The sequence below is a fragment of the Taudactylus pleione genome, unplaced genomic scaffold (assembly GCF_031769625.1).
Source record: "Taudactylus pleione unplaced genomic scaffold, aTauple2 ptg000372l, whole genome shotgun sequence".
Lineage (NCBI taxonomy): Eukaryota > Metazoa > Chordata > Amphibia > Anura > Myobatrachidae > Taudactylus > Taudactylus pleione.
In genome coordinates, this window is record NW_028284773.1 from 1,410,250 (window position 1) to 1,554,428 (window position 144,179).

The window sequence follows — 144,179 nt, forward strand, 5'->3', positions numbered from 1 at the left end:
ATTTGGAGCAGGCAGCCAATAGAAATACCCAAGTACCACAAAAACAATAAATTAAAATGAAAAACAAATGTCTGCTATATAAGGGGAGCTCTTGCCCCACCATCAGCTTGTAAGTAGTCAGGTAACGGGAGAAATTTATACAGTATCAGGTTTTGGACATGCACAAAATCAGCAGTATTACTGGCTTTTAAAAACAAGACCAAAATCATAGCAGGAATAGAATTAAAAAAAAATGTGACATACACTGAGGAACCACCTAGGGCCAGGATCACCTATTCAATTATACTTTAAAGTTGCTCTAAATAAGTGGAAGGTGAAGGATGAAAAAAAAAAAAAAAAAAGGAACCAGCCATTTGCCAATTCACAAATGCAGTTCCAGTAAAAAAAAACCACCTTAAGTGCATTGATTTTCTAAGGATGTCAGAGGAGATCTTTTAAACGTAAAGTAGTTTTACAGACATTTTATGTTGTTTAGCCATGACTTACAGAAGTCCCAATGGTCAACATCTCAACTGTCCAGTACATACAGTACAGTATCAATACAATGTAAAATTGCTGGCAAGATTGCCTCAGCAGCTGTTCAGTAGATTATACAAATACAGAGACACAACAAAGATATATGCACAACATATGCTGTTCATGGGCAAATAAATGTTTTATGCTAAGGCATAAAGACATGCCCCAAATGTACTTACAGGAAGTTGGTTCATAATCATATTAAATAAATACACTACCTAAGTCTTTCAAAGAGCAATAGAATATGTTGCACAATCAAGTAAACCAGAGCAGAAATGGCTTATTGTCTGCAGAACTAGAAACTATAGTTCAAATATGTGTCTGGTGTGGTATGACTGTACACACAAGTGTGCCTTCAGAAAAAATGGTGTACACCTTTCAGTGAATACACTGGCACACATTTCCCTATACTCCATAACTACTATACTCTCAGAAATTGATTACATGGTAAATACCCATTACTTTTCAAAGATCAGGTCTGACAGCCACAATAATGGAGGCAGCACATCAAAATTCCAGTTTTGTAAGTTAAATCAAAACACTAAGGTCACAAATCCTTAGACACTTCCTGCGATAAACATCCCAGCACAAGGAAACCCAGAGCAACTACACAACCCATTGTGACATGTCAATTGAACAAGTGGCAGTCACCATAAAATTGATAACAGTTTGTGCATTTTAACAGTTATAGATTGATGTACAGAGTATCTTCAAATAAAGGCTGCAAAACCAAGTAAATTGAACAAGAGACCCAAGGCTTTTGCCAAAAATAAAAAAAATAAAGACTAAAGAACAAACAACCCACATGTAGGGAAAGAGAATCTATAAGTGCTTAGTTTGGACGTGTATACATAGCTGCAATAGATTTTACCGAGGTGCCATCCACACTAGACAAAGCCACAGGTGTTGCCCTATGCAGCAATTACTCCCGGGCTCTTCCTGGTGCCGTAACACAGAATTGACAAATGCATTAGGTTTAGTTGGGTAGAAGAGTGAGAACCGATAATTTTGTGCAATCTCAGTTTTTAATATTTCCTCCTGCTCATACCTGACAGGCCTACTAGAGAAAAATCATGCAACAGAAACAGGGGGCACAGGGAAAACTGGTTGCAAAAAGCAGCCCCTGAGGCTCTAATTTGGTGGAAGGAACCCTTGTAAAATCTTTGAATAGATGGCAGCTTCAAAACTCATTATCTATTTCCCAGATCTCACCCGCTAGGGCATTGGCAGCACCCTGCAAACTCCAAGTAAGAAGAGCCAACTGGTTTTTAAAGACAGATTCATTGAACAGAGATGGGCTATCTTTTAACACACTTAGGTGCTTCAGCAACGCTGAAAACGTGTGATTGCCAACGCCGTAGAGAATATGACGAAATGGAGTTTCCTTAGGGGAGACATAAGGGGACAGCATGGAATATTCCACCTAAAACAAAAATAAAAAATTAGGTAAAAAGGGAAATACAAATGTAGAAAAATACTCTGAATTTCAATTCAATGCACATCACTGTATCACTATGGGCCGTATTCAATTAGGTGCGAAAAGTCAGTTTCTGCGGAAAAGTATCGCGAGTGACGTCATGTCGCCTTGCTAAAAGTTTCCTCCTAATTCAATTCCGAAGACTTTTTGCCGGTGAGGAAACTCAATGCAATGGGACCTGCAAAAAAGTTTCGCCTATGAACAGGTGGTGTCGGAAAAAGTGCAGAATTGGGGTTCTGGGGTGCAAAGCTGCGGGAACCCCCCTGCACCCTTGGGACAGTCCCCTAAAAGGTAAACTGTGTAAAAAAAGTTTGAAAAAATTCTTTAGATCACCCCAAAAAAGTAATTTAATTTTGGGGGTGAAAAAGTCCAAAGTTGGGGGACACAATTAAAAACTAGCAAAACAGACTCCAGGGGGGTCTGCAAGTATGCCCCAGGTGTTTCTAAGTTTGCAGCAGGTGGATTTTTTATGATTTTTAAAACTTCACTTTAGCAACTTAAAAATATTATAGCGCCCATTTTCAAGTACCCCAAATTTGCTGGGACTACTGATTTTCACCCCCAAAAAAACTGCAAAATGCTATTCTTCACCACTTATGCAAAGACATTAAATAGCAGCTATCAAGAGCATTTAAGTACCCCAAATACCTTCAGCAGGGCTATTCAGGGGTATCTTGAATGATCCCCAATGTCATTGCTTCTTTTGGGGGGTGTCAGGCTGATTTCCCCAAATCTGACAGTACTTTTTGCATGTTAGGGTTTCGCCGGGTTCCGTTTGACGATTTCTAATTGAATACGGGAAAAAGCGGACACGCGCGCAATACTTTCGCATTGAAAACCAGCAATGTTGGCGAAAAGTCCGGCATGCGAAAAGTATGGGACTTTTCGCCTGGAATTGAATATGTCCCTTAGCTGCTAATTTAAGTAAACAGAGAGCATAGTAACTAACTTACCTTCATAGCACGATCATTTAGAGAGCGGACTACAGGCATGTTCTCGAGGTCAGATTCAAGAGTACTCTTTTTAAGAGAGGTAGCAGCCCTCCTGAAGTCACCCCAAGCAGAATTGATCCATCTCAAGTTGAGGTTCATAGTCTGAGGGGGAAGAAATCGAGGTAAGCACTAATTTTCTACACCTGTACCTGAAGTGTTCTTTTGTATGAACACTGCATGTACTAGAGCTTGTGCACTGGCTCAGTGGCTTCTAATATGCCTGTTTTACAGCTGGGAGCACATTATTCCTAGACCTGATTATTGTAATAAACACAAAACTTAATTCACAAATTCTAGGTTTTACTGTTTGTAGTAATTTGCCATCTCATTTAAACATTTGTTTGCTTACAATGGTATAGGAGTAGGTCAGCTGCTGTGCTATATGGCAGAGGTTGCAAATGCTCAAAACTTCTCAATTTCCAAGAACACTACCTAATCAGAACCCTCAGATTCCTTTGGCGTTTGATATATATTCGGAATCTCAATTGAGCAGCATCTGGGCCAAGTTTGAAAAACAAAGCAGGACACAGGAAGAGGTGTGAGAATTATCAGGTCATGTTTGCCGTAGAAAACACCAGAAGTTATGACCTGCTAATTGCATGTTATATCTTGTCCGTAGGGCAATTCAAGAGAAAAAAAAAAAAAAAGATATTACCATTATTAAGAAGGTCTGACCAAAGGGGGGTACACACTAAGACGATGTGTACCGGAACAATATGGCGGCCAACATACTGTATCTCGGGTACACATTAGAACATTATAGTGGACGGAACGATCCCTTGATCTGTCCATCTACATGCATAGAGCCGCAAGCGATACAGCCAGGTTTGATGTGCAGCACACCAAACGTAATGACAGAACATGCGACTGCGGGAGCGCACATATCGTCCTTACACACTGCACAATATGTCCTTACGATTTGGCCAAATAGTAACATTGTCTCAGTGTGTACCCAGCTTTAGAGGATGGCAAGGTGCAGCCGGTAAGGGGGAGCTGCTGCAACTTACGCAAATAATGGTTTTGACTTTACCTGGGGACCAATCTGATTGGGATATGATCTGTATTTCCTGCATTCTCCCATCAGAGATAAAAAAACTGGATAAGTGGTTCCATTTCTATACAATTATTTTTTTAATTAGAATATTTTGCATAGTATTACTGCATGTTAGATTCGTATATAACCAGCTATTTAAACTTGTGGAAGCACTACATAACTGTACTACAGGTTATTGTTTGGGTAATCAGACCTGCAAGTGATGTAAAGTTTAAGTGTGGTGAGGGAAAACGAGCGCTTGTTAAAACTAGAGATCAGGGAAAACAAAAAAAAAATTAAACAATAAAAAAATAAAATAAAAAAAATTATATGGACAAAACAAACAAAACACTGAAACCATATGTTTAAGCTCTTTTAGGAAAAATTTATGGCAGGTCCAAGCAAGCGTGCAGTGGTATATTAAATCCAATGCGACCTAGCTTTCCCTACCTTAATCTGTTGCTTCTAGTGCTGGCAGCGTGTTGAATCGCCTGCACTGCACAGGAAGCTGCACAAAGTGTAAGTGGGGTAGCGGTGGTTGTGAGCAGCGGCACAGGATGACGACAGCAAGTCAGGAAGATCGTCAAGTTGTAGTCCAGTAATGCTCCACTGTTCTTCCTCCACACTATCTCAGGGGTCCAACGCGTTTCGTACCTGCCTAGGTAATTTTTCAAGGATAGTTTCCTTCTCTCTGGTTACTTCCTTTTATAGGGAAAACTTTATTAAACAATTAAAAAAAACGGAAGTGGTCAGCATAAACATGGCCGAAAAGAGCGGTAAGCTCATGGGCCAATGTTAAAACATGTGGTTTCACAAAAAAATAATAAATAAAAAAATAATATAATAAAAAAAAAAAAATAGGACAACATTGAAGACGAACATACAACATATAGCTAAAAGATAAAAGTGAAGAAGAGGGGATATTTCTATAAAAATACATTAAGCTCAATATCTACATTAAGTCCCAATGGCTGTAAAGTTTTTAATGAATAAATCCATTTGGTTTCATTTCTTTTTAGTATGTCTACTATATTGCCTCCTCTCCAATGGGGGGCAATTTTTTGTATGCCAACAAATTTCAGGCCAGATGGATCTTGATTATGTTCCTCTAGAAAATGTTGAGACACACTGAGTTTTTAATCCTTTTGTTATATTATAAAACTCATAATATAAAAAAAAGATTAAAAACTCATAGTGTGTCTCAACATTTTCTATGAATGAAACCAAATGGATTTATTCATTAAAAACTTTACAGCCATTGGGACTTAGGCCCTCATTCAGAGCCAGACGCTCTGAGCAGAGCGCACGCTCTGAATGAGGGCCGTCCTCCATAATTATGGAGCGTCCTCCTGGACGCTCGTATAGCTGTGGGTCACCACCCACAGCCTATACGAGCGTGCAGGTTGATGGCCGCGATGGTCTTGACCATCGCCACTGCGAGCTGGAGCCTGCGGTTGAGTTTCTCAACCGCAAGGCCCGGAGTGATTTTGGCTCTATCAGAGCCAAAATCACTCCCACTGACATCACTAGTGAGGTCAGTGGGCCGGCTTCTGATGGTAGGCGTTCCCTTGGGAACGCCCCCATCTGGGAGGCACGCCCACCAAAGGGGGCGTGCTGTCAATCAACATCGACAGCACGCCCCCTTTGATCAGACACAACGAGCAAAGGAAAGTCCTTCGCTCGTCGCGTCTGGCGCATGCGCACGACGGAGCTCCCGCCGTCGTGCGCATGCGCAGTGCACACCATCGACCCACTTGCGAGCGGACAGCCGCTCGCGAGTGGGTCTGAATCAGGCCCTTAATGTAGATATTGAGCTTAATGTATTTTTATAGAAATATCCCCGCTTCTTCACTTTTATCTTTTAGCTATATGTTGTATGTTCGTCTTCAATGTTGTCCTATTTTTTTTTTATTATATTATTTTTTTATTTATTATTTTTTTGTGAAACCACATGTTTTAACATTGGCCCATGAGCTTACCGCTCTTTTCGGCCATTTTTATGATGACCACTTCAGTTTTTTTTAATTGTTTAATAAAGTTTTCCCTATAAAAGGAAGTAACCAGAGAGAAGGAAACTATCCTTGAAAAATTACCTAGGCAGGTACGAAACGCGTTGGACCCCTGAGATAGTGTGGAGGAAGAACAGTGGAGCATTACTGGACTACAACTTGACGATCTTCCTGACTTGCTGTCGTCATCCTGTGCCGCTGCTCACAACCACCGCTACCCCACTTACACTTTGTGCAGCTTCCTGTGCAGTGCAGGCGATTCAACACGCTGCCAGCACTAGAAGCAACAGATTAAGGTAGGGAAAGCTAGGTCGCATTGGATTTAATATACCACTGCACGCTTGCTTGGACCTGCCATCAATTTTTCCTAAAAGAGCTTAAACATATGGTTTCAGTGTTTTGTTTGTTTTGTCCATATAATTTTTTTTATTTTATTTTTTTATTGTTTAATTTTTGTTTTTGTTTTCCCTGATCTAGTTTTAACAAGCGCTCGTTTTCCCTTTCCATACTTGATGTTTTTTAATTGAGCAGCTGTATAGACACACCTAGCGCAGTTCATTCATTTTTATTCTTAAGTGTGGTGAGGTCATAGAGGGAGAACGTAAGCTTCCAGGGTAAGAGTAGACAGCACCTGGAACATCCTTTATGCTGGCAGAAATTGAGGAATAAAATAGTGTGCATTATTGAACTGAGCATTTAATCATGTTTAGACAAATCAGATGGCTATTTTGATTTACCTCTTGTCATGTAGACTCAGAGGAATTCCTGATTTGTCACCATAATATACAAGCTTCTATTACAAACAACCAATTGTTGCAGCCATGACTTCATCAAGTAAGACATCCAAAATGCCAGAAGTTACTCTACTGCTTACCAGCTAGCTATGACAGATAAAAAATATTTGCATAGACATCCATACGGAGGCCATTGGTGTTTACAGGTTCTTATAACATCACAACAGTTTTCTATGTTGCAGCACAGACCCCCTCATGTTTTTAAAGTATACCATCAGCTCTTGGTGAAAATGTGACTTCAGTCATCCTTCAAGTGACCAAAATCCCTTGACAGAGTTGGCCATTAATACTTTGCCCTCCTCCCAGTTACATCACAGTTTTGATACCCCCAGCCTCAATGTAAATATTAACATATTAAAAACTTCTAGTAGGGAGTAAATAAACCATTGTATGTATACATATTATATCCTTTATAGAGAAGATAACTATGTACATTTCAAACAGATACAGCTATTGTAATGAGCTCATATTCGGAGCTCATTACAGGGTTGGGCTGCAAGCGGTAAACAGAAGTCCAGTTTTAAGATTAGTGCAATAATCTTATGGGTCCAGCTAATCTGGATACAAAGAATTCATGGTCCTCAGATGGAAAGGGCTGAGGGAACCCCAACATCATGAAATCTCTCAATTGCATCCACCATTTTGCACCAGTTCAGTAAAGGTTGTTCTACCCAATTTCTATTGCCATTTGCCATTGCATTACATTTAGACAAGCCCCTTTGTCTCTATTTTATTGGTCAAGATTGGGGTTACAAACTCTTATTAGAGAGCTCCATACCGTTATAGCCATACTCTGACTGTTTAGGTTAGTGATGGATTTAAGTAGTTCATCTCCATATGTTGTGTAGTCGAATGGCAGAATATGGTCGTGAGTCAGCCGCAGAACTATCAGGCCAGCAAACTTCACAGCAGTCCTGCACATACGATCCACAGCAACCAACTTCTTAAAAGCCTGGAAAGTATCTTTTGGAGTGCCAAGATAAGCATAGGGCTTTTGATCCTAAAAGTCAAGGGCAGGTATTAACAGGAATGGTAACAAACTTTATTTATATCGCTATACATCTCAAAATAAATTGTATAAATCTCTATGCAAGTGTCAATTTTCATACAATTAACTTTAAATTGGTTCCAATTACCTTACGAAAACTAAACGAGACAGATGGGATTCCAGAGTATGCAAGAAAAGGGTAAGCAGCATCATCCATGGAGAAGCAGTGACTAAAAAGGAGAATAAAAATAAATAAAAAGGGAAGAAGTCTTTATAGTAACACTTAAACCTGTAAAAGTAAAACATGATGTTTTTGTTTTGCAAAGTCTTACATGCAATCTCTTGAGTTAGCTTGGGTGAACTGTTCATATAGGGGTTTGTCAGTTATCGTAGGATCAGATATCTGTATAGAAACACATACCAAAAACAGTTATAAAACTTGCACACTTTATCCTACGTCATTTAAAACCACTACATTTCTATTGTTCATGAGACACTAAAGGCAGACTGCAAGGAAATGTTCGATGTACTCGAAAGTTAAATACCTCTTTCATTATCTTTTGTATCATGTTATACATCAGAGGGCTGGCAGACATCTGAAATGATCCAGAGCCTGTGACAAACAGAAAAGAGTGGTGTTATGGAAGTAATGGCAGAAACGTGCCCTTATTCTAGATTGATAAAGGGAATAAGAAAAACAAAAAGGTTTATAGTAAAGCATCCATATGAAATTTTTGTACCTTGAACAACAGCATCCAGATTGATGTAGGATATTGCCTTTAGATGCAGAGTGGTAAGGTATCCCTAAAAGACATGAGCACATAACGCAGGGTGAAGAATTCCAAAGACCTACGTTTTCAATGTGTTTTTTGTTTTAGAGCTTTATCCATCTAGTAGAGGTTGCATGTGGTTTTAAACTACGGAGGCTTCTGGCCCAGAACTGCACAACTACCAGAAAGGATGCTTCTGCATTTAAGAACATTACAAAGCACACTGCAAGAGCTTCGTAAACCTCCTGGCTGACCGGTATACTATGCGTATGACTGCAGCCGGCTTCAATTTTCTATTTTGGCACCTGGAAAGCGCTTCCTTCTCATGGGACCTTAATGCACAGCTTCCAAGGGTGTTTACAGCAGAATAGTCACTAACCTGTTTCACTCCTTTATATGGGAACTTTATCAAAGAGTTACCTCAGTCAGGAGGAACCCAAAGCTCCCACAGTGGAGCGCAATAAGGTCTGTGTTCTGGGCACACCTATACATCAGTTGCTGGCAAGTAGCAAATATTGGGATATTTTAACTCACATTGCATAGCGTACCTTGAGCAAAGGAGAGACATGCTGGTCTATTCTATATAAAGACACTGATATAGGTATGAACTAAAGGGGTTTTATATCTACAAGTGCTCTGGAGAAATGTAGAAAGTTTCCAATAGTAACTGTAGTTGTTGCAAAAGCGATTTAATCTTGATACAAATCAACCTCCTATGAGATCTTTGCATGAAATATTGTGTTTTATGGGGTTAAGCCTCAGAAGAGGACAGTTTTTATTGGCATGCTATAAGCAACCGGTTGCGATTAGTATTATTCTTATTATAAATAAAGGTCTCCTATGAATCCTCCTAATACCAACATATTTCAAAACAAAACAGGATTGAACCAAGTCAGATTGTTTCCATGTTGGTATTTATGAGTGTTCAATGATGCGAAGTTTTTATCTTGACACAAAAAAGTTCTGTTTTGCTTCTTTTGGACGTATCAGTGGAATATGCAATCATCAACAGATGAAACTGATCTCAAGATTAGGATGTGTGCAATATATGCCATTGAGGAAAAATATGAATGATTAGTGTCAGAAATATTTATTGTACCCAAGTGCTAACTTTTCATTTAACAATTTTTATATGCAATAAATTGTTATATACAAATATACTGACTGCTCTGATAGATCATTTCTATGACATTAAGTCAGTGAATCCTATTTCTGTGTGAAATGCGATGTCGGCAATACCACCCCTCCTTAGTTGCAGCAGATATACACCTACATATCTAGGGCACTAATCAGGCTTGGGCGACTTGTTTTATATTGCAAAGCGCATAAACGAGCTGAAGAGGCAAGAACTGAGGAAAATTTAAAAACAAATATTTAGTAAAGGAACCTTACCTCTAACCATTCAGTTGCACCAACAGAACCGAAATCCCCAGCACTCCAACTTGCAAACACAATACTACGCCTGGGCTTATATCCCTCTGCATGTAAAAAGGGAACGGTACATTCAGAAATTACAAGATTAACACTTTCTCTAGGCTTAAGAACAAAAGGTTTACCTGAACAAAACAAAACGATACTACATATATTATATATACATGCACACAAACAAGCACAAAAGGTTTTCACTTTGAGATCCACCACCACTGACTTAAAGTAATGGTTTGTGGAATTGTCATCCAGTCGCAAACTGAGTCCTTTTTGTATTCTACAACAAGAAGTGAATGTGTACCTGGTAATAAACTGGGACTTCTTTAGGTTTTACACCATAACTGTAACTTACCCCTGAAGAAGTCATTTTAAGGATGAAACGCGTTGGTTTATAATTCTATTGAATAGTCGGGGTCCGCCATTGTGAGCTTCTAACCATATGGTGCAGCAATGGATGCAATAACCTACCCGATCACAGATTGAATGTAACATCTCTTATGTAAGAAAAACATAAGTTGTTTTGTGATTAAATGTTTATAAGCTAAGTAAACATTTTAAACATTAATGCTTCTGCCTTGATTTGTCTGGGCGATTTTCTAGTGCGAGTATCTATTTCAGCGCGACCCGAAAGAAAGGATCAGATATTTGGAGAAAATAAAATTTCCGGTTCCCAATCTTTTATGGAGAATTCTAAAGATGCCTTTTAAGTTCACCTTAAGAAAGGACATTTACTTACCTTATTATCCATCCAGGACTGACCGGTAATTAATTTTTTGTCTTATGGATTGAGTATTATGGTTATATTGTATATTGAAATCTATATATATTATTATCATTGAGGTTCACTGTACAAGGTGATTTAAAGTGTAGATCTAGCGCACTTTCATACACACAAAATTATATTTTATATATATATATATATATATATATATATATATATATATAAACACACACATAAAGTAATCTGCAGATTAGAACTTACCTATTTTAACCATTTCTGACACCACACGGGCGAGCTCTACCAATACAGATGATCCAACGACTGCCTTGGCTACTCCAGGGCCCCATGAGTCTCTCTGAGCACCAACCACAACATAGCGATCTGCAGAATGAGCATCACACAAACCGGTTATCCAAGATATTAACTATTAAATAGCTTTGGCAGAAACAATTTGGCTAATATACTTTGACTGACAGATGACAGGAACTCTCTTGAATCCATTTTCAGATATTTTTAGTTACCTGGTTCATCAAATCCATTAAGAACCCCAAAGATGTTGTAAATTTTCTTCTCAACCATTTTATTATCCACCTCAAGTGTAATGTTTTTATACTGTTCTCCAAGAGTACAACCATCTTTCCAACCATCGGGGCAATCACGATTATCAAGTTTCCTGGAATAAGAAATTAAGCTGACATTAACATGTATATTGATATCATGGAGTAAAATATGGATTTCACATAGTACATTAAAGCTAGTCACATGTACCAACTTTGAAAAACAAGTTTATTAACTTACTGTTGGAGGGACAAGATATGTACCTATATTATCCATACATGGGTAGAGCTGGTCATTCATTCAGTTTATGGACCCATCTCATGTCAGTTCATTAGATAAAGGAAACAAAAACCCACCACCAACAACCTTTGACTCAAATAATCCATTATTATTTATTTTATTTGCAAAGGATCCACCTCTATATTATTACTGAATGTAATTCACATATGCAAGTATCAGCAGACACCTGCAGTTTTGCTAGTAGCAGCGGAAGTGGCCAGCCAGCAATACAAACAAGTGCTTTGTACATGAATGGTGTTTCTGACATGAAGATAGATTTTTTTTTGCTAGTCAAGTATCAAAGAACCACCAATACAGTATGTTGTTAGAACAGATGCATTACACAGAATCCATCATACCTCAAGAGTTTCTTTCCATCCTTACTAGAAAGAGATTGAACTGGAATCTCTGGGAGGCCTGAAGATTTGGATGGTGGAAACTGTGTATGGTTAAAAGATGGGAAGCCAGGTGTATAGGGATCACCAGTACCAAAGTGAGCCTACAAGGGGAAAAAAAACTACAACACTCACCACCTGCCATAGGTTACTGGCTTAAAGCATGGAATTTTCACATTCTAAACTCTGGGCCTAATTCAGACCCGCTCGCGAGCACAGGACGCTCGCAAGCGGGTCGATGGTGCCCTAATGCGCATGACAGAGGGAGCTCAGTTATGCGCATGCGCGAGACCCGCATAGCGACAGCCAAGCTGTCATTATGGGTCTCGCACCAAAGGGGGCTTGCTGTCGATGGTGACTGACAGCACGCCCCCTTTGGTGGGCGTGCCGGGGGCGTGGCTGCCAGACGGAGGCATTCCCATGGGAACGCCTACCGTCTGAGTCCGGGCCCACTGACATCAGTAGTGATGTCAGTGGGAGTGATTTTGGCTCTGATAGAGCCAAAATCACTCAAGGGCTTGCGGCAACGAGACCCTACCACAGGGTCTCGTCGCAAGACCATCGCGACTATCATCATGGCCGCTCGCTATAGCTGTGGGTGGTCACCCACAGCTATACGAGCGGCCAGGAGCACGCTCCATTTTAAGGTAGGAGGGCCCTGATTCAGAGCGAGCGCTTTGTTCATACACTAAATGGCAAGTGGCATCCTACTTCTCATTAAATAACTCACATGTCCAAAAGGTGACTCTAGGTCTTCCTCTTCCCCAACAGGGAAGGTGAAATCAGAAGGGTCAGGATAAATCAGTACTCCAGCAGCATTAGAACTCTCAGCATTTTTAACCTGAAAAAAACAAAAATAAGGTTACACATTCAGTCAATGTATTGCATTGGGATAGCTATAATCTTGTACAAAACAAATATGGACACAAACACATACGTTACCTTTTCAGAAATGGGTATTAATCCAGAACGCACAAGAATCAGTTTACCAACTAAATCAATATTCTTGACACGCAGAGCATCAAAGTCTTCTGTGCGTCCATAATGAGAGTACACAAGGCCAGCCTTAAGAACACAAAAGACATTTTATAAATATAAAACTTAAAATTTTTAATAACAGAAAGACAAATATGTGCATTACCTAAGGACTATATACTATACCTATGCCATATATCTCCCACCGCGCCACTCCCAAGCCTGTAAACAGCCTAGATGTGTCCTTATACACTATTGTTGCAATCGTGCTAAACTGCCCTTCTTAATGCACAAGGTCCCAGCTGACTCCGCTTGCTCAGAGCATCTTTTTTGCCCAAAACGGAGTCGCAGTTGCAAATTGATATGCGACACTTGTGTATCTGTGAGCGATTGAGTCTGAATCTATATACGAAGTTCTACGATGCAGTGGCCTCTTCTCCCACCCCAAGGTCCATTGTGCTTCGTATACAGATTCAGCTGCACACATACAAATGTAGCGGTTTGTCACTTTCAATTGCGACTAAAGCTGGGTACACATTTAACGATGTGTACCCAGCCGACCTATCATGCAACTTGACAAGGCAGTATACACTTGCCGATGTTGGGAGCAACAGCGCGGCAGAGGGGGCCATGCTGCATTCGGCAGAATGGCTCTCGCTAACGATGTTGCCCGTCGGACCTGCATGCAGGGCTGACTGGCGATGTCGCCGACGATGCGCGGGGGCGCACAGTTTGCTACAACGGAGGATACACACTAGACGATGTGCCCTATATCTCGTCCGATCCTCCCGGATCTGACAATATATAGTCTAGTGTGGCAGGACCGCCTTGTCACCACATGGCATATTGAGGCTAGGTGTATGAGGACACATCTACAGATTACATGTTTGCACACAGCTCTATCAGCCAACACATACTAAGGATACCCCTTCCAGAGCCATTAGCACTAGGGCTGCGTTTACCTAGGAGCAACCAAGAAAAGTACCTTTAGATCAAACCTGCAACATTATATAAAGCAGAAAGTTCATAGGAAGTGGCATTTTTAACTGACTTGTAATAAAAAAAATAAATAATAAATTCAGAGTCCAACTTACATTAACAGAACCTGCACGACTGTAAGCCACATATGCAGTTGGAGTAAAGCTCTCATCTACCGAACCATCAGCCTTCCAAACCGTTATCTTGCTGGGCCTAGTTACATAATTAGAGACAATTTTGCATGAAATACCAAGCAGAACACTTGCAACTAGAAGTTTCTAAAATAAAAATATATTTTATTTCTTTGACACGAAAACACAATGGCAGTCACATGGGGCGCTATAGCCAAGTTTGCCCGCTGCTCCTAATAAGCAGGTGCAGTGAGGTTAAGTTTAGCTGGTAGCTTTGGCAATTGAGCCATTTTCATTCAAACAGATCACGTATGGCCACAATATGGTGTTTTAAGAGTGTCTTGAGTTGTACAAGTAGATTTGCAATGTAAAATAGAGCATACTGACCCAGCTTGTAGCAAAAATATGCTCGGCATACAGATGCAATTTGAATAAATATTCACCAGCTGCCATCGACTTAATGACCACCCCATCCTGATCCCCAACCCAATACAGTTACTCTGCCTTATATAACCATCACTAGTGCTATAGTCAGAATTTTGTACTTACCGTTAAATCCTTTTCTCTGAATCCATCTGGGGGACACTGGACCATGGGTTTGCTTGTGGGAACGGAAGGAACTGGCACTTAATTTAGACTAGTATAACATTAAGGGAGTAGCCCTCCCCTCTGAGCTCCTCCCCACTGCAACCAGTGGTGTTCAGTACAACTTCAAAAAGTAGTCCTAAACCAAGGGTAAACTCATCGGCAAAAAGTCATGCCGATGAGGTCATTTTTGCCATTTTCACTTACCTCATTCAATTTCAAAAGACTTTTTGCAGGTGCGAAAAGACTGCCAAAAAACCGGGATAAGTTTTCACCATAGAATAGGTGGTGAAAATAAGTGCAGATTTGGGGTTTTGGGGTGCAGACTTTAAAAAAGTACCCTGCAGCTCTTAGAATGTCCCCTAAAAGTTCTGTGTTAAAAAAAAAAATAAAAAATTAAATGAAAGTAACATAGGGCACCCCTCAAAAAAAAAAAAAAAAAATTGGGGGGACAAACTTAAAAAACTAGCTAAAGAGACTCAGGAAGAGGGGGTCCCCAAGTATGCGGCAGGTGTTTTTTAGAATGCGGTTTGTTGCAGTAGGTGGATTTTTGAAGAATTTTAAAAGTTCACTTTAGGGACTTCAAAATATGCTTGCACCCATTTTCATGTACCCAAAATTTGATGGGACTAGTTGTTTTCCATAAAAAAAATGTTGCTAAATACTATTCACCACATTTACAAAGAAGCATGAAAGCACCTGCCAACACAGTTTAAAAACCCCAAATACCTTTAGCAGGCCGATTCGAGGGTACCCATAGTGATCCCCCATGTCAGACCATCTTTTTGGAGGGGTGACAGGCTGATTTCCCCAAAAGTGACAGGACTTTGATACTTACCTTTTCGCCGGGTCCTGTTTTCGACGATTCCTAACTGATCACGGGGATACGCGGGCACGCACCCAATACTTTATCCCCAGGAAATAAAAGATGGCGAAAAGTCCGACCTCTAACTTTTTGCTGCTAATTGAATACGGCCCTAGCGTACCCGACAGATCAACCACAACCCACTCACGAACAAAGAACTGAAAGTAAGGGTTGGAGCGCAATGTTCCCCAGATGGATTCAGAGAAAAGGAATTAACGGTAAGTACAAAAATCCGATTTTCTCTTTCATTCGATCTGGGGGACACTGGACCATGGGGACGCTCAAAAGCCGCCCCTAGGGGAGGGTACGCTCAGAAAACCTGAACGACTTTCTGACCGAAACTAGCATTCTTAAGGTGTGTATCCACTACCAGACAGTGAAAAGACTGAACGATAACGATATCGTTCACTACACTGCAGGGTGCCCACACTGAACGATATGTCATTCAGTGCAGGCACAATCAATCATCTGCAAACATGCTGAACCTGACGATATCGTCAGGTTGATCAGCATGTTTGCACGATGATAGATGTCTAAAAGACCAAAATGTTCAAACGATATTGTTCACTCAATTTAATAGTCTAGGCACCTTTAGATGCAAACTCCGGAAAGCAAGAAAAACCATGGTGAACTTTTGACCTTACAGTCTTCTGGCAGAGTGGCTTCTATAGAAAGCCACAGCACGCATAGAGGGAGCCTTACAGAATAGGAAAACAGCCCGAGTTTAGCAGGGAGCCGTCCCTCCAGAAATGCGTGGATACCAGACCCCGAAAGACTCCCCCCCCCAGAGGAAAGAAAGCAGCATAAATCGCATTCACATCAAAATATAAAAGACAGCGTCCTGATTTTTTGTCAAGGCTACAGTATAACTGCCCTGCCTAGACATAAACCCACATATGAGCCATTGGTGACCTAGACCTGTCCTCAAAGCTGCCGGACCTCCGGCCTTCGGGACAGAGGCCAGATCAATAGCAGGCCGGGAGTGAATGCAGTTCACATCACCACTAGTCCGACGGCAGTGCTGATTAACACAGCTACCGGACCTCTCGATGTGTGCTGACTAAGTAAAAATAAAGTTAGTAAATAAAATAAAAAGGAATCTAAAAAAGTACAGGGCTGCAGAGCAGCCCTAAGAAAAACTGCCCAGCTTCCCCAGGCACTTATAACAAACTGAAGACCATGGGTTGCAGTGGGGAGGAGCTCAGAGGGGAGGGGCTACTCTCTTAAAGTCATATTAGTCTAAATTAAGTACCAGCTCCTTCGGTCCCCACAAGCAACCCCATGGTCCAGTGTCCCCCAGATCGGATGAAAGAGAAAGTACAATTTTAAATTTAAAAAAAAAAAAAAAAAAAAAAAAACTTACTCATGGCAAAAGGTGTATACAATTGATTGTATATTTTTAGCAAAGGTTGACAGCAAGTGTTAAATTAGATTTTAAATCAGAGTAGTGAATGCATCAGACCACTTCAATGGCTTTATAGAAATGCTGAAGACTGGTGTCTATTATGATAATTAACTCCAGCAATGCAAAGAACACACTACGCGATATATTGCTTGTACAGTAAACGAAGAATATATCGTCAAGTGCGTTGGTTCGTGTGTACAGAAGCCTGCACAGATCCATAAGTTCAAAATTGCTTGTGACGAACAGGTCACTTTTCCAGGCGGGCTTGCTGTGGATTCTAACCCGCTATATAGTTCTACTGGGGAAAAATAGAAACAGCAATTTCTGCAAGATTGCTGCAGTTACTGTGCTTTATAAACAATGAAATAAAGTCTTTAGGACATGGTGTCATTGTTATTTCATATTGTGGCTTTCCAGAACATATAGTCCTTACAAAAGGCACAACACACACAGGCAGGAACTATGCAGAAAAGAAAAAACGAACGCAAGATCCTGCTAATAAAATGGAGGGGAAGGGAAAGTGTAAACAGTCAGTTGTTCAAGTCTTACTGGGTAATTATTTCCTTATTACTTGTGCTGGGTATTTACACAAGTTGTGTCAGAATTATGTCACAGCAGTGAGTTAGGCAACCATTCTATATACAGTCAGGTGCATAAATATTGGGACATTGACAGAATTTTCATATTTTGGCCTCCATTCACCACCACAATGGCTCTGAAATGAAACAAACAAGATGTGCTTTAACTGCAGACTTTCAGATTTAATTTGAGGGTAATTACATCCAAATCAGGTGAACGGTGTAGGAATTACAACGGTTTCTATATGTGCCTCCTACTTTTTAAGGGGCCAAAAGTAATGGGACAAACTAAACAATCCTAAATCTAACTTTCACTTTTTAATACTTTGTTGCAAATCCTTTGCAGGCAATTACAGCCTGAAGTCTGGAACACATAGACATCACCAGACGCTGGGTTTCATCCCTGGTGATGCTCTGCCAGGCCTCTACTGCAAATGTCTTCAGTTCCTGCTTGTTCTTGGGGCATTTTCCCTTCAGTTTTATCTTCATCAAGTGAAATGCATGCTCAATCGGATTCAGGTCAGGGGATTGACTTGGCCATTGCATAACATTCCACTTTTTAGCCTTAAAAAACTCTTTGGTTGCTTTTGCAGTATGCTTCGGGTCATTGTCCATCTGCACTGTGAAGCGCCGTCCAATGAGTTCTGAAGCATTTCACTGAATATGAGCATATAATATTGCCCGAAACACTTCAGAATTCATTCTGCTGCTTTTGTCAGCAGTCACATCATCAATAAATACAAGGGAACCAGTTCCAATGGCAGCCATACATGCCCACGCCATGACACTACCACCACCATGATTCACTGATTAGGTGGTATGTTTTGGATCATGAGCAGTTCCTTTCCTTTGTTGAAGCTGGATTATTGACTGAGAGAAGATCAGTTTAAAATTGGATCGCAGCGACGCCATCTTGCGTCTGGCCGCAAGACGCCATCTTGGAAATGAGATCGCAAGACGCCATTCTGCGAATGGCCGCCTAACGCGCCATTTTAGCTAAACTCACACTTTAGTACATGTGGCGATATTACTATTAGCATAATGCGATTGCATCTGTGACCATCGCCATAAGTTACAGCGATTCATCAAAAGCCCATTTCATGACTTTACGTAGTTTGGGTGCTCTGGATAAAGTGTGTGTATTATAATTCCCCTAAAGGATATATTTCAGAAATGGCTGTACAGTATGTCAAAATTGGATTGCATTAGCTAAACAGACCAAATGGCCACGTGACAAATTAGCTTCATGGACATAACGTCTGCTCTCACTCCAGGTGGCCCTGCTCGAATACAGCAAGAGGGTCGTTTGTAGCACCTTACATTAGCAGGCTTCCTACAAAAAAATACCTTCAAAGCCAAGAGTGTTATCTGAGATTTGGGTCTTGTAGCTGTGCTAATTTGCATCCACACAGGCCCTGGGAGAACAAAGACCAGCATTTTGGAGCCTGAAAAGGGTGGGGGCTGCTGGGGCATGAGCAAGTCATGGAACTATAATGCTCAGCATTCCACACTGCTAGGTGTTCTCATACACACATTAATACGCACAATTGCGCTGTTAACTAGTCGCATATTAGCGAATGCATAAGACCCTGTATGAAAACGCTGAATATTCGCTTCACGCACACGCATCTGCCCCAAGTTAACTAGCGTCTTTACATCAAACCCCACATACTTATATATTACATATTCACATACAAGGTTCCATAAGCTTTAAAGGTATAAGATTCAAGTATGCACATTTACTATAATTGCTATGAAATAAAGATTATTTCGTGACTAAGGTTTTATACGTGATAAGTAAGCCATGTTTGGTATTGTACTGATGCGGACTCATTTTACAGTATTCTGGTAATATCGATGGAGAGATCGCAACATGCTTTCTCAACTTATGGGCCGCAGAGACTTCAAGCAACAAAATGTACATTATATGAACAACTGTTAGGATTTGCATGGGGCGGGAAACCAGAGACCACCAGTTGTTAGAGGCTGGATCGTGTCTATTTGAACCAATCTGTTAAATGTTTTGTAACATATGCCCTCTCCTTTAGGATCAATGGTATTAGCAACAAACTTCTCTATTGTGTTGTTTATTTCTGGGGGGTATAAATATGTGTGCTCTGACCCTGGGTTCCTAGTCTTCGTGCTGAATGCTGATTGACGAGGGGTTTCTTGCTGATGCCTAACATCTGGACCAGAGAGTGCTGCGTATGTATAATTGTACTTGGGTCTGTATAATCTCTTTGCGCTAAGATTATATGAGGATCATAGCGTGTAACTGCTGTACTTTTACTTGAATAATACTTTGTGCTTTGGAACCACAGGTTCTAGGTCTGGAGTCTTTATTTTCTGTATGACTGCGTACGCAAATTAGCGTCATCCTTAGAGGTTTATAGGAAGGATATTAGAAGGTATGGGCAGGGGTATTTATAAGGTTCAAAGGCAGAATCCTTACCTTCTCCATACTCTTCTCTTCCCATCACTCTGGTATAAGTTGATATTTTTCTCATCTGTCCATAGGATGTTGTTCCAGAACTGTAATGGCTTTTTTAGATGTTGTTTGGCAAACTCTAATCTGGTCATCCTGTTTTTGTGGCTCACCAATGGTTTACATCTTGTGGTGAACCCTCTATATTCACTCTTGTGAAGTCTTCTCTTGATTGTTGACTTTGACACATATACACCTACCTCCTGGAGAGTGTTCTTGATTTGGCAAACTGTTGTGAAGGGGTTTTTCATCACCAGGGAAATAATTCTTCTGTCATCCACCACAGTTGTTTTCCGTGGTCTTCCAGGTCTTTTGGTGTTGCTGAGCTCTCCGGTGCGTTCTCTCTTTTTAAGAATGTTCCAAACAGTTGATTTGGCCACACCTAATGTTTGTGCCATCTCTCTGATGGGTTTGTTTTGATTTTTCAGCCTTATGATGGCTTGCTTCACTGATCGTGACAGCTTTGGATCTCATATTGAGAGTCGACAGCAACTGATTCCAAATGCAAATGTCACAGCTAAAATCAACTCCAGACCTTTTACCTGCTTAATTGAGAATGAAATAACGAGGGAATAGCCCACACCTGTCAATGAAATAGCTTTTGAGTTGATAGTCCCATTACTTTTGGCCCCTTAAAAAGTGGGAGGCACATATAGAAACCGTTGTAATTCCTACACCGTTCACCTGATTTGGATGTAATTACCCTCAAATTAAATCTGAAAGTCTGCAGTTAAAGCACATCTTGTTTGTTTCATTTCAAAGCCATTGTGGTGGTGAATAGAGGCCAAAATATGAAAATTCTGTCAATGTCCCAATATTTATGCACCTGACTGTAGTTGAAAAGCATGATACAAAGCACACTTAACCAATCACTTACCAGCAAGTTTGAGTCAGTAAGTGCTCTAAAAACTATAAAAATTCATATAGCTTTGCAATTTCAATTACAGATACATTAATTTTGGATCAATCATTTACCACTCATTAATTTAAAAAGCAGTCATAACTGTAATGAGGGCTGTGAATGTACAGTGGTATTTTTTTGCTGCACGTGTAAACATTTAAAAAAAGGACATTGACCAGGAGATAGAGCCAAATTGTTGTGCTGAATTACACAAGATTTACCTGCAGTCAGGTTTTGTAAATATAAGGTAGGGTTGTACTAGAAGAACTAAGGGGGTGGGGTACATTATGGTGCATCCGGTGGATTTCTAAGGTCCAATACAGCTATAAAAATAACAATTTCACATCAGGCCCTATTGTTATGAAACATAATTGCCGAGTATTCTCAGATCCTTTAGAAGTTCAGTTTCATCAGCGCAGTGTACTTACAATACCAAGCTCTCAATTGCATGTATTGTGTTTGTCTTAACGCTTTTTCATTTGAACCCCACTTAAGACATACCTTCGATTTCTTAATACACAAATAGGAAAGTAGGCGGAACAATTAGCTAAACAGTTAGAAGAACAGAGAGCCACACCTGCCAGGGTCTTGTAAAGTGACGTAATGCTCATCATTCCACACCTTATCCAGGGACATCTTCGTGAACTCATCGTGCATGACTTTAGCCACACTTTCTTCATTAGCAGAGCCAGCTTCACGAGAGGTCTCAGACAGATTTCTGTAACCAGGCAACACAGTGACACAAGTTACATTGGACATACAGGTAACATTTGTCAAATGTTAATAGGAGACTGAAGTACAGTTCACGAAGAAAAAGGACATTTGCTTTCATTAGGCCAACATACATTAAGTTTCATGTTGGGAAAAGTTACTCCAATCTGGTCACTAATAATGAGTTTTGTAAAATTTATGTGGATTGTAGCCAATTCGCATATACTGGGGATTTAAAAATTCAAAATGAATAAAACTCCTATCTATTGGCACATACCAATAACCTCTGACTGTGCACATCTTCAGTGAGCAAACCTGATCGGTTAATACTGGAAATCTACAGGATTCAGCTGGGGAATGGAGGACATGCAACTGGCTGCTATGTCCGTCTTGTTCCAATTTTTAAAAGTATAATTTTGGGTACTAGGAACGCAGCTAACATACTGCAAGACTCCTTTGCATCCCGCAGCATATAAACAGCCATATGCCTGGCACAAGCGGTGGTCAGACTGCAGGGCTCCAGTTAGAACAGTCTGGGTATCACTCATATATTACAGAGAATATGAAGTAATGGAATAAATTAACTCAAGGTAAATTAAATTATAAAAACTTGTTTGATTTCAGTTCATTATATCTTTAAGCTAATCATAACTTTGCATTTCTTTTCGGAGATGTTTACATCCTTCATTATTCTGTTAGTTTTCTGTGAACAGAAGATGGTGATCATTTCAACCCGCACCATGAAGGATATAGGCAATTGCAATAATGTTTTATAGTCCCTTCACAGTCGACTTTGGTTTAGATGAATCTCAGCTGACATGCTTATTGTTTATTGCCAAGAAATCACTGGTTAATTCTTCAAGGTATTTAAAATGGTTTTTCCCTATGACTCATTTCTGAATTTGTCTTCCTCTTACAAAACATCTTATCTACCGTATTTGCCGGCATATAAGACGACTCCCACCATTTCCACTCAAAATATAGAGTTTGTTATATACTCGCCGTATAAGACTACCCCCTCTTCCGCACACCTTCCACACACCAAATAAAACGTAAAAGAACATCAGATTTGATTTCAACATGTTAATTTATATTCGAATGCTTATGACATGCAGGAAAACTGTTACAAGGCTGTATGTTATCAAACATGTCCAGTAAACATAAAACAGTGCAAGTTTATTAAGGAGTATGACAGGACATTTTCTATGCTGTATTGTACTGATGACCCGCCGCGGCCGCACTGGATACCGCGCGATACTGGATGGTATGTAGAATGAGGTGGGCGGGCATCGGGAGGCCACTATGGGCACCGGGCGAGTATCGGAAGGCCACTATGGCAGCTATGTCTATCCCAACTGAAGTGCACCCGGCGTATAAGACTACCCCCCCACTTGGAGGCATGTTTTTCAGGGCAAAAAAGTCGTCTTATACGCCGGCAAATACGGTAGTTGAATCTTCCTATTGGCTTAAAAGAGACATCAAAAAACAGCAAAAGCCACATTCAACGCAATACATTTACACCCCACAAAGGCCAATTTAGAGTTAGATGCACGTTCTAAGCACAAAACGCATTTTTCTTTTACTGCACATAGGGCCTGATCCAGCAAGGATGGCAACTGCGATTATTCACGAAACTGGCAGATTGTTGCGTTCTGCACATACATCGCAGTGCACGAACACTCCACTGCGATTGCAGTGACTAGGCAGATCCTTCGCAGAGTGATGGACAGGAAGCACCGTTTGGGGGTGACGGGGGTGGTCAGCGAACCGCAAGTGTGCCAGTGCGTTTGAACGCCATTGAAGGGGCGTGCATAAATTATCCACTGCGATGCAGTACGCAGCTGGTGTACTCACAGCGTGCGATGAGGTTAACAATTCCTGAGTAAGGTCAGAGCTTGTGCAAGTGTGCGTGAGGCTGCGATTGTACTCTATGTTACCGATGGTTTCGCAGTCTTGCTAAGTATTACGGATGTGTGCAAGGTACTATGGCAATACTTATGTTGTGCTGCGACGGCATAGTGATCGCAGTGAATTACCATACTACCGCAATGAGACTGCATGCGTAATCACTACTGAATTTGGAGTCGTGATCCGTAATGAATCTGGCCCATAGTCAATAAAAGTGTAGGTATAAGTCAGTATCTATCCATAGCGCCTCTACACATAGCAGTGGAACAGGGAGTGAAGAGGTGAGCTAGTGTAGCCTAAGTACAGTATGGGAGTTTCACACACACTTCACTAAGAACTTCTAGCCAGATTGGGACGGCTTTCTGACAGGGCTTCCACTTAAGACATTCACAACAGGGCTCTGTAAAGGAGCAGATGGTTAACAGGGCTCTGTAAAGGAGCAGATGGTCAAGACCATCAGAATTTTTTTATTTGACCAATATAAAATGCATGGAATGTAAGGCTAAGCTGCAGAAAAGATGCCACCGGGAATTAAGGTGGGTACACATTAGGCTACCCCCCAATGCGACGCCTGATGGTGCCGACGAACTACATATGTGGCGGTCAGTACACACTTCACGATCTAGTGATCAACATCTCGATGAGTCGTTCACTGGCACCATTGAACTTGCCGGCGTCGGAAGATGGGTCGCTCCGTCGTCCGTACATACACGGACGATGGAACAACCCCAATGTCGGGCAGTGGGGGCGCGCATAGTAGGTACACACTTAATGTGCCCAATATGTCGGGCCGATCTGCGGGATTGGGCACATCTAGTATGTACCCGGCATTAGAGGCAATATGGGCGAATAAGGGGTGTGTGGTTGAGTGTTTATGTCTTATAAAGGTGTTTTTAAACAGTGCTTGCGTACCTCTGTTTAAAAGAAATAAACATTAGTAAAACAGATCTTACTTACTCAATGTTTGCCTCAAAGGGAATGATGTCTACTTTACTATCCAACATAGGCTTCAGATTACTCCAATAAAGAATACTGGGCAGCTCTGCTTCACTTTCCACTTGAGAATCAGTTTCACCATCAGATTCATTTTCACCATCAGAATCAATTTGAACTGCAGAGCCACTTGCAGCAGAGGTAGAAAGGCACAAATCATGCCCTCGGTAAATTAAGTATCCAATAAGAAACCCTAAAAGGCAACAGTTAAGGTTTAAAAAAAAAATTAAAAAAAAATTGGTTGTATCATGATGAAAGCACAGGCTGTGTTGCTCTAATTCTATGAGTGGTCTTACTAACAGGATGCAGATTTTTCAATATTGCTACTGTACAATTGGTGTTGGCGATGGCACCCGTTTGGCTGTCCAAAATTAATATTGCAGATGTGCATGCCAATCAAGTGTGACAGATGCAACTCTTACCTATCAAAAACAAAAGAACTGCAGCCAGGATTTTAAAGCACAAGCTTTTACACCCATTGTTTCTTTGTCTGTGCTGCACAAGATGGTCTCCCAGTGTCTGATCACCACACTCTTCGTCATCTGCTAATTTCATCTCTACTTGACTGCCGTCTCCATCGGTCTGCGGTGTTAAACTGAAGCGTGTATACGTTAAAGGGACTCTGGCAAACTAAAGCAAAAAAAAATAAAATAGCTCAGTATATCAGCGGTAATGGGCAAAGAGAAGGGTTACAGATAGGGGTGATCGCCCTTGTGCTGCGCTCGTTTTTTGGGGGGCGTAGCCACACATCAGCCCACTCCCCCCTAACAGGGCCGGTCATAGATCTCGATGGTCTTTAATATCTGAAAATCTACTCTAGCCCATTGGCAATGCCAACAATTTGCATGTTGAAGCGTTGCAATAAGCCACAAGTTCTCAAACTTTGTCCTCAGGACCCCAAACAGTGCATGTTTTCCAGGTCTCCTCACAGAATCACAAGTGAAATAATCAGCTTCACCTGTGGATATTTTAAAATGTGTTAGTGAGTAATGAATACACATGTGCGCCTGCAAAACATGAACTGTGTGGGGTCCTGAGGACAAAGTTTGAGAACCACTGCAGTAAGTCAAGCACAACCAAACAGGATTGGATGACTGCTCCTGTCAATATTTGTCTAAATCACAGATGCACAATATATTCTTTGCTCCACTGTGTAGTGTAATGCAAACACCAGAAGGAATCCACATGCATGCAACATGACAATTACTAGAAAATTACACACTCAGAAAGAAAGTGTCTGCCGTCTAAGAACCTGTAGGCCTGCTGACCATTGTCCCAAAAGTTGGCCCTCATGAAACGAACAGTACAAGTTTTCAAGGTATCCTCAGGAATAATTAGTACCACCTGTAGATCTACTGCGATAAGGCCCCCCACACACTATACGATGGACTACTAGATCCTGTGATGGATCAGAAACGCAGATCCACCGGTGGGAAATGTCGACCGGCCGACATCACTGTTCCGCGTTCCGTCGGAGGATCGGTGAAATTTTCAAAGTTAAAATTTCACATATTTGGTAATCACAATCATATTTTGATCATGATTGGCAAATCACTGAAATCCAACATGATCCAGAGATGCTGGGTTGCAGGACCGCGGCAATCCACCGCTAGTTTATGAGCCCCTTTAATCAGTTAATGCACTTGTGCTCTAGCTGGCTCTGGACAACATGCACTGTTAGGGTTCCATAAGGACCAGGTTTGAGACACACTGGCAAAAATATAAAAAAAAAAAAATAGAGGAGGAGATATGGCAGTGCAATCCACAAGTCTGGAACTCTTGTGTAACGCATTTTAGATCACAATAATAAATGTAAAGCCAGACACATTTTTAATGTCATATTACAGTTTTAAACCTCAGGGTGAAGCGCCACCACTAGCCCAACATATTAAAAATACGTTTTTTTTCTTTGGAGGTGAAATTACTGAAACATTTCCTCTAGTTTTTTCTGACAGATAATTGTATAGTGTATGCCCAGCATAAGTAAAATCATGCAAGTCTTTGGACAGCAATTTTTAAAAGGAGTTCCAAAAGTTGTACAGGCATGTCCACTTTTACTCTTCTATATGCGCCACAGCAATAACCTGGACATGGCATTGACTGTTGCACCCATTCACACTATGAGGGCCATACTTTTATTATTACTGCATATTGCAATCCAAAATGTTCCCAAAGTTAGTCCGATATATGCCAACTTTCATGAAACTTATCAAAATTGGTCCACTTGACATGGAATAACCAGTTTGTTGTCACAAATAGCAGCAAGTAACACTGGGTACACACTGGCCGATCAATTGATCGGCCAATATATTGTGCCTCCGTCGGCCAGTGTGTACAGACGATATGTCTGAGCAACGTCGTTCACGGACATATCGCATTGGCTGTGCTGCACAGCATCCCGAGCAGTCTCCTATGCCAAAGGGGGGAGTGATCACTCTGATCACGTCCCCCATTGGCTGTGCGCCGGGCTGAGGGGCACACAGCGCCCTCCTCCCCAGTGCGACAAATGTTTTTTTCTCTCGAAGGGGGTGTGGCCACACCTCCGGCGATTAGGCTACGCCCCCTACCCGGCCCCCAGGACCCACTGCAGCATGAAGATGATGGTGTGTATGAACGACCGTCATCTGCCGATCACTCGATCTGCAGATATATCGGTCAGGTGTGTACCCACCTTTAAGCTGGGTACAAACTGACAGATATATTGGCCGATCAACTGATCGGCCAATGTATCTGCTGCCTGTTGGGCAGTGTGTACCTGCGATAGGTCGGTGAACGTCTGCATTTACCGACATATCGCATTGGCTGTGCTGCAGCCGATGGACAGATATGTCTGCAGACATATCTGTCCATCGGCAGGTATGTACGGGTGGTCGGCAGGCCGCTCGTACACACAGCGACAGCGGGACACGCCCCCCTGGTCGCCGGGACCTGCGAGCAGGCACAGATTGTTGTTCAGTGTGTATGAACCACTGTATATCTGGATATCTGTATATGTGTACCCACCTTTAGGCTGGCAAATTGTGCTGTGGCTTCGCGATTATTGATAAAAAGACACTCATAAGGCTTTTGATCCTGCTCAATAATTCAGATCTAAATGCTACTTTCATTCTATTAACTGGCTAGATTGTGTATTTGCACTGGAAGCAGGCATAAATCAATCATTACTTAACGCTCTACATGGGGCAACTTAACCAAAAAAAAAAAAAACCTTACAAAATTTGTAACCGCCGACCGTGCTCTTTCCATCTTCATCGAAACTGGATAAAATCCCTACAATAACAGTAAAGAAAAAAAGATGATATGAAAGACTCCAGGTTAGTGAAACTTTTCTCCAGCAAAGGTAATCAGTTCAATAACTATAGTTTGTATTAAACGACCTATAAAATGTAAGAAGAAAAGTACTGTATCACCCTCCTCAGACACTGGTTGTATGGTTTAACGGAGACTCCCTGGAAGAACACTGATCCCTACAGTGAGCTGTGCAAGTGTTCACTGACCACTGTGCTGTATTATATGAGGTGGTGGGAGTCGATGGTGAGCCCACTACAATAGAAGCAATCTGCTGTTTATATATAGAGAAGAAAAGTTGTAGTTTATTAAGACTGTCAGCTTTGATCTTGTATAAATATACACATCTGGAGGAAGGGCAGTTTCACTCCCTCCACCTCAACCCCATTGCACTGAAGGAAAGCAATGCAGCCTCACAGCCTCTACCCTCCTATGCGGAGCCCACCAAACAGTAATACTGGCCATACACCTGCACGATTTCGAGCAGATTGCCCGATTTTCGACGAGTCCTTAGGATGGATCCTGTGAAAATTGTGTATTTTTGGAGTAGGATACAATGAGATGCACGCTCCCGCAGCTCCTATAACAGATCGTATGATCAGATGTGCAGTACATATGTTCCATCCTATCGTGTGCAGATCGTATCGTGTATTTTGTGCATGCGATGCATCGTGCGTCCATTCAAGTCATTTCAATAAATTTTCCCTGATGAGCGCATGAGGCACACGATTGATCATACGATAGATCGTGTGCTAAGAAAAATAAGAAATATGCTGCCAGGACTGTCAGGGAGCTCCGGGGAGTCGGATGGTGAATCTGATCTGATGCTGGCCAGCTTAAGCCACATGCCAGGGAGGAGGGTGGGGTGTTGCACGGTGTGCTGCTTACCTAATGTGATAGGTAGTTGTGGATTGAACCCTAAGTTAAGTCGTTGTTGAAGAGCCAGAGTAAAGAAAAATTAATATGTACAAGTTGCGAGAGGGTTACATATGCTGATAAAATTAGTGATCTGAAGTAGCAAATCTATTACAAAGTGCATCTAAACAAGGTTTAGATTTCATTCATTAAACAAATCAGTATAACATGACATCTTCACCTGACATTCACTGGAGTCTTGCCAGGTAAGTGTTAAGCAGTATTTCCTGCACCCTCACAGACAAGAAACAAAGTAGTGTGCTCATATGGGATGATAAGAACAAACCGCAGAGTATAAAACTGTTCATGATCGCAACGCTGCAATGGTGAAACTGAAAATTCCCCATGGCAGCATTCATCAGACCTCTTACCAAGCATGGGCGGCACTTGTAGCGATACAATGCAGAGCAACTGAGACCACCTAAATCTTAGGCTGGGTACACACCAGAACAACATCGGCACAATATAGTTTCCAGGAAAATCGGAACGCCATATCGTGGATACTGATCAGTGTGTACCCCCAATTGCATGCTCCTGCAGGTCACACACTATGTCTCCTCGTTGGCTGTGCTGCACAGTCAATCAGAAGATATTGTGTATGACGACATGATGCTAAATGCAGCATGGCATATCGCGCTGTTGTATCACTGCATCGTGCATGCACCGCACACTATATCTTCCAGTGCCTGCCAAATTGCCCAGAATCACATCGTTCTGATGTGTACCCAGCCTTAGATGATTGGCAACAGCACACTAACATACACCGTCCACGTAACAAATGTAGTTTCTTTCTTATTAGAATCCATATAACTTGAAGCTGAAACATGCCACAGCTGACAGGACAACCTCCTTGTGTTGAAGATGGAAGGACTAAGGGGTCTATAATAATTGAGGTACTGCCGCAATTGAAAGATCTCTCTCCTGCCACTGGAGCTTCCATAGGCTTACAGTAGTTTACACCATCTGAAGATGGTGTAAACTACCGGTGCTAAACTAAAAAGCTTTGGTTTTTGGAGTTTAATACATAGGAGTCAGATCGTAGACCCCATTGATAAGAATGGGGACTGAGCTGCAGCGCTAATTAGCACTTATTCAATTAGAGGCAAAACGGCCGATAAAAAAAAAAAAAAAAAAAAGACAAAAACGGGAGGGCCGAAAAAAAAAAACTGAAAATAGGCAAAAAATTCTGGAAATTGCACCTGTACCCCCAAAAATGGCTGACTTACATTGGAGATTATCTGAGGAGTGTACGATTGGCCATGATAAAAGTATTTTGGGTACTTAAATTGCATCGTTTGGCAAACAGATTGATACATACAGTAGGCCCCTAAAACTTTGTTGGGAGTTTTAGTCACACTGCTGCCAAACAAACTGTACTGCAGACCAGGTAATGTGCACTGTAGAAACCTTTTAATAAAAACATATGTGGTATATACCACCACCAGTTTAGAGAACAAATTTATATGACCCCATCCTAAAACTTTTGCATTTGGACAACAACTATGCAGCAGAGTGAATATGGTCACAGCGTTTATTTTAAATGCCGTCATTAAGCTTAAGCGGAGGAGTTTACTGGGCAATCGAGGGACGTCCCAAGACTATTGTATCTGATAAACATGTTGCAAAGTTCATGCCACCGAACCCTCTGGCCTACTGACAGTCAAACGCGAGGTGCTTTGCCCCTTCCATGGAAAGGGAAACTCCTGGAGCTCTACCCAAGTCAATGCATCAATAAGCGCCCTCCTATTAGTGGTAACATAGGACGCTGTCAAATCTTTCTTTTGTCACAAGTAACACAATTTCCATTCAGATGACAGGTGCAAGGATTTACTTGGGGTGGTGGTGGAGGGGTTTGTGTGCGTAATAGATATAGAGACAGATAGATATCTGTCAAAAGTATAAATGGGAACCTCTCAAGGCGTTAAACCTTAATGACAGTTTAAATACATATAAACAAGTAAATATAGTTAGGAAAAACACTTCCCTTAGTAGATTAAGCCTTAATGAGGCGATTTCCCTTAGGTTGATGCCAAATATGAAAGCAACAATAGTGTGATATGGTCATAATAAATATAATTAATGAAAAAGTTCAACAAAAGAACAATGGGCTCGATTCAATTCAACACAAATTGAATAGCGCCGGGAAAGAGCTCCCAGAGCTATTCAGTTCAGCGCGCTGCTAAGCCCGACTAAGGATTTCTTCTCGCATCCCTCCTGGGTTGCGAGCAGAAATCCGACAAAAGTGCAGATGTGATGCTGTTTTCTGCCCTTAGCGCAGCGTAAACAGCTTCGCGCCAGGAAGTTTGGTTGGAGAATGCCCATTGTCGCGACTAAACACCGTGTTTAAGAGGCGAGAACAGGCGTTCCCCGACCTAACAGCGCGCAGAATTGAATAGCTCCGGGAGCTCCTTCCCGGCACTATTCAATTCGTTTTGAATTAAATCAAGCCCAATGTGAAGATTTCAGCATTTCAATGCAACCCTCTTGGTAATCTACTTACCGAGAAGGTTCTGCCTTGGGGAAGAGCTACTGCAAACAGAGTGAAACGCTTTGGATACAAAAATTGGACCCTGAAGTCCTAGGGAATGCTAGGGAAGCAGTCGGGAAGCCGACGGACGTAATCCCGACTGCTTAATTCTGGCAAGGCACTAATGACAGGCGTCGAAATCCCGACACCTGTCATCAGACCTACGCCGGGAGACCAACACCCGGCTTACCAATCGAAGGTAGGCCGGGCGCGGATAGCCATGGAGGGGGGGGGGGTTATGCGGTCCGCAGTAAATCATACTGATTCCGGAATGCTATGAGAAGAACCCATACCTGAACCACTGTTAAAGAAAATTTGAGCAGGAGAGTCCAGAACATCCCATCTGTAATCACAGTACCGTTCTTTTGAAGTGTGGTTCCAGTACGGCTCCATTATGTACTATTGTTTTTATTAAACCTGATATTCTTTTAATGCATTATGCATCGCATTATGGATGCAATACATTCCGCCACTTGCAGCATGCATACTGGCGTGAACGCCAGTTATACAAATGCAATTGTAAACGCAAAGGACAGTTCTACCGAGCTCTACTGGGTGCAAGCTCCAGTAAGTTTATCTTTCCGGAGCTTTGTACATATGAGGAATGCGGTCAAAACTCTGAAAACTGCAGCATTTTCACTTCAGTACATCCCACCCCATATGGGGATGTTCACATTTTATTGCATGCCTCATGGAGGATTTCCTAGTGTATTGAGAGCACTCCATGTGCATAAAAAGATCCATATTACTGCGCAATCAAGTCTATCTCAGTAAGCAGATTAATTAAAGGGATACATTGAAACACTGAAAAATCTTCATATTGACCTTTCATTGTACTTTATTAATTTATTATATAATGAGTATAACACTATTGTTTTCTGTGTTTCATATCTGGCATCAACCTAAGGGAAATCATGACTACATCATCTACTAATGGAAGTGGCTTTCCTCCTTAGGGGGCCTATTCATGTAGATCATCAAGTGGCTACTGAAAAATATCACTCTGTATGGCATCACATCGATGTGATATATAGTGATGTTTTGTATCCATTCATGTAAACTTACCTGTCCGGCGTCTTCATGCAGTAACTGGCCCCTCCGTGATCCCTGGAAGCAGTGAGAAGACAGACATATTGGGAGCGTCAGAGCAGCAGGTCACATCAGAACTACTGCAATGAATGCGGGCTAAAGGGGGAGGAGCAAGCGCCGGGCAGAATGCAGGGAAGTATTCAACTCCCCTCCGCTTTTCATTATGAATAACAAATAGCGCCTGAGAGAGTAATTCGCACACTGCGGAGGAACTTTTATGAATTGCACTCACCTAACAAAAGTATGGTGATGCGATTCATCCACGGAACAGGGTGCCGGTGGAAAAGTCATGAACTTCTCCACTGAAACATGCTGTTTACCACAAAACAAAACAGGGCTTTTTTCGGCTTTATGAATAGACCCCTTATATTTACTTGTCTATATGTATTTAAACTTAGCACCTTGATAGGTTGCTTTATAAAAAACTTTTCTAGAGTGTCAGTCTCTCTCTCAAACAAAATCAAGTTCAGCCCATTAAGGGGTGTAGCCAGTTGAATTAACTCAAGAGATTGTAAGCTTGCAAGCAGGGAAGTCTTACTTCTTTTATCTCTTATTACCCAGGGGTCTATTCAGCATGATATAACTGATGTAAAAAATGCGGAAACACTCGTTTCCACATTATTTAAGCTTTTGCCCTATTCAGCAACGTGTATAAGGAGAAGATACCGTATTTACCTTCTCCATATTTTCCTAATTAGCAGAGTACCGCACTGTAGGGTTCATGCCATTGATCTCTACAGTACTTTAACGCTTTTTTGCTATTCAGCAAAGCAAAAAGTATGAAACCACTCCTACTACTGGGGGCACTACCAGGGGGGGGGGGGGGGGAGAATGAATTACTACTGGGGGCACTACCAGGGGGGGGGAATGAATTACTACTGGGGGCACTACCAGGGGGGGGGGGAATGAATTACTACTGGGGGCACTACCAGGGGGGGGGGGAGGAATGAATTACTACTGGGGGCACTACCAGGGGGGGGGAGGAATGAATTACTACTGGGGGCACTACCAGGGGGGGGGGGGGGGAGGAATGAATTACTACTGGGGGCACTACCAGGGGGGGGGGGGGAAAGAATGAATTACTACTGGGGGCACTACCGGGGGGGGGGGAATGAATTACTACTGGGGGCACTACCGGGGGGGGGAAGGTATGAATTACTACTGGGGGCACTACCAGGGGGGGGGGAGGAATGAATTACTACTGGGGGGCACTACCAGGGGGGGAGGAATGAATTACTACTGGGGGGCACTACCAGGGGGGAGGGAGGAATGGATTACTACTGGGGGCACTACCAGGGGGGGGGAAGGTATGAATTACTACTGGGGGCACTACCAGGGGGGGGGGGGGAGGAATGAATTACTACTGGGGGGCACTACCAGGTGGGGGGGAGGAATGAATTACTACTGGGGGGCACTACCAGGGGGGAGGGAGGAGTGAATTACTACTGGGGGGCACTACCAGGGGGGAGGGAGGAATGGATTACCACTGGGGGCACTACCAGGGGGGGGGGGGGGGAGGAATGGATTACTACTGGGGGCACTACCAGGGGGGGGGGGGAGGGAGGATTGAATTACTACTGGGGGCACTACCAGGGGGTGGGGGAGGAATTAATTACTACTGGGGGCACTACCAGGGGGGGGGGGGGGGGAGGAATGAATTACTACTGGGGGCACTACCAGGGGGGGGGGGAAAGAATGAATTACTACTGGGGGCACTACCAGGGGGGGGGGGGGGGGAGAATGAATTACTACTGGGGGCACTACCAGGGGGGGGGAATGAATTACTACTGGGGGCACTACCAGGGGGGGGGGGAATGAATTACTACTGGGGGCACTACCAGGGGGGGGGGGAGGAATGAATTACTACTGGGGGCACTACCAGGGGGGGGGAGGAATGAATTACTACTGGGGGCACTACCAGGGGGGGGGGGGGGGAGGAATGAATTACTACTGGGGGCACTACCAGGGGGGGGGGGGAAAGAATGAATTACTACTGGGGGCACTACCGGGGGGGGGGGAATGAATTACTACTGGGGGCACTACCGGGGGGGGGAAGGTATGAATTACTACTGGGGGCACTACCAGGGGGGGGGGAGGAATGAATTACTACTGGGGGGCACTACCAGGGGGGGAGGAATGAATTACTACTGGGGGGCACTACCAGGGGGGAGGGAGGAATGGATTACTACTGGGGGCACTACCAGGGGGGGGGAAGGTATGAATTACTACTGGGGGCACTACCAGGGGGGGGGGGGAGGAATGAATTACTACTGGGGGGCACTACCAGGTGGGGGGGAGGAATGAATTACTACTGGGGGGCACTACCAGGGGGGAGGGAGGAGTGAATTACTACTGGGGGGCACTACCAGGGGGGAGGGAGGAATGGATTACCACTGGGGGCACTACCAGGGGGGGGGGGGGGGGAGGAATGGATTACTACTGGGGGCACTACCAGGGGGGGGGGGGGGGGAGGGAGGATTGAATTACTACTGGGGGCACTACCAGGGGGTGGGGGAGGAATTAATTACTACTGGGGGCACTACCAGGGGGGGGGGGGGGAGGAATGAATTACTACTGGGGGCACTACCAGGGGGGGGGGGGAAAGAATGAATTACTACTGGGGGCACTACCAGGGGGGGGGGGAAAGAATGAATTACTACTGGGGGCACTACCAGGGGGGGGGGGGGAGGAATGAATTACTACTGGGGGCACTACCAGGGGGGGGAGGAATGAATTACTACTGGGGGCACTACCAGGGGGTGGGGGAGGAATGAATTACTACTGGGGGCACTACCAGGGGGTGGGGGAGGAATGAATTTCTACTGGGGGCACTACCAGGGGGAATTAATTACTACTGCGGGCACTACCAGCTGCTGCATTTCCCACCCTAGGCTTATACTCAAGTCAATAAGTTATCCCAGTTTTTTGTGTTAAAATTAGGTACCTTGGCTTATATTCGGGTCGACTTATACTCGAGTATATACACACACACACATTTATATATATATATATATATATATATATATATATATATATATATATATATATATATATATATATACATACATATATATACATACATATATACATACACACACACACACAAATATACATGTATACAGGCTAGTATACAATGTCAATCAATTTCAGCAGGCTGGGCTGTACTTACCCTGTCGGCGGTCACCGCATGCAGGGACGGGGACTGTTCTCAAGCGCATGACTGAACATGTGCAGAGGAACAAACAGAAGGGATTGTTTTCGGAATCCCAAAAACAATGCCTTCTGTGACATCGCAGGGACAGCGTGTTACCGCATCCGCTGCCCCTGCAGAAAATATTGCTGAATAACAGCAATAAATCATCATGATTGATAAAAACTCGTGAAGATGTTGCCCGATAATATTCTGGACAACATCGTCACCTGGGGAGTTTCTAGAGAGGAGGGGGCCCGTGTGCAGTCTCCGACACGGGCCCCCTCCTTTCTATCCGGCAGCGCGTTGAGCTGTACGTGGCCAGCGCCGGAGTTATAGACTCTGGACACTAGAGTGCGCCCAGAGTCTATAGAGTATGCGCAGGTCACAGGGAAAATGGCCGCGGCGCCCATTTTCCCTGTACTGTGCATACGACTGTAAAACGGGCGCAGCGGCCATTTTCCAGTGGTTTTTACAGCAGCGGACCCCACGCCAATGTGGGACTCCGGAGAGGTAAGTAATACTATGGCGCAGGGTGTGCGGTGCAGGGCCCCCCTGGACCCGGGGGCCCGTGTTCCCCGCACCCATTATAGATTCGCCCCTGATCGTCACTGGTGCTGAATAGACCCTCCAGTCTTGTTTCATTACAAATTTTAAAGTGAAACTGAATACGCTGGTGCTATACAAGTAATCATCTCCAGGGGTAAAGGGTGTACTTTGGTTACAGGCACCATGTATCAATGTAGTTAGTATAATCATGTATTCAAATCATTAGGATATAAAATAGCAGTAGAACAAGTTCTCTCCCTCAACCGCCTCCAATGCTAGGCAACAATTCATAATCTGGCACACCTTAAAGCTACAGAATAGGAGGAATTATGTCCAGGTCACTGACAAAGTCACCTGCCCAAACTTTACACTAAAAAGGTATATGAACATTAAAATTAGTTATGACTACCCCTTAATAGGTCAGCCTGTTCCTAGTCACCAATAGCTTAAATGATATTAAAAGAGTGTTTAATGAGAGGAGTCCTTTGTTTTTTTTTTGCATATAATATAAATCAAAGGGTCTATTCTGTAGGTATCCCCAGCCATAGCATAGCTTTAATTATTGAAGACTGACGGCTAACTGCTCAAAGACATTGTGAACTCATGTATTCTTGGAGAGGACATCATGGGGTGTGTTAAGTGATCAGGTCAGGAACAGGACTAGAATGAAGGACATCAGGAATGGCACAAGGGAGAAGAACATATGGTACAAAAAAAATAATTAAAAAGGCATATTCTTTGCATGCACTTGTTAAATAAGAATTTAAATGTAAGGTGTGAAGTGACACCAATATGAATAGCAAGTACCATATATAATAATTCTACATGAAAAAAAAAAATATATAAATACTGATGATTTCACACAATTATAAATTAATCTAGAGAAAGATCCCACGGCTGTTCGGCAAATACACCAGGAGCAGATCCTGCTTCCATGACGGAGTATACATGACTGAGTACATAAGAGGCCTAGTTAGTCTGAATTCCAAGAATCACATGAAGGTCACATTTTATTACTAGATTGTATTATACAACGTTCTGCCGGCTAAGCCGATTACCAGAACCAGACTTCAACTAAAAGCCAGGCAATAGCAAAATACTAATGTATCTGAGACTGCAGCTGTATAAGAAATATATTCGTTTGGAAACTAGCATGCAACAAATAAAACTGTTTGTTTTAAGTTTCCCCAGAATAACTTCCTGCTAGCAGACACTTTCGAGGGCGAAGCATGTGCTCTATTCAGGCTAACCCTGTCGTGTTCATTCATTGCCCTGATCTAACCTTGAAGTGCGTTATCCTTGAGAGTGACCCGTAATTGTGTCCCTGTCCTTTGTAAAAGACTGTACTGTGTGTGTACACTGGGTGAAGGGTGCACCGAGATTACATATACTGCAATAAGCTGTATATAGGGTGCAGCAGACACGTGGGGAGCCGTCTAGAAGCCGGGGAATAAGAGCAGCAGTGTACAGGGAGAGGCAGCAGCATGCTATATTACACAGGGAGAGGCACCAGCATGCTATATTACACAGCGTTACACAGGGAAAGGCAGCCGCATGCTATATTACACAGGGAGAGGCAGCAGCATGCTATATTACACAGCGTTACACAGGGAGAGGCACCAGCATTCTATATTACACAGGGAGAGGCACCAGCATGCTATATTACACAGGGAGAGGCACCAGCATGCTATATTACACAGGGAGAGGCACCAGCATGCTATATTACACAGGGAGAGGCACCAGCATGCTATATTACACAGCGTTACACAGGGAGAGGCACCAGCATGCTATATTACACAGGGAGAGGCACCAGCATGCTATATTACACAGGGAGAGGCACCAGCATGCTATATTACACAGGGAGAGGCACCAGCATGCTATATTACACAGGGAGAGGCAGTAGCATGCTATATTACACAGGGAGAGGCACCAGCCTGCTATATTACACAGGGAGAGGCACCAGCATGCTATATTACACAGGGAGAGGCAGTAGCATGCTATATTACACAGCGGATAATGAGAACTATAACCTGCCAATAAGACAGGAGCTGCCTGTCAGACACATGGCGACCTTCACGTTCCGGGGGGAGGGGGTGCAGGGCCGGCAGCAGCAGTAGAAACACATATACACACACACACCGGGTGTATACAGTATCCCCTCACACACCGCAGTGTAACACGCAGTCACCGGAGATCTCCTACAGCACCGGCTGCACAGAGACTGGCTGCTGTGTGACGGAGAATGAATGGGAAGCGCAGCGGACGACAACGAAGCCTGAGTGCTAACCGGTTGCCAATAATATGTGAGACGTACAAAGAGCAGCCATGTGCCGGGCACACTCACCTCCCGTCCCGTTCTCTCCTACTGTAACATGGACTAATGGCTGTCAGCAAGGCTCATTATACCGCCCCTTATCACGTACACCATGGCAGGCCCGCCTCTGGATACGGCAGCAGCATGAGACGCACACTCTGACACTACGGTCCTCCTCCTCCCCTGCCCACACCTAGCTAGGCCGCCCGCCGTGACCTGTGTGAAATATTGCCAGCCCTCACCAGGCCCAGGGCAGGAGGGGTGCAGCAATAAGGCAGTGTGTCTGTGTGAGTGGCAAACGATATACAGGTGGGATCAGGTGGATAGGATAGTGTATGGCTCTGTTTAGAAACACAATGGGCAGGATGTACTAAGCTAGAGATGAGCGGGTTCGGATTTTAGAGATCAGAGCCCACCCGAATTTAGCAGATCCGAGTCGGATCCAAGCAAGCTCGATTTTTCCCGCCTGCACAGTATGACAGCCGCCTGTTAGTTTTATCTCAGTTTGTTTTCTCTATATCCTAAATAAGTTACGGATCTGAGATCCGTTTCTACATTTCATGCTCCCTCAAGCTGCCCAGATTGCCTCCCCTCCGGCCCTCCCTCCTCTGTGATCATCTTCTGTCACCTATCCTTCCCTGTCAGATTGATTACATTCACTTCTCACATTTAATTCCCTCCTCTCTACCATGTGATCAGCTCTTTGTCCCTGTCCACTCCTCTCTTATTGGCTTCTGTCACCATCCCTCTCCTCTACTTTCTTATTGGCTTCTGTCACCACCCCTCTCTGCTCGACTTTTTGCCCCTCCCCTCTCCTTTCTTATTGGCTTCTGTCACCACCCCTCTCTGATCGACTTTTTGCCCCTCCCCACTCCTTTCTTATAGGCTTCTGTCACCTCTTTTGTCACTTTGATTACATTCACTTCAGCTCTCACCTCTTTAACTCCCTCCCCTCTCTACCCTGTGATCGGCTCTTTGCCCCTGTCCACTCCTTTCTTATTGGCTTCTGTCACCACCCCTCTCCTTTCTTATTGGCTTCTGTCATCACCCCTCTCTGATCGACTCTTTGACCCTCCCCTCTCCTTTCTTATTGGCTTCTGTCACCACCCCTCTCCTTTCTTATTGGCTTCTGTCATCACCCCTCTCTGATCGACTCTTTGACCCTCCCCACTCCTTTCTTATTGGCTTCTGTCATTACCCCTCTCCTTTCTTATTAGCTTCCGTCACCACCCCTCTCTGATCGACTCTTTGCCCCTCCCCACTACTTTCTTATTGGCTTCTGTCACCACCCCTCTCCTTTTCTTATTGGCTTATGTCACTGGCCCTCTTTGATTGGCTTTGCCCTTTCCCTCTCCTTTCTTACCGGCCTCTGTCCTCTCCTGTTTGATCCTCTCCCTCCTTCTCTCCTCATTCATTCATTGTGCTTCAATGGACTTAAAATTTACACATCTGAGGTAAAATCCTAAACATCAATAATAAGGTATGAATATAAAAAAAGTCACTTCTTTGCTATTTAAAGTAATGGAGGTGTTTCCAGGCATGACTACAAAGTGTTATTTGAAAGGTCTTAAAAAATATTAGGTGACCTGAAATAATAATAATGGTGGCAGACAGAACATGATTAGTAGTACTAACATTAATATAAGTGCAATGAATATTTGCTAAGTAGGAGCATAGCTGAGAAGGGAACTTCCATAGGTGTTCCCACTCCAGTAAAAGCTGTTTGGGTCCGTAATTGCAGTAATAAGCTGTGTACCCTTTGGAATTTCACTCTAGCACATGTATTCTGTCAATTTAATAATAAATGATCAGAATATATAATACAATCTCCTCTATTGACTAATAACAATGATTCAAAGGAGATAAAAAGTCAGATCCTAGGTGCTATACATTAAAGCAGTGCCAAAGGAGCTATCACTTAATGTCAGTACATCACCGAAGCATTCTATTCCACCAATGGGACCTCAATGTCCAGCATGATACTGCCACTATTTGCTGTTTTTCTCTTCACTTCAGTATTCCCCCGCAGACTGGCCATACCTCAATGGCACAGATCAGTACAGGGAGGGCGCTATGACATGCACTTTCTCCAGGCACCATGGTTCCACGCTACTCCTCTGCCTGCACCTCACTAATGTGTGGTGACTCCATCACCCCCTGGAAAAAGAATTTACCCATAATTCCTCAGCACATAACGCCAGTTCTAATATTGATTACCTTTTAGTGTTTAATTACCTTTTGCCTCTTGCCCATACCTCTAATGTTGAGTCCTAGGTCTCAACAGCCATTCTTTAATTTAGCTAGAAGTACTGTACAAAGACCCTTTTTCCATTGGAAATTATAAGACCTGGCACTTTCCCCATCCTTAGTATGCTACTCTAAATGTAAGAGTATGCTGCAAACCACTAGGAATTATTATGTCTTGTCCAGTTCAGAACATCAAAATAACCCCCATTCTATTCTGGCAAATGGCTAAAGCTGTTATCCACTGGAAAGTATTTATTTTGCTGCTAAGGTTCTGAATAGCCAGATGGAAATGTATCGATCAGCATAGTCTGTCCTTACCACTGGTTTTCAGTGCATACGCCTATCTCCTTCCACCACCTCTAAAGCACAGTTTCTAGAATGTAAAACTCATTTTGATGCCTTGGTGCAGCAGATCAGGTTTGCTTTTCATAAGCATGGTAATAAATCTGGATGTCTTCTTTCCAACCTTTGTGGTGAAATCTAGTTCCATTGTTGCAGCTCTAAAGGATGCCAAAAATACTAAAATAATGAATATCCTCCATTCTTTTTATGCTCGCATCTAGTAAGAACCAATTAACTCAACAAATCTCTTTTTTGGGATAACATTTCTCTCCACACATTACAGATTCCCAAGTAGCAGCCCTGTCCCAACCCATTTCTGAGCAGCAAGTTATGTCAGCCAATTGCTTACAACCCTCAAGTCAACTGGGCCAGATGGATTGTCCGGTGACTTCTACAAACTCCTGCAGCCCTATATTACAGACTCTCTGATGGTGCGTACATACGGTACAATCAGTCAGCGATAACGATATTGCTGGTCGTATGAGGGTTGGAAGGCACAAAAAAATGAACGATATCGTTATCATTCATATGGTGCATTTTTATTGTACCGTGTGTTTGCACCATTACACCATTTTATAACGCTATTTTTACTGATAAAATCCTCCTCGCAAGTTTCATTGATGCAATTCTCATGGTTCTCCCCAGGCCTGGCAGGAATCCTTCATCCATAGCCTCTTACTTCCCCATCTTTAAAAGATGTTCACTAAAATTATGGCTGAATGTTTGAAAACTATAATTCCTACTATTGTTCATGCAGATCAGTCTCCAATAGTCATAAGGTGCTGGCAGTGTTGCAGAGTCTTGAATATATTCATGATGATGTTCTCAATATTTTATTATCTTCAGATGTAGAAATGGCATTCAGCCTTGTAGTATGGGACCATCTTTATGAAACCTGCACACATATCATTCATCCTTACGTATTGTGGCTAATGGCTTTATGTCTGCACCCCTTATATGTATAGTGGGCATACGTCAGAGATGCCTGATCTCCCCTCTATTATGTGCCTTTGCCCTAGAAACCTTTGCAATTGCACTTTGCGGAGATGCTGATTACCATGGTATTAAAGTTGGTAGGTTGGAACTCTTCTGTGCTTGCGGATGATATGCCTCTTTTATTCCCTGTCCCGTTCTATCTATCCCTGCTATTCTCTGTGTCATTGATCTTTTTAGCTTCTTTGCTGGCTATAGGATCTTTATACATAAATCAGAGGTTCTGTCTCTTACGTCCCCTGATCTGGTGTACCGATATTCAGATATTTATTTCCAGTTGCACATACAACCCTCAAATATCTTGTGGTTTTATACCTTCCTCTCTGGACCATTTGAACAAATTTAATTTCTCCCTGATTATTTCTAAAATCATATAACAGTTGAAAAATTGGCAGATATACCCCTAAGGGATCTAGGGGTTTATTTACTAAGCCTTTGATAGAGATAGAGTGGATGGAGATAAAGGGCCTGATTCAGAGCCGTTTGTAAGCGGCCGCTCGTTCGCTCCGAGTGATGTTTGCCCAACTGCGCATGCGTACGGATCGCTATACGCATGCGCGAACCAGTCAGTGCGGTCGAAATTCATGCGCTCGCAAAATAGCGAATGCCTGAAAATTTGAGTGACAGAAAGAGGCGTATGTGGGTGGTAACAGGGGAAGGTGCTTGAAAACGGGGAGTGGAGATCCGAACGCAGGCGTTCTTAAAGGTCAAAACGGGCGTTTTATGGGTGTGCATAATTAAAACAGCAGCGTCATTGACCACGTCACTGGGTTATTTTATAGCCCAAACTGCTCGCAAAATTGTGGTAGCAAAAACCAACCACAAGAATAGCGAGCAGTTCATACGCTGGTCGATGTACTCGATTAATCTAATAAATAGCGGACATGACGTAGGATGCGAGCGGCCAGGGGGCTTAGTTTCCCAAAAAACGACAGCAAGTTTTGTTCGCTCGTTCAGACCTAGAGGTGTGAACAGACCGCAAAGAGCGAACGGTTCATTTGAATAGCCACCCCTATTTTCTGGACGAGCGAGCGCTAATTGCGTCCGGCTCTGAATCAGGCCCAAAGTCCCAACCAATTAGCTCCTACCTGCCATGTTGCTGGCTGTGTTTGAAAAATGACAGTAAGGAGCTCATCAGTTGGTACTTTATCCTCCATCCAAGGCTAAGTAAATAGATGGTGTCTCAGACACAGAAACGCGTTGCGCTTCCGAGAACCACGGCAGAGACAAATCTCACCACAGCACGAGGAGACTATATAGCCGGCTTACATTCAATTGGAGACATTTTCCCCCCTGCTACCACTTGATCCGTGTATTGGACATAGGAGGTCCTTTACACTGAGACCCGACCACAGCTCCCATTCAAGCGGCCTGCGCAGTCCAAGCCCAGACCGCTATTTATTTCAAGTGTTCTACAGATCCAGGCAAAACCGCACAGCGCTCCCAGCAACTGTCAAACAGATCGAGGCAGAGCTGTACAGCGCTTCAATTGACAGAACTCTGGTCACACTGCTGATCCTGTGTGCCTGCTCACAGGATATCCCACTACGAGACCCCACTTCATCACAAACGCGGCATTCTAAAATCTACTCCCTGTGCCGATTGCACACTGGACGAGGCCACAGTTGACACATTGCGTTAATATACCGGGATAATACGCCAGGATATTCTTTAGACGCTGCGGTCCAAACTACAAACGGGTGAGATCACTCCTAATTATACAGACTGCCTTTTTCAATCCATGCCAGCATAAAGCCAAAATCCTCCAACAGCTGCTTGGATATATCAAACTGCCAACAAATACATTTGCTCTGTATTGTCTATCTATATAGACAAGATGATCTAAATCAGCTTTGTCATATTGATACAATCCATTGACTTTTTAATTTTTATTACCATTATTCTTATTCATATTCATTTCAGTTATCTTTATACATTTATTTATTTTCACTTGACTGTATTGCATTGAATTGTTTAATATATGTGTGAAAAATTTCTCTACATTGCTGAAGAGTTTCACTGCCCATATGATCTTATATATATTGTGATCAATTTTATATGAATTTAATTTTTATAATGGTTATTGAGAAGTGCAGCCGATTATTTATTTCCTATTTAACATATTTGTTGAAGTATTTGCACATTCTTCATATTTTGGCAGCAGCTTTTCTCTAACATCAAGTCTTTAGGGGAGCGCTTATACTCATCAGTTCTTCTTTTCTTCATAAGTAAATAGACCTCCTGTTTACTAAAGTGCAGATATTTAGAAGCCCATAGCAACCAATCAGATTCTAACTATTAGCTTCTAGAAAATGCTAGATAAATGTTAAGTAGACTCTGATTGTTTGCCATGGGCAACATCTCAAAAACAAGAGATTAGGCGCTAATAAATAAAAAGATATATATATATATATATATATATATATAGCTCTATAATCTTGCAGTCAAATGACCAAAATATTTTTTGTTAATAGCAGCATAATGACGTGTGCTTGTGAATACACACCTGCACCATCATATACTATGGTGTAACAAAGACATGCAAAGAAAAAAGTCTATTTGCGCTGATAAGACACCATTAATTTATAAAGTAGAATAGAATAATCAGGGGGTCTGATGTTCAATAAAAAATATATATATTTAATAATATTTTCTATATGCAATATATATTTATTCAGACTAGGATATGACTAGCCAAATTGCAAATATTTATATTTGAACATGTAACACATACATATGTACCAACAAATACTACATATAAAAATACATAAAACTAATGAAACAACAATAGTGATCACAATGGCTCCATGGAGATCTCCAAGTCTAATCTATAAATGACACTGCTATTAAAAGGACTCAGGGCCTGATTCAGACCCGCTCGCAAGTGAGATGCGCTCGCGAGCGGGTTGATGTTAGGCCACTGCGCATGCGCACGCTGGAGCCAACGTGCGCATGCGTGAGACCCGGCTAGCGATGGGCGCTCCGCCGCTCTGGGTCTCGAACCAAAAGGGGGCGGCTGTCGATTTTGATCGATAACTCGCACCGTTTTGGAGGCGTGGCGTGGGGGTGGCTTCACAAACATGCAGTTTGTGGGCGGCCCCACTGACATCACCAGTGATGTCAGTGAGAGAGCTTCCGGCTCTATTTGAGCCAGAAGCTCTCTGGGGTTTGCAGCCACGAGACCCTAAAACAAAGGTCTCGTCGCAAGCCCAATGGTCGTGATGGTCTTGACCATCGCAACCATCATCCTGGCCGCTCGCAATAGCTGTGGGTGGTCACCCACAGCTATGCGAGCGCCCAGGAGGCCACTCCAACAAAAAAAAAAACACCCTGATTCAGAGTGAGCGCTCTTTCAGAGCGTCCGGCTCTGAATCAGGGCCTCAGTCCATATATTCATAAAATATCACTCCTGGTTTTAAGCCACAAATCAGATGCAAATGGAAACATGAAAACTTGTATAGTCACCACTCTCTACTAATGTTAGTAGTCAGCACTCAGTATGCTGTGCGGGATTAGGCAGTCCTGAATATCCCCCGTGCTGTAAAGAGCAGTGCAGCGGCTGCGCTTGCACGCCGCCCGTATATCCACCTGCGGGGGTCCGTCTGGGCCACAAATGCTGACAATAGAATTGGACGTCAGTAGCCTCTACATTCCAGATGGTATGGAGGATTTCCCGAGTGGACAACAACAACAATGGAAAGTGTATGGCAACCAGTCCCAGCGATGGCGAAGGAGTGAATGCACTAAGATAACGATTGTCCAGACGTGCATTCGCATAGGGCTTTGGATCCTCTACATCTCCACTTCTAAAAACCCATACTTTAGTAAATATACCGCTAACTGCTGTACTACAGTTTTCTACTTCAGGGTCCATAGGGGGTCCACAGGGTTGACCTTGGGGTATAGGTTGGGAACCAAATCCGGGCACCACGCAGTTAAAGCTTTTAGCTCCCAGGATGCACTGGGTCCACTCTCCCTATAACCCCACCCCCAAGCCAGAGGCACCTTAGTTTAAGTTGGTGCCCGGCCGGAGTCGGGTCACCGTTAGCGCAGGGGGAGCTGATTAGCAGCCCCTAAGCTTATTTAATTTTTTTAGGGACAAAGTTTTTTCCATGGACTTTGGACTCTTCAGAGCGGCAGCGTCGGACTGTCCATAGGACGTCTAAGCTGCCGCTCCGTCACCCCGCTGGCGCTGAGACGCCAGTACAGATCTGGGGATCTCAGCGGGACCCCAGAGTCTGTACTAGCCGGACTCTGCGGGCGCCCAGGACTGCTGCCGGATCCACGGGGAGCAGGTAAGGTCGCGGATCACCGCTTGCGTTCCAGATGGTATGGAGGATTTCCCGAGTGGACAACAACAACAATGGAAAGTTTTTTCCATGGACTTTGGACTCTTCAGAGCGGCAGCGTCGGACTGTCCATAGGACGTCTAAGCTGCCGCTCCGTCACCCCGCTGGCGCTGAGACGCCAGTACAGATCTGGGGATCTCAGCGGGACCCCAGAGTCTGTACTAGCCGGACTCTGCGGGCGCCCAGGACTGCTGCCGGATCCACGGGGAGCAGGTAAGGTCGCGGATCACCGCTTGCGTTCCAGATGGTATGGAGGATTTCCCGAGTGGACAACAACAACAATGGAAAGTGTATCCGCGCATTTCAAATGCAGTCCTGTGCCTCCGGTCTCAGGGGACAGACCGGAGGCGCCGGCAGTGGCGGCGGGCCCCCCATACCCCGTGTGTCCACTAGACCACCAGGGACTTAACGATCGGTGCAGGGAGCCGGCGTCCCGGGGGGTTAATAGCCGGCCAGGGGAGGCAGCCTTCCCTGTTACAGCGGCTCCTCCCCTCAGCTTAGCGCGCCTTTCAGTATCCATAGTCTGGCGTCGCTGAGCTGCTTCCTCCGCGGGCCACGCTTCTTCTGAGGTCTCCAGCGGCCATTTCTCTGTGGTGCAGCAGCAGAGCTCCGGAGATGGCAGTGAGCCCAGTCCCCCTGCGTACCTCACCATCAGGTCAGTGTACACAGCGCTGTAGCCTTCCCAGACACTGAATCTGGGCAGTTGAATGCAGTGTAATAGTGCAGTATATTATATGACATGTTTATGTATATATGTATATATCTGCATTGTATGTGACTTATGCTAGTGCTGACTGTCTGTACTTTATTCTCTCACCTGTCAGTGTATATCTATCCCTTTTCTTTATCTGCCCTAATACAGCTGTACTTAGGGTGGTTCTGAGACCTCACATTTATATACTTGTTAATATTTGTGTGGTTTGTCACATACTGTTGCGTGCTGCACGTTGCCATATTTTAGATGGAACTGTGTGTTGCATACGCTGAAAATGGGTCCCTGCAGCTAATTTTTGGCATCAGTCAGGACCAGTATAGCGCTGCTTAATATTTCCGCCAAGATTGGTCAGGTATGTCTGATCAGGAGATAGAGCGTTATACTGCACCCATTTTTATTATCCTGCAAGTCATGTGCTGCAGGTGTTAGTGCGGAGGATTTGACTCATAAAGGGTTCTGTATGTGGCGTCATCTGGTGCTGGCCTCTTTCACGACCCCCTTGGGCGGTTTGTTTTCTCGGGATCCTCTCAATTGCGGATCGCCGGGCGGGCCCCATTGTTGTACCTCACTTGGGGTTACTTCACCATACTGCCCTTTTCATCTCAGGGTATCTCGCAGCTTCTTGCACTCTTCCCCTGTGACACAGACTACCGCTCCCTGCAGGGGTTTTTCGCAGTATATGAATTCCCCCTGGTGCCACAATAGTCTGTCACTCCCCTTGCAGGGATTACCACAACAGCCACCCTGGGTGGATGTCGTTTTCTACGAAACGCTAATTGGCGTGGTTGACGCCCTGTGGTTACTTCCCAGTTGGCTCTGCCGTGAACTGGGTACTGTTCGGGGCTCTTTCCCTCTTACATGGGGGGAAGCCTATTTCAGGTATTATTATCCCTGCTTTAGGGCTGGTAGCAGGTCCATTCTGGTTAGAGTGAATGTTGACCTGCACCTGTATCATACACCCTCAGTATTGCGTGCCTTCGGGTTCCCTGTTGCTGACTAGCGGGTGGATCGCATAGCGGGACTCTGGCTGTTGCCAGATAGGAGGTGTTACAACAGTGCTCCATCATACGATGTTTGGAACCTGGGGACTTTATGGTATCACTGGATATACAGGACGCGTGCCTACGGGTACTTACAGAGACCTTTCCTCAGCATGGGCTGAGGTTTGCTGTATCACAGCAACACTTACAATTTTTCGGGCTCTGCCTGTTGGGACTGTCCTCAGTCCCACAGGGGTTTACCAGCGTTTTGGATTTTCTGACAGTTCTTCTGTTCAGTATATCCCAATGCTCCTGTACCTGGACGGCCTCCTGCTCTTAGCGGGATCACCGGGGTACTTTACGGCCAGGTCAGGATGACTGTGGCTTCTTCAGGGTGCAGACGTTTAATCAACGGGGAAAAAGTCCTCCCTGCATCCCTCTCTGGGTATTCTTCATCTAGGATCCCTGCTGGATTCTCAGAATCTGAGAATTCTTCTGGCGTAAGACGGAATCTCCTCTCTTCCATTAGGAGTACATGGTTGTCTGCGCAGTCGACAGATGTCTTTACACTCTGGGATGCATGGTGGAATGGGCTCAGTTCCATTCCAGGCCTTTCCATAATTGGCTCATCTCCAGATGGAACGAGTTTTTTCTGTCGGATAACTGTTCAAACGATGATGCTCTCTCCGGAGGCAAGTCGGTCCCTGTCCGGGTGGCTATGGCCATCTCGTCCAGGGTTTTCTTTGCTATGGACAGTGTCTGGATCGAATCAGTGCAGTTGGACGTCTGTCGATTCCACCCTGTCAATTAACTTACTCTGGCATAACTCTTGTTTCCCGGTGAACCTGAAAAGGTTCAGTCCGACAGGGTCAGGACAGTGGCTTCCTTTTTAGCAACACTGTTCGTTGGGTGGCAATGACAGGTATGTCACATATTCGGACATAGTCCGAGGGTCTCTTCCCGACCATCTCGGCAGCGTTCATTTCAGGAGCTCTCCATTGGGAAGCGGGAGTCCTCAGCCGTCACGACATGCATCCCGGGGACTAGTCTCTTCCCCAAGAGAGGTTTCATCTCCTGGTGAGCAGGGGGGGCCCCCCTGAGGTGACCCTCATGGCCTTCTGATTTTATCACACTATGGTGTTACAGTCCAGCTCTGGGGATTCTGAAGCAACCTTCAGCGACTCTTTGTCGGTGAAGTGGTCCTTCCACTTTGTGTACCTGTGTTCTCCGGTCTCCCTTCTTCCTCGAGGTCTTTGGAAGTGTTTTCAATCGAGACGGAGATGCTTTCCTGCTGGTGGCTCCTGATTGCCCCAGATGTCAGGGGTACTTGGATCTTCGGAGTCTCTACATCGATACTCCATCCCTGATGCTTCACTGCCCGGACCTGTTGTCTCAGGGTCCTTGGTTTTGCCTTGGACCTGGGTCGTTTGTCTTTGACTGTGTCCTTACAGTGGTCTTACGGCTTCCCTGGCTTTGTCATCGTTGGAATGATTAGAGCACATGGATCAGCTTTTGCTGGGACCTACCACAAACTGTGGCAGCCATAAATCTTATGGTATTGTACCTGTCGATACAATCCTCCGGTGTCCAGGATTTCCAGATATTCTGGCATTCCTTCCGGCTGGCTTGGGTTTCACACTTGGCCTGGTCTTCCTGACAGTGCGGATCTCTACACTGTCAGTATGGTTAAGATATGGAATTGCTCCACTCTGGTATCCAGTTCATCCTTTGGAGTGTTTTCTTGATTATGCCTCCATTTGTCCTCCCTAGGGACTCCTTGGGAGTAAGTAGTGGTTCTTCGTTACCTCCGGGGACAGTCAATGGAACCGCTGGTTGTGATAGCCATTACATGGTCTATTGCTTAGGCTCTCTCTTTCTCTCAGGGTGTTTATATCAACCAGGAGAGTGTCTGAATTGGGAGCGTTCTCATGTGGCTCCCTCTTCTGGAGGGCATCATGTCAGGGTGGGAGTTGCTCTCGCCCTGTGTTTCTTCTTAGTGGTTTTCAGGTTCCATATTATTCTGGAACTTATGGTACGGCCATTCTGTCCCCAGTCCTCTCGGCTGGTGTGGTCTCATTGACTGTGGTCTGGCCTCTTTGGATTTAGGTGATCCGTTCAGGTTCCTTACGGAAATCGGACTCCTTATTGGTGGTCTGAGATTTCTGGTTTTCACAGGAAAGGATGGCCGGCCTATAACCCAATGTTGGCTGGATGGCCTCGTAGGTCTTCCTCAGGGGCCTACCCATGGGTAGGCCTTCCTGTTGTTGATGCTTGTTTTTTCTCGGGCCATGTGACCCTCGTGTGCGGCTCGCTGTGGCGCCTCGGCTGTTTTGCCTTACTAGGTGGCCACGTGGTCTTCTGTCCACACCTTTTTAAGGTTCTAGGCATTGGTTTCCTTTGCCTCTCAGGATGCTTCCTTTTTGGCGACGGATTCTCCTCTCAGCACAGGAGCGTCCCCACCCTTGGTTGAACTGCTTTGGGACATCCCCAAGGTCAACCCTGTGGACCCCCTATGGACCCTGAAGTAGAAAACAAGAGATATGGTAAGAACTTACCTTTGTTATCTCTGTTTCTACGAAGTCCATAGGGTCCACAGGGCGCCCGCCCTGACGCACCTGGCTTCATATGGGCTGTGTGGCTGGTCACCGGTTTTCCGTCTCCCATTTCGGTGAGTATGGTTATTGAGTGTTCCAGTTTTCTCTCTCTTTTTCTCTCCTCCTCCGGCCTTTGGCTACTTACAAACTGAGGTGCCTCTGGCTTGGGGGTGGGGTTATAGGGAGAGTGGACCCAGTGCATCCTGGGAGCTAAAAGCTTTAACTGCGTGGTGCCCGGATTTGGTTCCCAACCTATACCCCAAGGTCAACCCTGTGGACCCTATGGACTTCGTAGAAACAGAGATAACAAAGGTAAGTTCTTACCATATCTCTTGTTTTTGCTAAATTTATCTGGAACTGTAAAAAACACTACATTACTAGGGTTAGACTTCTTCAACCCAAAGTTGTGGGAGGTCCTGGTATTCCACAAAATTTGTTTTTTTCCTATAAAAATCTGAACATTTTAGTATAAAATACATAACTTAAAAATTCAATTAACCAAAGTATTAGTGCAATTGTGATGCTTTTATTTTTGCTATTTGGATCCCTGGAAGGCCTTTCCCCCTTCCTCTGCTCCTTTACCCATTATAGCTGTAATGTAACTCTTGATAAAAATGCGTTCCTACAAAAATGACTTTCTCCAGCCTTCCTTGGGAATGGTGCAGACTGAGCTTCTTGGATTTTTTGTTATATTGAAAGGTATTCAGCCTTGTTTGAAATTGAAAAAGATGTAGGACATTTTCATAAAAAGTGACTAGTATATTTAGATTACTAATCTCCTGCTTACAGTGGTAAGATAATGAAGGTATTCAAATCCACTACTTGGTCCCTTCTCCATAATCTATCCTAAGTTCCATACTAGTATATTTCTAATGTTTGGTGCTTCTGAAGGAATACCTGTTTTTTTTGTATCTGCTCTTCTGTCACGTTTAGCATCCTGGAGTCCCCTACTGAGGGTCTGGAAGTTGTGGGCCCTGGTCAAGGAAGGAATCAGGAGCAAGGGGCCTGGATGTTCAGTCTCCCCATCCACAAGCATCGGATGTTGACGAGACCTGACCTAGGGTGTGGAGTCTAACCTGCCGGGAGGTGTTCACCAGTGACCCCTCCAAGCGGGATATGGGTTTCAGCTGCACCTGGCAAGCAGGTTGCGGTCCCCAGGTCAGGGATCCGATGCGAGTGGGAATAGAGAAAGACACACCACTTTAGCCCACTGGAAATATAATCTCTGTACCACTGGTACAGAATAAGCACAATAGAAATGTATCCTGATTAGGTGCTGTGGGAGACCAGAGAAAGGAAATCCACTGAGGAGTATGTTCTATAGCTAACACTGGGGAATAAGGATATGCTGCTGACTCGAGGAGAAGGAGGATCTGTACTTATATACCACTGTGTGTACCGAGTACACAGGCAAAGGTATTCTGGTGCACTGCTGCGCCAAAAGGTGGCACTTGGAGTTGTACACAGACAAAACAAGAATATGGCACTTGTAAATAACACACAGGAAAAGGCACTTGAAATAGAACACACAGACAAAAGGTGTTCTTTAGCTCTGCTGTACCAGGATATGGCACTTGTTAATAACACACAGGAAAAGGCACTTGAAATAGCACACACAGACAAAAGGTGTTCTTTAGCTCTGCTGTACCAGGAAATGGCACTTGTTAATAACACACAGGAAAAGGCACTTGAAATAATCACTATGACTGGAAATACCACAGGGAAGAGTCTCTGGAAGATTGCATGTGAAGCCTGGAACAAAGCAAACAGCAACCATCTGGGAATAACAAAGTTGATCAGACAGTTTCCTGTTCACCTGGAGTCCTGTTTATACCCCCAGGTAGCTGTCCACTGGTTGAGCAAGTCAGCTGAGAACTGACACAGCTACCACTGGATAAGGATCTATCAGGTGATTCAGCCAAGATGGCTGCGCCCATGACCATCGCTGCAGGAACTCCAATATGGGCCCCGGGGAGAATACTCTGCAAGTCACCTACCGCACCTGACGTCTCACTGCTCACGCTAGTGAGGGGAAGCCGGCGCAGCGGTAAGTAACAGCATTGATCGCATAGCTTATTAGAGTATGATTTTTGCTTTGAGTTGAATAGAGATGCTCTTCCCCCTCCCCTTTTTTCCTTTCTTTCCTCACCTTTCCTCTACCCACCCTTCCTTGTTATTGATAGTACTATGGGGTTGATATATCAAGCCTTGAAGAGAGATTAAGTGAAGAAGTTGCTCACAGCAAACAATCATCTTCTATCTGTCATTTATCTATCACAGTCTATGAAATGTTAGTTAGAAGCTGATGAAGGTTGCTTTGGGCATTTCTACACTTTATCTCTCTTCAAAGCTTGATACATCTTACCTCATAGTTGCGTATCTTCCCGCATCCTGCAGTAGACTCCCAGGGCCTGATTCAGACCCGCTCGCAAGTGCTATGCGCTCGCAAGCGGGTCGATGGTGGCCCAGTGCGCACGCGCGAGCCCCGGAGCGAGCGCAAAAAGCACTCGCATCCAAAAGGGGCAGCTGTCGATGTTGATTGACAGCTCGCCACGTTTGGAAGGCGGGGAAGGGGGGTGGCTGAGCAAACGGAGGCGTTCCTGCAGGAACGCCTCCGTTTGTGGACGGCCCTACTGACATCACTAGTGATGTAGGTAGGTGGACTTCCTGCTCTAATAGTGCAGGAAGTCCACTGCGGCTTGCGGAAACGAGACCCTACTGCAAGGATCTCGTCGCAAGCCCGATGGTCACGATGGTCTTGACCATCGCGACCATCATCATTGCCGCTCGCATAAGCTGTGGGTGGTAACCGCAACCAAAAAAAAAACACGTGCCCTGATTCAGAGCAAGCGCTCGCTTTTTGCGAGCGGCTCTGAATCAGGCCCCCAGTTCATTGTAGAGCCTCCCGCTACCCCGGAAAATTAAATAAAACCCCAGATTCCCCATTGCTCCATCGGTAATCCGGACTGCGCATGCAAGAGTCCGGATGAGATGGGGGCGGGGACTGGATAAGAGGAGGTGGCCGCTTTAACCAGCAGCAGTGCCGCAGCCAGAACGTGAGGGTCCTTAAAAAAAGGCTTCGGGACTACATCTCCTGTCACCCCCCGGTGCTGTGGATGACGATGTCACACTTTGCGGGCAGCAAAGTCGGGGAATTGCGGCAGGCAGCCGTGGACTCCACGCAAGGTCTGCAGCTTCCATCACACCACCCTCTTCCCCCACCTGCAGTGATGGCGGATGACCCTCTGTTAGTGTTGGGGTGCCGCACTTCCACCAGCAGGTGGGTGATACATGCTCCACAAGGTGCGTGATGTGACAGCTGGCCCTGCTCTCATTGGCTACCTCGGCTGTAACTGTGTGGGCAGGTAGTCCGGGGGTCAGCTGCTAGCCTGGATGGGATGGCATAAGTTGATGAGGGTGTGGTCAGTGGGACGGGGAAACATCCTGTGTGTTCCATACCATAAAGGACGAAATATGTACTGTGCTATATTCATGTATATACCGTGCTATAGTCATTTCCGTACTTCCCTGTAGTCATGTGCTGGACTATAGTCATGTCCTTAGTCATGTATGTAGTGTCCTATAGTCATGTATGTACTGTCCTGCAGTCATATGTGCTATCTCATAGTCAAGTCCTATTGCCATGTATGTGCTGTCCTATAGTCATGTATGTACTGTATCATAGTCATGTCCTATAGTCATGTATATGCTGTCTTATAGTCATATTTGTCCTCAGTCATACATTTACTTATATAAACTGAACATCTGGGACATCATACCTCATGATCCCAACTGAATGCTAATACCATCTAGAGCCACACTTACCATAGCGTAATTACAGTATTATGCTAATATACAGCTGTATTTATCTAATTAAATGTTTTTATCCCCCTTACTATTCACTGTGTTGGTTCATCCCATTAGTCATGATATTTTTTCATTGTATATTTTGCTATTGTATATATTGTGTTATTAGTCTGAGGTACCTTTATTCACTTTATTTCTGTGCCTCAACATACATTCTCCCATCAGCCACCACCAACATTTAGTTAGCATAGGTGAGCGTTTGGGTCACATGTTATTGGAGTGTAGTGGGAGTGGTTTGGGACTCACTCGCATAACCGTGCACATTGGAAGCCATACTCTAACAGAGATTCTGCACCTACAGTAGCATAGCGCTGGTGCTAGTCCCGATGGACTGCCACAGGACACACCCATGGGTGAAGCTAAACATGCCCAATGGGCGGAGCATGGCACACCCCCTCGACAGCACCTACTATAATCCCCTAAAACTAGTTTTCAAAAGTAGGCAAGTATGTCTCACCTTATGTTTGTTATTCTATTTTGATTTCATTACATTTCAATAACATTGTAAAGTATGGTACTCTTTACATCAGCTCAGCTAATTGATGCTTTTTTCTTTTGAATATATACTAATTTGATTTTTGCAATGCCCTCCCCTTTTGCAATAGGTATTAAAATACTTGTACATACTCTCCATTTCATGTATTACATTGTATGTATTATCAAAATGCAGTGATCGCAAAATACGCACTATAGCGTGCATTTACGTGCTACAGGCGATGAGGAACTCATTTATTTTAAATGACCAGGTCCTGCAGGATGCGCTGTGTGTGCACCGCAGCAGCCGGGCTAATGATGTGCTAAGAATCTCCCCCGCCAATCAGCCTGGGCAGCAGCATCTCCTCCTCCAATCAGCATCTGAGACCTCCGCATCCCGGTCACGTGGTGCCGCCGGGCTCTCTCTTTCATCATACAGTGAATCAAGGTCAGTGTCCCTCCCGGTGTGTGGTATGACACGTGCACCCGTTGCCGCTAGCCCTCATACCGGGCAGCCATGCATTGTAGCCCATGTGCTCTCCACAGCCTGGAGGAGGGAGAGGGGATACGGGCACCACTGCTGGCGGGGAGCATGAGGGAGGCACAGTAGCAGCAGCACCTTCCATTTTGTTTCTGCTCCTCTCAGGGCACATAACTCAGCCTTCACCATAATCCCTGGGGTGGGGCCCTTGTACCAATTTTAATCTAGCCTATGTGTATCACCATCGCTTCTCATTTTGTACTAGCAGAATATTGTTTCATGCCCGTGGTTGTGTATTTCCTGATCAAATCTATGCTCAAATGTATGGTCTCAATCATTTGCTTATTGTGATACTTTAGCTTCTGCTGTACATAGAATTAGTGTGGGAAATGGACCCATCTCCCTTGGTTTGGACACTTGTTTCTTTTTGACACAGCTCTGCTGGAGAGTTCAGGATTAGTGCAACCTGGGGGTAACCATTATATTACCTGTGATCCATAGATGTGTCTTCCTGATCAGCCACAGTAGACAAGCATTTTTATTTTTATTTTGGTATGCGAGAAACACAGGGCTGGGCCCTTGTATTCATGATAGAAATGGCTCTAGGTGTGTTTCAGGTGCTCAGGCTGATGTCAGACATGTCTGTTGAGGGTGGGACTGCAGCTTCTGCTCTCACCATAGTGACAGCAGCTCATCAGGGTGACAGCAGCTCATTCCAACATGGCCAAATGGTCTCCACTTCATTATTTCCTCAGGCAGTGAGCAAGGGATTTCTGGAATGGGTGGAGTTAATCTCACTGGATAGAATAAATTGCCTGAATGTATGATACTGCTGCTCTAGTTCTGTATGTTCACTAATCTAAACCTTTCCCAATGCTGTGATATGCATTTCCAATTAATCTAATGCTGTTCTTTTAGGAGCATTCATTAACAGTTCTCTACTCTGAAACCTATTTGGATATATATAATATCTGAATGATCAGATTTGCATTATTGACAGGTCCAGAGATGGGAATGGTATGGCTTACACTCAGCAATCTTCATTCAGCTCCCATTCTTTGTGCCTGTGACACTGTGACACACTACGCATGTACAGCAGCACTTGCTGATGGAAGACTCTGTGCCCCAGGCCTCCATGCTGAGGTGTGTGGCTAAGTGACGCCGGGTCTCCCCTGTGGGGCCAGTGTGTGGTGGGACCCTTCTGTGCAGTTTTATATGTTTGCAAAATACTTTTTAAAAAAAGGTTCGATAGGAGGGTTCCGGCCCATATCCTCAGGAGCATCTCAGCTGTCACCTCCCATTACCTCATAACACGGCCGTTCTACTGGCCTCCACCTGCCACCGGGACTCACCTGTCACAGCTAGCTCAGGGGAATCTCCTACTGAGGAGCTGAAAGCTGAGGTCCCGGGTTGTGGAAGGAATCGGAGGCGAGGGGCCTGGATGTATGTCCACCTCATCCACAAGTATCGGATCTTGGCGAGACCTGACCAAAGGCACGGAGTCTAACCTGCTGGGAGGTGTTCACCAGTGACCCCTCCAAGCAGTATATGGGTTTAAGCTGCACCCAGCAAACAGGTCACGGCCCTTTGGTCAGGTATCCAATACAGGTGGGAAATGGAGGGGGATAACACCGATAAGGCCCAGGAGAATGTACCTCTGAAAGAGGCACTAGCGAGGATTTTGTTTTAAGTACACGGGCAAGGTATCAGACACACCGCTGTCACAGGAAGGTGACACTGTGGTTGTACTCGGAGGATGTACAGAGTATGCAGGCAAGGTATCCAGTCGCACCGCTGGCACAGGAAGGTGACACTGTGGTTGTACTCGGAGGATGTACAGAGTATGCAGGCAAGGTATCCAGTCGCACCGCTGGCACAGGAAGGTGACACTGTGGTTGTACTCGGAGGATGTACAGAGTATGCAGGCAAGGTATCCAGTCGCACCGCTGGCACAGGAAGGTGACACTGTGGTTGTACTCGGAGGATGTACAGAGTACGCAGGTAAGGTATCCAGTCGCACTGCTGGCACAGGAAGGTGACACTGTGGTTGTACTCGGAGGATGTACTGAGTACGCAGGCAAGGTATCCAGTCACACCACTGGCACAGGAGAGTGACACCGTGGTTGTACTCGGAGGATGTACAGAGTATGCAGGCAAGGTATCCAGTCGCACCGCTGGCACAGGAGATTGACACTGTGGTTGTACTCGGAGGATGTACAGAGTATGCAGGCAAGGTATCCGGATGCACCGTTGGCACAGGAGAGTAACTAGAGATGACTTGTGAGTAAACAGCAAGGGATCCTGGAATGAAGTGATGGCAAGCAAACACTAGTAGTAACAACGTTGTTCAGGCAACTTCCTGCTGTCCGGAGCCTAGTTATATGCCCTAAAGTAGCAGTTCATTGGAGGATAGTGTCAGCTGATGACCACCACACTACCATTGGTTAAAGGGTATTCAGGTGATGAAGACTGTCATGGCTGCATCCATGCAGCAACCAAGACACGGAGCAGCTCATGGATGTCTACGTCATCCCTAGGCATAATCCTCAGCGCGTCACTCGCCGCCACACCAGACGTCTGACCGCTCACGAGGTCAGGGGAAGCCGGCACTGGGGCGAGTAACGGCCAACCCTAGGCCGCAACCTGACATCACTACACGCTGCATGGAGATATACTGTATTTACTACCTCCCATGCTGCGCATGAAGCACCGCGAGAGCCGCAAGGAAGAATCCAATATGGCGCTGGATGCGGAGACCCGGGTGACTCTGACTCCTCTTCCCCAGAGAGAGATGCTGCTGATCAGGAGCACGTGGATGGCGAGACCAGTGATTCTATTACCTCCCCTGCTTACATCAAGCCAGGTATTGCCAGCACCTAACACTCTTGTGACCTATGGGGACATGATCTCTGCAATAAGGGAAGATACGGGTCCCCTGCTGGCTGCACAAACAGCCAGTATTACCAGTCAAATCACACACCTCACTAAACAGATACAAGACACAGAGAATAGACTGGGGGGGATAATTTGCTGATGTTACTAAGTTGAAAAAATCACAGCTTAAGCAAGATAAAGCTCAACATCAGATCTGGAATAAGCTTGAAACTATTAAAGGAGCTGCATTATTTGATTTTATCCGAAACCACATTGCCCTCACTTTTACAAATTCATGATGTTTGTGGTGATTTCATTGTGGAAAGAGTACATCGTATTGGTCCGCAGCGCCCACAACAAGATGCAAGACCATGAGTTGTCATATTTATGTGTCTGAACTATCTGCATGAAGCATTTTGGAGTGCTTCTCAGAAGCAGCACAACCTGTCTTGGATGGTAATCAAATTTACATCTTTCTAGATTACTTAGCAGAACTGATGAGTGCAAGAAATGAATTCTCCCCTCTCTGTGTTTGCCTGATTCAGCCGGGGCTAACAATTGCCTTGCTGTACCTGGCACATGTACACTTGTATAATGGGTCCTCCTATGTAGATTTTAACACGGTGGATGACGCTAAAGCATATCCAGCCAAAGAAGCTGCTGCTGCCGAGATTCTGGTGCTCCATGATACCTTGGTTATTTGTATTTTCTCTATAACACTCTTCTAGTATTTGTGATTGCATAAACTTACTGCCTTATATATTATATGTCACAGTACGTGGTTAATGGTACAGTACTTATGACACTTGGGGCCAAATGTAATAGGGTGAGAGTTTAGAAAATGTGAGAGTTTAGCAGTAAACTCTCACATTGGTTGAGCTTTATCTTCAAAATGGGAAAACATCTGAATGAGATGTTAAATCGTGAGAGTTTTTTAAGTCTAAAAAAACATGCAAGTTCACTCTGTTACTTTGTTTTTGGACTCTATTACATTTGAAAAGTTTAAAAAGTGTCAGAAACTCTCACTTTTCTAAACTCTCACCCTATTACATTTGGCCCTTGGTACCTGTAGTTTATTAAGGTTCCTTTTGGACTTGGGTCTATACTGTAAATAGAAAGTATGGTGGTCGCTCACATCAGCTTAATGATATTGCTCAGGTGCTTGTAAAGGGCTGGGTTTATACTGAACCACAGAAAAAAGAAGATTCCCTCCAGCACACTGCAGCAACATTAGCAAAAATACTTGAATCCTACATGATAATAGAATTCAGAGGTATTGGTTGCATACATTTGTAAATATATGATTAAGCGACGGGCCAGCATCATGGCTCCTCTATACCGGCATCCCTAACATTAAGGGGTTCACGTCCGAGGCGCAGAGCAGCCCAAAAGACCCCAGCCAAGGACCACTCCCAGGGCATCACACGAAAAATGGAAGAAAGGTGATAGTGAAGTGTAAAGTATAGATGTGTCAAGATAATCAATAAGTGTTAATATAATAAGAAAGAATGAAAATTACATAAATAATAAACAAACAAATGGAAAGGTTAACATATTCTCTAATGGATGTTTTTCTTTTCATAATTTACACTCTTCTAGTATTTGCGATTGCATATACTTACTGCCTTATATATTATATGTCACGGTACGTGGTTAATGGTATAGTACTTATGACACTTGGTACGTGCCACGGCTTGTTTCCCATCGGCTCGAGACCTACACTGACTCAGAATCCGGTTCCGCTGATTACCAAGCACCGGGGATGCTGCAGAGAGTGACTCATACTCCATATGCTGCTGATTGGCTGCTCCTCCTATTTGTAGCTTCCAGATTCATTCCCCCTCGCCGGTTATAGAGTTTCCTCCTACAGCTCGGTCTGGTTGTTCCAGCTATCCTCCATGATTGTCTACACTTCAGCCGCTGCTTCTATTTACCACTCTCCGTATCCCTCCCTCCACGCTGCCTTCCAGGCTTCAGCAGGTAGCTCAATTATTCAAGACTGTTGTTCCACTCTGCTCTGAATTGTTAGCTTGCTGTCTGTTTTCACCATCCACATGCTGTGCTCAGTGTATGCAGGCCCAAGCCTTTGGGTCCGTGCTTCCTCTGTATAATCAGCAGCAACAGCTTTATCAGCCCTACTGTGTGTAATCAAACTGTACATTTACACCTGAACTATTCACCATCCACATGCTGTGCTCAGTGTATGCAGGCCCAAGCCTTTGGGTCCGTACTTCCTCTGTATAATCAGCAGCTACAGTTTTCTCATCCCTACTGTGTGTAATCAAACTGTACATTTACACCTGAAGTATTTTCAGCCTGTGTTATCCTTCCCTCATTGCAGGCAACTCATCTAGCCAAGAAATCCTGCCCTCCTGGCAGGCAACTCATCTAGCCAAGTTATCCTGCCCTCCTGGCAGGCAACTCATCTAGCCAAGAAATCCTGCCCTCCGGGCAGGCAACATCTAGCCAAGAAATCCTGCCCTCCCAGCAGGCAACTCATCTAGCCAAGAAATCCTGCCCTCCCAGCAGGCAACTCATCTAGCCAAGAAATCCTGCCCTCCTGGCAGGCAACTCATCTAGCCAAGTAATCCTGCCCTCCCGGCAGGCAACTCATCTAGCCAAGAAATCCTGCCTTTCCGGCAACCAACTCATCTAGCCAAGAAATCCTGCCCTCCCGGCAGGCAACTCATCTAGCCAAGAAATCCTGCCTTCCCGGCAGGTAACTCATCTAGCCAAGAAATTCTGCCCTCCTGGCAGGCAACTCGTCTAGCCAAGAAATCCTGCCCTCCTGGCAGGCAACTCATCTAGCCAAGAAATCGCCCTCCTGGCAGGCAACTCATCTAGCCAAGAAATCCTGCCCTCCTGGCAGGCAACTCATCTAGCCAAGTTATCCTCCCCTCCTCGCAGGCTATTCTACAAACCAAGTTTTCCTGCCTTATCCGGTGAGACACTTTTCCACAACATTATAACCGGACAACTTTGTATTTAAATCTGTGCGTTCCGTGTCCTTCATTATGGAGCAGGCTCAAAACCCTGCACAAATCCTTGCCGCACAGATCCAAGTGCTTACCCAAAAAGTTCAGGAGCTCTCTATAAGATTTGAGGATGTTCGGGCATCCACTCCTGGAGCCGTTCCCAAGGAACCTAAAATGAATCTCCCTGATAGGTTTTGTGGAGACCGTACTCAGTTCCTGAACTTCCATGAGAGTTGTAAACTCTATTTTCGTCTCCGACCTTTATCTTCTGGATCCAAGACTCAGCGGGTAGGATTAGTGATCTCGCTCTTACAAGGAGATCCACAGATTGGGCATTTGGTCTCGCTTCAACACTTTCTGCGCTTTTATCAGTAGATGCCTTTTTTAATGCTCTTGGATTATTATATGCAGATCCTGACCGTAGTTCTTTGGCCGAATCCAAGCTGCGGGCTCTTCAGCAGGGAAAGAATCCCGCAGAGGATTATTCCTCAGAGTTTCGGAGATGGGCAGTTTAATTCAGGATTGAATGACCCGGCATTGCGTAGCCAATTCCGCTTGGGTCTTTCGAATGCCATCAGGCCCAAGCCTTTGGGTCCGTACTTCCTCTGTATAATCAGCAGCTACAGTTTTCTCATCCCTACTGTGTGTAATCAAACTGTACATTTACACCTGAACTATTTTCAGCCTGTTATCCTGCCCTCCTGGCAGGCAACTCATCTAGCCAAGAAATCCTGCCCTCCTGGCAGGCAACTCATCTAGCCAAGTTATCCTGCCCTCCTGGCAGGCAACTCATCTAGCCAAGAAATCCTGCCGTCTCGGCAGGCAACTCATCTAGCCAAGAAATCCTGCCCTCCCGGCAGGCAACTCATCTAGCCAAGAAATCCTGCCCTCCCGGCAGGCAACTCATCTAGCCAAGAAATCCTGCCCTCCTGGCAGTCAACTCATCTAGCCAAGAAATCCTGCCCTCCTGGCAGGCAACTCATCTAGCCAAGAAATCCTGCTGTCCCGGCAGGCAACTCATCTAGCCAAGAAATCCTGCCCTCCCGGCAGGCAACTCATCTAGCCAAGTTATCCTGCCATCCTCGCAGGCTACTCTACAAACCAAGTTTTCCTGCCTTATCTGGTGAGACACTTTTCCATAACACTTATTGGGACGTTTTTGTTATTATCCGGAAGTTATGTCCTTCAATCAATTATTGGAATTTATTTCCTATTGTTTTTTGTTCAAGTTAGTGTTGTTTTTTTCCTATCTATATTACCCCCCCCCCCCTTACTCTTTCCCTGCCACTCTCCAATTAACCTTTCATCATAAGGGTTTGAAAACAGATCTATCATATTTTGCTATGAACAACTTCTTTTCTCTTATATGTATATCACAATTAATACTGCATCATGGCTAATATTAAACAGGTACCTGGAATGTAAGGGGTATAACTTCCCCCAGAAGCATAAGAAGGTATTATTATATCTCAACAAACTAAAATTTGATACAGCCTTCTTACAGGAGACTAATTTAGTTGCACATGAAATTGTTAAACTTAATTTATTACATTGGATAGTACTTGTTTCTGCCCCCCTTTCCTCCATAAAGAGAGGTGTCGTATTTTTGGTTAAATGTCATGTGCCTATTGAGTTGAATTCCACCATAATAGACCCAGAAGGACACTATATACTTTGTGAGGTGAAACTTTGTGTAATGTGTATGCCCCCAATATTTATTTTAAACCATTTTTGCAATAGTTGTTAGCATCCTTACAGCAGTTCACCAATATACCTCTCATTGTTTGTGGTAACTTTAACCTCATTACCTCCTTGCAACTTGACAAACTATTTCCACACAAAGGTGGGGGAAAACCTCCAAAGTTTGGTATCCCTATACTTTTGAAAAGATTGAACATGTTAGATATTTGGAGAACGCATCATCCTGTTGATAAAGAGTTTACCTGTTTATCTGCGGCACATGGATCGATCTCTAGAATAGATTACATGTTTCTGTCGACTGTGCTATTTTCTATAGTGTGGAAAATTTAAATAGAACCTATTTGCATGTCTGATCATGCTTTAATATGGTTAGAAATTCATACAGATGTGGACACAGGGCCTTATAAAATTTGGCGATATCCCTCTGGTTTTTCTGATTCCCTCATCTTTTAAATGAGAGAGCGCCTGGGAGGAATATAAAATTAACAATATTTCCTCTGCTGCAGAGGACCCATTATTATTCTGGCAGGCGCCTAAGCTTGTTGTCAGAGGCACTGTCATTTATTATGTAACAGCCCAGAGAAAACTTCTCTCCGCTGAATATCTAGATGATCAGCGACCCCTGACAGAGACACATATCAGAAATTCCAGTCCTCCTTTACCCCTGTTCACAAAGCTGCTTATATCACTGCTAAGACTCATTATGACGCTTTATTTTCTAAAATGGAAAAGTTGTACTCTTTTAGGAAAGATCATAGTTTAAATTTGGAAATAAGACTAGTAGACTCCTTACTAATTGGCAATTCCCCCCATGGTGGTACAGCCTTTAAAATTACCAGACAACGCCTATACCTCTTCTAGTGCGCAGGTAACTGAGGTTATGAAAGAATATTATGTTACTCTCTACTCACAACCTCCTGGAGATACATCTAGTACCCCCATCTATTTGGGAAGGTCTCCCTATGCCAAAAGTACCACACCAAATGAAAGATATCTTGACTGCTCCTATTACTGAATTTTAAGTTAAAAAAGTGAATTCTACCTTAAAATCAGGCAAGGCACCTGGCCCTGATGGCCTAACTCCTGATTTTTATAAGCTCTTCTTCCCAAAAATTATCCCAACGTTAACCATACTTTTTGGTTATATTCTAACCCACAATCTTATGCCATTACACTTTAACTCTGCAATTCTTAAACTCATCCAAAAACTGGGGAGGGATCTGAGTAATCCAGGCTCTTACAGGTCCATTTAACGTCTTTTTTTTTTTCATTGAGTATTTTTAATTGACATTTTTGAAATACACCCAGACAAAATAAAAAGATACAATATAAAGTAATGTCGGCAGATATAAGGTATGACTTAATGCAATATAAAAAGCACATTGACAGTCAAATCAAGAAATACAGATAAATAAAATAGAAGTCATACGTGTAGCAAAAAACATACAACTAGCTCAAAACCAATACGGATATTGTAACGTGCACTCAAAGGCGCTATTTGAGCCCCTGTAATAGAGCTCAGTAATAGCAGGTCGTATATAAAACATAAGAAGAGTGTGGTGTTGCACTTATAAATAACAAATTCAAATACTAAATTAACTAATAACTGGGCATGGCAGACAATGGAGTCAAGACACCAAATATAAGCAGTTGCAACAATATTACAATAACAAATAATTAAAAATACTTCTCAAAAAGAAGTCTATACAGACTAATCTGTAAATAGAAAGTATGGTGGTCGCTCACATCAGCTTAATAATATTGCTCAGGTGCTTGTAAAGGGCTGGGTTTATACTGAACCACAAAAAAAAGAAGATTCCCTCCAGCACACTGTAGCAATATTATCAAAAATACTTGAATCCTACATGATAATAGAAATTCAGAGGTATTGGTTGCATACATTTGTAAATATATGATTAAGCACCAGGCCAGCGTCAAGGCTCCTCTATACCAGCATCCCTAACATTAAGGGGTTCACATCCGAGGTGCAGAGCAGCCCAAAAGAACCCAGCCAAGGACTACTCCCAGGGCATCACACGAAAAATGGAAGAAAGGTGATAGTGAAGTGTAAAGTATAGATGTGTCAAGATAATCAATAAGTGTTAATATAATAAGAAATAATTACAATTACATAAATAATAAACAAACAAATGGAAAGGTGATGAAAAAATATCTATGAGAATTAAGTGGTGATGCCCTGAAAAAGGCCCAGCCAGAGCCACTCCGGGGGCCCCACGCCCAAACGCTCACCCCAAAATAATTATTGCTACAAAATAGTAGCACCCACTCTGGGTCATATAATTACAATTAATGTACTGGATGATAATAGCACATGTACCAGCTGAGAGCTGACTCAATAAGGAGGTACCCCAAAAACCTCCAAATGGCACTATACGGACCAGCACATCCTCCCAATGCTTGCTCCTTTCATGCCTCTCAGAACTGCAAATAGAAAGTATGGTGGTCGCTCACACCAGCTTAATAATATTGCTCAGGAGCTTGTAAAGGGCAGGGTTTATACTGAACCACAGAAAAAAGAAGATTCCCTCCAGCACACTGCAGCAATATTAGCAAAAATACTTGAATCCTACTTGATAATAGAAATTCAGAGGTATTGGTTGCATATATGCTACCATTTTGTAGCAATAATTATTTGGGGGTGAGCGTTTGGGCGTGGGGCCCCCGGAGTGGTTCTGGCTGGGCCTTTTTCAGGGCATCACCACTTAATTCACATAGATATTTTTTCTTCACCTTTCCATTTGTTTGTTTATTATTTATGTCATTTTAATTCTTTCTTATTATATTAACACATTGATTATCTTGACACATCTATACTTTACACTTCACTATCACCTGTCTTCCATTTTTCGTGTGATGCCCTGGGAGTGGTCCTTGGCTGGGTTCTTTTGGGCTGCTCTGTGCCTCGGATGTGAACCCTTTAATGTTAGGGACGCCGGTATAGAGGAGCCTTGATGCTGGCCCGGCTCTTAATCATATATTTGCAAATGTATGCAACCAGTACCTCTGAATTTCTATTATCATGTAGGATTCAAGTAATTTTGCTTGTATTGCTGCAGTGTGCTGGAGGGCATCTTCTTTTTTCTGTGGTTCAGTATAAACCCAGCCCTTTACAAGCACCTGAGCAATATTATTAAGCTGATGTGAGCGACCACCATACTTTCTATTTGCAGTTCTGAGAGGCTTGAAAGGAGCCAGCATTGAGAGGATGTGCTGGTCCGTATAGTGCCATTTGGAGGTTTTTTGGGGTACCTCCTAGGTGAGTCAGCTCTCAGCTTATACATGTGCTGTTATCATGCAGTACATTAATTGTAATTATATGACCCAGAGTGGGTGCTACTATTTTGTAGCAATAATTTGGGGTGAGTGTTTGGGCGTGGGGCCCCTGGAGTGGCTTTGGCTGGGCCTTTTTCAGGGCATCACCACTTAATTCACATAGATATTTTTTCATTACCTTTCCATTTGTTTGTTTATTATTTATGTAATTTTATTTTTTTCTTATTATATTAACACTTATTCATTATCTTGACACATCTATACTTTACACTTCACTATCACCTTTCTTCCATTTTTCATGTGATGCCCTGGGAGTGGTTCTTGGCTGGGTTCTCTTGGGCTACTCTGCGCCTCGGATGTCAACCCCTTAATGTTAGGGACGCCGGTATAGAGGAGCCTTGACGCTGGCCCGTTGCTTAATCATATATTTGCAAATGTATGCAACCAATACCTCTGAATTTCTATTATCAAGTAGGATTCAAGTATTTTTGCTAATATTGCTTCAGTGTGCTGGAGGAAATCTTCTTTTTTCTGTGGTACAGACTAATCTGTGTAATTTTTAGAGAAAGCAACAGCTGCTATATTCCTATTATATATATAAAAAAAGATCCCTGCTGGGAATCACATATACTTTTAAAACATGAAAAACGTCCAAAAAACACAGTGATTTCACCGGATCATAATTCACTTGATAAAAATATTAATCCATCATCTCCGACCTCCAGGTCTTTGTGCAGGATAAATATATATTTGAAGTCCTACATATGAAGCAAGGTATGGCTTCTAATATCATCACCTCTAGGATTCAGAGCAATGTAGCGCTTACTGGTCTTTGTGGAATTGGTAGAATGGGCTGCTAATGTGGTTGCTCCTAATTTGGAACTGATGACACACTGATCTGTGTACATAAAGAGCATGGGTGCCCCCTCCATACCCCAAGGAGAGGAAGCGCACATGTAGGTGCACATTGAAAAAAAAGGGTTTTCAGCAGGAATTGGGTACCTAAACCTAACCTCCCCCTCCCCACACCCTAAACCTATCCTCCCCCTTAGTGCCTAACTGTAACCCTCCCCCCACTACTTACCTATGGGATGCTGGCAGTCGGGATGTCGGCGCCGTGATTCTGACAGGTGTTGGGATTCTAGCACCAGTATTAAAATCGTTAGCATCCCATGTGCCGGGATTATGACTGCATCCCTAATGTGTAAGGGGCATTACTGTGTGTGGCATAATGTGTAAAAGGCACTACTGTGTGATGTAACATGACTAAAGGACACACCTATGCAGTGTAATTTGACTAAGGAGTACTACTGTGTTGTATAATTTAAATTGGGTGTACTATTGTGTGGTCACGTCCCTTCCCAGTGAGACCACACCCTTTTTTTACTACGTGCACCTACATGTGCGCTTCCTCTCCTTGGGGTATGGAGGGGGCACCCATGCTCTTTATGTACACAGAGCTCAAAAAATGTGTAGTAATGGCTCTGCTTTGGTGTGCACAGATGTGTCCTCCTTTGCGTTCAGCACCCCTGCCCTAAAAATTCCTACAGTGAACACTCTCTTTCCCTACAACTGCTAAAGTAGGGCTTGGTCAAATGCCTTCCCGTGTCTTTGTGTGTGACCTACACCAATGTTGTGCCAGCTTTACCTAACAGAACCTACCAAATGTCTGACTATGGCCTATGTATGAATCCCCTGCAGAATGAGTTCTGTAATGTATGTATTTTAATACAGAAAATGTTGTATACTTATATGTTGTTCTAATATTAATTATATTTGGAAGAGCATAAACTAAGAAGTGGGAGGAGGCAGACAAGTAAGGGGAGGAGTCTATGCCAGGAGCCAGATGCTGCCGCAGAGGTGGGCCTGTGTGTTCTTTTAATGCCAGGGCCTATTTTTAGTCCCAGTCCGGCCCTGCTTACAGTTATAGTTACTGTGGGGAAAAAGATCACTTTGAAACACTGGACTTCCTGTTCCTCTCCAATATTAAGAGAAGTTACTGACATGCTTCTTAAATTACTATGGGACCTTTTCATCAACACTAAAATAATGTTTTTAAGGACATTTTACTTAATTACCGTTTTTTAGTATTCATTAACACACTTAACACAGATATCTCCTGGCTAAGATGGTAAAATTTAGAAAAATTAAAGCTCTATTCTCATGCCATTCGAATTCAATTCTCCCGAATGAAAGCTAAGCCTTTTTTAACTTTTTTTACATATTTATTCCTGGGCGCTTTAATTTTTCTAAATTTTACCATCTTAGATATAGCACCTTTTAACTACCAATGGACTATTAATTTGATGTTGTTTATCATCTTCATTTCCATTCATATGTGTTTTTTATGAAATTTGTGATCTATTGTTTCCTATATATTGCTATTCTGTATTAAATTGTGTACCCCCCTATTTTATTCACACATTGTTGTTTGCACTTTTTTCTTGGCACTAGCACTTTATATGTATTCTTATCTATATTATTTTAGATTAAACACGCAGGTCGTTATACTGATTAACTCTGCACAAATAAACAGTAAAGTTTAAGAAAAAATAAATAAATTTCCAGCCCCAATGGTTCAAAATCCCGACAGTGCAGGTAAGTTTACTATACCTACCCCTCTCCCCCCCTAACCCTAACCCTCCCTTAGGGGTGCCTAACCCTAACCTCCCCACATTAGTGCCTAAACCTAACCCTCCCTCCCCTTCCCCTAAACCTAACCCGGTGGGCGCCTAACCACCACCCCCTAGTGCGTAAACCTAACCTCCCCTTCCCCTAGCCTAACCCTAGCCTTCCCCGGGGGGGTACCTAACCCTAAGCTCCCCCGGGGGTCCCTAAACCTAACCCCCCCATCCCCGGCTAAGTGTCTACTTACCCCCAGCTGAGGACGATCAGTCTAGTGTTCTGTCGGCGTTCCAGCTTCGTAATTAACATAGGCGTCGGTATTTCGACGCCTATGTTAAATCCCTTGCCGGGATTCCTGTGTCGGGATTGAGACCAGCGGCCATGCGGTCTCTTAACTACATCCCCATTAATATTAGTTTAATATATAGTATGTGTATAGTATCTATTATGTCCTGGTGTCTGATTTTTGTCATAATTACATTTGTATACATGGTAATATAGTGTATTCATAGTATTAACATTTTTTTTTTTCTTACATCATTTATACTCAAATCAATCAATACTCAAATCAAGGAATTGTAACTTACATAGCTTATTTCACTGCCACTGTAAAATAGTTGTTATATTTTAATACAAAAGTATAGCGGTCACATTTAACTTACAAATTCAATCATATTAAGTAGTTATACCATGTTTGGTCCAGTTTGGCCATGGACAACCATGTCTTGTTTTTGGGTGTGGTATAACAGATTGACAGGTAATAGGTTAACACCAATTGTCGACAGTGTCAAAAGGTCGACTGGGAAAAGGTTGACAGGTACAAAAGGTCGACATGGATATATGGTCAACACACTAGTCGATTTTTTTTGTATTCTAAGCCTAATCCTAACCCTCCCCCTAGTGCCTAACCCTAACCATCCCCCTGGTGCTCTACCTTATCCCTCCCCCAATTGCCTAAACCTAACTGTAGCCTAACCTTAACTCTCCCCCTAGTGCCTAACCATTTCCTCTGGCAGCTTAACCCTCCCCCTGGTGCCCTACCCTATCCCTCCCCCAATTGCCTAAACCTAACTGTAGCCTAACCTTAACTCTCCCCCTAGTGCCTAACCATTTCCTCTGGCAGCTTAACCCTACCCCAAAGTGCCTAACCCTAACCTTAAAAATGTTGAAAGATCAATAAAGATCACGTCGACCATTTTTATGTTGGTCATTGGTGTGTCGACCTATTAAATGCAGACCATTTTATGTCGACCTGTTCATTGTCGACCTTTTTACTGTCGACCTATCATTCGGATACCCTTGTTTTTAATAGCAAAAACTGGACCTAGGAATACAAATATGTAACTTAACTCTAACTTCAAAGATAGAGTGTTTGCAGTTCATATAAAAAATATGTCCAAATATATTATTTAAAAATAGTAATTTTATAGTGTTTAAAAATAAACATTTACACAAATACTAATTTCAACCCAAACGGCAAACACAAATAATAAACGCGAGCCACAAATTGAGATTACATTTGCACTGCAAACATGTTCGTGACCATAAAATTGGTGAAATTAAAACTATTTTGGAGCATATCTAATTGTTAGAATTTTTGTGAGTTTCCTAATTTCCCTGTGTACATTTTAAAATGATTTGTGCAGTTATTAGGCTTCATTGCTGAGGTAAGAGCAGAAAAAAAAAATGCTAGTGCACACTCTAACCATGTTAAACCTAATAATATTACTGCTATATTGCATCAAAGAGGTTGTTCGCATAATAATGGCCATAATTATGGGCCTGCCCACTGCATCCAGGTGACCTCTATCAGGCAGGTCCCTAACACTCCTATGTAACAAATACAGGGCACGCAACCCCCCAGGCCAACCCAGCAGAACTGCTCCACGGCCCCTCCCCCTATGCATTCTGTACTATGTGTATGTATATACACTGGAAGGACGACTCCTACCTTGATTAGCACCCCTCCCACCTGTTTCTGGGTGTTTTTAATTAGCAAGGAGTCCTTGCACTCCTAGACTGCACATTTAATAAAGCACAGTGAGGGTAAAGCTGGGTACACAAGTAAAGATTTTCTGTCCAACCATCCAACTAGTTGATTGGTTGGAATGAAAATCTGGTAACGTATGAAAGCAAATGACAATCAGCAATTTGCTCCCAAACGCCGAAAAATGGACAAAAACTGTTATTTGTACAAATTGTTTAGATGAAACATTTAACAAACTTGTCTGACGACCATTTTCATCTGTTTTCTGGCATTTAGGAGCAAATTGCTGATCATCATTTACTCCCATACGTTACAAGATTTTCATTCCAACCAATCAACTAGTTGGATGGTTGGACAGAAAATCTTTAGGTGTGTATGCAGCATAAAAGCTACTATATATATGCTGTGTGTTAGTTTTGGGACTGGTATTGGGGCGCGGGGCTCTCTGGGCTGGTGTGGCTGGATTGTTTCATGGCATCATAATGTACACTTTTTCACTTCTTTAGTTTGTTTTTTATACATGTAGCACTTCATACACTTTTAATTATAATAACCTCTTATTTTTGCAAGGAGCAGAGGGTGAAGAAGATAACATCAAGATGCCCAAGCACTAATTTATAGTCACTAGTGGTGTATAAGGGGCATTGGACCACAGAAAGATACCAACACTTAACCGCACCTTGCTACCACAGACGTAGAATTAAGGGGAAATGCTATTGCAGTGCTATCCAATAAGTCCATAACATTTCAGGGATTATATACAACATAAATGCATTCTGTGTTTATATATCTCATTATGGTATGCAAATATTCCAAAATACAGAATATTCCGATATCCAAAATAACCCTAGTCTCAAGCATTTTGGATATGGGAGACTCAACCTGTACTGTATGTATATACAGTATAATATATATACTGTGTGTGTATATATATATATATATATATATATATATATATACAAAACATATTTAAACCATGACAATATTTGCCTTTTAGAAATATTCCCTTTATTGATAGCAAAAACAATTAACGTATTCATGTCTAGATTGACTAGGTTCTGCTTTTCTGTCTGTTAAGGCCTTTACAACATTTCACACAAGTGCAGTTAAACCACAACTTCTACAGAAATGGACACAAGCTTGAAATAGGAAGCTAATAATGAATATAAAGTGATTAGAAACTGAACAGGAACAACACTATGAAATCAACATTTCATAACTTCCTCAGTTTTACGGTACAGTTGTTGTATTCAATAAATTATAGGAAATCATTACCACAATTGGCTCAGGTTATAAGACTGCAGTCTCACATAAGAGCATTTATGTTACCTCTACATGCAATTTAAGATACACTCTCAAGCTTATCAGACACGATAAACAGATCTATTATTCAGGGCATTCCTTCAGAAAATCATGGTAAAAAGGTTAGTTTCCACAGAACTCATGCATTAGGCAAACGAATACCGCAGACTGCAGTCTCTATTGTTGTTAATAGGAACTGTGATCAGGGCCAATTTATAAAGCTATGAAAAGTTTAGCTTAATGTTAGCTATTGTAACCCTGTGGTGGAAGGATATTGCTGGAGAGGGATACTCTGATACCTCCCCTGCAGCCACCATGCTCCCCTAAAAACCGTTATAATTATATTACTATGTGCATGTGCAGCATGAGTGCCATACAGCATGGGCTGGGGAAATTGGTAGCTATAGCTATCACTGGTATGCAGCCAGAATGTTGACGGTAACAGTGACATGGTTAAAATGTTGACATCATACATGTCAACACCTGAAAAATGTAGACATATAAAATGTTGACATTGTCAGGGTTATTTTTAGGGGTGTAGGTTAGGATTAGGAATAGACATACCTTAAAACCACATTGTTGACATTCTGACCATGTCGACATTTCATCAGTGTTGACATGCTGAATGTCAACATATTAGTAATTTCAACATTTTCATGTCGACATAATGAATGTCCATATGATTAATGTTGAACTAATATACCGATTCCCTATGGGAGCCACTTGTCTGGCAGGAGGTTTTTGCTAAATACTACAAAAAGTCATTTCTTATCACCATGGTATACAACGATAATTCTTTTCGAGGCCCCACTGCCACCAATGATAAATAGACCCCAAATACTGTAATAAAACAAAGGAGTTGCTCAGTAGGTAAGTGCTCTGACTGCATAATTGAGAGGGACAGCCTGTCTGCTTGTGTCCAGTCCAAAATAACATATCTCCCAATTACCAACTGTTGTGATTTCATCAGGATGAATGTTTTTAACCTTTTTTTTTTCTTTTTTTAACATTACTAGTATAGAAAACACATATCTACAAATCACTGGCAAAGTCACTCAAATTAAGGACCTGTCTTAGACAGGCAAGAAAGCACTGCTTTTATGCTAATAAATGTGAAAACTTTAAAATGAAAAGAAAAAAAAGAATGTCATGTCCTCCACCCCAGCCCACCCTAGGCTGGTAGTGAAAAATAGGTAAGAAAAATGGTGTAGACCCCCCTTATGTTTTACTAACTGAGAGTAGGCTGAACCAGCAAAGGCTGGTGACACTATAGCATGGAGACATGCAATGATGGCTCCGCCTGCTGTAATGTCAACCAGCTCTAGACTAGTCAGCCCAGGGCTTGAGTCCCTATGGAAGTGGGGACCCCTCAAAAAATGGGGTCATCCCCTCCCCGTGTACAATCAGACCTGGGCTGTAAGCTGTTCTCCATACCCCTGCTCTGACCAATCATCGTGGCCTCTCAAGTAACCTCTTTGTCTTGACAAAGGACAAGTTGCATTGACTGTTATATTGTTTTCTGCTGTATTTGCCATATGGAACAAAGATAACCTATCTCTTTGGAATGTATGAGTAATAAATGCGTAGACAAGGGATGTGGGGAAGGTATTTTTTAATAAAGGACTTTATAATTTGTTGTGTGCCTGGTCTTTATATTAATATTTCTTTACTGGTGGACTACAGATGCCAGTGGGCCCTTGAAGCCCATGCTGAGACTTATGGTTCTCCAAGTGCCATCATGCCCTGGCATCCTTTCTGGGACCAGTAGCAACCTGTAAAGAATAATTTTTTACTCATTATTACCACCCTGCCCACCGCATCAGGGGTACTGACCCCAGGACTAGTTGTTCTTAGAAAAGGGGGCCCCATTTTTTGGGGTGTCCACACTTCCTTAGGGATTCCAGTCCTGGGCTGACCAGTCTTGGGCTTTTTTATGCTGTTTATTTCCCTACCATATTACCTTTGCTGTTTAAGCCTAGTGGGGCACCCCACCAAGACCCTGTGTGCATACACACACTGAGGTGCTACTACAAAAATGTAAATTTATAATGTGCCTCCTGCCATTGTCTATTATAGGCCATGATTTAACTGTTTTCACTGGGGTTCAGGGACTTTTTGCTCTGGCCCCCTCAGCAGTGGAGGACATTAGGGGACCAGTGAGTACTGTGGCAGGCTCAAGGATTTCAACTAGAGAGAACGGCAGTTGGTGGCTGCGCTGTGGTGAGGTAACTGCCAGTGGGCGCAAAGATACACAGAGTGTGTGTTTTACCGGATTCCCAGTGGTTCTTCCCAGTGATACGAGGGCTTCTCCCTTGACAGACACTGGGTGGGTGGCAGAAGAATGTATCCAGTCACTTGGGGAGAGCAGAGGCTACAGATATAGAGGACATCTTGTCAGCCCTTGGTTAAGTTGGAGCCAACATTAGAGTATGCTACAGGCCGGAAGTCCTGCATTACTATCCGCACACACCTCAAGTTCATTTTAGAGAGGGATAGCACCAGAGACCGTATAAACCTTTAGCTGAACAAAGCACAGCCTAAACTATTTTCCACTTGCCAGTACAGTTTTGTTAATACCACCGAGGACTTAAATTAAGTAAGTGTGGGCCTGATTCATTACCAATCACAACTGTGATTATGCATGCAATCGGCCTATTGTGGCATTCTGCGCATTCATCGCAATGCGTGTACGCAAAGGTCTCACTGTGATCGGACTGCGATTGCAGTGTCTACGCAGACCCATTGCAGAGAGATTGACAGGAAGTGACCATTTGTGGGTGATGATGGGGGTAGAAAAACGCGGGCATGCCAGGGGGTTCGTACGCCGTTACAGGGGCGTGCATAAAGTAGCCACTGTGATGCCATACGCAGCTTGGGCTTCTGCGTGCGATAAATTTAGCAATTTCTGAGTAAGGTCAGAGGTTGTGCAAGTGTGCGTGAGGCTCCGATGGTACTCGATTGTACCAATGGTTTCGCAGGATTGCTATGTAATACTGATGTGTGTAAAGTAAATTGGGCGTCCTTATTTTTGGCTGCGACGGCATTGCGATTGCAATCATTAACATGTTTTAGCAGTGGGACTGCATACCTAATTGCAATTGCGATCTGTACTGAATCAGGCCAAGTGTACCTAGACAAACCATGTTGCAATGCAAGGGCTACCACGGCAGGACGGAATCCCGACAGCAAAGGTAAGTAACCCTAACTCTGGACATTTACAAAGTAACAATTGCGATAACATCAGTGTGATGTGACTATTTCTATGCAAAACTAATGCTGGGTATATACTAGAAAACTTGCAAATGATGCAGTGGTCGTCTAGATTTCCTTTGAACTCCCGGACAAACGATCTAGTGCATAAACACTATGCAATCTTCTAAACGACCGAATGATATATCTTGCATCGTTTGGTGGTTAGATCGTTAGCTATATAATGTTAACATATCGCCTGGTCATTTGGTAGAGCGTATACATGATTTGCTGGAAAAGATTGTCAGTCTGAGCTGCATGTACGGACGACCTGAAGATATGTGATGCCGCAGGAGCGCGCGTAATGTGTACACACTTGACGATTTGAACAATTTGCATTACGATGCATCGAAATTGGCCAAATCGTTCAAAAAATCGTCTAGTATGTACGCAGCTTAAGACAGTTTAGTCCTTAATTCAGCACATTTTAGAAAACACAGTACCTGCTGTGTAACATTTATAAATCACAGATTTCGGACCTCTGATAAAGAGTCTAGAAAGAAGAAATACATTCTGGCGAATGAACCACCGAGCTCCATCTTACTGAACTGAGTTGTCTTACTGTATGGGGCCCTAAGGTTAAAGTTAATATATGTGACTGTCTCGTTCCATGTAAAATATTGACGACAGTGTGAGCCTTTATTATTGTGTAATGCTTTAAATTGGTCATAAGTATAAAGGCTCATACACACTAGACGATGTGCTGTATGAACGATATTGGGTGTTCACACTGAATTATATCTTTCAGTGAAGTCATCCTGCCACATCTCTGAACAAGCAATTATTGACGATATTGTCAGATTGGCCTGCATGTACAGACGAAAAAAGACATCGTTAACAACTCGCGGGAGCGCGCATCATTGGTCGTTCATTGCATACACACTGAACGATATGAATATATAATTGAACGATATCCTTATGGTCCATATCGTTCATAAAAATTGTCTAGTGTGTATGAGGCTTATGAAATTTATTCTGCTATAGAAGTGTTTTATTAAAGGCATAATACAGCTACATAAGTGTAATATTACAAAGCATTTATTGTACATAAGGTATAGTTTGTTATTGCTGATCAACCTGAAGTTCTTTCAGCTAAAGAAGTCTATTCAGTCGAGTTTCCAGTTGAATAAATTGTATAAAACATTATTGTGGTGAAAGTTATTAGATATTATATTATTTTCTGTGTGCAATGATCCTTCTTTACCTCTCTGTTGAGCAACAATGGAACCTGCACTGAAGCAGTGGAACATGATAATACATTTCGGTAAGGAAGACACCTCACAACACAATACACCTTACCTAAGTATTACACTAGCACTGGTGAGAACTAGGGAAGCCCTACACTGTTTCCCCCCTATTTTTCACCACCAGACTAGACTTAAAGGCCTAGGGCTAGTTATCAATTTGGGTGTCCCTAAAACTTTTTTTTTCTTTATTATTATTTTTGCAAATTTTAAAAACAAAGACCAGCACATGTGCAGGTCTCAAAAACTGCGGCAGATTTACGCTGAATTCTCGTTGGTTTGTTAAGGGCTTAAAAAACTGATGTTCGTGGACACTTAGTAAATACAGTATTTTTAGACACAAAACAACTAGCGATGCTGCCAAATTGAATGCAAAAACTCTGCTTAGTAAATGTAAATTTTAGGTGACTGCATGAAATAAATTTACAAATCTTTGATACTACAATACATAGGGGCATATTCACCATTGGGATACCTAACTACCAGAGCAATTCAGTATTGTCCATGTGTGGGGACAGCTGCTCTGAAAAGCAGCTGTCCCCGCAATCTCTAACTCTGTTACCACAGTAGCAGTGTTACCACTGTGTTGCCGGCCAACTCCACATTCGTGACCTGACCTCAGTCACTTGCACGGCTGCTGGGCACTCCATAGCGTAGGCAGTACAGCTGCTGGGAAGTGCGTAGGTAGCAGAGGGATCTGCTCGAATCCCTCTCTACAACTCTGAACCTCCTTCCCATAAGAAGAAGCAGGGCTCTGGGAATCAACACCATCCCAAGATGGCATTGGTTCCTTGAGGCAAACTCAGAAAGATTTTAGTTTTAGGAGTTTGCTGAATACTAGGAGGCTCCATCGGCCCCTAATAATAAATGGACCCATTACTTAAAACAGGGATGGGGAACCTCAGGCCCAGGGGCCGTATAAGGCCCCCGGAATCATTTGGTCTAACCCTCTGAGCTTTTCTCTGCTAGCCTCATTTGGCTAGCAGGGTGCCTAAAATGGCACCCTACAGACAGAATCTATGCAGTAGTGCCACCTGGAGCATTCTTAGGATGCTTCAGACGGTCACACCACTGCCTTGCAGCTCCCCGGAGCATCCTCAGTTTGCTCCAGGTATTGCTGTGATCACCGGCAATTGTGGCTCCGCCCCCTTGTGACATCACACAGAGGGGCGTGGCCTGCACCGGGCCCGCAAATATAGTTATATATATCAAAATGGCCATCGGCAGAAAAAAGGTTCCCCACCCAAAACATGTGGAAACTAGCATTTTGTGTAACAGAATTATTAAGGATGATAAATAGATCCTCGATTTGACAGGAGCCTCACATCAACAGCGTGTGATGTTGCTACACTCTTCCTTCTATCTAGCTCTTAGTCATCCAACTTCCAACCATCTCCTTATGGATGTTATGACACTATTCCCTATCTCACCCAGTTCAGCCCTCACTTAAGCTGGCCATACACGCTGCAATTATCGGGACGATCCGCCCGATATCGGCGGATCACCGCGATAATTGTAGCATGGGGGGTGCGACCGAGGGTTAAATATTGCTCGGTCGGGCATGCTGGATTGTCCAGCATGCCCGTCCGATGCAATATTTACCCGGTAACTGTCGGCCGCATCGGGCAGTGTATGTCCAGCGCGGCCGACAGACAGACAGTTCCTGTGTTCCTTCCTACTGAAGGAACAGGGAAATGTCTCCTCCCCCGGGGGCGGAGCGCAGATGTTGGGCTATACACTGTGAGATTTCTCTCACAGTGTATGCCGCGGACATCTGCGGCTGGCAGCCGGCCAGATAAAATGTCTGTCGGTCTGACAGACATTTTATCTTGCCGTGTATGCCCAGCATTAGTGAACATGCTTGCAGAGTTTTCCATGTTGCTTTGTGGAGGCAGAGCAGTGACAAGTCCCCTCATAATTGAGTTATAGAGAGCATCACTGGATAAGACAAGGGCAGCAACAGTATATATGTGGGGGAATTACTGCTGATCTAGCTATAGTACAGGTTTTAACATTTCAAAATTGCAGGCACAGGGACCTGCAGTAGATGGGAAAAAAAGCAAAAAGTGCTCTGACAGATAAAATGCACCTTAACCTCTTGGTAACTGGGATAGTTTATACTTCGATTACAAGTTCATTGCAAGTAACATTGACTTTTTCTAATTTACTTTGTAACGTATGATGGCACATGTGCAGATGATATAAAAGCTCTGGCACCATGCCACAGTCTTTACTATTGTTTAGCTTCATCTTTGCATAGATATTATTATCTAGTATTTTACACATCTAATTACAGATTGGAATTGGGCACCAGGAACACTATTAAAATAAATTGAGCCACCAGGGGTGTTTCTAGAGAGGAGTGGGCCCGTGTGCAGGCTCAGACACGAGCCCCCTCCTCTCTGTCCGGCAGGCCGGCAGTGCACTGAGCTGTGCGCGGCCAGCACCGGAGTTATAGACTCTGGACACTAGTCTATAGAGTATGCGCAGGCCACCGGAAAATGGCCATGGCGGCCATTTTCCAGTCGCTTTTACAGTGCCGGACCCCCGCTCCGACGTGGGACTCCGGAGAGGTAAGTAATGCTATGGGTGCAGGGTGTGCGGTGCGGGGCACCCCTGGGCCCATGTACACACCTTGCACCCATTATAGATATGCCCCTGTGAGACACTTTGAATATGGTAAAAGTGCTAACATCCAAGACACCTGTTGGAAATGTGTGTGTATAGGTGCGGTGGTATAGCAGAGTTTATGTACACACCAGTGTATGCCTTATAACTACGAACAGCCCAGTGGCACCTTGTCAAAAAATATATATATTTATTGTACCACAAGCCACTGTCTGGACAGATCCCACAGTAATGGATAGGATAGATCCATCCATCTATAACCACTGCTTGCACTGCTGCAGTGATCAGAGGGGCACAGGCAACGGTTATGGATAGATTTCTTTGTGCCCCCCTGACAGCTGATGCCAGGAGCCTAATGTTTCCATGGCCTCCAGGAGTTCCCCCACTGATCAGCTCTCCTGGTATTGTCAGTAGGAGACTGGGGCGGGCCACCTCTCTATCTGGGCCGTATAAGTCCTGGCAGTCCTCCCTTGATGGTGGTCCTAAATGCAGAATGGAGGAACAGTGAAAAATATATAGGTAATAGTGCAGGTCTCACTAGAGCTAATTGAAAAATGTTTGACTTCCACTGTGGCACTTTAACACAGTGACAAGATGGCACAGCACATGCACAGTACTAAAGTACTACAACTCTGTGCCCATCAGGGAATGAAGTCTCAATTGAGTAACAAAATGGAGTCTGCACAGTAGTGCACTCTATTATCAATACCCCCCTACTCACTATAAGCTTCTCCATTATGCAGAAACATTCAATGTGAGCTTCTCTGTAGCAACCTGAAAGAGATCAGCGCTAAACACATGAAAAAAACATCAACATGTCATGTAACTTTGGTCTGGTTTTCTTTGTAGACACATCAGAAATAATGCCCTCACTGACAATATGGACCATAGCAACAGTCTCTTGACTCACAAATTTAGGACTACTATCACTGGAACGATTCTTGATGTCTTTCACGCTTGTGACTATTAGATCTTGCAAAGTTTCTTTGCCTATCTTAGACTTCCACTCACACCGGATCTTTGCCTTGACTTCTGGATTTCCTGAAGCTTACTGAATGCAATTATTTGCAAATGCCTCATCATACCTCTTAGGTACAGTAGTTTGCCAATATTTGATCTTTCAGAGAACTTCCACTCAGGTATCCTCTAGTTCAGATACATCTCCAGCTGCAGGCATGTCCAGTGACACATACTTGCTCTGCATATCAACTTCCAGCTTTTCTACAACTTAAACTGTTTCCTTGAATATAACAGCTCTGGACTAGACACACTTTTTGGTACTTTATTACATAATCCAGAGGTTCCCAAACTCCGTCATTACATTCCGACTTTTAAAGATATCCATGCTGGACTACATATGGTTAAATCAAATTGACTGAAGACCTAATTAAGTCACCTGTGCTCAAGCCTGAATATCATTAAAATGTGGATTGTAATGGCAGAGTTTAGGAGCCTTTGTCATAATCTGTAGCCTTTCCTTTTATGGCAATATCCAAGCATGATGAACTTTACTTATTTTGAATCTAGTTTGCATCTTTTTTTCTTTTGGTATATGTACGAAGGCTGTGCTTCCAAATGTTTAGAGCTTTTTTTACACTTGGTTTTCTCTTTAACCACACTTCAATAGGTCCTATGGCCCTCATTCAGAGGCGGTCGCAAAATGCGAGCCATCGCTCTGAATGAGGGCGGCCGCTTGTATTTAGAAGTGCGGCTTCCTGGTCGCTAGCTAAGCTGTGGGTTACCACCCACAGCTTTAGCGACCAACCAGGTCTGGACCATCGCGACCATCGGGGCTTGCGACGAGACCCTAAGGTTGGGTCTCGGCAACCGCAAGCCCCAGGGAGCTTCCTTCTCTGATCGAGCAGGACGCTCCCCACTGACATCATTGCTGATGTCAGTGCGGCCGCCCACAAAACAGCAGGCGTTCCTTAAGGATCGCGTCCGTTTGTGAAACCACCCCCCCGCCACGCCTACAAAATGGGGCGAGTTGTCGATTACCATCGACAGCCGCCCCTTTTGTAGTGAGCTCCGTAGCAAGAGAATTTCTCTCTCGCTCCGGGGCTTGCACGCGCGCAGTACGGCCGCTGCGCGTACGTAGGGCCTAAACATCGACCAGCTTGCATGCGGGTCTGAATGAGGTCCTATGTCCTTTAGGGCAACTGTGGGAGAATTTTTTTTTTTTATATAAACTTCCACCCAAAACGGTTTGTCTAGGTCTGTGTGCTTTTGCATACAACTTGCTTTCTCTGAGAGTGTATGGTTTGTTTGTTCTCTTATACTGTTATGCTCAGGAATGTAGGCAATGGTGAATGTATGCTCTATTCCACATTTTCTCAAGAATAATTATAAAAGGATTGTCATATCCTCATTATTTCCATATACTGTTCCTTGATTGATTCTAAATCAACTCGCACTTTACTTTATAAATCTTTCCCTGATTCAGAGAGATGCTAATGCGGACCGCAGCTGCAAAAATATCCTAATAGTTCCAAAGCTTACCCAAGCATAGGGACGCCCACTGCTGTCTTCTCATCTGCATCTGACATCACGTACTATAGTAAATATCTGTAACATCGGCGTATATCGACCAGCCATGCAGCCCTTGTGGCAAGTCAGACCTGTCTCAAATACACCTCCTCTCCTGACACACAGAGAGCTCTCATGCTGCAGATGCGTTTGAAATTACTAATTTATGCATGCCTATATAACGGCATTTAAACAGTAATACACACCTGTGTTTTACTAACCACCCCTCGTTACCCCCCCTTAACACTACTTGTCACTCACTGTGCAAATGGGCTCTCTGTGCGTGCAAAATCGCAAGACAATTGCTGCACGTGCGTAGTGCAACTTTGACGCATGCGCAATAGCAAAAAGTCGCTCGTATGCGTGAAAATCACCATTGTTGTGTCTTTGAATCAGGCCCTTAGTCCTTTCACCACATGAAGTAATATAAAACACATCAACAGAGTTCTCTAATAGCACTCTCGCAAGGTTATACCCAGGAAATATACCTTTAAAACATTAAAATTATTTTATTCAAGTAAGAGTACACACAAAATTTAATAAAGTGTATTTTCATTAGTGTCCACATATATGTAAAACAATATTATCACATTGTCAATTACAATCCAATATTTCAATATGTTTTAACTATATGGGGGGAATTCAATTAGCTACGGTACTTTAAATCTGTGAAAGAGTTCCAGTGACTGTGACTCAGTTGTCATCATTGCATAATTTTACTTTGTATGTAGGATGCACAATTGCTGACCCCTTGTGCCTATAGCTATTATAGTCCCTTTTCTGTTTTGCACAATGCACTTTCCTTTAGAAAAATTTACTTCGTGGCCTCTCTGATCTAGGATTACACACATCTAGGATGGGATGGCTATAAGATTCTGGTACATAAAGCACATTTTAGATTCCTGTGACTTTAATTTTAGCCCCAACTTTCATTCAGGCTTTAATTGTTCCAACTTTTATAGCTGTAAGCACTTTATTGACAGTCCCTATAATTGTGATAGGGTCACATTTGGTTAACTTGGTGTACCATTCCTCATTTCAGGTAAACTACCTTGTTACACCTGAATCAATATAACAGCAATCCTTTCTGGGGCTATTTGTAACACTTAGGGCTACAGTAATTCATCTTTGCCATTGCATTTCTTGCTTTGCATAGGATTCACATTATTTTGCTCACACTCAAATGCTTTGTTACCTATCTTGTCACAATTGTAGTACTTGAAGTTCAATTTTCTAAATTTCTCACTTTTGTGTGTAATTCAGTACTCTTGGCACTTGACTCACATGGCACGCATCCTCCGAACTGCAGTAACTTTGCTCTGACTGTGTCTGTGGTTAATTTTGCAGTGTTTGCTTCCAATGCCACAACTAGGGGTTAAGTTCTGTAGCATTGCTGTAGCAATCTTTTCGTCACCTACTTTCACTTCAGCAAACAATAGTTGCTGAGATAAAAAGACATAATTTTGTCAATGTAATCACTGAAATCAGATAAGCATTGTAAACAATAACATTGGTATACTTAGCTACAACTGTCTTCAAGCAAGATATTAGGTCAATGTGGTATCCAGGGGACCCTGTTTCAGTGAATGAGTTATGAGCTGAAGGGTCAGGGATTCAGGTCACTGACTCTGCTGCAGACAGACCACGTGTGAAGCCTACTGCAGTGGCGCAGCCCCTCAGCTTATATAGTTCAGAGAACAATGCCCGGATACCATTTACATATAAGGGTATAAACATAATCTATGACATTGAACATTTAGCAGTTTTGGTTACTATATCTAAGCAGGTGCATTTGCATAGGTGGGGTAACAAAACATAACATTTCAGTTAAACCACAAAACTTTCCTTGATCTCTCTGTGTTTAAATGTCAGACATCTGTGTCAAACATACAACTCATAAAAGTACCAAGCAAAGCAAAATGTTCCATCCTTGCACAATCCCAATTGTGTTCATACAGAATCACATTGATTTTAGAAGCACATTGTATGGAAAATGCATTGGGCATTCCTGGAAAGGGAGTGGATGGTAAAAGGGAAGTGGCAATGCAGAGGCACAGAAATGTTACATCTTATTGTTGGATGTTATAGGAGTGTTGCAAGCGTGTCGCTGAAGTGTTTGCCACCACAGATGCTTAATTACTCTCATTGGAGGCCATACTAAGATACAGAATTTTCCCTTAGTATAGAGCTGGTGTGAGTTTCATTGGTGCAACCAATGGTGATGCCTAAAGATGCACCAAGCATGATTGCAGCGTCTGTAGATGATCAACGTGTCCATCTCAGTCTTTGCACATTTAGTCACATGAATGGATGGAACAGGGAAGGGCTTGTAGTGGTATTTGAATAAAGCCATAAACATGCCACCAGCAAAAGATGCAGACAGGCCACCTGCTTAGAATCAGGCCCTAAGTTTCTTCAACTAGTTCGGGAAAGCTGCATAATGTTATGCAGATGATTAATACTATAGATTCCAAAGATATGCAGCTTGTAGATAGCTCACAAGGATGTCCTTGATCTTTAAATACATTTGTGTGTTTTAGTATTGTTTCACACTGATAGTTGCAACTCACAATCATTATATTATCTTTCCACGTATGTAGTTTAAAACAGATATGTTAGGTAATAATTACTTGCAAAGTTCCACTAGTTACAACACTCACAAAAAGAAGAAGCCAATAGAGTACACACTCTAACAGAGATGTGTTTCCTACCGTATATGTGTATTACAAATATACTATAATCTTTGTGTAGGACTAACAGGTCTGTTTATTAAAGATATTTAAAGGCAAATTTATCAAGACCCTTTTACCTAAAAAACATGTGTAAACGGTGGGTATTGGGGCTTTTTATGAAGAGATAACATATCTCACACTTCTCTGCTAAGGGGTCTATTTATAAATAATTGTGAAACAGACATGAAAACCACAAACCAATGACCCTGGCGCTGTTGTGATATATATACCAATATACAATTTATGTATTAGTTTTTTACATTTTTTTAATTTTTTTTTAAATATTATTTTGTATAAAAAAAAATGTCTTTACCAGCTGCAAATCTATATTATAGGGTTTGTGATTACACAATGAGATCCAAATCCAAATAACCAAACAAGACTGCGCTAATTAGTTCAAACACTGTTGGATTGTGAGATGGAAGAAAAATACACAACAGTCAGGGCTCCATATAGTCAAAGTCAATTGTTAATTTAATCACATTTAAGAAGTTAAAACACACATCACATTAATTTATATTGATATATAATAACACCAAATGGGTGGGGGCGTGTCCGGCCCAACCGAGTGGGCACGCCACATCCCGGCCCCCTTGTAAACTTATGGGTGGAGGTGTGCTCAGCCCAACCACGTAGGCACGCAGCATCCCGCCCCCCGCCTTCTTACCAAGTGGGTGAGGGGGTGTTCGGCCCAACCTAGCAGGCATGCAACAACAGCCCTCCCCCATCCCAATACCACCTGAGGACTATGTACCACTGTGCATACCACCTTCAACTGACACGCAGCCAATCCATCCCAATTTGGAGCCAGGCGTGCGGCTTGGTGAATATGCCTGGCCGCCTGCCATCTCCTCACATTCCATACCATGCCTTGCTCACCACTTTCCCCATGATGCTTATACTGACTGTGACATTTTATCAATGGCCACATACTGTTTTTACCCATGTTAACATTTTAACATGACATACACAAAATATACAGTAGACGTCTACTTATGTATACAGTACACTCTTCAAAATTATTGTTTATTTTTACAAAAAGAAAAAGCATAAACATAACCAAAATTTTGACATCACTAACATAAAAACAGCAAACTACCCTTCACCTGAAATATGACTCCCAGCAAAAACTGCTAACTAAAACTGACCGACTACAGGGATGGGCGGATAGACAACCGTTTCTGGCGAGTACTGACTGCCCTCCCTCCTGCTGCTCCTTAAGTACCCTGTACCCGCATTCTCCCCTTTCAGCGTGGCCGTACTGCCCGACAGGTCAGCGCCCCCCCTTAGGTGCCAGAATGGGGCCGGGGCTCACCCGTCCATCCCCTGCTTTTCCCACTGTGGCCGTGGGCCACCTCACGCCCCTCTCCCTTAGCTGGCTCCAGCTGCCATTTTAGGTATCCTTTGTCCCTATTATATCAGTGTGGAGCGTTACTGAGAGGACGAAACAGAGACTGCAGCGGGTCAGACTCAATTGCTTAGTGGGCATTATTGGGAACTTGACAGACAATTATATGACCTGGCTCTGGGCCCTAAGCCTCTGGCACCCATAGCAATGGCACCCCTTTCAACTACATATCTTTTTCCTATGTTTCCTTTTATTTTGAAAACTGTATTGCATTTATATTTCTGTATGTTTTTACAATAATTTTATCAGTCCGAATTTTGATAATTTCCTGCCAAACTAAATCACATTTAATAACTTTCTATGAACTCTTACAGGATTTACAGGTCAAACATTCTAGGTTTTTATGACGTTCTTTGATTAACAGCTTTACTAAATTAAATTCTCATTGCAATTTAATAGGTCAGGGAGTAACTGAGTGTCATATCTGATGATAAACCTTAGTGGTTGCAGTATTTTGTTTTTAATTTTGTATTTGTGAGATATACTGTATTTTTAATGGTTTTTAGGGTCTACTTATAAATAGGAGAAGAGCCCTATTTAACAAGCCCTTCAGCTGGTAATAGCAATCATCAGAAATCACCAGCGATAACATTCGCTGGCTGCCTCCATTTCTTCCATGGGAAAACTAATGATTGCAGTGCTACAATAGAGGGTGCCCCAGGTCCAGTACCAAATCAAACTATTTATGGTCAATGTGACAGGCAAAACCAGTGCTGGCTGGCAATCATAAAATATGTAGACAAACTGAAGAGCAACCATGTCTACCACCACATGACTGAACCAAAGGATGACAGGTAAGCACAATTTAATTAATTTAATAATTGCTTTCTGAATTTCTTAATCAGAATTTTTTGGCTTAGGTGGGCAATGATATAAAAGCTGATACTGTAGAGCTCCATGAGTCAAAAAAGTTTGGCACCACTGGTTTACAATTTTTATAAGTTTGAATAAACTGCTACTGGTGTAGAAGCGACCCGACTGGCTGGCAAAGGGTTAAGTCTCTCCTAACCAATGCCAGCCAGAATCGGAGGGGAGGCTGAGAATCACTTCTTTGTTAAATTGCAGCATTAGATTTTCAATCAATGTGGTAAATAAAGCAAATCTCTGTCTCTAAGTGTAACATAATTCCAAAAGCCCTGATAATTTCCAGGATGAGTAGGCATTGGCTGGGACAGTGTTGGCTTGAAGTATGGACACTAGAATACTTGCAGGGGAAAACGCAGGATCTTTAAGGGGGGGTACTATATATATATATATATATATATAATATCCATATCTCTATACACATACAGTACACACACACACAAGCATATATATATATATATATATATATATATATATATATATATATATATATATACATATACACATACATACACACATGCATATAGTTATGCACACACATACATATGTCAGACAAGTACACTTACCTGGCAGCAGTTTCGGGTTGCAGAGATGGGGACGAGATCTGGCAGTCATTAGGCCCCTCCTCTGAGCGGCAAAATGCCGCGATTCACGGGTCAATTGGGAGGGGGCGGGGCCAAATTACGTGATTCTAATGAAATTGCATCATTGGCTCCGCCTCCTCCTGATTGACCCGCAAATCGTGGTATTTTGCCACGATGGGGGCGGGGCTTAATATTGTGCTCGCTCTTGTCTGTCAGGGGGAGTTTCTGGGTGCTTAGAAACCCCACCTGCGTGGGCTACTGACTTGGTTATAATGGACAAAAGGCTGAGTTTAGGATTTTCTCTTGTTTGTGATTTCATTTAATTTCCTTTTATTGTCATTTGAGTTTGTTATTTTTCTTTTACTAAAAACTGATTTTAGAATGTTGTGTTGCAATGGTAATTCTATGTCATTATTTTAATATGCATTAATTGTTTCTATTTTTCTTTCTTTCTTTGCAAGTAGTGAATATATTTTGAACCTAAAAATAATAATTACTATATTTTACACTGATTTGAAGTGTGATCTGGACTATTATACATTACTATTAAAAATGTTTTATGCAAATGGTGGTTTTCCTGAAGAGCTGCCACCACTACCATTTATGAATTCTGGGAAGATCGGCAAACACAGTTTCAGTGTTCCCCAGTATATATAAGGTGACAATGTGTCAGCTTTCACAACCTGCCCACCTTCCCCTTAATTCATGAGAAAGAAAAATAGAAGCAATTAATGCATATTAAAATAATGACATAGAATTACCATTGTAACACAACATTCCAAAATCAGTTTTCAGTAAAAGAAAAATCCTCATACCCTAGGTTAATACACTGAGAGTGCCCCCTATAGCACACCAAGCTCCAGCCTCCCTAAGTGCATGCCAAGCTCCTGTCCTCTCCCAACTCAGCACTGTATCAGCTGGCACCCCTACATTATAGGTAGTCTCTAACCAGCAGCCACAACCAGTGCAAGGTTTACAGGCACCTGTCATGGCTGGTGTCACAGAGTTACCTTTTCAGGCAACGAAGCAGGATCAGCAGTAGATAATTGCAGCAGGAACCGTGGAGGTAATATATAGCTCTCTCACATAGAGGTTTGGGTAGCAGTGAGAACTGCCTATGGTGATAAATGACAGCTATAGATAGCTGTGATGCAGCCAGGAGAAACTCGTCTGATCCGACTGTAGTAACTTGCAGAACCGACTGGTACCGGTAGGAGCAGCTGGGTAATGTAACTTCTGTAAGCGATGGTAGCGTTAGTGGTCAGACTGAACTGGACCTGCAGGTGAACTAGCAGAGCCGGACTGGCAGAGCCGGACTGGGACCGGCAGGAATAACTTGCAGAGCCAGACTGGGACCAGCATTAGAACTTGCAGAGCCAGACTGGGACCAGCAGGAATAACTTGCAGAGCCAGACTGGGACCAGCAGGAGCTTAGAATAGCAACCTGTTACACCGCAGGCAGTAACTCATTGTTCAGACACTTAATGCTTCCAGTGCAGGATACTTATACCCTGGGTCAGGCAGGGACTGGCTGATGCAGTCAGGTGGTCTGGTAGCAGTGCTCTGAGTGGTGGAGGAAAGTCAGGTGACTGGATCCAACAAGGCCACACACTTACACAGTCTAGGAAGGTATTCTGGTGTGGAGCATGCTGTGGCCGTGTAGAGGGAACAGCATGCACATAGAGCAATTGTATCTACAATATCTGTAGTACAAAGCCAGCACCACTACTTGGGCTACAGCTGCTATTCCAATCAGGACTTTACAGAGTTCACAGATAGGAGGAGGCTCAGGTGGATAATCAACTTGGAAGTAATAGCACAGTCTAAATAGGGGGTGGGCAATAAGCGGCCCTCCAGCTGTTGTTGAACTACAAATCCCAGCATGCCTTGTGAAAGTTTTAGCATGGCCAAACAGCAAAACTGTTGCAAGGCAGGCTGGGATGTGTAGTTCTACAACTGCTGAGGGGCAGCTAATACCCATCCCTAGTCTAAATGCACACCCTTGAAGTGTTGAAGCCTGCATGTTTGAGCAGATCTCCCAGGCAATCAGAACATCCAGGTCCACAGGTCAGATGGCAGTGGTAAAGCTGGGCATCCACTATACAATTATCTGTCAGATATCTGTCCAATCTGGCTGGTTGGAATGAAAACCTGGTAATGTATGGGAGCAAATGACAGTCGTACATTTGCTCACAAACACTGGAAAATAGCCAAAAATGGTTGTTCAAACAAATTGGTTAAAACACACAAATTTAACAAATTTGAACATTTTTTTTTGCCATTTTTTCAGTGTTTAAAACCATATGATCGATTGTCATTTGCTCCCATACAGTACATTACCAGGTTATCATTCCAACCAGCCAGATTGGACAGATATCTGACAGATAATTGTATATTGGATGCCCAGATTTAGTCACAAGACAAAACAAATGAAAGAATTAACCTGCATACACATGTAAAGATTTTCTGTCCAACCATCCAACTAGTTGATTGGTTGGAATGAAAATCTGGTAAGGTATGACAGCAAATGACAATCAACAATTTGCTCCCAAATACAGGAAAATGGACAAAAACTGTTGTTTGAACAAATTGTTTAGATCAAACATTTAACAAACTTGTCTGACGACCAGTTTCATCTGTTTTCTGTCATTTAGGAGCAAATTGCTGATCATCAGTTACTCCCATACATTACCAGAATTTAATTCCAACCAATCAACTAGTTGGATGGTTGGACAGAAAATCTTTACTTGTGTATGCAGCATTAGTCAGGATCCTGACACACCCTAGGCAAGCCTACTTCCCCTCCTTCTCAGAATACCTCTTCCTATTCCCTCTCTCACACACGCTTGACTTTTAAAAATAAATTAATGCAAATTCTGCATTTATTATTCTGTTTTTCTTGAGAGAGGTTTCCATGCCATGCCACTAGAGTGGGATGACCATCATGCATGACTAACATTTTAGACAGTGCTAGACCACTGTCCAACCATCTCCTACCCCTTCAAACACATGGGTAATGCATTACAGCTGGGGCACACAGCTCTACCTTCACAAGCAGAGCATCTCAACTATACCTCCTAACATCAGAGTTTTTCATCTCTGGACTGTGGCCATAGCAACAACATGAAGGGGGCATGTTTGCATAATTGAGGGGTCATGGCTACACTTCTGGTGGCAGTGTCGGACTGGGGCATTAAGAGTCCACCAGGGAAATGTAGCAGCAGTGGCCCGCTGAAGGGGTGTGACCAACTATTGGGTAGGTGTGGTCATCAATGAGAAGGGTGTGGCCATCCAACAAAGGTCATGGCATATTATGCATTCTCAGATTCCCAGACACAGCACTGTGCCCAATTAATATAATATATTTTATCTGTGCCCCTTTATTCTAATAGTAATAATCAGTGACAGCATTAGTAGAATACTACTACTACTACTACTATCTATCATCTTTAGTTTAATAAATATAGTTGGTGTTCCTTTAATCTAATAATAATCTGTGCCCTATTTAGTCTAATAGTAATAATAAACAAAGTAGGTGGCTAGTAAACCACTAATAGGGGCACAAATGTTGGTTTATTTGCCACTTTGTTTATTGTAGTCTTCTGGTAAACACAATTACCTCTTTAGGACATACTTGCCAACTTTCTGACTGCTCCTTCTGGGAGGGGGCAGCCAGATCAGCAGGATTGGGGGGGCTGTGACAAGGGGGAGTGGCTGGGCGGGTGACGGGCATTTGTGGGCATGGCGGGGCCACACAATCGTGTAATTTTGGCCCCGCCCTGCTACACAATGCCGATAATACAGGCTTTGTGGAGCAGGTGGCATGGCCAAAATGATACTGTGGGGGTTTAACTATTAATTGCGAGGGGTTGTCGGGGGGACCGGCGGCTGCCGGGAGGCTTGCCTGCCTTTCCTGAGGGCCGGGAGCTGCACCCGATTTTTGGGGGGCTCCCGGCAAAATCGGGAGGGTAGGCAAGCCTGATTTAGGAGCAGCACTAATGCAATACTATCAGTATATGATATTGCAATTTGGCTTTATATCTAATAATAATAACAACAACCTGTGCCAACTTTAGTCTAATGGTAATATGCCTTACCCCCTGTGCCTTTCACAGTCACTGACACACACTGTGCCTCACTCACACACATGCTGTGCCTCTCTCTCTCTCTCTCTCTCTCTCTCTCTCTCACACACACACACAGTCTGTGCCTCTCACCCACACTGTGCTCCTCTCTCTCACATACAGTACACACACTCACGCACACACTGTGTCACATTGAAACAAACCTTTTCCCTGTGTGCTGCCCGCAGTCTCCTTTAGCATCTAGCAGACTCCTGTTTTTCTTCCACCTGCCTTTCCATAAGAAAGGCCATCGACCATCAATGGGTAGCAACCGTTGATGCAGGGTCGGTGCTACCATTAGGCAACCTTAGGCAGCCGCCTAAGGGCGCCGGCCACTGGAAGGTGCCGCTGAGTCCACAAAAATATAATTAATGGCATAATTCATGGCTTAGTGGCATATAATGAATTTGTGGCACAGCTGTGTGGCATATTATGAATTTGCAGCAGTGTTATGAGGTACATTATGATTTTGGCGTTCTGCTGTGTGTCATTTTCTATATAGTACATTATGAGTTTGGGACACTGCTGTGTGGCATGTTATATAACTGGGGAGACTGATGCGTGGCATATTATGAATTGAAAGGGAGCAAGGGTGGGTGGTTAAATGTTGCTTAGTGCACCCGGAAACCTTGCACCGGCCCTGCATTGATGACCTAATGGCGATATGTCCGATTTGTCTGTGCATGTGCATAGTAATACATGCACAGACAAATCAGACATATCGCCATTAAATCACCATTGATAGTTAATTGCAGATGGTGTAAAATCATTGACCATAGATGGCAGAGCCATTGATGGTAATCACTACTCTTCCATTTCCAGCAGTCAGTGTATGTGGGGGCATGTCTGTGCTCTGGTTGGCTGAATGACTGTGTGATTTGTCACTCAGCCAATTGAAATACATCTGAGAAGTTCCTGCACTTCTCAGGAAACTCCTCAGCATTACAGACACATGACAGACACAACATCGCAGCAGTATGCATATTGAGAAGTGAGTATATCTTTACATTAAGACTGGTGGTCCAGCTATTCAGACCAAGTCAGTCCAGTAGAGGCCAGCCTAAACCTGCATGAGCCCCATCCTCGACAATAGTGGGCAGGACTCCAAAGCAGAAGAGCTCACCAGGGATTTACCCAGCCACGCCAGGTCAGTCTGACCCTGCCTTGTGGTCTGCCATTCACTCTTCAGTGCTAGGCTGCCCTTCCACTAGTGCCAGTCCCACTCATGTAAACCTTCAACTGCCGTGTTATCAGTGGCATCACTAAGAGGGTGTGGAGTGCACCAGGTGTCACACCAAAATGCTGACTGCTCCTCAGTGGCCAAGAGCCGAGCACTGCACTCTGATGTTATTGTGCAGTGCCCGGCTTCCCGTCACTGAGGAGGAGCTGGAAGTGCGGGGAGAGTCTCTAGGTGCAGCCCAGCATCTCAGAGAGAGCTGGGCATGCCTTCAGAGTGCTGAAAATAGGGGCTGTGCTGTGAGGGGCAGTCCAGTGAGGTCACACCATTTTTTTGAGTGTGTACCTTCACCACACATGGGGCTCTATTTGGTGCACTGGGAAGGTGACACTGTTGCCAATGACGCCACTGCATGTGATCAGTGCTACATGCGAGGTTCTGGTTTTGTTGTGGAGCCAGGGTGGTAATAGGAGCAGACACTGAAGCAGATTTAAAAATAAACGTGGAGTTTTTAATGAGTGGCTTAACAGACATGAATGTGGCAAAACAGAAAGTCCGGGTTTAGCACTAAAGTGCACCTGGGAATTGTAGTGATGCAATGGGAAAAAGTCCAGGTAGTGATAACAGAAGGCAGTCTAGTATTCCAGGTTTTGTGAGGCTGAAGTGAATGGCAGGCTGAAGTGAATTGCAGGCTGAAGGGAATTGCAGGCTGAAGTGAATGGCAGGCTAAAGTGAATAATGTCCAGAGGATTTGCAAGTGGAGGCAGGGTGCAGGGTAACAGCTGACACAGGAACTCAGGCAAGGGAGAGGCAATAGGAGGAGGCAGGGGATTCCAGCAGGGTATGGAACAGGTCAGGTAAGCAGGCTTAGGCAAAGATCCAACAGGCAGGCGGACAAGCTAAGGAACTCTCTCTCAGCTTGCGCTGAGAAACACGTTGCACTGGCAATGAAAGGAAGCTCTGCACTCCCTTAAATACCCAGTGCTGCATTGTGAGAGGCTAGAGAGAGCATGTAACACACCAGGATAGGGCAACTAGGTCACATGTCCGGAGGCAAGATGGCGGCGCCCATGCCAGAACGGAACGGAAGCACCACCAGGCCTAACCAGACCAGAGTGACAGTATGCCCACACAGGACTACGCGCAGCCAATGCACCCCACCAGACACCAGCGCCACCGCCAGACGCCCCTCGCCATAGCATCCTCACAGGTATTACCCATCGACCACCATGCCGAGAAACCCTGGTCATGACACTAAGTGCATTCCAAACCCCTTCACAAAAATACCTCTCTAATAGTCCAGTATTCAGGATAATATATTCCTGATCGTGACGGCAGGATAAAGTCCTCAAATAGGGACTATACCATTGAAATCAGGATGAATATGAGGTAGAACTGAACTGTAGCTGAAATTGCCATGAGACAGTCACCTAAAATCAAGACTTCCCCCTACTAGAATCAGGACAGTCAGCTGCATTAAGTTCACTTAAATAGGCAGTTGTGATATACAAATAAGCTGAGCCACACTGTACAATATAAAGATTGCTATATGATGAGATATATTAGGGAGGTGCTCGCACGACACAAAGTGATATATCATGGGAGAAATATATTCTTACAGTGGGACGTATAATACATAATTTATATTCATAGTTAAAACTGCAATATAGAAAACCCAAAGTGATATGTTCAGTAAACTTACAGTATAGTGAAAATGAAATGTTAATGTCTGCTAACAATGGAGTCTGGCAATATTTATTGTGTTCCTTATCTGGGAATAATAAACACTTTCAACCTCCTTGCATTTGTCTATTTATACTGATCTAAAACAATGTATTAGTAATGTAGCAATTTCGTAAAAAAAAAAAAATGTATCCAGATTGTTTAGAGATTTTCTTGCGTTATACTTTGTGTTATTTATCAAACTAGTTGGGATACCCAACGTTGCCCAGGTAGAAGACTGGACCTTGATGTATACCTGCAGCCTTCATTTTTTACATTGTCCTCACCTATAATCTGATAACTATGCAAATTAGGAGTTAACGACAGTGCAGGCAGGCGTATTTTCATACCGTTTGGAACTGAGTAGGTAAGGAGCAGGCTGACTTATAGAACAGAAATCAGTATAGGTTCCAAAATCACTTGACTTTAAGAAATTACTGCTTTAAAAATGTAGACATCCAACATCAAAGTCTGTGTTATGTGACAGAAGCAAAATTATAACTGTAGTGAGGTTAGCAATTTAAATACACTTGCATGATTATGAACCTCCTCCACATATTGTTGATATTATAGTTAGTGGAGTAAACTGTCTTGATATTTAGCCATATATATATATAAATGGGTGTGGTATATTTTGTCAACAGTCACAATGTCGACATGGCTATAATGTCAACATGCTTCACAAGTCAACATTGCCCATGTTGACACTGATGAAATGTTGACATGATTAGAATATTGACAGAATGTCCCTGGTGGTCTAGTGGTGACTTGCCTGGTCCAGCGGTGACATCCTGATCACTTCCAGTGGATCCTGCAGTGCTTCCAGTGGTAATTATGACTAACATCTAACCCTAACTCTCCTCTTCCGTAGCCTAACCCTAACCCACCCTTTAGTGCCTAACCCTAACCCTCTTGTACCCTAACTGTAACGGTATCCAGATGGAAGATCTACAGTGTCTAGAACAGTGATTCCCAACCTCGGACCTCAAGGCACAACAACAGTCCTGGTTTTAGTGATATCCTTGTTTGTGCACAGACAGTTAAATCAAAATAACTGAGGTACTAATTAAGTCACTTGTGCTCAAGTATGGCTATCCAGGGCCGGATTAAGGGGGGGGGGGGGCGACAGAGGCGGTCGTCCCTGGGCCCCCACACACAGAGGGGCCCCCACTAGCAGCAGTGCAGCCGGTGGTTTCACCCGCGCTAGTGTAGTGTAGACCGCGCAGTGAGCGCGGCCACACTACACAGTGACAAACACACAGCCGCCAGTGGCAGCTGTGTGTATGTTACAGCAGCCGATGAGAGTCACACAGACTCTCATTGGCTGCTACTTCAACGGAGGGAGCCGGCTGGAGCTCACTTATGAGCTCCGTCTTCCGGCTCCCCCCCGGGTGATGATGGGAGTGACGTCATGACGCTGACGTCTATCCCATACTGCAGGAGAAGAGGAGCTGGAGCGTGTTTTTTGTGTGTGTGTGTAAGGGGCACTGCATAGGGGGGCCACTTCATAGGGGCACTGGGGGCAATGCATAGGACAACTACTGGCAGCACTGAATAGGAGTGGGCTACTACTGGGGGCAGTGTATAGGGGGGACTACTTCTGGGGGCAATGCATAAGGGGGGACTAATGGGGGTACTGCATGGGGGGGACCACTACTGGGTCTGGGGGCACTATATAAGGGGCACTACTGGGGCATTATATAAGGGGCACTGCATAGGGGGGGACACTACTGGGTCTGGGGGCACTATATAAGGGGCACTACTGGGGGCACTGCACTAAGGGCATTACTACAGGGGATGTGGTATATAGGGGCCTCCACAAGTTTGTTGCCCAGGGGCCCCCACAGACCTTAATCCGGCCCTGCTAACAGTCCAGGTTTTAAGGATAGCCACAGGGCCGGATTAAGGTCTGTGGGGGCCCCTGGGCAACAAACTTGTGGGCGCCCCTATATACCACCGTCCCCTGTAGTAATGCCCCTAGTGCAGTGCCCCCAGTAGTGGTCCCCCTATGCAGTGCCCCTTATATAATGCCCCAGTAGTGGTCCCCCTATACAGTGCCCCCAGACCCAATAGTGGTCCCCACTATGCAGTGCCCCTTATATAACTCCCCAGTAGTGGTCCCCCTATACAGTGCCCTCAGTAGTGCCCCTTATATAGTGCCCCCAGACCCAGTAGTGGTCCCCCCATGCAGTGCCCCTTATATAGTGCCCCCAGTAGTCCCCCCCTATACACTGCCCCCAGTAGTAGCCCACCCCTATTCAGTGCTGCCAGTAGTTGTCCTATGCATTGCCCCCAGTGCACCTATGAAGCGGCCCCCCCTATGCAGTGCCCCTTACTCACACACACACACAAAAACACAACTTACCTGAAACCTCGCTCCTGACGCGACCGCCGCTGTCCGCTCCAGCTCCTCTTCTCCTGCAGTATGGGAGAGACGTCAGCGTCATGACGTCACTCCCATCATCACCTGGGGGGGAGCCGGAAGACGGAGCTCATAAGTGAGCTCCAGCCAGCTCCCTCCGTTGATGCAGCAGCCAATGAGAGTCTGTGTGACTCTCATCGGCTGCTGTAACATACACACAGCTGCTGCCGGCGGCTGTGTGTTTGTCACTGTCTAGTGTGGCCGCGCTCACTGCGCAGTCTACACTACAGTAATGGCGGGGACACTAGTGGCGGGTGAAGCCACCGGCTGCACCGCTGCTAGTGGGGGCCCCTCTGTGTGGGGGCCCAGGGACGACTGCCCTTGTCGCTCCCCCCTTAATCCGGCCCAGACTGTTAGTGTGCCTTGATGACCCCTGGTCTAGATAGACAGTCAATAGATCAACAGCAGATGGTCAACAGGCAATAGGTCGACATGGTCTAATGGTTAACAGTTAAACAAGTCGACGTGGACTTGGGTCCACACAGTCAACTGGTCGACAGGGTCAAAAGGTCGACACACAAATGGTGCCCATATTTTAACAGACACATATTGGCCCTCATTCAGAGGCGGTCGGAGAATGCAAGCGGTCGCTCAGAAACTGGGCGGCCGCTTGCATCCTGACCGGCTGCCTCTGTTTCGGTCGTTAGGCTGTGGGTTTACACCCACAGCTCTAACGACTGCTCGGGTGATGGTCGCGATGGTCATAGACCATCGAGACCATCGGGGCTTACGACGAGACCCTAGGGTAGGGTCTCACTTGTCGTAAGCCCCGGAGAGCTTCTGGCTCTGTCAGAGCCGGAAGCTCTCCACTGACATCACTGCCACCCCCCCGGCCCGCCTTCCAAATGGGGCGAGCTGTCAATCAACATCGACAGCTCGCCCCCTTTGGAAAGAGACCCGCTATGACCGGCGCTGTCGGTCGTAGCGGATCTCACACATGCGCACGAAGGAGCCGGCTGCCTCGTGCGCATGCGCACTGGACAAACATTGAGGCAGCCGTGCGGTCGTAGACCGTACGGCCTCCTCTGAATGAAGCCCATATTCCCCAAAGGAAACACCACACATCACATACATTTTTTAATTCACTTTTAGTAAAATAAAAGTAATTTTTTATTTAATTGCGTCTCCAGCCGTAATGTGTGCCTCACATAGAATACTTCTCTTCCCTTTCTATTTTCATTGTATAGATGATGCTAGATAAATGATAGCTAGAAACGCATTTGTTGCTATGGGCAATTTTTCCACTTCATCTCTCTAGAAGGTTTGATAAATACTTGTCCACTTTTAAAAAAAACAAACAAACCTAAGCCCAGAAAGAGGTTGGAGCTGGCCACTGAGGGGGCAAACCCAGGTGCTTTATGTCATTAAAGGATACGCAATGAGGGGACGGGGCCAAAATGACGTGATTCTCATTGAATTGTCTCATATTGTCCCTTCCCCCTCGCATAGATCCACAATTCCTGCTATTACACTCCCCATCCCGTCCACTTTACTAGGAAGTGGGCGGAATGCGAGAGGGCCAGATATTCCAGGAGAGTAGGTAAGTGTGGTTTGATAAATCTCCATTAGAAACTTCATAGTTATTGACATCTTTAGCTCATGTAAATATATTGTCTAACACTAGAGGCACTCCAGGAGAGAGGATTGGGATCTTACAAACCCTACAGCTTCTATCTCCTGTAGTAAACGTTGGGGAGACAGGCTGCAGTGCCATCCTGTTGGTGATACTCTAAGGGTTAAAGCACCAATACTACTTTGAAATATTAAAATTTGATTATGTATGAAGGCAAAGCATTGTTCAGTGTTACCATAGCTTTCTACTGCATGTGTGGGGTGCAATATTCACTCCATGACATCACAAACAGCTAAGACCACAGCCCACCGCTTATAAATTGTGCCTGTAAAATTGCTATAGGACATAAAACTCAAGTGACTAATAAAAGCATGTCAGTTATGCTTGCTGTGACATTGTTATGAAATATAGTGCCACTTTATAAATAAAATCTACTATATAGTGCTCACGGGTGGATTTAGGGGTTAGGAAGCTTCTACGTGCAACAGTACGTAGAAGCTGCCCAATTTTATTACTTTCATTGTTTGGTTACAAGCCCTCCTTTCATGATTGGAGATTTAATATAATGATTAAAAAAAACCATGAACTATGACATTGATTTATTTTTATATTATAAGGGCACAGTCGTGCCCTTACATTAAGGCTGAATCGAAAAAAATGAAAATCTCCATAGAGAATTCAGGAGAGGGGGGGCATTGTGTTTAATGGGCTACATCTCAAAAGCTAGAGGAGGTACCAAGCTGAAATTTGGCATGGGCGGGTAGAACTGTTGCTCGGTGCTGCATGCCAAATTCCAGGGCAAAAAAATAATGGAGGATAATAAAATGAGGATTTGGAAGTAATTTAAAGTTCCAGCTGTCAGATTTTTCGGACACTCTCAATTAGGACCACTTTTCTGCAGTTCTCTATGAGGGATTTTTGGGAAGGCATAACTCAGGGTAGGGGGTTGAATTTAGACTTGGGGTTTGTTTTATTAGGTAGCTATTGTTCCAGGGTAGGGCCTTTTGGGGTTCAGGTAATTGAAAAAGTTAGTTTTTAAACTATTACCTCATAATTGCACCATTATAGAGATAGGAAGATTTAATTCCTTGCACAGCCTCAGTAGGGGCCTTCAGCAGGCGTACTCACTGTGGCTTCACTTGGGTGCGGCAAGATGGCTGTCCTCTGTGGGCGGTAGTGGGGGCCGAGACCGGGGGAAGGAAACCGGCGTTTGCTGTGGCTGGGACCTGACGGGAGGTAGCGGGCGCTAGCGGCGGCTGAGATACGGGGGAGAAAGCAGGCGGCAGTGGTTTTGGTGCAGCCATTATCGGCTTAGGCAGAGCGTGCAGTGGGCAGTAGGACCTGGGGGAGTTAGCAGGCGTCAGCGACAGATGCAGGCTCGGGAAGCCTGCATGTGTGTGCAAAAAAAGTAACGTGTAAAAAGACAAAAAAAAAATGGCAAGGCCCCCCCCCACAAAAGAGCAACCAGCACCAGGCTTTTAGTGACCCAGTGGTGTTTGTACAAAATACAGAGGACAAACGATGTAGGGGTCCCCCATATTCAGCACTACCAGCACTGGGCTCTGATCCGGTCCTGGTTCTCGAAATACAGGGGAAAAAAATAAGTAGGGTTCTCTTGTATTATCCAGAACCAGACTTTTTCTAGCGGGGGGCCGATGCCACAGCCAGGGGAGCTCTTTCACCAGGCCCACCAGCCGAAGCATCAACCCTGACTGCTAGTCAGTTCAGGCCGGGGATCCCCCCAATAAAGTTGGTCCTCCCCCCCACAAAAGAGCAACCAGCACTAGGCTTTTAGTGACCCAGTGGTGTTTGTGCAAAATACGGAGGACAAACGATGTAGGGGTCCCCCATATTCAGCGCTACCAGCACTGTGCTCTGATCCGGTCCTGGTTCTCGAAACACAGGGGAAAAAAATAAGTAGGGTTCTCTTGTATTATCCAGAACCAGCACTGGACTTTTTCTAGCGGGGGGCTGATGCCACAGCCAGGGGAGCCCTTTCACTGGACCCCCAGCCAAAGCATTAACCCTGACCACTAGTCAGCCCAGGGCGGGGATCCCAATAAAAGGGTCCCCCTCTCAAGGGCACCCCAGGCCTAGGCTGATAGACCCGGGCTTTCCCCGACATCCCTGGGGCAGGGTGATAGTGTAATGTGGTGTAAAAAATAGAAGTTAAATATTGTCTTTTGCTGTGAAACTACAGTTCCCAGCAAGCCTACCCTCCCCCACATGCTGGTACTTGGAGAACCACAAATACCAGCATGCGGGGCATTACGGGCCCACTGGTACCTGTAGTTCTACAGCAAAATAAATATTTAAATAAACACAGGACACACCCACCATACAAAGTAAAAGTTTATTAAACATACATGTACACACACCTTTACGCACACATAGACACCAATGTATCCCTGTAGCCATCGGTCCCCTTCTCCAGTAGATTATCCATAGGGTAAAAACACGAAAGACGCAAACCCACGGACATGAGTACTACAAGGACAGTACTACGCAAATGAGAACTTAGCGGCGGGATTTCACTATGGAAACCCCGCCGCTGAGCGCTCATTGGCTGAGAGAGGTGAGTCTTCCGCCTCTCAGCCAATGACCGGTTCTCACCATTGACTTCAATGGTGAGAACCGCGCGTGCCTATTTAAAAAATGGCGCCTCAGCACCATTTTTGAAATTCAAAGATTGTCACCGCAATCCAATCACGGCTCGCAACATCATCGGCTGGCTTATATAAAGCCAGCGCGAGGCGCCGTCTGTCCAGTACATCAGCCGTGTGGTAGGAGAGAAGGCCTTGCGAAGCAAAAAGATGCCGCGGAAGTCCTGGATGGGCGGCTCCCTCCAGGTGATGTCACTGTGGAAGTCCTGGGGCAGGCGGCAGTCATGAAAAGAGCTTAAAGGCAGCCGCCCCCGGGTGAAGGTGTTTTTTTTTGTACAAGGGCACTATACGCTTGCTGGTACTTGTGGTTCACCAAGTACCAGCAGGTGGGGGAGGCTTGCTGGGACCTGTAGTTCTACTGCAAACACATTATTATACTTCTATTTTTTCACACCAAATTACACTATCAACCCGACACCAACCTCCCCAGGAGTGCTGGGGATAGCCTGGGCTATAAGCCTAGGCCTTGGGTGCCCTGGAGAGGAGGACTAAATTTATTGGGGGGATCCACGGCCTGAGCTGACTAGCAGTCAGGGTTGATGCTTCGGCTGGGGGGCCTGGTGAAAGAGCTCCCCTGGCTGTGGCATCAGCCCCTCGCTAGAAAAAGTCCGGTGCTGGTTCTGGAAAACACAGGGGAACCCTACTCATTTGTTCCCCTGTATTTCGAGAACCAGGACCGGCTCAGAGCCCAGTGTTGGTTGCCCTGAATATGGGGGACCCCTACATCATTTGTCCCCCGTATTTTGGCAACCAGGCCTGGTTCTGAAAAGCCTGGTGCTGGTTGTGCTTAATACGGAGGACCCCCTACGTCGCTTGTCCACCGTATTTTTACAAGCGGGACTGGTGGTGAAAATCCCAGGTCTGGTTGTGTTTTGGGGGGGGGGGGGGGGTGATGTCCCTTTTTAAAAAAGTAAATATTTTACACAAATTTAAATTTTAACACAGATGCATAGATGGATCTCACTGACTCATCCATGCATCTGCCGTCTTACTTTCTCAGATACATGCCCAGCGCCAGCGATGCCCCTGTGCACTGCTGCCACTGGTCCACATGCCACTGCTCTGCACTCCTGCAGCCCACATCCGTAGCCGTCCCCCCCTGTGCATCTCCAAAACACCTCCTGAGAGCCAGCCTTCCTACACCTGCGCTAATGTACTATTTTGTTACCCTTCTCCCATGCAGGTGGCCCGGTTTGCTCCTCCAAACACTTATTGTTAATACATTTTAAAAAAGCAATTTAATTCCATAGACAAAAAACCTTATGGTTTCACATGTCCCATTAAGGCTTCATAGACATGATCTGAAATTTCACAAAACCTATTGAATTTCTTCCACTCAAACTTCAAAAAGCAATGAAATTATGATTATGTTCCTTGCGTAATACAGATATGGTATGCCATGATTACCATGCGGTTAACTGCAGATTCAGCACTCTCACAGAATGAGATTGCTGTCACTCACAAAATGGTGGAGCTGCTAATTCACATAATTGTGTCCTCATTGGAATACACATATGCAGTCTATGCAACTGAATTCTGAGCAGATGGGTTAAGAGTATGTTGGATGGGGGGAGAATACAGAGCGATGTGGATGGGACAGACAGAAAGGCGTGAAGAGGGGAAGATTAAGCAGTACAGATTGGGGTGAGAAAAAGTGATGCAGATGGGTGGAAAACAGTGGTGCACATGGGGGGAGATGGTTTGGGGGAAAAGAGCAACATGAATGGGAGGTACAGAGTGGCATGGATGCGGGAAAACAGAGCAGCACAGATGGGTAAAGACAGATTGGTGTGGATGAGGAATACAGACTAGCACAATGGGAGAACACAACAGTAGGGATTGGGAAAGACAGATTGGTGCGGATGGGTGGGAAGACAGAGTGGTGCGGGTGGGAGGGGAAATACAGAGTGGCACAGTTGGGGGGGCAGAGTATTGCAGATGAAGGAAGAAAGAATGGCAGAGATGAGGGGAAGACAGAGTGACGTGGCTGGGCAGGGCCACTATCAGGGGGGGACTGCCGGGCCTGTAGTCCCGGGACCGGAGAGAGAGGGAGCCCAGATGTCAGCGGTGGGGATCAATCATTAATTTACTGGCAGCCAGGAAGAAGAAATAGCACCCAGTCAGCATTCCATAAGTTGCTGGCCAAAAGTCAATCACAGCTCGCGGACCGGCAGCCAATCAACAGCGGCCTCCCCTGATTGGCTGCCGGTCCGCGAGCTGTGTCCAGCGGATGTTTTGTTGCTTTTTATGTTCGATTTATCGATGATTTGTTCATACTGTGGACTGGGAGTGAATCGACCCTTCTGAACTTTGTCAATAGACTGAATAGCTTACCGGGTACTATCAGGTTCACATGCAAACATAGTACAGAGACCATAGAATTTTTGGATGTCCTTGTGGGCATCAATGATAACTCATTTACCACAGAGATTTTTAAAAAAACCACCGATAAAAATACACTACTCATGTCCTCGAGTTTTCATCCTAGGCCATTAAAGAGAGGGCTTCCCTTCTCTCAACTGATACGTGTGATGCGGATTACATCTGAGAGAGATAAAGTGTCAGGGGCTCTGGAAAAAATGGGACTAAACTTCATAGATCGTGGATATGATCCAGCAGAAATTCGTCAGGCCATTGAGCGTTGTATGAGATTGGACAGAGTTGCTTTATTGGAGAACAAACCAGTACCCAAAAATGAGAATCGACTGGTGTTTTCTAGCACTTTTTCCATCTCCTCAAATGTGATTAAAAAAGCGGTTCTTAAGCATTGGCATATCATACAAACAGATCCTGTGATGAGTGAATTTTGTGAACGCACTCCACTATTCTGCTTTAAACGCAGCAGCAACATCGGAGATATGATTGTGCATTCTGACATTAGTCCAAGAGTGAACTCCGCTATAAGTTGGCTCAGTTTGCAAAAGGGTGCATTTAAATGTGGCAATTGTGTCAATTGTAAGTTTATGCAAGTAGGAAAAATTTTCAAACATCCTACTACTGGAATTTCTTACCAACTGCGACACAGGATGACTTGTGAAACAAAATTTGTTACCTATGTTGTTTGTTGTCCGTGTCCAAAGTTATATGTAGGTAAGACAATACGGATGGTCAAAGAACGGATAGCGATGCATCGCTCCTCAATAAAGAAGGCTGCAACACTAATAGAGGCCAGCACTCCACCGGTTGCAAGACACTTTGTGCTCTGTGGACATACTATTAATGACTTCAGATTTATGCCTTTGGATCATATACCTCCATTGCGAGACGCGGTGGTGACAGGAGCAAATTATTGCTCAAACAAGAGTGTCGTTGGATTTACCAATTAGCCAGTATGGCTCCATTGGGACTTAAGGAGGAGTTATCATTTGCGCCTTTTTTATAAATCATTTATCGCTGCTATGGTCATTTGTACTGTGCTTGCATTGGACTATGTGTATATTGTCAGTTATGCATTGATTTATGTGGGGTTATGCTTTAACCCTTTTTTTGTGGATTTCTTTCTCCTTTTTTATATTCATTTGTGTATGATATTCAACCTGTGATATGTCACCTAGTATTGAACAAGTTTATTGTTTTAATATATCTGTGTGGGACCAGGACTGATTATAGCTGTGTTTTGGGAAGCTTGTTTCCCATAACAACTGTCAATAGCTGGAAGATTTTCTTCCTGTTTTACTGGTCTCCTAGGTGATAGTGGGCGTGTCCTGGTCCTTCTGGCCGACTGTGCGGCGGCGGGGTCACGTTGTCGCGGGTGACCGGGATCGGAATTCCCGATCTGCGTCACTGGCAGGCGACGGTGGCTGGCGCTGCTGCACGCGGCTGTGCAGGCGGGAATGACGGACTTGTGCACACAGGTGAGATAGTTCTCTTTGCTGATGGGAACAGGTATTTATTTGCTTCACTGTACATTGTTAATTTGACATCCCCTGATGACGTTTGACACCGAAACAGCTGTAGGGATCTGACAGTAGGGAAAGGAGCTCTGATGCATTGACGCTCACACCTGCTGTAATGTATGATATGCTGAACAAAGATGTAAAGATGTACTTGTCATTCACTATGGTGTTGCTATAAAAACCTTCTCTTGGATTTAAAGATTTATCTATGCCTTTTATTGAGTGCTGGCCTCGTCTTTAGTTGAGCCCCTGGCGGATCTACAAGTGGACGGTTTTCCATATATATATATATATATATATATGCATATATACATATGCATGTATATATGCATATACGCATATATATATATATATATATATATATGCATATACGCATATAAATATATATATATATATATATATATATACACACACAAATATATACATACACATATATATACACATGCATACATATATATATATATGTATATATATATATATATATATGCATATATGTGTGTATATATATATATGAATATATATATATATATGTATGCGTATATATATGCATATATGTATGTGTATATATATATATATATATATATATATATATATATCGCAGAGCCTCTGATTAGGGATGGCAACCTACCATCGATGGTTTGCAAACCATCAATGGTCTGACTAAAATCAAGTGTTTTGCCATTGCTGGTGGCCATCAATGTTGCACCATCGATGGTAACCCTCAATCGATGTTTAGGAAACATCGGCAGATGTGGTCTACACAGATCTCCTCGACCAATCGCTAAACAATTGATGGCTTTAACGATGGTTGAACCATCGATGGTTCAGTTGTCAATGGCCATCACTACAGTATAACATAAAAGCTGCTATTTTTATGGTATACTGTTTTTTAAACAAAAAATGTTGCAAATAAAATAGTGATGAATAAGTTTAAAATTATGTTCTTGACCTAATTAAATCATAAAAGAAACCGACAATTTTGGAGCGGTTTTTGGAAAAAGAATTCGTCAGTTAAGTGGTTAAGAATTGACAGTTAGGAGTTGATTGGTTGGTACTTTATGACTGTCCACGGCTTAGTACATCTCCCCCTGTATTCCATGCTGAGAAATTGAATTTTTTCAATGATCATAATTACTGGTTACTAAGTCACCAAAATAACAATTAGTGACTTCAAGACTATGATTTATGAAAACATGAGGAGTTACTAGATGCAGTTCTATCTTTACTGTTAAAACCTTTTAAGACACATAGGATTACAACCGGTAGGTTACATGTCTTATGACCCATGTGGCCAACTAATTATTTAAATTATTGTACTAGTTTGTCTAAATTATACTTTAAAATGCAATTTAGATGTGCTTAACTCCATGTTTATACAGTGGCTGTACTGTATGAGAATTCATAAGCCATATGAGATTTTATACTGAAAATTGCCAAGTAGTATAACTGTGTGGATGAGCCATGTGATAAATGAAAGGATGCTTAGAGAAATGTTATTTAAAAGTTATTAATTGGTAAGGCTTAGTAATTATTCTATTGTTTATGCAAGATTATAACATAATATTTAATATCTGTATGTAGAAAACAAATTGGAAGGTAGAATTGCTCTAGGAGCCATTTAAAACAAGTCATCCAGATGTATGTTTTAAACAGCATACTCTACTATTCCTTATGGCAGCTTTCTGTTTCAATGTGAAATAAAAAGAGTAAAAGTATAGAAAAATAAACTGAAAATAAGACTCCTCCATAAACAAAAGATCTTTTTCTTTGTCACCTCAGTGGTCCCAGTACAATGGTAAGTGGCCCTCATCAAAGCACTGCCCAAAATCCTTTTTTAACTGTATTATAAAGTAAAATTATTTTTGTTCATTAAGCTTTTTTGTTGAAGTCCAATGGGAACATTTGTAATCCAAAACTTACAAATAAAAAAAACAACCCATGTGACCCCTGGTACTTACCTGGACTTCTGGGGCAGCACTCGCAGATCCCAGACTCTGATAACTACATCCTGTCTGCCACTGAGGAAAAGAGTATGGAACCTGCTCCCATGCAGCCCAGGAGATTGGTACAGCATGGAGTGAAAGAAGTGTGGGAGAAGGCAGAGAGTGTGGTGGAAATAGAGACAGTTGTCTAGCACAAAATGGCTAGACCTCCTCCAGAAAAGAACAATTGACAGCAATATTAGAGTCCAGTGTACAGAGAGTATTCAGGGTCCATTGTATGTTCAGGTAACAGAGGGCCTGATGCAGAGATGTACGTTCATCTGATGATGAATGAACATCTCCGTTGGTCAGGGGTCTGTGTCTGCGCAGGACCTGTTCTGCGCATGTGCAGAACGGGTCATGCGATTACGCACGGGGGGCTAGCGAGGTTGTGGCTGGTCACCATTCCCGCAGGGATGAAGCCAATGTCTGCGTCGGCAGAATTATATTGAGAACTCTGTTTATCCAAGAATAGGACAGCCCCCAGGGAACATGAGCTGACAAATGCTCAATTACTTTTTGCTCAATAAAAAGACAGCGCTGTTTAGGTGAAATCATAAATAATAAACAATATGCCCATAGATTTGAAAAATTTAATACAGAATATTTATTACACATTGAATAATAATCTGACACTTGTGGTCCTAAAAAACATGTAAACAGACAACACATGTGTAAATGAGCATAATCATCATAAAAATGGTATTCAGATATAATTTTATTATTAATATATATATATATATATATATATATATATATATGTGTGTGTACACACACACACACACACACACACACACACACACACACAGTCAGGAGCATATATATTGGGACATTGACAGAATTTTCATATTTTGGCCTCTATTCACCACCACAATGGCTTTGAAATGAAACAAACAAGATGTGATTTAACTGCAGACTTTCAGATTTAATTTGAGAGTAATTACATCCAAATCAGGTGAACGGTGTAGGAATTACAACGGTTTCTATATGTGCCTCCCACTTTTTAAGGGGCCAAAAGTAATGGGACTATCAACTCAAAAGCTATTTCATGGACAGGTGTGGGCTATTCCCTCATTATTTAATTATCAATTAAGCAGGTAAAAGGTCTGGAGTTGATTCTAGGTGTGACATTTGCATTTGGAATCAATTGCTGTCGACTCTCAATATGAGATCCAAAGAGCTGTCACTATCAGTGAAGCAAGCCATCATTAGGCTGAAAAATCAAAACAAACCCATCAGAGAGATAGATAAAACATTAGGTGTGGCCAAATCAACTGTTTGGAACATTCTTAAAAAGAAAGAACGCACCGGAGAGCTCAGCAACACCAAAAGACCCGGAAGACCACGGAAAACAACTGTGGTGGATGACAGAAGAATTATTTCCCTGGTGAAGAAAAACCCCTTCACAACAGTTGGCTAAATCAAGAACACTCTCCAGGAGGTAGGTGTATATGTGTCAAAGTCAACAATCAAGAGAAGACTTCACAAGAGTGAATATAGAGGGTTCACCACAAGATGTAAACCATTGGTGAGCCACAAAAACAGGAAGACCAGATTAGAGTTTGCCAAACAACATCTAAAAATGCCATTACAGTTCTGGAACAACATCCTAAGGACAGATGAGACAAAGATCAACTTGTACCAGAGTGATGGGAAGAGAAGAGTATGGAGAAGGAAAGGAACTGCTCTTGATCCAAAACATACCACCTCATCAGTGAAGCATGGTGGTGGTAGTGTCATGGCGTGGGCATGTATGGCTGCCAATGGAACTGGTTCCCTTGTATTTATTGATGATGTGACTGCTGACAAAAGCAGCAGAATGAATTCTGAAGTGTTTCAGGCAATATTATATGCTCATATTCAGTCAAATGCTTCAGAACTCATTGGACGGCGCTTCACAGTGCAGATGGACAATGACCCGAAGCATACTGCAAAAGCAACCAAAGAGTTTTTTAAGGCTAAAAAGTGGAATGTTATGCAATGGCCAAGTCAATCCCCTGACCTGAATCCAATTGAGCATGCATTTCACTTGATGAAGACAAAACTGAAGGGAAAATGCCCCAAGAACAAGCAGGAACTGAAGACATTTGCAGTAGAGGCGTGGCAGAGCATCACCAGGGATGAAACCCATGTCTGGTGATGTCTATGCGTTCCAGACTTCAGGCTGTTATTGCCTGCAAAGGATTTGCAACAAAGTATTAAAAAGTGAAAGTTAGATTTAGGATTGTTTAGTTTGTCCCATTACTTTTGGCCACTTAAAAAGTGGGAGGCACATATAGAAACCGTTGTAATTCCTACACCGTTCACCTGATTTGGATGTAATTACCCTCAAATTAAATCTGAAAGTCTGCAGTTAAAGCACATCTTGTTTGTTTCATTCCAAAGCCATTGTGGTGGTGAATGGAGGCCAAAATATGAGAATACTGTCAATGTCCCAATATTTATGCACCTGACTGTACATTATAATATATATATATATATATATATATATATATATATATATATATATATAAGAAAGAATACAATTTGAAATGGGATATCCACAGCAAAAAATTAGAAAAATATTAAGATGTAAGAAAGTTCCTGTAGCAGTTCCAGTAGTTGTTCCAGTAGCAAATATAGATTTGAATAAACAAATCCAGTGTCTATGTGAATTGAGAGCACTGTTTCAAGTTCAAATGTAGGTAGCTCCGTTTAGAAAATAAAGACACAATGTTCCATATAGATATGGCAATTAGGGCAACAATGTTGCTAAATTGGTTAAATTAATCCAGCCTCTTTGAAGAAAAAAGATGTGTAATATACTTGCCAAAGGTGTTGTTTGAAAAGCGATGACAGAAAGTCGGTGTATGATAGCTGATGCGGCTGTTAGCATGAGAAAGGCAGAAGATTCTTTTCACCTCCGTTTTTCTGCGGAGGGAACCACCAGAATGGAGTGCTGTATGCGTCTCCTATTTACCGTTGCTGTCTCTTTGCAAGGAGAGAATTATTTAGAGGCGTCCGCTGCATTGATGGAACACCCGATCTCAGTCTTTGTCCTATAGCGGGGAGTATAGTGGCTGGAGGGGTCCAATGCGGATGATGGAACCCCCGATCTCCGTCTCCGTCCTTTTGCAGGGAATAGACAGTGCCAAAGCACAAGCTGGAAGATCTAGTGTCGATAGTGGAGCTACCGATCTCCTGCTTCGTCCTTGAGCAGGGAGAACAAATGGTGCAAAAAACTCAAGTGGAATTCAAGTAACCAGTAAGTGCTATGTGCTGTATAGAATATCTCCAAAAATCTCTAACGTGTTTCTTCCCTATTGGGATTTCTTCAGAGGGGTGTCCTGCCTGTTATATCTACAAGTCAGTAACTTGTGGATGGTCAGAGATTGTCTTGCCTGTCTGAACTAGGACATTACCATTGAATAGCTCATTCTATGCCCATTAGATTTACTCTAGCCACTACTAACATGATGACCAGGGTATGAGGCCTGGGATAGGTTGACGATATCCCGAACAGGGTCAGGATACCGACGTCGTCATCCCGATCCCCACCATCCCGAAGGTAAGAAGTCCGGTAAGTATGATACTTAGCCCACAGATGGGTTAGACACCCCCCGGGGAGGGTTAGGGATAGGCTACGGGGAGGGGGGGGGTTAGAGTTAGGCACACCCTGGGGAGGGTTAGGTTTAGGGTGTAGGAAGGGGGGGTTAGGGTTAGGCACCACCAAGAGAGGGTTAGAGGGGGACAGGGGGAGAGTTAACCCCCCGCCGCCGCCACACTCCTGCACCCATCCGTGCGCCACTGCCTCACTCCCGCACCCACCTCTGCCGCTACTACCACCACTCTCATGCAAGGGGAGATGTGGCTGCCCTTCACTTACTTGCTCCAGCCTGGCTGTCTCTGGCTGTCACGCTCCAATCGGGCAGCGTTAGTACAGGCAGGCTCTAAAGTTTAAATGAAAATGGCCGACGTGGGGAGCTGCTGCGCATGCCCAACCGCAGCAGCTCCTACCTTAATCCTTTGCGGAGCTGTCAGTCATCACTGACAGCTCCACCTCAAGCCTGTATGCAGCCAGCCAGGAGGAGCAGCAACGTCGCTGGTCCTCACTGTGCAGGTCAAACCTCCGCCACCATGCTCCTAAAGCTCCGCCCCATGTGCAGAAGCTCCGCCCAATGCACCTGAAGCTCCGCCCCCAGGTCTTGCTTAAGCAACCTGGCCTGGGTCGCCATAGTTGTGTGTCACCCACGTGACCAGAAGCTCGGGACCCCGGGTCATCTTAAGCTCCCCCCGCCTTCCTCTGCAACTGGGCTGACACAGCTGGCCCTGGACACAGAAATTATGAGGCTGGGGTGGAACGCAGAGGCTGAGCTGCCTTGCACAGGAGGGAAGGCATCTGTCACCAGCTGAAAAACAGCATGCATAACCAGGTCAGTGTAATGCCTGCCACCTATATATGTGTTTATGTGTGTGTTTGTATCATGTATGTATGTAGCTGGTGCTTACTTAGTCTGGCAGGTGCTTCCGCCATCGAGACCGATAGGCGCGATGGGGATCAGAGGCAGCGTCTACAGACACTGCACTCGGATCGCTCATGCTGTCAGGAGGCGTCTGCTTCCTATAGAAGCCTACTGCAGTATATACATATTTGCTATACAGTATTGCAAAGCCACTTCCTTGCAGCTGCCCAATACCATCTAACCATGATCAGGCCCTTACATCTGCCAGCAGCTTTCTATCTACCTTATCCCATTTCAGGGGCCATAGTGTGTGGGTGTGATGTCCTCTGTATTTTGTTGTGGTCTTTGGACGTCTCTGTATTATATGGCACTATTGCAGTGTTCTCTGTAGTGTATGGTGAACACTTGGATGCTTAGTGTATTATACTGTCTGGTGGGCACTGATGGTCTATATGATGGTCTGTATTATATGGCACTCACTACTCTTTACATGGCAGTCACTTAATGCTCTCTGTATTATATGGCACTCACTGCGATGCTCTCTGTATTATATGGCACTCACTATGATGCTCTCTGTATTATACGGCACTCACTGCGATGCTCTCTGTATTATATGGCGCTCACTGCAATGCTCTCTGTATTATATGGCGCTCACTGCGATGCTCTTTGTATTATATGGCACTCACTGCGATGCTCTCTATATTATATGGCACTCACTGCGATGCTCTCTGTATTATACGGCACTCACTGCGATGCTCTCTATATTATATGGCGCTCACTGCGATGCTCTCTGTATTATATGGCGCTCACTGCGATGCTCTCTGTATTATATGGCGCTCACTGCGATGCTCTCTGTATTATATGGCGCTCACTGCGATGCTCTCTGTATTATCCGGCACTCACTGCGATGTTCTCTGTATTATATGGCAGTGTATTGGACTCTATATTATATGGAAGTCCCTGTGATGCTCTCTGATTTATATATATGTGTGTGTGTATGTATGTACAGTATGTATGTATGTGTGTGTATTCAGGGGCGTATTAAGAGAGCAGGGGGCCCGTGTGCAGAATCTGTCCTAGGTCCCCTACTCTTTCTGGCGGTCGGCAGCGCTGAGCCTATTGTGCACGCAGCGCCACAGCAGGAGACTCTGGGCACTAGTCTGTACGCAGAGTCTACTGTGCATACACAATACGCTGGGAATATGCCAGCAGTGGCCATTTCCCAGGCGATTATAGTGCTGATACCGCTGACTTGGGACTCCCAAGAGATATGTTAAAATTATATGGGTGTAGGGGCCGAGGTGCACCGCACACCCTTCACCCATTATAGATACGCCCCTGATAAAATTACATTTCTTGACACTGCAGCTATTAGTGTCAAGGAGGTAGGTTTAAAGCTGAAGACACAGGGCTGAGAAATGGTGAGGCTGAAAGACGGGCTGGGGAAGGTGATGAGGGCTGAGGAAGGTGATGAGGGGCTGAGGAAGGTGATGGGCTGAGAATGGTGGTAAGGGGCAGAGGTGAAGAGGGCAGAGGACAGTGATAAGGTGCTGGGTGCTCGGGTGAGTGAGAGAGGGAGCGGGACTAAGGGCCTGATTCAGACCCGTTCGCACGCAGCCTTAAGGAAAGAAAGTATCCAAATGCCACAATCGCACGGACATTAGGACGCCTCCTATGTCTTAACGTGCGATCGCCGGGTGAAGTTAGATGCCCACCAGCCTGGAGTAAAGACGTCCACTTGTGCACATCATCTCCAGTAAGTGTATGAAAACATTGGTACCATCGGGTGACATCGAACCTGCACTCAGTGCTTGAGGTAGACCTTAGCGTACCGCAAGCACTGCGAGCACCGCTGTCTTTATTTCTCTCGCATGACGTGTATGCTGACACTGCGTCTTAATTATGCACATCTTTAAATGGTGTTAAAACGCACTGACACGCCTGCGTTCGCACATCCGCATCACCGTTTCCCTTGTCCGTCCCGTCACCACCCACAAACGGCCCATTCCATCACTCAAACTAGCGGGCTGGCTATGTGCTTGAGAGCGATTGTCTCCCAATCGCAGTGACTGGTTCGCGCACGCGCACTGCATCTTTTACGCATGCGCAGTTTGCAACAATCGGCCGGCTGCGATCGAATGCAGCCTAGCGAGCAGGTCTGAATTGCTCCCTAAGTTCCAATCCATTGGTCTGGTCTGGACTCTTTGGAGGGAGATAGTGAGAAACTCACTGGCCTGGACCTTCTGGAGCGGCTGGAGGCTCGTCTCCTGAATTAGCTCCGCAGCTATTGGTGGCAGCCGAGCATGAGGTCACTCAGGCTTCTCTAGAAGACTGGGTGGGAATCAATGTTTGTTTTATTTTTTCCTGCGGGGGCAATCACAGAATCCATTTTTTCCTGTATAGGCTAATGTGTGTTTTTCCCTGTGGTGGCTGTTGTGTTTTTTTTTTTTCATAGGGACCAATATTTTTTTCCTGTCAGGGGCCAATGTGTATTATTTTTTCCTGTGGGGCCAATATGTTTGTTTTTATTTCTGTGGGGGCCAAGTTTTTTCATTCTTGTGTCGTTTTTCTTCTGAGCATGAGACTGCGTTGCACCGTGCATGCGTCCCGATGGTGTTTGTACAGAGTTGCAGTACAGATGCAGACGCACGCACCAAGTAGTGTAGTGTATTAGAAATGTGTTGGGCCTTCGTAGGTGGTTACAGGAGGTTGGTTAATTAGACGCAGATGTAACTTAGTATGGTGGTGTTGCTGAAAGTGGTTGTGTAGAGAGAGTGAAATTGCTCATACTGGAGGCTATACTCGGATGATCTGCTGGTAGCATAGGGCTGGTAAAAGTTTCAATGGTGGACCGATAGTGACATCTAAAGATGCACAAAGCAAGACTGCAGCATCTGTAGGCACTGAAAGTGGGCATCTCAGGCCTTGTACATTACAGCTGGGACAGGCATTGTAGCAGCATTAGCCTAAAGGAGGAGTGCTCCCACCCCTCTTCACAGACCCTAACCTCATTGGGGCTGCTTCCATAAACTTCCTGGGCTGTTTTTTTCATCCCAATCTATCCCCGCCCACGCCCACCAGTCCGCTCCCCGCTACCACCCCTGCTGCGGGGGCGGTGAGGATGGACTGGCGCCAGCAGTATTTTGGTCCAGCTAGTTCTCTCTACCCAGAACGTCATCACGCCCGCCTGGTGCCACCTGGCATTCTGGTAGAAGAACTGCAGTGCTGAGTACTAGACTGGTAGGGGGAGAGAGAGTGCAGAGCTGCGCACCTTGTTCCTGATTTTTTTTTTTTTGGGGGGGGGCGGTGACACCATCAGTTACAGCACCGGGTGACACCAACCCTAGGGACGCCTCTGGTCATGCCTAAAGTCTGGCTCATAGCTGGTGGCTAGGCCTAGTATTACCCAACAGAATGGGCACACTGGAGGGTGAAGACTACAGGTGTAATTCCTGTACCTTCCTGTTTGGTGATACGCTAAGGGTTAAAGTGCTAATACTAGTTTGAAATGATAAAATTTGATTATGTATGAAGGCAAAGCATTGTTCAGTGTTACCATAGCTTTCTACTGCATGTGTGGGGTGCAATATTCACTCCATGACATCACAAACAGCTAAGATCACAGCCCACCGCTTATAGGGTCTGATTCAGAGATGAGCGCAACTGCAAATCGCATGCAGATTGAGTGATTTGCCATTGCACATGCATCGCAGTGCGCGAAGGCAGCAGTGCGTTCGCTGTGCTTAACACGCAGACCATGGAGGCCCATTGCATATTGATAGGAAGTGACCATTTTGGGGTGTTGACAGGGGCTGGTCAGTGAAATGCAGACGTGCCTGGCCGTTTGAACGCCGTTACGTGGGCATGCATAAATTAGCCGCTACAATTGCATATGCAGCTCTGCATGGCAGAAGTGCTCTCTGAGCTTCCTTTACACCACTCTGCATCCAGATCTTCCAAGTTACACTGTAGATCCAGTCACGGAATACAGGTAACTGTATAGGGAACTTAGATGCCGGTTAGTGAACTTGATACACTGTAGATCCAGTCACGGAATAGAAGTAACTTAGATGCAGGTTAGTGAACTTGATACACTGTAGATCCAGTCGTTGGGATAACAGAAGGTGCTTTGTGAATCCAGATGCAGGGAAAGCTACTGAAACTAGTGCTTGGTAATGGTACAGGAGGCGACACAGGAAACTGGTAAATGAGCCAGAGCTGGGTAAACACAAGAGGATTAACTGAAGCAAAACTTGAGGTTAAACAAAAGTAAGTCACTAGGAATCCAGTTGGTTATGCTCAGGATGGCACAGGTGATGGAGACTCGAGGTGGCTCCAATAGTACTAAAGAGCCAGATGCAGACTAACTGTGGGATACGCTATGGAAGTAACCTAGAACCTGGGAACAAATACTAGCATCATAGTCACTGGGAAAGCGAAGTTGAACAGCAACTTCCTGGAGTCAGACTAAATACCCTTAGGTCATTGAATCAGAGGATCAGCTGAGTGACCGCAGGACTACCATTGGAAGAGACTAGTTATATGATATGGACCAACATGGCTGTGCCCATGCCCGCCACCATGGGAACCAGGACGCACGGAAGCCCTAGCAGACCCTGAGGAGAATACCCACCACTCACCTCCAGTCCTGGCGACTGAACACCTAAGCCCAAGGACACCGGCGTAGAGTTGAGTAGCGGCCGATCCCAGGCTGCATCCCGACAGACATTACATACCACACCCATACATAACACTAAGAAGAATAAACCCATTTTTCACTTTAATTCAGACTGAGTTTCATGTGATTAAAAAAAAAAAAAGGGCTAGACCATTATCTCACTTGTGATGCAGGCTTAACTAACGTCTCTGCTGAAGGAACTGTCAGGGAGATTTACTAAGTCTTGGAGAGTGATAAAGTGGAGAGAGATAAAGTACCAACCAATCAGCTCCTAACTGTCAGTTTACAGGCTGTGTTTAAAAAATGACAATTAGGAGCTGATTGGTTGGTACTTTATCACTCTCCATGGCTTAGTACATCTCCCCCTGAATTCCTTGCTGAGTAATTGGATTTTCTCTATGCTCATAATTACTGGTTAGTAAGTCACAAAAATAACAATTAGTGACTTCAAGACTACGATTTATGAAAACATGAGGAGTTACTAGATGCAATTCTATCTTTACTGTTAATACCTTATAAGACACATAGGATGACAAACGGAAGGTTACATGTCTTATGACCCATGTGGCCAACTAATTATTTAAATTATTGTTCTAGTTTGTTTAAATTCTATTTTAAAATGCAATTTAGTTATGCTTAACTCCATGCTTATACAGTGGCTGTACTGCATGAGAATTCATAAGGCATATGAGATTTTATACTGAAAAATGTCAAGTAGTATAACTGTGCAGATGAGCCATTGATTATAAATGAAAGGATGCTTAGAGAAATGTTATTTAAAAGTTATTAATTGGTAAGGCTTACAGTGCCAGGACTGTTTGATCTACAGTAGTCAACTGATAAGAGCAAGGACTTTCAGTCAGTACAAAGTTAGACAATGTTTCTACAGTTTATAGTGTATATTCCACACTGAGAAATTAAATTATTTCATATACTGTACATCCATAGCAGGGGCATATCTATAATGGGTGCAGGGCACACGGGCCTCTGGGTCCAGGGGGGCCCACACCGCACACCCTGCACCCATAATTCCAAATACCTCTCCGAAATCCCACGTCGGCTGGAGCGGCAATACACAGAACGCCTGGAATGTGGCAGCAGCGGCCACTTTCCCGGCGTTCTGCGCATGCGCAGTAGACTCTGGGCACAGACTAGTGCCCAGAGTCTACTGAATGTGTCAGTACGCCGCGGCCACCGGAGAGAGAGAGAGAGAGAGAGAGGAGGGGGCCCCGGATGGTGAGTGAACACGGGCCCCCTCCTCTCTAAATACGCCCCTGATCTATAGCAATAGTCTTTGAGAATAATTATCAATACTCTGCATCATATTTAACATAGTAAATGTATAATTTAATAGTAATTACAAATAAGTATGGAACAATAATGTAATTGTGCAGTGTTAAAATTCCCTCCATTCTCAGTCAGTTGCTAACAATTCTAAAAGCAGTAGCAGATGAAATGTCAAGGTGGCCTATTCCTGCTATTGTTTGGAATTGTAGCATACCAGATCACACTGTGTTGGGTGGTCAAAAACACCACTGCTGTCTTATGATCTTGGCACGTCATACAGTCTAAATTATGTCTTTGTTCCTAGGTTCTAGAAGGAATGCTGACTGTACACATCTGAGCAGTGTCAGGCTTAATCCTGACCACAGGGGTGCAGGAGCACTTGGGAGGTAGGAAGCAAAAATTATATTCACACTGAGTAAAAACCGAGCACTGAATGTCTCCCTATTCATTTTACCAGTTCCTCGTTTAGAAGATCATATAGTTCCAGACACTAAGGTAAATTATATTAACTGTAACAGACACTAATGACTAACATTAAATGTGACACTAGGTTATCTGCATGATTACCATCTATACTGTGAAAAATTGTATCTCTCACAATTATGATGGATCTATTAAATAAGTCATAGCTGTCTATATGTTCATGGAGAAGGTCACTCCTAAGTGACTAATTAGCACATGCTTACTGACCAGATCTCATATTTTAGAGGCTACTGGTGTTCTCTGCAAAGAAGTATCATGAAGCACTCAGATCAGCAATGCAATATAATGTGAGCTTACCATCAACATTTAACATGCAACATATCACAGTCAGGGCTGCCAACAGAAATTGTGGGGCCCAATGCAAATGAAATAGAGAACCCTAACCCACTCAGTGTTGGACCTTTGGGCAACAAGGACATATTGTCTGGAATTGCTGCCATGTATATGGCTTTAAACTAAAATCTCTAGCAGTCATGGGACCAACAGCGGGTGTGAGTAGTGCTGTAATAGGCAGATGAGCTTGTCGTGAAGATAGCCGACTTAGTTGGGCAACATCCCAATATAGTGGGTATACTGGTAGGGAGGAGTCAGTGATGCCTCTTAGATACATTTTGGTAGGTCACCACCATGTCAGAATGGTGTTTTAAGGAACACTATTACCACCTGTGCAAAATTCATACTGGGAACTGAGTGACCCTAATGGTGGCCAATAACCTGTCCATACCCATCATTGGATTGATCTGGAAGGAGGTAGAGCTCTGTGGAAAATCAGTTGGGAATTAAGACTTTGTTGTTTTGGAGGCTTGAAGTTGCAGCACCTGGATAATATCTTATTCCAGGAAAAAGGACCATGGTATTGGCCCCAACTGAAGATGCAGAAGCTGGTACAACAGGTGTTCCAAACAAAGGGCAGCATTATGGACTACAAGCAGCAAGTCCCTTGGGAACTGAGTGAGGTGCCAACAGAACATTCAGCTACCCCTGTGGCATGAGGTAGTGATATGTTTGAAGGTACAAACCCATTGCAAACTTGAGGGGAAGAAGTGCTGATCTGGTACTCATGGCCCAGTCACTAGTAATAGTGCAAGGAGGGAAGGTAGCCATCTGGTTGTGTAACTTTGAATAAAAACAGAGCACTGAATGTCTCCATACTCAGTTTACCAGTTCTATAAACAACTCCTGCCTGGGTAAAGGCCATTATTGGAGGTAGTGTTCAAGGTGGTACAGAAGTAGAGCTAGAGGCTGACTATCAGACATATCAGTCCAAGCCACCCAAGAAGAGGAGCCCACTCCGACCTCCTCTTCCAGGATAATGAGGATTTCAGCTAAACAATTGAATTAGAACATAAGATCCACACCAGGGATGTATCACCTGTCGAAGCTGAATAATTGGCTGAGACAAGTTCAGTTTAAAATGTAATCGCAGCGACGCCATCTTGCGAATGGCCGCAAGACTCCATTTTAGAAATTCGATCGCAAGACGCCATTTTGCGAATGGCCGCCTAAGCGCCATTTTAGGTGAACTCACAATATAGTACATGTGGCGAGATTTATATTAGCACTATGCGATTGCTTCTTTCATCATTTCTCATACACACAATGATACTCACAAGAGCGCTATTAACTAGTCGCATATTAGCGAATGCATAGCACTTTGTATGTAACCGCTGAAAAAGTAGCTTTATGCGCACGCATCTGTCCCAAGTTAACTAGCGTCCTTATACCAAACCCTGAACACCCACACATTTCATATTCACTCATAAGGTCCAATAAGCATCAAATGTATGATTCAAGTTGGTTTAGTTAGTTTAAATACTGAGAAATAAAGGTTTTTGATAACTAAGGTATTATACATGATAAGCAAGTTGTGTTTGGTCTTGTTCTGATGCGTACGCTTTTTACAGCATCCCGGTGTTATCGGTGGAGAGATCGCATCATTCAAACTCAAGTTACGGATCACAGAACTTACAAACAACAAAATGTTTAGCTGTTGGAATGTTACAGGAGGCGTTATTAGAAAGATTCCCCTGCTGTTAGAGGCAGGGGGAGTCTATTTGAACCAGCCTGTTAAATGTGCTGTAACATAAGCTTCTCCTCTGGGAACCAATGACATCAGCAGGAAATTTCCCCTTTGTCCTGTTTTAGTCTGGGGATAAATACATGTGCCCGAATACTGGTTTTTTAGTCCATGCTGAATGCTGTATGTACTGAGGGCCTCTAGTCTGAGGTCTATCTCTGGGTCCGGAGGCGCAGCGTATGTATACTGTACTTGGGTCTGTATTATTTCCTTTTACGCCTAAATTGTGTATGTATCAATTGCGTGTAACTGACTGTACTTTTACCTGAATAATACTTGTGCGTTGGAACCTCAGATTCCACTCCTGTCTTTATTTGTGGTCATACTGCGTACGCAATTAGCGTTATTTTCAGAGGTTTATAGGAACGTTTTCAGAAGGTATAGGCAGGGGTATATAGAGGTTCTGATCCAGTTTCGTTACACCATAGAGCAATATCAGCTGACCCAGGCCGATGCCCTACCTAGAGGTCAAAACTGTGATTTGGAAAATGTCAGACAATCAGGCAATTTGAGGGAGCAAGAGCCCCTGGGTGACCCCTATAGTGTTGGTAGAGAAAAAAGGTTGTGTTATGTTTCTGCATAGACTATATGAGGTGTAGCTATTACGTAACAAGACTACAAAACATACTGCCCGATTTAAAAGGCAGTGGATGACTTCGACTATCCAAAAATGGTTTTGCAAGTTTCACCTTTCTTGCACAGATAGTTTGCGGTCACACAGTGTTCAAAGAGATTGTGTTTTTCCCATGCATCGTTAAAATGCTTAGTACAAAATTAGAGCAATGTGTTAATTTTAAATTTTTTGTTAAATTGAACGAAACGCCCACCGAATCTTTCCGGATGCTAATCCAGGGAAGGTTGTATGTCATGTGCACATGTGTTTGAGTGGCACAAAAGATTTAGTGATGGTTGTGAGGATGTTGAAGATGATGAACATCCTCAATGGAACATCAGAAACAAATGAAAATAATTTAGAAAATTGGTCGAATTGACCATCGACTCAGCATCGGAATAATAGCAGAATGGTGAATATTAACAAAGAGACTGTTAGGCAAGTTTTCCATCAAGATCTTAACATGACAAAAGTTTATGCCAAGATGATTCCTAGGCTTCTCAACGCCAAGCAGAACGAAAATCAAAAGCAAATTTGTACAAACATTTTGGAACAAATTCAAGTGGATTCACATTTTTATATAAAAGTTATTACCTGTGATGAAACATGGATTTTCTAGTACGCAAACGCCAGTCGTCCATGCACTGGAAAACACCATCATCACCAAGAATGAAGAAAGCATTTCATAGCAAATCCAAATTCATGTTAATTATTTCTTTGAAAGCAACAGTCAATCAAAATTACTACAAAAAAGTTCTAGCAACGTTTCGGGAAAGAATCAGAAGAAAGAGGCCAGAGTTGTGGGAAAATTGTTTCATCCTCCATCAGGACAACGCACCATTCCACACAGCTCTCTCTGTGAAGCAGTTTTTGGCTGAGAAACAGAACTCAGTGCTAGAACACCCTCCATACTTGCCAGACCTAGCACCGTGTGACTTTTCTTTTCCCTAAAGTCAAATCTGTACTCAAGGGAATCAGTTTTGCATCAGTTACTGAGGTAAAGAAGAAAACGGCGCAGCTGACAGATAATGAGCTACAGCATGGTTTAACCAATGGAAAATAAGAATACAGCGAGAGAGAGAGAGAGAGAGAGAGAGAGAGAGAGAGAGAGACAGTACATTAATATATAGACACACACACACACATATATATATATATATATATATATATATTTATTAAAAAAATGACAACAACATACCTACATTGATGCTGAGGCTGTGTGAATGGACACTCCTGATGCTTGGCTCCATTTTAGCTGGACCCTGAGGAAAAGACTCTGAGTGTGTGTGTGTGTGAGCGCGAGTGCCGCAAGGGGTTCAGGGGGGCCGCGAGGGAGGTGGTGTGGTAGACATTTAGTTGAACTGAGGAGAGGAAGCTGATGGGTGAGAGCAGAGGGAGGAACAGGAAGTTTATGTATGTATTACATCAGTGGCGGACTGGGCCGGGGGGCAGGGTGCCATCTGCCCCCCGGGCCAGTACAATTGTGCAGCACTAGGGCCGCTGCTGCACTACTGTCGCGTGTGGGGGATAGGGGTTTTCCGGTCCAGTCATCGGACGAGTACCGATGACTGGACTGTAGTATCTTCTTTGATGCTCCTCCACACAGCCGCCGCTGGCGCCGCTGCGGAGGAGCTACTGTGGGGTCGCGAGATGATGACATCATCGTCTTGGGACTCCAGTATCTCTCTTCCTGAAGCGAGTGGACTGGGAAGGGATAGCAGCGCTGGACCTACCTGGGTGGGCTGCCTGAGACAGAGCGACATGGCCTCCCCATGTGTTTGAGAGACTAAAGCCCTGCTTGCCACCGTGGGGCTGACCGGTAAGCAGCAGCTCTCAGCACAGCGCTTCACCAGGCTGGCACTCAGATATATATATATATATAATATATATATATATATCACAGTGTAAGTATATATATATATATATATATATATAAATATACACATTATACAGTATATGTGTGTGTGTATATATATATATATATGTATATATATATTATACAGTGTATCTGTGTGTGTATATATATATATTATACAGTGTATGTGTATATATATATATATTATACAGTGTATGTGTGTATATATATATATATATATATGTGTATGTATATACATATAATACAGTGTATGGATATATATAATATACAGCGTAAGTTTATATATTATACAGTGTGTGTATGTGTGTGTATGTGTATATATATATATATATATATATATATATTAATCCAGTCCCACTTTATGCTAGCCAATGCTCTGGTGCCCAGTCATATGACTAAAATACACAAGCACACAAAGAAGGCAGCATTCAGAGACTATTATAAAAAAAAATGCCACCTCATTTTGACCTTAATACATTGGATATTTTGATAGTCTCTGAGTGTTGTCTTCTTTATGCGAATATATATATTTTGCAGTGCTTAGTATATGTGAGCCTGTTGGCTGGGTTACTTTTTATTAAGATGTATACTAGAGCGAGATGTGCATACTGTACATACACCAGCCTCTATATCCCCCTTTGCTGCTGCTGCAGCTAGTGGCAGGAACACTTACATTGTTATTCTGACAGGTACCCCACTGTGCCCTGTACTCTCTCCCACTGGTCACTTAACCCCTGCGGACTCACCCCCTTCTCCCCTGCACTCTCTTCCACTGTCCCTTTCTCCCCTGCAGTCTCTCCCACTGTCCCCGTTTTCTCATCTGTACCTGTGCCCCCTCCTCAACTGTGCCTATGCCCCGTACCAGCATGATTGTCCCTGCCCCTTTACTGCATGGCTGCGATCAGATTTGGCATGTATGGGCAGTTCACATTCACATTCAACAACACAAAATTGAACCTAAGGATGACAGGCAACACAATTTTCTGTTACTAAGGGGCATATTTATCACAATACGCATTTTTAATGGGGATGCGATAAATATTTTACACCAAAGGCTCAATGTGTAAATTAATATTTTCATTCAAATTTACTAAACTCCTCTTGTCTGGAGACAGGCTCTGATAAGAGCCTGCCTGGTGAAGAGCTGGAAGCTTTCTGGTTTGGTCTGTGCATATATCACCAGGGGCCAACGGAGAGGGATCCAGAGCACCCCTCTCCAGAAGAATTTGCTAAATTGTAGCCCATAGGCTACTATAGGGTAACGCCATCTGGACATGACGTTAACCTAACTGGGCCAAGCTCGGGAGTGTTTCACAATGTACTAGTAGAAAAGCTGGGGCCACTTGCTTGTGTTTGCCCCCCAGGCTGAAAGTTGCCAGCCAGCCCCTGGATTACATGCTGGCGCTGGGTTCAGATGGGGATGTGGTCCCAGGAGGAGGAGCAGCACTGGCCCCTGCATGTCAGAGTGCGGTGACTTGGGGAAGGAAAGGTGGCAGTGGGTGGGGCTTAAGCTGGACGGCTGCAGTGACAGGGAAAAAAGATTCCTGTATAACAACAGCACTGCAGTTTAATAGGTATTAATAGGTCATGCGGCCCCTTTTTTCCGTCCCTGAATCTTCGGGGCCCCCTGAGCTTCGAGGCCTGGTACTGGTGTCCCCTTAGTCCCCCCCTGTCACTTGGCCTGCACCCAAGCCACACGGAGCCTCCCCCCATTTCCCCAATCAACACTGAGCCTACTGCCTCCATCCCCACCCCTGTTTACTCACCTAACCACCCCCGATTCCAGCAGAGCTGTTCCCTAGTCTTCTCATCAGCGTTATGGACGTGATGTGTCATGTGACGCTGAGGGGAAATAGGAGAAGCTCTGCGCTGTATGCAGCAGTATTGACTGTGCTGCTGCATACAGTAGAACACAGAGCAGCGACAGCTGAGCCCCCATCCGGGAACATGCGTCATTCGACACACCCTTAGCAGGGTCACACCGACCCTGTGTGGGAGCCCCTCTATAGGTGGGGGCCTCATCCCCCCATAACCTCCTTAATCCGGCCCTGCATCCAGAGATCAACAAAATTGCTCACACACTGTAACAATATGAGATATGGTAAGAACTTACCCTTGTTATCTCTATTTCTACGAAGTCCATAGGGTTCCACAGGATACCTTGGGGTATAGGTGTGACGTCAGTCGCTGGGCACCATAGAGTTAAGCTTTTCAGCCTCCCAGGATGCACTAGGGTCCCCCTCCTATACCCCGCCCCCGAGCCAAGGCACCTCAGTTAGTTATCAAGCCATAGGCCGGAGGAGGAGAAGGAAGAGAGAGAAAAAAGATCTGGACACATACAAGAATCACATTCTCACCAGAGGGAGATGGAAAACCGGTGACCAGAGCAAAGCCCATCTGCAGCACAGGTGCGACAGGGCGGGAGTCCTGTGGAACCCTATGGACTTCGTAGAAATAGAGATAACAAGGGTAAGTTCTTACCATATCTCATATTTTCTACTTCAGGGTCCATAGGGTATCCACAGGATACCTTGGGGATGTCCCAAAGCAGTATCCTTTAAGGGTGGGGACGCTCCTGTGCAGAAAGGAGAATCCGCCGCCCGAAGGAAGCATCCTGAGAGGCGAAGGTGTCAAACCTGTAATACCTCACGAAGGTATGGACAGAGGACCACGTAGCAGCCTTGCAGATCTGAACTGCCGAGGCACCACGTCGAGCTGCCCACGAAGGACCCACAGACCTAGTGGAATGAGCCTTCAGAGAAGGAGGGACCGGTAGGCCTTCATGAAGATAAGCTTCAGAAATAGCCATACGGATCCAGGCTGCCAAAGTTTGCTTTGAAGCAGGCCAACCCTTTTTACGGACACCATAGAGGACAAACAAAGCGTCCGACTTCCTAAACGAAGAAGTGCGGTCAACATAAGTCCTTAAGGCCCGCACAACATCCAAAGAGGCCTCACCCACGGAAAGACCCGGTGAGTTAAAGGCCGGAACAACTATTTCCTCGTTAACATGAAACTGGGAAACAACTTTGGGAAGAAACTCGGGCCGAGTGCGGAGCACAGCCCTGTTCCCATAAAAAACCAAGAAAGGGGGTCTACAAGAAAGAGCCCCTAACTCAGAAACACGTCTGGCCGAAGCAATAGCCAGAAGGAAAACAGTCTTAGCTGTTAGCCATTTAAGATCCACTGAGCCCAGTGGTTCAAACGGCGGTCCTTGGAGAGCCCTCAGGACCACAGCCAAATCCCAAGGCGCCACAGGTGGAACAAAGGGCGGCTGAATGCAGAGAACACCCTGCATAAAGGTGCGCACATCCGGGATTGTAGCAATCCTACGGTGAAACCAGACAGATAGGGCCGAAACCTGTACCTTCAAAGAAGCAAGGCGAAGCCCATGATCTAGTCCCGCTTGCAGGAAGGCGAGAATCCGAGACAGACGAAACTCCCGCGGTGCATAACCTCTCAGTCGACACCACTGGAAGAACGTATGCCACACGCGATGGTATATCCTCGCGGAAGACGGTTTCCGAGCTCGTAACATGGTACGCACCACAGAGCTGGAAAACCCCCGGGACCTCAGCATGGCCGTCTCAACAGCCACGCCGTCAAAGACAGCCGAGTCAGGTCCGGGTGAAGGCAAGGACCCTGAGACAGAAGGTCCGGTCGTAGCGGCAACCGCAGAGGACTGTCCACGGACAGACCCTGAAGGTCTGAGAACCAGTGCCGTCTGGGCCACGCGGGAGCTATCAACAGGAGCGTCCCTCCTTCCTGTTTGAATTTCCGGATTACCCGTGGAAGAAGGGAGACCGGAGGGAACAGGTATGCGAACCGGAACGTCCACCGGACGGACAGAGCATCCACCAGAGACGCCCCTTCGTCTCTTGTGCGAGACCCGTACACCGGCAACTTGTTGTTGTGCCGGGACGCCATGAGGTCGATTTCTGGAAGACCCCACCTGTCCACCAGTAGTTGAAAAACGTCCGGGTGCAGGGACCATTCCCCCGGATGAACGTCCTGGCGACTTAGAAAGTCCGCCTCCCAATTTAGCACTCCCGGGATGAAGACCGCTGATATGGCCGGAAGATTGCGCTCCGCCCAAACCAGGATCCGAGAGACCTCTACGAGAGCCGCCCGACTGCGAGTTCCTCCTTGCCTGTTTATGTAGGCCACGGTGGTAGCGTTGTCCGACTGGACCTGCACCGGGCGACCCTGGAGAAACCGCTGTGCCTGCTGGAGAGCATTGAAGACCGCACGGAGTTCCAAGATATTTATTGGAAACTCCGCTTCTGTCGGCGTCCACCTGCCCTGGAACAAGTGTGGACCCAAAACTGCTCCCCAGCCCCGAAGACTGGCGTCCGTTGTCAACAGGACCCAATTTGGAACCCAGAACGGACGTCCCTTGTTGAGGTGGGTCGTCTGTAACCACCACGCAAGGGACAGGCGAACCTCCTGGGTGAGCACAATCGTCTGGGACTTCAGAGACTGAGGCAGCCCGTTCCACTTGGACAGGATCAGGTGCTGCAGAGGTCTGGAGTGAAACTGGGCGTATTCCACCATGTCGAACACCGACACCATGGAGCCCAGTAACCTCATCGCCGAGTGTAAGGACACCCGGCGGCTGTGCAGGCAACTGCGCACCCTTGACTGTAAAGCAGAGATCTTGTCCTCCGTCACGAAGATCCTTTGCTGTCCCGAGTCCAATAAGGCTCCAAGATGCAGAATCCTCCGAGACGGGATTAGAGTGGACTTCTGCCAGTTGATTAGCCAGCCGTGCCGTTGCAGCAGTGCAATGGTCAGGTCCAAGTGGCGCAACAGGAGCTCTGGAGATCCTGCCACCAATAACAGGTCGTCCAAATACGGCAACATGCGGACTCCCTGCAGCCGCAGAGAAGCCGCCATGACCGCCATCACCTTGGTGAAAACACGTGGTGCTGTTGCCAGGCCAAAAGGTAACGCCCGAAACTGGAAGTGGTCGCTGCGGATTGCAAACCTGAGGAACTGTTGATGGCGCAAAAGAATAGGGACATGCAGGTAAGCGTCCTGTATGTCCAATGACACCAAGTAGTCCCCAGGTTCCAGCGCCAGAATGATGGACCGTAGGGTCTCCATCCGAAACTTCGGGACCCGCAAAGACTTGTTGAGTGCTTTGAGGTTGAGAATCGGACGATATGACCCATTGGGTTTCTGTACCAAAAATAGATTTGAATAGAAACCCTGGCCCCTCTGGGAGAATGGAACAGCCACTATAACTCCAGCCTGGAGCATAGTGTGCAATACCTTCCGCAGCTCCGTAGCCTTGTTCCGGTCTGATGGGAGACCCGTGGTGAAGAAGCGAGCCGGGGGTCTGTGCCGGAAGAAGAGGGCGTATCCGTGGGAAACCACCTCCAGAACCCAAGTGTCTGTCGTAGTGGTCGACCAACACTGGGCGAACTATAGCAGGCGGCCTCCCACCCTGGGATCCCCCAAAGGGAGGCCCGGACCGTCAGGCCGCAGGCTTGTCATCTGGCTTGGGGGCCGGACGTCTGGTACTCCATGCCTGCTTCCGGGGCTTGACCGATTTCTTAGGGCCAGCCTGTCGAGGAAACGACTGTGGTTCGGGCCTGCCCTGGGCCCTAGATGACCGAAAGGACGATGGTCCCGAACCAGAAGGAGCAGCGGCCGACGGGAGACAAGCAGATTTGGCTGCCGCCAGCGTGGCCACAATCTTATCCAGATCCGGACCGAAGAGAACTTCTCCGGTAAACGGCAACGCTTCCAGACCTTTCTTGGAATCTGCGTCCGCCTTCCAGGATCGCAGCCACAAGGTGCGACGAGCAGCTACCGCTGCTGAAGAAATTCTAGACACCAGAGTACTAATGTCTAGAGCCGCCTCGTTGATGTAGGTGGCCGAATCACGGAGATTGCCAATCAACTCCGCCTGTTCGGCCGGACAGTCGGAATCAAAAGAAGCCTCTAATGAATCCGCCCAGCGCTCCATCGCTCTGGCAACCCAGCAAATGGCCATAGCCGGCCGTGCTGCCCCCCCTGCAAGGGAATAAGCGGACTTCAGGCAGATTTCTACCTTGCGGTCCGTAGCATCCTTAAGGGAGGACATGGATGGCATCGGCAATGTGGCACTACGGACAAGACGGGTCACGTGAGAATCCACCTGTGGAGGGGATTCCCACTTAGCAAAATAATTATCCGCGAACGGATAAGCCACCGCCAGGCGTCTCTGCGGCTGGTATCTTTTGCCAGGTTGTTTCCACGCCTCCTCTAAATGGTCCACCAACTGACCCGAAAGAGGAAAGACTGTGGCATCGCCCTTCACATCTTTGAAAAAGGCATACTTAGATTTAGCCGCTGGGGGAACTTCGTCCTCAATCACCAAGGCTGTGCGGACCGCCCGAATAAGTCCAGGAATATATACTTTGGACTTAGCATCAGCGTCCTTAGTATGGAGAGGTTCCTGATCGTAAGGATCCAGAATCTCCCCATCATCAGACGTCCCTTCGTCATCCTCATAAGGAGCGGACAGAGACGCCACCGGCCTTTTATGAGGCCGCATCACAGACTCCCCTTGCAACACATCCGACAAGTGCTGTACAGAACTCGTCAGGGAGTTAACCCACGCTGGCTCCTGAGAACCCGGGAGCGGGGAAATAGGGAGACTGTGGGGTACCACCAATTGTCGTGGGAACCCCTGCATGGGTGACGACACCACAGACTGCTGGGACAAACCCATCGGAGTAAACGCGGGCTGCGGAGCTAACTGGCCCACTAAAGCTGTTAACGCCTGAGCGAAACAAGCCCAGGGCGGCTCCTGTACCGGTGCTGTAACCGTAAGAGGCCGCGCCATGGACAAACACTGCCGGCAAAGGCCCTCCGCGCTACCCTCCCCCTCCGCTAACGGTACTTTGCACGTGGTACACTGTAGCCGGAGGGGAAAATCACTTTCAGACATGATGGGACCACGTATGTGACCTCTCTCACCAATTAAGTAATAAATAGGCGAGAGACCACCCTGCAGCACCACACCGCAAGGGCTTTAGCAGAAGAACAGGGACAGTAATAAAGCTGACAGTTTAGTAGAAGAAAAGTTACAGGCAGCGCTAGCACAGTCACATACAATGCAGAGAAATAACAATTCCTGCACTAACAGCGCTGATCACTCAACTACACAGACACAGGGCCTGGTAGGACACAGCGCTGCATACACAGACCTGAGCCACAGCGGAGGAGAGGTATGCGGGGGGACCCAGACCACGATGCTTCCGTCCAGCGCTTCCAGCAGCGTTCACCATGCGTTCTGGAGAAGATGGCCGCCGAGGAGCAGAGAGGAGGCTGGCCTGGGGGAGGAGCGCTGCCACAGGACCAGTCGGCAGCATGCAGAGAGGGCTGTGTGCAGCGGGGGAGGCGCCGGCTGTGAGACAGGGAAGGCGCGCTCCCCTGGCATGCATTTAACCCCTGGGACGCCGCAGCGCTACCGCTCTGCTGCGGTCCGCTGTCCCAGGGGGTAGTGGAAAGCGCAGGTTGGTCGCCTGGCTCCACGCTGCAGCCTGTCCCCAGGGAGCCCCCTGCCTGGGGACTTAGGACCATGTGACCAGCGGGGACCCACCGCGGGACCCCGCTGCTTACCTTTGTCCCCCTTGGATCCGGCCATGGTCCGGAACATCTGGGGTCACCGCTAGCTGTGACCCCAGATGCTCACCAGCATCCCCGGATCGGTACCGGCGTTCTGGTACCGGCGGGGGTGTAGGGAAGACAGCATGGACGTCAGGACTGACTGTCCATGCTGTACATCCAGATGTGCAGCCACAGCTGCACTGAAGGGGCTCTTCTAGCCCCCCACTCCGACAGGTGCACCCGACGCCGGCCGGGCACCAAACTAAACTGAGGTGCCTTGGCTCGGGGGCGGGGTATAGGAGGGGGACCCTAGTGCATCCTGGGAGGCTGAAAAGCTTAACTCTATGGTGCCCAGCGACTGACGTCACACCTATACCCCAAGGTATCCTGTGGATACCCTATGGACCCTGAAGTAGAAAGTGACACAATTTACTGGCAGAATATTTCATTTGTTTCACTGCATCTTGCTGTGATACGTACTAATGTGCCGCTGGTGTTTAACATCACTTACCTGTATGGTGAGGTCCAGAGGCGTTTCCCTCCTCTAAAAAGTTCACTGCTTTGGTAGCCCAACGATTCCAGCGATGGATTACTGACTAATGCGCATGCATGATGGCCGTTTGCGCAAAGGGGCATATTCAAACGAGCATACATTTTTTTTACTGCGTAGAGAGAAATTTTTGTGCGAGTTTTTCCTAATCAATAAGCAGTGAGAATTTTAATGCTCCTTTTCTTTTCTCACGCCTTCAGAGCAGGTGCAAATGTGGGAAAAATCATTATTTTAAAAGGTAAAAATGTTGGGACTTGGGGCCTGATTCAGCTTTGGAAATAGTGAGATTTAGCACTTAACTGATCTTGGTGAAACCATGCTGCACTGCAGGTGGGGCAGATTTAAAATGTGCAGAGATTTAGATTTAGTAGGACGTGTTTCCAAACTGACATCTAAATTGTAGGGTAATAATAAAGCTGTGCAGTATTTGTGGGCTACATAAAAAGCAGCCAGTATTTACCCTGCATGCAATTTTTTTTTTATGTATTTACCCCCCTTGCATTGCAACATGGTTTGTCCAGGTACACAGTAAAGTGCTAATTCTCACTCTGTTCCCAAAGCCAAATCAGGCCCTTGGTACAGAACCCCTGGGACAACCCTCCTCTTGCTAATGATCAACTAGAAGTTTTCAATTTGCTTAATTGGGTTAACAATTTCATGCCACTCATTATTGTGGTGAAATTCTGCAAAGTACAGAATAATGGGATAGAAGAGGTGAGACAGGTATATGGAGGTGTGCATGGGCACCGAGAGGAGGGGGGGGGGGGGGAGTGGGTACAGTTCACCTGGGCCCTGGCTTGCTAGAGGGGTCCGGCGGGGCCCGGGTCCAGCGTTGCCCCCCCCCCGCCATCACAGCAGCTCAGCATGAAGCTTATGCTGGGCTGCAGTGCGAGCCTCCCATGGCTGTGGATCACACTGATCGCGCCGACACCTCCCCCCACCCCGCTTAGCTCCGGGCTGGGGGGTTACAGCGCTGCACAAGTGATTTTTTTTTTTCAAGGGGCCGTGGCCAGGCCACACTCCCTCCTTTACCTGGGCCTGGTGGGCTCTCTACGGCCCTGGCGATGTGGGATGGATGGGACAGGAGTTTTTAAACATTGCAAGTGGGAGTTACTGGTTTTTCTATATTTACATTTTTTTTTTTAAATGTAAGTGGCTACAAATGACTAAAACAATCAAAAATCAACTTACCTGTATTGTTATGCATGACAAATTTAACTACAGCATTATTATAAGAAAAAATATAAGCTATGATTTTTTCACTGCTATTAAAAATGCCCATATCTACCATACAAAATTACAAATCAACTTAAAAAGTACTAAATATTTTTCTTGGGGATAGTAACAGAATGTTATCCAATATTTGTTTGATTTTTTGTTTTAGGGTGCCATTTTCTTTCTATTTTTCTTGCGGGTTGTCACTTTCTCTAAATAATGCAGCTACTGTACCTTGCAAGTTCTGTTTAGAAAAAAACCACACATAAAACATTTCTGGTATGAAAGAATTATTGATCACTCAGGCCAGGGGAGTTTTAAGAAAGGAGGCCCATGTGCAGACTCAGTGCGGACCCCACTCCTCTCTTCGGCGGTGCTGCAGCGGCCGCGGGTGCAGTATATTATGGCTAAGTGCCAAAATCTACTGCGCATGCCCGAGTCTCCGGGAAAATGGTGCCCACGCCGTTTTCCCAGGGACAGCAGTACTGCGCATGCGCGAGTCACCGGGGAGATGGCCGCCACCTTTTTCCCAGTGAGTTTTGCTGCTCTGCAGCGCTGGCCCGGCACTGGACAGGTAAGTATAAAGACTATAATGGGTGCAGGGTGTGCGGTGTGGGCCCCCCTGCACCCATTATAGATATGCCCCTGACTCAGGCAATATAAAAGAAGTTACAAAATCTATAAACAGCTGCCAGGGCTATTATCAGAAATTGTGAGGGAAGAGACTGACAAAATAGGCAGGTGCCCCCCTAGTGACGTCTGCCGGCATTTTGGTGTCACCCTTGAAGGGGGTGACACCAAAATGCCGTCTCCTCTGCAGGAGCCGAGTGCTGCAGTGTGACATTCTCCTGCAGCACCCGGCTCTTGTCATAGAAGAGGAGCCGACAGTGCTTACAGCCCAGTCTCTGGGGGACTGCCCCCAGAGTTAAGTAATCGAGATCCCAGGTGACGCCATGCCCCTTTATTTTAGACCTCTCCACCTTTCGGGTGCACTTCTGGCACGCAGGGATGACCCGGTGACGCCTCTGCCCTGCCCCCTGCGTTTCTGCAACTCCAGCCCCGCAGTGCCTCTCCAGCTCAGCAGCCCCTACTGTCTCCCCAGCCCCCTGCAGCCCACAGACACTTACTTTCTCCTGTTTCTACTTGCTACTCCTCTTTGCGCTGCGGCCAGCTCCTCTGTCAGTGGTGTGGCAGCAAGTGCCTCCCCGGACAGACCCCACAGTAATGGATAGATTAGATCCATCTATAACCTCTGTCTACACCACTGCAGTGATCAGCAGGGAGCAGGCAGTGGTTATAGATGGATCACTGTGTGCCCCCTGACAGCTGCCGCATGGAGGCCAATGCTTCGATGGCCTCTGGGAGTTCCGTCACTGTGCAGCTCTCCAGGTATCAGCGGTAGGAGCCAGGGGCAGGTCTGGGCTCAGGACTCCAGTCCCAGCAGTCCCTCCATGATGGTGGCCCTGACAGCTATAGTACATATACTATTTGCTGCATTTTCTAGGACTGTATATTTTGGCTAGAGATGAGGTTTGTCATAAATCCACTTTGTTGTTCCTTTTTCCATCCTTTATGATTTTGTATGAACTTTTCTCTGACAAAAGACCATGACATTTCTGGTCAGCCCCGTTTACCCTTTAGTCACAAACATTGAAAGTGTACTGCAATGCAGGACCTGAAAGGTTAAGGTGTTAGGCTAATGGCCTACAGGACAAGGTTTCACAGTGCAAAAGCCCTTTGCAGATTATGCATCATAGCAGCTGTCCCATCAAAAGTAGATGTTAATAGTATTTCAGTTTCATTTAATAAAATGTTAATGACAATGAAGTCACTTTATATATAGTAGGTTTTTTATTATTCATACATGTTTACAATTTTAATGCATACTGTACAGTTTAAAGAAAAAAAAATCACTAATATAAGGCTTCATAAACACACAGAAGTCCTTTGGTACACATTCAGAAACAAGTTAACACACAAAACAAGTTAGTTTACAAAACTAAAAGCTGCAGCAAGCAGTAAGACACACTCTTGGCCTCATTCAGAGCTACAGTAGACACTAGTTCACTTGAGCCACACGAAAATGCAACCAGCAGACAGTTTTACACACTGCATATATGCACATCTTGAGTCCATATTTTGAGTTGCAGATACCTGCAGCTTGGAGCCCCTTGATCTTAGAGGTGTGTGTCTGGGGCATTCACATGTAAGTTGCTTAGGGGAAGGCTTGTATACACAAGTGAACCCCTCAGATATGCCTTCACTTTTCACTTAGACATATCTGTAAGAAACATCTTTTAGGAAGCATACAGTATCTTTCCATGTCCCATAGGTTTGGCGCAAGTGTGTGAGTTCTTGATGATGACGGGCACAATTTTGTGCCAAACACATATATGCTGTACCATAGAATAGTGGTTCTCATCTAAAATCCTCAAGTATCTCCCAGGTCATGTTTTCTGTATTTCTTTAATCATGCAGAGGTGAGTTGATGCATATTGCATACAATTATCCTACCTGTTTCCATAGACAAAAGTCCTATAAACATGGCCTTTTAGGGTTATTTAAAGAATGAAATTGAGTACCATTGCAGGTAAAAGCCACCATGGTATATTCAACTCTTTTGGCCTGATTTAGGGCAGGATGCGATGCATCCCCACATAGTTTAAATGCATGCCAGTGTCAGTTACGCCAGAATGCATGAACAAAATCACAAAGGAGAGCTCTCTCTGTAAGATCGGTCCTTTGCGAATGAGGGACTTCCGAGTCTATGACCCAAAAGTCCCCCTGTTGTCATTCTGCGCATGCACAGAATGACACATTCGCCGCGGCGGGTGCTGGGAGGGATTTTATTGGAAGTCCACCAATTGGACGAAACGCATTGGAGACTCCTGGTTCCACCTTCCATGAACTTACCATATTTACTAACAGATAAGGCTCCGTTCTTTTATCACCTCTCCATTTTTTATATACTATTTATGCCAACTGCTTTTAACATCTACTGGCGGCAATTCCTATGTATTTTATATGTTTTATGTTGTGTGTATATTGCCCTACCTGTTAATAGGGTATATCCATGTTAATAATTAAATTCTTATTGTTAATATATCTTCCTAATTTTTGCATCAATTTATTTATATGTATATATTTTTATACACATATTTATCTTTATATTTTACAATATTGCACTTTATTTTGCACACGTTTACACGGTCTGCACTATGTATTGCATTTTTGCACAAATACCCAGGTTTTAAGATTGTGTTCTCATATTAATAACTATATTTATTGTCCTTTTTATGTTTTGCAAGATTGCACTTTATATATATATTTATTTAAATTAGCGTCACATGCTGGCTATGCCCACTCTAGCAAACTTCAGAATGGGGTGGGGGAGGGGGTGCTATAATGTAGGCATACTCCTGTCACCATGGCTTCATGCTACACCTCTGCTTGTGACCACTGACCACAAGGCCACAACCTCTTTCGCATGTGCACGGCTAAGGTGCGCAGGGATTACCAAAGTGCTGCACTCTAACCACCCATAGTGATGCCACTGTGCTTTCCGGAAATGTAACATAATTAGACATGGACGTGTACTCAGATAAGTCTCTAATACTGTATCTCTCGCAGGTACTGGTTGGCTGATGCAAAGATACAGTATGGGATGATGATAATCAGCAGAGCTGCCATCAGAAATTCTGGGGCCTGGTACGAACAAAATAGGCAGACGCTACTGATTGGCTCTCGGAATGATAGCCAATCACAACTCGCGGAACAGTAGCCAATCAGGAGTGGCTGCTCCTGATTGGCTGATCAGAAGCTGCTGCTCCTGATTGTTTGCCGTTCCACGAGCCGTGATTAATCACAGCTCGTTGCCGGCTCCAGTTCATAATTGAAATGCCCCAGCGATGAGGCTTTTTTATCTGCCTGCTGCCGTCCGGTGCATTCCTCGCTGATGTCAGCTGGGCCCCCTTTCTCTCCGGACCCGGTACAGGAGTTCCGGCAGTCCTCCCTGATGGCAGCTCTGATAATCAGTACAACCTAACAGCTTCTGATTGCCTGTTGAATACTGACCTCCCCAGTTCATAGTACTGTACTCATTATCACTGCAGCAATATTATATTAAGTCAGGTACATGTATTTGTATAATTAATTTCATTTAGACTACTGTAAGAAGATTTCTACTTAATTTTCAAATGAGTTAACAGCGGATGTGAAGGTGTTTGAGTTTCACTTTATTTTATAGTGAAAAATTAGACTTTTGCATTAATCAGTTACTGAGCTGCTACCCAGGGGCATATTAAGAGAGGAGGGGGTCCATGTGCAGTCGCCATCCGGGGCCCACTCCTCTATGCCTGGTGGCAGGCAGTGCACTGAGCGCAGCAGACTCTGGGCACTAGAGTAGACTCTTGGTTGAAGTATACCTGGCTCAAATACTACTATGCTTTTGAAAAATATTGTCAATCTGTATATATAAATCTGTCTATCAGAAGAAAAGATGGGCATTTTGGTAGACAAAGCTTTAAGTACCCAAAAGCCACAGCTTGGAAGAATGTTTAATATTTGATGTTGCAACAGCTCATAATTATTCACACATTAAGTCCTCAGTTAAATTAAATAATTATTTTAAATAAAGATGTGCAGGTTTGGGTTCTTGGAATCCGAACACACTCACACTCAAGGGTTACTAGTCAAACTGAGTTGGGGCTTAGGACTTCCCGCCTTGTTCGGATCTTAAAACGAGGCAAAAACACAATTTTCCCCGGCATTGGATCTCGTGCGTTCTGGATTGCATATTAAAGTCCCTCCCTCGTGCTCTAGCGCCATCTCACACTGGAGACAGGAAGGAGAGGGTGTGCAGTGGCAAACGCAGGATTTTTAGAGGGGGGGTTCCAAATGCTTGATTTTAGAGTGAGTGTGGCCAGTCCATGAATACTTAGCACTTAACCATCTTTAATATGTGTCATACAAAATGTAATGTGCATCATAATTCCAGCATATCCAAGACCAGTGATCACAGTAAGCCATTAGATGTGGCAGTAGGGCCATCCTGCCTGAGCTAAATGTTTTTATTTCAGATGTGGGCACCTTTCCAGACCATTGGAGCAAGTCCGGGAGCCTGGGGGAGCAGCAGAAGAACCTAGCACTACCCTGGGCATATATGTACATATTGGTCTTCTTATGCACTGAATAGTGTATTATACTGTATTAATAATATACCCTATTGATGGTCTATAGCATTGCACCCATAACAGTGCATGTTTTTCAGATATCCTAGTTGGTACACAGGTGTATTTAATACTGGCTGACACATATTAAAAGATCAACAGGGGGTGCTATTTATTTCATTTGTGATTCTGAGAAGAACATGCAGTAAAATTCTATTATTTTACAATTTCTACTGTGGTTATGGGCTGGGGAGGGGGGTATCCAGGCAACCGGAACCCCCCCCTGCGTTTGCCTATGGTGTGGGTAGTAAAGGGGCATTAAGTTTGTGGTACTAAATAAAAAAACGATTAGGAGCACTGAAAGCACTGTGTACTGTGGGCTGGCTGCAGCACTCTGTGAGGCACAAATATAAAACACCATAGTAGTGAACTACAGCACTGAGTTGTTGCTTTTTATTCCTGAAAAAAGCCTACTGGGGCACTTTTTTCCCTAAAAAAAAAAAAAAAGATTAGGAGCAATGTGTTTGATGGGCACTGTGTGCTGCTGTAGCATTGTGAGGCACAACAAATGCCATAGGAGTGGACTGCAGCACTGTGTTGTTTAAAAAGCCTACATTTTTTTAATTAAAAAAAACAAAAACTATTATAAAGTCATCACTACTATTAGGGTGCCACCCGGCTTATACTTGGGGCATTGTGAGGCAGTTTATTGTGTGTTAAAAAAAATGTAATAATATAAAACGTGTTCAAAAATATAATATTATTAGGGTGCAATGAGGCAGTTTGTTATGTGTTCAGGACCTTCAGACACTGTTAAAAACTTTTAATAATATAAAATGTGTGTGCTAAAAAAAATAAAGTCATTAGGGTGTCACTATTACTAGGGGCACTGTAAGGCACTGTTATCAAAAATTAAATTGTTAAACAAAACTTGTGTGCTAAAAAAATATAATATCATTAGGGTGCCACCATTGTACTAGGAACACTATGAGTCGATATGAATCAGTCAATAGAAGAGCAGGAACAGCAACCCAGTATTAGTGCTGTGGCTGCTGCCAGCAGTCATGGTAGTAATTCAACATCTACTAAAGGGGTCCAGGGGAAATAAAGTTTAAGAAAGGACACCTGAATTCTAAACAGTATTTCACAATGTTAAAGAAAACATAATCTCTAATAAGAAAGGGAAAAAGTACTGGCGAAATCCATAAAATTGCTAACATTCCATACACCACACACAGTGGCAAGAAAAGACTCAGGCCATGGCCTTCCTTTGCAAGTCAGTGGCAAACGCAGGATTTCCAGAGGGGGGTTTCCAAATGCTTAATTTTAGAGCGAGTGTGGCCTGTCAATGAAGAGGGCAGAATTAGTACTTAACCAGCTTTAATAAGCATCATACAAAGTGTATTGTGTGTAATAATTCCAACATATACAGGACCAGTGATCACAGTAAGCCATTAGATGCATCAGTAGGGCCATCCTGCCTGAGCTGAATGTATTTATTTTAGATATGGGTACCATTCCAGACTATTGGAGCAAGTCCGGGAGCCTGGAGGAGCAGCAGAAGAACCTAGCACTTAACTGGACATACTGTATATGTACATATTGGGCTCTATAGCAGTGCATCTCTAACAGTGCATGTTTTCCAGATCTTCTAGTTGGTGCACAGGTTATTTATTACTGGCTGATACATGTTAAAAGATCCACAGGTGGTGCTAATTATTTCATTTGTGATACTGAGAAGAACATACAGCACTAGTAACAATCTATTATATTACTATTTCTATTGTGGTCATGGTGTGGGCTTGAGAGGGGGGTTTCCAGGCAGTTGGAAACCCCCCCTGCGTTTGCTTATGCAAGTGGTGGTCCTGCTAATGATGTTTCATGCACTAGAATGCCTATTGCAGAAGCCGGGGCCAAATATAGCAAGGCAAATTCTAAACCCTCACATGCAACACCTTCTCACTCTAAGGGTTATATTTACTAAAGTGCAAGTTTTTAGAAATGGAGATGTTGCCCATAGCAACCAATCAAATTCTAGCTATTACAAATGCATGCAACAAATATCTCTGAATCTCTATTACCATATAGTTTTCAAGTATTGTAGCAGGTACAATTTATTGTGCTGGGTGATATCTAGGGGATACTCCCCTTTCTGTTTTTCATGATAAAAAAAGGCCATTGTCATGACTGGGCAAAAGACCAATAAGCTACATCTTTTGTGTGTAATTATTTTTACTCAAATCCGGACAACATTTGTCAAACCATATGTACCATTTGGGAAGCCAAGTAGTAGAGATAGGTAAATTAACCATCTAAGAACCTCCTCCCTCTTACGTCATTTGCAGCAAGTTCATGCAAAGGTTTAGGAAAAAGATGCAAAATCTGAATAAACAAAAACAGAACAACAAGTCCAGCATCAGCTAGCTCCAAGCTCTCAGCTAGATCCCAGCTTACACAATATCCACCGCCAACACCTTAATCATCAATCTCCTCATTAAGAGGTAGTCCTCCTGCATCCTATTTGTGAAGGCTAACTGAGTCCTCCCCTATCCAGGATTCCCCAGAAGCATCATTACGTGCTAGGGCTGCTTATGCTGGGAGTGAATCTTCATTCCAGAAGGAGACCAAGAAGACTAGTTTCAAAGAACAATTGACTATGAAACAAACTTTAGAAAGAGGAAGCAAGTATGAAAGCTGCCATCCAGTTGCATAGCAGATCACTGAAGCCATGATGGATATTCTAGCATTAGATCTGCGTAAAATGTCTACCATCGATGCATGTGGTTTTAGACAGTTCATCGAGGTCCTGTGCCTCCGGCTACCAAATTCGATTCCATTTTACAAGAACAGTAATTCCTCGCCTGTACTGGGACGTTAAAAGAATACTAGTTCTGTATTTTTGGCGTGCATTGGAGATGGTTTATTTTGCAAAGATGAACATTTTTATTGTTTATTGCTCTAACACAGTGGTTCTCAAACTCGTTCCTGAGGATCCCACACAGGTCACGTTTTACAGGTCACCCAGCAGGCGCACAGGTGTATTCATTACTCACTGACACATCGAGGAGATCTGGAAAACATGCACTGTTTGGGGTCCTGAGGACAGAGTTTGAGAACCTGTGCTCTAACATATACTGTAACTAATTTGCAACAGTCTTAACCAGAAATAATGTGGAGCCTCACAAAATATAAAATAAATGATCAGAATTATGGAGCAGATATAGTATTATTTAGTAATATGAACAAGAAGATACAAGGCACGTCTCAATTAAATTTTTTTTACTCAATCGATCATTCGTTTTTACCTTAAATACAAAGATAACCTGCGTTCCAATCCAAGGAAGGTGCTACTCAATATAAATGTGATCCCCATCACATACAGTAAATATAAACCAAAATACAGTAATCAAGCGCTTCTTCACTGGGGTGTTTTTATAACAGCACTGAAACCACAAAATTTGTCGATGTATATTTATACAGTCTTTCAGCTGATGAATCCTTCTTCTATAGAAAAACTTTACTACATCCAAATGATCCTCAAAAGAAAAGGAAAAAACAATCTTGTACATAGATATAAAAATGCAAATATAAATTGTAGTACTCTTACTCACATCAGGAGTTAAATACTTTGTGGCTCTTGATTCTCTCCTATGGTGAAGTTTAAATCTTGTAAGTTCCAATCATGTCATAAATGCCTCAGAGAAAACCATAAAGGAAACATCTCATAGTGTAAACCTTAAGGCTCACACACAGTAAATTTTTATGAGCAATATGTACGATAATGATATTGCGCAACGATATATCGTTCAGTGTGTATGCAGTGAATGACCGGACTGCTGTGGGTCGTTATCGATGTCTTTTGTCGTCCGTACATGCAGGTAAATCTGACGATATCATCAAGAATTTCCTGTTCCGAGATGTGAGAGGATGACTGTCCCAGGGGCTTCTTTAAAGAGGAAGGGCCCGTGTGCATCCCCCGTCAAGGGCCCCCTCCTCTCACCCTGGCGGCCGGCAGCCGACTGACATGGCTGGCCGGCCACCACAGAAGCAGTAAACTCTGGGCACTTGAGTGTGCCCAGAGTCTACTGCGTATGCACAGATCGCTGGGGAAATGGTGCGACCGCCATTTTCATGAAGATTTCTTCACAGCGCATGCGCAAAACGCAGGAAAAATGGCTGCGACAACCAATTTCCAGCATTTTGAGCAGCGCTGAGAGACCTGACGTGGGACCTTGGTGAGGTAAGTTTTAGATAACATGGGTGCAGGATGTGCGTTGTGGGCCCCCCTGTACCCAGGGGCCCATGTGCTCCACACACCCTGCACCCATTATAAATACGCCACTGGTTTGTCCTGCACTACAGAAAGTTAAAGGGAAAGCTTTCACCAGTATTGATCATACAGCACATCATCTAGGGTGTATTTATTATGAACATGAAAACTTTAGTGGCTGTGCACCAGATAAGGCCTTTAAAGAAAGGCACATGACTCAAGCATATATAGGAGAATGCATAGCCCAGGTACAAATCACCTCACCAGTTGAACTTGGCAGTCCCCCTTAAGGTCCTTAGTGGCAGCAGTCTTTTCCCAGTCACTCTGATGCGCTCCGTCCAAAAGTCTTTCTCAAAGTGTGGCTGGTTAGTTCACTAGCAGAGTTAGGGGAATATCAGGCATAGACAAAGTTTATTTTCTTCTCCCACTCTCTCTCTTTAAGGATGTAGGCCCTGATTCAGAGCCACTCGCTATTTGCGGTCATTCGTTCTAAAACAAGGGGTGGCTATTCAAATGAACCGTTCGCTAATTGCGGTCTGTTCACGCCTCTAAGTCTGAATGAGCGAGCCAAACTTGCGGTTGTAATTTTGAAAAATACGCCCCCTGGCCGCTCGCACCATACGTCATGTCCGCTATTTATTAGATTAATCGAGTACATCGAACAGCGTATGAACTGCTCGCTATTCTTGTGGCTGGTTTTTTCAACCGCTATTTTGCGAGCAGTTCTGAGTAAAAAAAAACAAGTGACGTGGTCAATGACGCTGCTGTATTAATTATGCACTCCCTTAAAACGCCCATTTTGACCTTTAAACACGCCTGCGTTCGAATTCCACACCCCCGTTTTCAAGCACCTTCCCCTGTTACCACCCACATACGCCTCCTTCTGTCACTGAAAATAGCAGGCATTCGCTATATAGCGAACAAACGATTTTCGGCCGCACTGACTGGTTCGCGCATGCGTATTAAAATCCGTACGCATGCGCAGATGTGCGAACATCGGTCAGAACGAACGAGCGGCCGCTTACGAGCGGCTCTGAATCAGGGCCGTAATTCCTCTCAACAAACAGGGCATTACTGATAAAGCTGTTGAATCATTGAACAGCTTCATCAGTATTGCCCTGTTTGTTAGGAGAAGGGGGCCCCTGTAAATACAGTATATGTAAGTTTGAATGAAACTTAAAATCATATAATGATTTTAATATGGACTGAATCCTTTAAGCTGATGGAGTTATTGATATTATGGAGAGTCATTATCATTATTTTGTACTATAGTATAGGCGGTATTGTTTCTGATGTCTTTAGCAAAAATATTGCCTATTTCAATATATATTGAAAGGACAAATAGGAGGAAATGTAAAAGCCTGAGGCTTGCAGGCATTGCCAGGACCTGATGTTTAAAGTGGAAATCATTTAAAAGACAAAACCAACCTGTATATATGAAAATTGTATTACTTTTTAATGGGATACTGCACCAGAAATACATTATAAATATAAAACAAAGAGGGGTTAAAACGTGTAGGTTGCCTATAGGGGATCTGGCCCTAGTAAGGAGATAGTGAGAGTGCATAGAAGGCATGTGGCCCAGGGGCGTATTAAGAGTGGGAGGGCGCCTGTGAGCAGTCTCCGTCCAGAGCCCGCTGCTCTATGCCTGGTGGCTGGCAGTGCACTTAGCGCAGAAGACTCTGGAAACTAGAGTAGACTTTAGTGCTATGTCAGAGTCTACTATGCATGTGCATATCACCAGGGGGAAATGGCGCGGCAGCATTTTTCCTGGTGATTTACATACTATACAAAGAAAATGGATCTCAGACTGCACACTCTGGACAAATCCAGAGCGCAGGCTGCTCTTAACACTTCACTTTTCTTATTAGAGCGGTGCCTTGGGGTGGTTTAGCTGGGCTAGTTTGGGGGTATCCTGCGCTCTGGATTTGAGCCCTAGTATGTTAGGGACCTGCCCGACAAGAGGTTACCCGGATATGGTGGGCAGGCCCATAACCTTGGCCAAGATTATGCCAAAAACCTCTATTGTATTTACTGCAAAATCTATTTATTTATATATAATCAGTTACTTTGGAGTTGTGCACTTGTATTTCTTCTTTGTGTATATATCAATGGTCTCCACAGGTAGCACCTCCAATTATATATATATGTCCAGAGTGTGCAGTCTGAGATCCATTTTCTTTGTAAACTAATTAGTGCATTGATTTGCACACCTGGGAAGCCTGAGCCACTTCCCACTCAAACTAGCACTTCTACTACATATGTTTAGAGCATGGAGTCTGGCAATGTAATATGCACACCGGTCAGGGCACAATATAGGTAAGTCCTGCTAATATTTAGACTGTGTAGTGCAGCTTTGGTTCATTTTTGGGGTGTGGGTCCCCCTAGATTGCTTTGCTGATCTGCTTCAGGGCACCACAGTATAACACATTTTCCTTTGACACATTTTAATACCTCACTGTCTGTTTCTTTTATATATATATATATATATATATATTATATATATATATGTATTTCACTTTTTTATTTTTATTCTTTATATGCGGCCAGCGGCTGCTCTTAACACTTCACTTTTATTATTAGAGCGGTGCCTTGGGGTGGTTTAGCTGGGCTAGTTTGGGGGTGTCCTACGCTCTGGATTTGAGTCCTAGTATGTTAGGGACCTGCCCGACAAGAGGTTACCCGGATATGGTGGGCAGGCCCATAACCTTGGCCAAGATTATGCCAAAAACCTCTATTGTATTTACTGCAAAATGTATTTATTTATATATAATCAGTAATTTGGAGTTGTGCACTTGTATTTCTTCTTTGTGATTTACATACTATGCCAGTGAAATGGCCAGGTGATTTGTAAAGCGATGGTACCGCCGACGCGGGACTCCAAAATGGTAAGTATTTAATAAATGGGTGCAGGGTGTGCAGTGTAAGCCACATATCCTGCACCCATTATAGATAAACCCATGATGTGTCCTTTGGC

General features: G+C 44.3%; 1 protein-coding gene across 1 annotated transcript; it reads right to left on the reverse strand.

Annotated features, from left to right (window-relative positions):
- Positions 1-325: 325 nt before the first annotated feature.
- TFRC (transferrin receptor) lies at positions 326-38,579 on the reverse strand. Its single transcript, XM_088444780.1, has 19 exons — positions 38,378-38,579; positions 27,689-27,745; positions 24,898-25,105; positions 24,440-24,668; positions 21,441-21,581; positions 14,030-14,126; positions 12,903-13,025; positions 12,691-12,801; positions 11,925-12,064; positions 11,250-11,401; positions 10,990-11,109; positions 9,972-10,057; positions 8,550-8,613; positions 8,355-8,422; positions 8,142-8,212; positions 7,958-8,039; positions 7,600-7,821; positions 2,947-3,087; positions 326-1,939 (listed from the first exon to the last, which is right to left on the reverse strand). The coding sequence occupies exons 2-19, from the start codon at positions 27,725-27,727 to the stop codon at positions 1,697-1,699; spliced, it is 2,337 nt and encodes a 778-aa protein (XP_088300906.1). The 5' UTR covers positions 27,728-27,745; positions 38,378-38,579; the 3' UTR covers positions 326-1,696.
- Between the last annotated feature and the right edge of the window lie 105,600 nt (positions 38,580-144,179).

Coding starts and splice junctions, on each gene's coding strand:
- TFRC (XM_088444780.1), bottom strand. CDS start 27,727: ATGAAGATGGAAAGAGCACGGTCGGCGGTTACAAATTTT. Junction 25,106..27,688: donor GGTCGGCGGTTACAAATTTT/GTAAGGTTTTTT, acceptor TTTTTGCTTTAG/TTTGCCAGAGTCCCTTTAAC. Junction 8,040..8,141: donor GCTAACTCAAGAGATTGCAT/GTAAGACTTTGC, acceptor TCTCCTTTTTAG/TCACTGCTTCTCCATGGATG.